Here is a 144,179-nt window from a genome sequence, read left to right as displayed (position 1 = left end):
ACATTATTTTTGAGAGTGTCCACAATGTAAGTTATTATTTTACCGATGTGGTTGGAAAGGGGCAACATGGTGGCTCAGTGGTTAGCACTGCAAACTTGGAGTCCTGGGTTTGAATCCTGCCATGGTCAACTTTTGCAATGAGTTTGTATGTTTGTATGATTTCCTCCCATACTCCAAAGACATACTGATAGGGAAAAATGTACATTGTGAGCTCTATATGGGGCCCACAATCTGCATGAAAAACAATAATAACAATTTTGGTGAAGGGTGAGTGCAAGTTTCATGGCGTGGAGTGACAACTCAATGATATCAGAAAGGAACATTGTGACATTACATTGAGTCATTGGACGTCTCAATGGACATTTGTGGCTATAATATGGCTCTATAATGATCTGTACATGACAATGTGTCTGGTGTGTTTCTCAAAATTAAATCTAACAGATTTTCTCCTCTTGTTGGATCCTGCACTAGTTGTATAAGATAATTGTCTTTTTTACCAATAAAAACCTGTCACCCTTGTTGATCCTACATCCTTTGTTTTTGCCTCTCAAATTATATCCAGGTAGCTGAAGTCCCCCATAATAATTGGTTCATTATGTTTTGTTGTCTAATCCATTTGTCTTATTCGTAGATTTTCTGCTTCTTCTATTATACTTGGACTTGTGACAAACCCCTATCTTATTATTCTTTATCCCTCTCCTTGTTTCTATCTACAGGAACTCCACATATTAATTTTCATCACATAGAATGTGCTCACTTAGGCCTGGTTCACATCTGCATTCGGTATTCTGTTTGGGGAGTCTGTTAGGGGACCCCCCCCCCCCTCATACGGAATACCGAACACATTGACAAGTAATGGGCTTATGAAAGCACACGGACTCCATAGACTATGTCCGTACAAGTCATGCGGAGAGCAAAGTACTTCATGAACTACATTCCTCTCCGCATGCCTCGTGCGGACAATGCGCGGAAAACACACGGACCCCATTGTAGTCTATGGTGGTCCGTGTGCTTTCATTCCTCACCGCTTGTCAATGCGTTCAGTATTCTATTCGGGGGGTCCCCATATGGAACAGAATACCAAACGCAGATGTGAACCAGGCCTTATCCCCACTGTGCCATATTCCTATTCCAACATTATTGGTTCTCTAATTCCTCCATCTTGAAGGATGAGTACATTGCATACAATCTTTATCTTTCATAATTGCTTTCCAATTTATCAGTAAATGATGACGACTGTGATTATTGGATAAGATGTCTAAAAATAAAAATTTTTGCCAACTCTGGATACAAACCTTGATACAAGTCTTGGTATAGATTTGCCGCCTGATGGTTAATGTCCATATAAACTACACATTAGATACATAATTTCATTTGTAAAATTCAAGAAAAATTAAACCCTCCTTACCTTCAGGTTCTGTTCCAGTTATCCAGATTCTTCTATCCCTGTTTTTCCACCTTTTCTCCTGTTCACACTAAGAATGATACAACAATTTTCCAAGCACAGTGCTCCACATCTTATAGGACCAGATAAAGACCAGAAAGCCTCCTTCCTCCTCACCTTCCTGATTAGGTGAGTCTTCAGGGCCTTCTTGAAGCCTGTGATTGTGGGGGTCAGTCTTATGTGTCGTGGTAAGGAGTTCCAGAGTATGGAGGATGCTCGGGAGAAATCTTGGAGACGGTTGTGTGAAGAGCGGATGAGAGCAGAGCGGAGTAGGAGGTCATTGGAGGATCTGAGGTTACGTGTGGGTAGGTGGCGGGGGATTAGTTCAGAGATATATGGAGGGCACAGGTTGTGGATGGCTTTGTATGTTAGCCTTAATATTTTGAACTCTATTCACTGGGCAACAAGAAGCCAGTGAAGGGACTGGGAAAGGGGAGGAGCCAATGAAGAACGGGGGGAGAGGTGTATTAGGTGAGCAACACAGTTTATGGTGGACTGGAGGGGGGCGAGAGTATTTGCTGGGAACCTTGGATCTAACCCAGATTGTATTATGGATGGTATGAGTGCATAATGAAGAATGAAAATCATTGCACTTAAGACATGTGTTGTAAGGTGGTATGTATAAAACTAATAAACAAGCACATAAATGAGAACATGCTTTGCAAACAATACATGCAGGATATCCATTCATAAGATGCTACTGTAATGTAGATCCACACTTCATTTGTTCCTATAAATAGCAATCCATACGGTTATGGTCTAACAAGCCAAGCTGGTGTAAGATGGTCTGTACCTACAGTATCCTCCTCTGCTCTGATGTAGTCCCAGCCTGGAATGGACCATCCAATTAGAATAAAATATTCCAGTAATGCCCAGGTTAGACATAAGAAGAGAGAGAATAGCAGTATAAGCGTGCGCTCACGTGGCTTCCACCATGATTGATATCAAGCATTTTCATAATTAAACACTTGTTTCAACCTTGCTGTAGATCCTGACCTTGCAGAAGGTATTAATCTCTCTAGTAATTCAGGACATTTGTTTCTGCCACATTACTACCCCATGATTTAAATTTACAATCCTGTTCTGTAGGCAGAGATATATATGCAAACAAAGCAGCAAGTGAATAGATAGCTTATGAAATATTTCAGCATGAGATTATTGTCTGTGCCATAAGCATGCAATGTTATTGCTATTAGTTATAGAAATTCAATTTCGCCAAGCAATTAACAGTGTGTATTTCTGCTTATCACTGAACATAGGCACTACAAATCCCAGTATCACACGACTATAGCACATGATTAATGTGTAGTGTTATTCTAATGTATATTTGCAGACATTGAATGTTAACCAGGTTCTTGTATAAGGAACTTGCAAAAGTTGCAGTTGCACTAGCGCCCAGATACGATAGAGGGCTCAATGACTTCTCTTCTATATAATAGGATGCCTGTATTATACCATAAGGAGGTCAGTCCTTACCAAAATTATTGACCCTAAAAGTGGTATGCCTGGGGCTCCACCTGAGGATGACATAGTATCTAAGGAGGACATACGTTAACAACAGAACTGAGTCTAAAGAGGAGCATACAAAGAGTCCAACAAGTAGCAGCAGGCTTACTGGTTGCAGGAGTCTAATAAGAGGCAAATAGTGCGGCAGTTGCAACTTGCAAGAAGTCTATCAGTCAGGGCACAGTTCTTGTCAGGGCTGACAGCTTAGCACAATAGAACACTGCATTTGGTAGAGAACTCACAGTTACAATCCTTCTTATATACCTGCCATATACTTGCTTGCTGTCCCTTCTCACTTCCTGTATTCTTCCACAAGCTGGTGGGCAGGCTTTGACTGTTTGATGTACGGACACTATGAAGGCCCTCACTAAATATAGACATTGTCTGATCTTTTTATCAGCTGAACTGATTGTCAGGCCACTGAGCTCTCCATAATAGCAAGAGTACTCAGCCCCTCCAGAGAGCAGTGAGTCATCCAGACAGGACCGCGACCAAATATACGTTGGAAGGAATAATTTCCCAAATCAGGCAAACAAAACAACATTGCTAAATGTATATAGGAAAACCTTTGAATGTATATAAACTAGCATATTAAATAGGATCCATTAGGTGGGAATACCCTTTTAATGCTCAGTGAATTTTTTCATATTTTCCATCTCCACCTTCCAAAATTCAGAATTTATTATTATGTTGACATAGCCAAGCAAGGGCTTATTCTTTGAATCATGGGTTGTAATTTCATGTGACATCATTTTGGGGTACATATAATTTTTTGATTAGCTTTTATTAATGTTTTTGTGGGGTCCATGTGAAAAACCCAAAACTCTATCATTCTTTTTTGCATGTTGTTTGTACACTGTTCACTCTGCAATAAAAATGACATTGCAGCTTTGTCCAGAAGGTCGTTACGATTATGGTAATCCTATATTTGTTTTGGGTTTATTATGTTTAACCATGTTTTCCAATAAAACGTAATTTTCCAAAATGGCTGTGGTCACTGTTTTCTGACACCTATAACTTTTTACTGTTTCGTTGTCGCAAATACGTCAGAATTTTTTATTTGTGGGCTAAGTTGTAGTTTTGATTGGTACCATGTATGAAAAAAGTGAAAAACTTTTTCAAAAACATTAAAAGGCATTCTATCATTAAAACCATTTTTTTTCTAGTTGACACGTCGGAATAGCCTTAAGAAAGGTTATTCTACCTTTAGATGTCTTCTTCGCCCTGCCATTCGGTTAAAAATCCATTCTTCGTTGGTATGCAAATTAGTTCTCTCGCAGCACTGGTGTGGGCCCCAACGCTCAAACAGCACTCTCTCCAGCGCCGCCTCCATTTTCGTCAGCAGCGGCCTCTTCATCTTCTTTTTCCGGTGCCAGGGTCACATTTGTATGCCTGCGCAGTCAGCTCTGCCATCGGGCTGCAGGCAGAGCTGAGAGCACATGCCGGCGGCCATGTTCTTGTGGCCGCTTACACGAGCATGCGCAGTACGCTCTGTACTCCATAGAACTACAGGAGCAAATTGCGCATGCTCGCATAAGTGGCCACAAAAAAAATGGCCTCCAGCATGTGCACTTGGATCTGCCTGCGGCCCGATGGCAGAGCCAACTGCGCAGGCATACAGCGCCAGAAGAAGAAGATGAAGAGTCCACTGCTAACGAAGATGGAGGCGGCGCTGGAGAGAGTTCTCTCACAGCATTGTGGACGCCCCCATTGCTGTTTGAGCGTTGGGGCCCCCAGTGCTGCAAGAGGACTAATTTGCATACCGACGAAAAACTGATTTTTAACCGAACGACGCGGCGAAGAAGACATCTAAAGGTAGGAGAAGAATAGCCTTTCTTAAGGCTATTCCGATGTGTCAACTAGAAAAAAAAGTTTTAAATGGTAGAATCCCTTTAAAAAAAATAAAAAATATAAATCATTTCCCCTTTTCCTACATCACAAAACAAACACATTAGACATCTAGAAGTCTGGAACTGCCCAAAGTATGCCATAATCTAAAAACAAATCAAAGTGGTAGAATCACTGTTTTTCCATTGCTTTGAAATAGAATGGAATAAAAAGTGTTCAAAACATTGTACATTCCCTAAAATTGGTATTAAAACAACTACATATTGTCTCACAAAAAAAGATACCTTACAAAGCTCAATGCACTTATAGTATAAAAAAAAAGTTAAAGGTGTGAGAATACTGAAAATAATTTTTTTCTTCAAAAATTGTAACTTTTGTAAAGATTTAAGAAGGTGACAGGCAGACTGCTGGAGTCACGGTATATCTCCCCCAGATTCCTGATATCTGTGTGGTCCAGGGTGGGTCTTGAATAAGCTGCAGCCCAGGTGTGGGTCATAGGCTCATTATTCGGCCATAAAAGGCTGCAGAGCCTGCATTTCAGGGCTGATCCTGGGAGGAGAGGAAGAGGCTGGGTCTGTCCTGACACTGAGAGCCTTGTGTTATTGTACAGTGTTATTTTGGTTGATTCATGTGGCTGGTAGTAAGCCACACGTATAGTTAGTATTTTCTGTTTAGTTAGCGCTCGGTCGAGCAGGTTTTGTTTTATTATTTTGCCTGAAGTTAAGGCTGTATTTTATTTTGCTTATCCAGTGCCTGACATAAAGGTTCATTTATTTTGCTGTTTTAAATAAGCCGGTTTTTGCTGCAAGATTTGTGTCCCTGTCTCTGACTGGTTGGATCCGCACCACGGCTTCTATCGAGCTACCTTCCCCACAAAGTATTAAAACATGTAAAAAAAACATGTATAAATCTGGTATCACCATGATTGTACCAACCCAAAGAATGAAGCTGACCACAAAGCAGAAGCCATATAAATAATACGTAAGTAAATGACGGCACTCCATTTTTTTTTGTTATTCCACCAGATTCAGAATTTTTTTCTGCTTCCCAGTACATTTTACAGAATATTAAAAGGTACCATTTTGAAGTTCAATTTGTCTTGCAAAAAACAAGCCCTATATGACTATTGAAAAAGAAAAATGAAAAATGTATGCCCTTTGGAATGCAAGGAGTAAAAAAACTAAAACACAAAAATAAAAAAATATCTGGGTCCCATAAGGATTAATGGGTACAACTGCATTGACTTCACGGCACTTGCATTTTTCTCTCTAGCTACTACCATTACTGAGCAATCAGTTCTGTTAGTTCCAGCATCCAATATGTTAATTAGGTTCTCTGCTGTCCGATTTCTGTCTGCTCTGGCAAAGGACCACCCACAGGACAATAGACAGCCAAATTAGCATATCGGGTGCTGAAACTAACAGAAATGGTTGCTCAGGAATGGTGGGGGCTAAAGAAAAATCGTAACTATGCTGGGATCAGTGAAACCGTGGCTATTAAAGGATTAAAGTTGGATTTGGTGAAGGTGCTAAAAAGTGGATCCATGTGAAGTTTTTGGACCAGACTTCAGAAGCTTTAAGCTTCCCTTCTGGTCATCGTGATAACATTTTACTTTTGAAACACATATATGATCAGACTGCTTTAAGGTAGACCTAATATGGGAACATTATAGTGTTCATATGTTAGTAGCAATACCCAAATGAACTAAAGATAGATCACAATAGGATCTTCATAATTATGAAGGCAGCCTAAGACCCCACGTCGTGGAAACGCAGCTTTTTTTGTTGCAGATTTTTTGTGGCTTTTTAAGCCAAAGCCAGGAATGGTACAAAAGGAATGGGAAATATAGAGGAACTTCTTATACTTCTACCTTTTTCTCAATCCACTCCTGGCTTTGGCTCAAAAAAACACAGCAAAATCTGCAACAAAAAAAGCTGCATTTCTGCAATGTGGAGCCTTAACCTAAAGCAGATTTTCTCAAAGTTATTTCACTAGTCCCACTGGTGTGATACCTTGGCCTCATTACCAGCCAAAATCCATGTCATGCGCATAACTTGAGAGGATGCACAGGGTGCAGTTGCATCTAGGCCCTGGAGCCTTAGCCTTCCTTGATATCCTTTCTGATTTTCATTGATGTCTGACAGTGTGTGCATTGTTTAATACTAGAGATGAGCGAACACTAAAATGTTCGAGGTTCGAAATTCGATTCGAACAGCCGCTCAATGTTCGTGTGTTCGAATGGGTTTCGAACCCCATTATAGTCTATGGGGAACAGATACTCGTTAAGGGGGAAACCCAAATCCGTGTCTGGAGGGTCACCAAGTCCACTATGACACCCCAGGAAATGATGCCAACACCTCTGGAATGACACTGGGACAGCAGGGGAAGCATGTCTGGGGGCATCTAACACACCAAAGACCCTCTATTACCCCAACATCACAGCCTAACAACTACACACTTTACACACTCAATACCACCTCTCTGACAGTAGGAAAACACCTTGAAACATGTGTATTTGGCACTTGCAGTGAGGAGAGCTTGTCACCAGCAGTGAATTTGGCCCTTGTAGTAAGTTGAGGTTGGCACCAACATTTGTTTTGAAAATCAGGGTGGATTGAGCCTCTAACCAGCAGAGTTTGGGCAAATTCATGGTGGAGGGAGCCTCTAAACACCCCAGTTTGGGCAAATTCATGGTGGAGGGAGCCTCTAAAAACCCCAGTTTGGACCAATTCATGGTGGAGGGAGCCTCTAACCAGCCCAGTTTGGGCAAATTCATGGTGGAGGGAGCCTCTAAAAAACCCAGTTTGGGCAAATTCATGGTGGAGGGAGCCTCTAAAAAACCCAGTTTGGACCAATTCATGGTGGAGGGAGCCTCTAACCAGCCCAGTTTGGGCAAATTCATGGTGGAGGGAGCCTCTAACCAGCCCAGTTTGGACCAATTAATGGTGGAGGGAGCCTCTAACCAGCCCAGTTTGGACCAATTAATGGTGGAGGGAGCCTCTAACCAGCCCAGTTTGGACCAATTAATGGTGGAGGGAGCCTCTAACCAGCCCAGTTTGGACCAATTAATGGTGGAGGGAGCCTCTAACCACCCCAGTTTGGACCAATTCATGGTGGAGGGAGCCTCTAAACAGCCAAGTTTGGACCAATTCATGGTGGAGGGAGCCTCTAAAAACCCCAGTTTGGACCAATTCATGGTGGAGGGAGCCTCTAACCAGCCCAGTTTGGGCAAATTCATGGTGGAGGGAGCCTCTAAACAGCCCAGTTTGGGCAAATTCATGGTGGAGGGAGCCTCTAACCAGCCCAGTTTGGACCAATTAATGGTGGAGGGAGCCGCTAAACAGCCCAGTTTGGGCAAATTCATGGTGGAGGGAGCCTCTAAACAGCCCAGTTTGGACCAATTCATGGTGGAGGGAGCCTCTAAAAAACCCAGTTTGGACCAATTCATGGTGGAGGGAGCCTCTAAACAGCCCAGTTTGGGCAAATTCATGGTGGAGGGAGCCTCTAAACAGCCCAGTTTGGGCAAATTCATGGTGGAGGGAGCCTCTAACCAGCCCAGTTTGGACCAATTAATGGTGGAGGGAGCCTCTAAACAGCCAAGTTTTGGGAAATTCATGGTGGAGGGAGCCTCTAACCAGCCCAGTTTGGACCAATTCATGGTGGAGGGAGCCTCTAAACAGCCCAGTTTGGGCAAATTCATGGTGGAGGGAGCCTCTAAAAAACCCAGTTTGGACCAATTCATGGTGGAGGGAGCCTCTAACCAGCCCAGTTTGGACCAATTAATGGTGAAGGGAGCCTCTAAACAGCCAAGTTTGGACCAATTCATGGTGGAGGGAGCCTCTAAAAACCCCAGTTTGGACCAATTCATGGTGGAGGGAGCCTCTAACCAGCCCAGTTTGGGCAAATTCATGGTGGAGGGAGCCTCTAAACAGCCCAGTTTGGGCAAATTCATGGTGGAGGGAGCCTCTAACCAGCCCAGTTTGGACCAATTAATGGTGGAGGGAGCCGCTAAACAGCCCAGTTTGGACCAATTCATGGTGGAGGGAGCCTCTAAAAACCCCAGTTTGGACCAATTCATGGTGGAGGGAGCCTCTAAAAAACCCAGTTTGGACCAATTCATGGTGGAGGGAGCCTCTAACCAGCCCAGTTTGGACCAATTAATGGTGGAGGGAGCCTCTAAACAGCCAAGTTTGGACCAATTCATGGTGGAGGGAGCCTCTAAAAACCCCAGTTTGGACCAATTCATGGTGGAGGGAGCCTCTAACCAGCCCAGTTTGGACCAATTAATGGTGGAGGGAGCCTCTAACCAGCCCAGTTTGGACCAATTAATGGTGGAGGGAGCCTCTAACCACCCCAGTTTGGACCAATTCATGGTGGAGGGAGCCTCTAAACAGCCAAGTTTGGACCAATTCATGGTGGAGGGAGCCTCTAAAAACCCCAGTTTGGACCAATTCATGGTGGAGGGAGCCTCTAACCAGCCCAGTTTGGGCAAATTCATGGTGGAGGGAGCCTCTAAACAGCCCAGTTTGGGCAAATTCATGGTGGAGGGAGCCTCTAACCAGCCCAGTTTGGACCAATTAATGGTGGAGGGAGCCGCTAAACAGCCCAGTTTGGGCAAATTCATGGTGGAGGGAGCCTCTAAACAGCCCAGTTTGGACCAATTCATGGTGGAGGGAGCCTCTAAAAAACCCAGTTTGGACCAATTCATGGTGGAGGGAGCCTCTAAACAGCCCAGTTTGGGCAAATTCATGGTGGAGGGAGCCTCTAACCAGCCCAGTTTGGACCAATTAATGGTGGAGGGAGCCTCTAAACAGCCAAGTTTTGGGAAATTCATGGTGGAGGGAGCCTCTAACCAGCCCAGTTTGGACCAATTCATGGTGGAGGGAGCCTCTAAACAGCCCAGTTTGGGCAAATTCATGGTGGAGGGAGCCTCTAAAAAACCCAGTTTGGACCAATTCATGGTGGAGGGAGCCTCTAACCAGCCCAGTTTGGACCAATTAATGGTGGAGGGAGCCTCTAAACAGCCAAGTTTGGACCAATTCATGGTGGAGGGAGCCTCTAAAAACCCCAGTTTGGACCAATTCATGGTGGAGGGAGCCTCTAACCAGCCCAGTTTGGGCAAATTCATGGTGGAGGGAGCCTCTAAACAGCCCAGTTTGGGCAAATTCATGGTGGAGGGAGCCTCTAACCAGCCCAGTTTGGACCAATTAATGGTGGAGGGAGCCTCTAAAAAACCCAGTTTGGACCAATTCATGGTGGAGGGAGCCTCTAAAAACCCCAGTTTGGACCAATTCATGGTGGAGGGAGCCTCTAAAAAACCCAGTTTGGACCAATTCATGGTGGAGGGAGCCTCTAACCAGCCCAGTTTGGACCAATTAATGGTGGAGGGAGCCTCTAAACAGCCAAGTTTGGACCAATTCATGGTGGAGGGAGCCTCTAAAAACCCCAGTTTGGACCAATTCATGGTGGAGGGAGACTCTAACCAGCCCAGTTTGGACCAATTAATGGTGGAGGGAGCCTCTAACCAGCCCAGTTTGGACCAATTAATGGTGGAGGGAGCCTCTAACCACCCCAGTTTGGACCAATTCATGGTGGAGGGAGCCTCTAAACAGCCAAGTTTGGACCAATTCATGGTGGAGGGAGCCTCTAAAAACCCCAGTTTGGACCAATTCATGGTGGAGGGAGCCTCTAACCAGCCCAGTTTGGACCAATTAATGGTGGAGGGAGCCGCTAAACAGCCCAGTTTGGGCAAATTCATGGTGGAGGGAGCCTCTAAACAGCCCAGTTTGGACCAATTCATGGTGGAGGGAGCCTCTAAAAAACCCAGTTTGGACCAATTCATGGTGGAGGGAGCCTCTAAACAGCCCAGTTTGGGCAAATTCATGGTGGAGGGAGCCTCTAACCAGCCCAGTTTGGACCAATTAATGGTGGAGGGAGCCTCTAAACAGCCAAGTTTTGGGAAATTCATGGTGGAGGGAGCCTCTAACCAGCCCAGTTTGGACCAATTAATGGTGGAGGGAGCCTCTAAACAGCCCAGTTTGGACCAATTCATGGTGGAGGGAGCCTCTAAACAGCCCAGTTTGGGCAAATTCATGGTGGAGGGAGCCTCTAAAAAACCCAGTTTGGACCAATTCATGGTGGAGGGAGCCTCTAACCAGCCCAGTTTGGGCAAATTCATGGTGGAGGGAGCCTCTAACCAGCCCAGTTTGGGCAAATTCATGGTGGAGGGAGCCTCTAACCAGCCCAGTTTGGACCAATTAATGGTGGAGGGAGCCGCTAAACAGCCCAGTTTGGACCAATTCATGGTGGAGGGAGCCTCTAAAAACCCCAGTTTGGACCAATTCATGGTGGAGGGAGCCTCTAAAAAAACCCAGTTTGGACCAATTCATGGTGGAGGGAGCCTCTAACCAGCCCAGTTTGGGCAAATTCATGGTGGAGGGAGCCTCTAACCAGCAGAGTTGTGGGAAAGCAGGGTGGAGGGAGCCTCTAACCAGCAGAGTTGGTGGAAATCAGGGTGGAGGGAGCCTCTAACCAGCAGAGTTGGGGGAAATCATGTTGGAGGGAGCCTAGTATTAGCAGAATTGTGCAACGCTTATGGTGGATGAGTATGGGGATGCGGAGGAATTGGAGAGGTTGAGTACAGACATGGAGTTTCATGTTGGGGTGCTTTACACAGGTGGGCACAAAAATGAAGGCTCTATCCAGTGGTGGTTCATTTTTATCAAAGTGAGCCGGTCGGCACTCTCAGCTGACAGACGGGTGCGCTTGTCAGTGATGATGCCACCGGCTGCACTGAACACCCTCTCAGATAGGACGCTGGCGGCAGGACAGGACAGCACCTCCAAGGCATATAGGGCAAGTTCAAGCCACAGGTCCAACTTCGACACCCAATACGTGTAGGGCGCAGAGGGGTCGGAGAGGACAGGGCTGTGGTCGGAAAGGTATTCCCGCAACATGCGCCTATACTTCTCACGCCTGGTGACACTAGGACCCTCCGTGGCGGCACTTTGGCGAGGGGGTGCCATCAAGGTGTCCCAGACCTTAGACAGTGTGCCCCTCGTTTGTGTGGACCGGTGAGAACTTGGTTGCCTACTGGAGGAACTGCCCTCCCTGCCGCCAACGTCACATGCTGGAAACATCTCCATCATATTCTGCACCAATTGCCTGTGGCAAGCATTGATGCGATTGGCCCTCCCCTCTACCGGAATAAAAGACGAGATGTTGTTTTTATACCGGGGGTCAAGGATAGCAAAGATCCAGTACTGGTTGTCCTCCATGATTTTGACAATACGCTTGTCGGTTGTAAAGCACCCCAACATGAACTCAGCCATGTCTGCCACAGTGTTAGTTGGCATGACTCCTCTGGCCCCACCGGAAAGTTCAATCTCCATTTCCTCCTCATCCTCCATGTCTACCCATCCGCGCTGCAACAATGGGACGATTCGAAGTTGCCCGGAAGCCTCCTGTATCACCATCACATCATCGGACAACTCTTCTTCCTCCTCCTCCTCCTCCTCCTCCTCCATTAAACGCAGTGAAGCGGACAGATGTGTGGACCTACTCTCCAGCTGTGACGGATCGGATGCTATCCCTAACTCCTCTGTGTGATCTGAGTTATCCCTGATGTCAATCAGGGATTCTCTCAGAACACACAAGAGCGGGATTGTAAGGCTCACCATCGCATCCTCAGAGCTCACCCTCCTTGTGGACTCCTCAAAGACCCGTAGGATGTCACAAAGGTCTCTCATCCATGGCCACTCATGGATGTGAAACTGAGGCAGCTGACTTTGTGGCACCCTAGGGTTTTGTAGCTGGTATTCCATCAAAGGTCTCTGCTGCTCAACCACTCTATTCAACATCTGAAACGTTGAGTTCCAGCGTGTGGGGACGTCGCACAAAAGCTGGTGTTGTGGCACATGCAGGCGTTGCTGGAGAGATTTTAAGCTAGCAGCGGCTACTGTCGACTTGCGAAAGTGGGCGCACATGCGCCGCACTTTCACCAGTAGCTCTGGAACATTGGGGTAGCTCTTTAGGAAACGTTGCACCACTAGGTTGAAGACGTGGGCCAGGCATGGAACATGTTGGAGTCCGGCAAGCTCCAGAGCTGCTACCAGGTTCCGGCCGTTATCACAAACGACCATGCCTGGGCCCAGGTGCAGCGGCTCAAACCATATTGCCGTCTCATCGAGGAGGGCATCCCTCACCTCGGAGGCAGTGTGCTGTCTGTCCCCCAAGCTGATCAGCTTCAGCACAGCCTGCTGACGTCTACCAACGCCAGTGCTGCAACGTTTCCAACTCGTAGCTGGGGTCAATCTAACAGCGGAGGAGGAGGCGGTGGCGGAGGAGGAGGCGGTGGCGGAGGAGGAGGCGGTAGAGGAGGAGGAGGAGGGGGGTGTTCTTCTCGTGTCCCTGCCAGGAATGTTAGGCGGGGAGACGAGGTACACCGGGCCAGTTTGGGAAGCAGTCCCAGCCTCAACTACATTCACCCAGTGTGCCGTCAGTGAAATGTAGCGTCCCTGTCCGCATGCACTTGTCCACGCGTCGGTGGTCAAGTGGACCTTTGTGCAAAGCGCGGAACTAAGGGCCCGCCTGATGTTGAGTGACACGTGCTGGTGCAAGGCGGGGACGGCACACCGGGAGAAGTAGTGACGGCTAGGGACGGCATAGCGAGGTGCCGCAGTTGCCATCAGGTCCAGGAAGGCGGGAGTTTCAACAAGCCGGAACGCCAACATCTCCTGGGCCAGCAGTTTAGCGATGTTGGCGTTCAAGGCTTGCGCGTGTGGGTGGTTAGCAGTGTATTTCTGCCGCCGCTCCAATGTCTGAGAGATGGTGGGTTGTTGTAAAGAAACGCCTGATGGTGCCTTTGATGGTGCAGGAGAAGGAGATAAGACAGGACCAGGGGAGGATGAGGTAGAAGTCAACAAAGTGGCGGAGGCAGATGAAGTGGTGTCCTGGCTCGTCCTCTGGAGTGCATCGCCAGCACAGTCAGCAGTGGCAGTGGCAGAGGCAGAGGCAGTGGCAGAGGCAGTGGCAGTGGCGTGAACGGCAGGCGGCCTTTGTCCTGCCGTTGCTGCCTGCCACTGATTCCAGTGCTTGGATTCCAAATGACGGCGCATTGAAGTGGTGGACAGGTTGCTCTTCTCAGAGCCCCTAATCAATTTCGAGAGGCAAATTGTGCAGACAACACTATATCTGTCCTCGGCGCATTCCTTGAAAAAACTCCACACCTTCGAGAAACGTGCCCTCGAGGTGGGAGTTTTTCGGGGCTGGGTACGAACTGGAACATCTTGGGAGATTCCGGGTGTGGCCTGGCTTCGCCTAAGCTGCTGACCTCTGCCTCTGCCTCTAGCTACCCTTTTTGGTGCTGCACCTGCCTCAACATCCACACTATTTTCCCCGCTTGACATCCCCCCTGTCCAGGTCGGGTCAGTGTCCTCATCATCCACCACTTCCTCTTCCAACTCCTGTATCATCTCCTCCTCCCGCACAATGCGCCGGTCAACTGGATGCCCTGACGGCAACTGCGTCACATCATCGTCGATGAGGGTGGGTTGCTGGTCATCCACCACCAAATCGAACGGAGATGGAGGAGACTCTAGTGTTTGAGCATCTGGACACAGATGCTCCTCTGTTAGGTTCGTGGAATCGTGACGTGGAGAGGCAGGTTGAGGGACAATGAAAGGAGCGGAGAACAGCTCTGGGGAGCAGGGACAGTTTGGGTTATTGTTCTGTAAAGCTTCGGAATTTTGGGAGGAAGGAAGACAAGACTGTTGGGTAATAGGAGGAGAGGAGGCAGAGTCTGACTGGCTGCTGGACAATGTGCTGTAAGCGTTCTCTGACAGCCATTGCAAGACCTGTTCCTGGTTCTCGGGCCTACTAAGGTTTGTACCCTGCAGTTTAGTTAATGTGGCAAGCAACCCTGGCACTGTGGAGTGGCGCAATGCTTGCTGCCCCACAGGAGTAGGCACGGGACGCCCTGTGGCTTCACTGCTACCTTGCTCCCCAGAACCATTCCCCCGACCTCGCCCACGGCCTCGTCCACGTCCCTTTCCGGGAGCCTTGCGCATTTTGAATTCCTAGTTAGAAATTGGCACTGTATACCAGTAGTAAAAATTGTGGGTGCACGTAACCCCAATATATTCTTTGAATTACCAGTCAGAAACTGGCACTATATGGCAGTAGCAAGAAATGAGGGTATTTATAACCCCAATATATTCTTTGAATTCCCAGTCAGACAATGGCACTGTATACCAGTAGTAAAAATTGTGGGTGCACGTAACCCCAATATATTCTTTGAATTCCCAGTCAGACACTGGCACTATATGGCAGTAGCAAGAAATGAGGGTATTTGTATTCCCAATATACTCTTTGAATTCCCAGTCAGACAATGGCACTGTATACCAGTAGTAAAAATTGTGGGTGCACGTAACCCCAATATATTCTTTGAATTACCAGTCAGAAACTGGCACTATATGGCAGTAGCAAGAAATGAGGGTATTTATAACCCCAATATATTCTTTGAATTCCCAGTCAGACAATGGCACTGTATACCAGTAGTAAAAATTGTGGGTGCACGTAACCCCAATATATTCTTTGAATTACCAGTCAGAAACTGGCACTATATGGCAGTAGCAAGAAATGAGGGTATTTGTATTCCCAATATATTCTTTGAATTCCCAGTCAGACAATGGCACTGTATACCAGTAGTAAAAATTGTGGGTGCACGTAACCCCAATATATTCTTTGAATTCCCAGTCAGACACTGGCACTATATGGCAGTAGCAAGAAATGAGGGTATTTGTATTCCCAATATATTCTTTGAATTCCCAGTCAGACAATGGCACTGTATACCAGTAGTAAAAATTGTGGGTGCACGTAACCCCAATATATTCTTTGAATTACCAGTCAGAAACTGGCACTATATGGCAGTAGCAAGAAATGAGGGTATTTATAACCCCAATATATTCTTTGAATTCCCAGTCAGACAATGGCACTGTATACCAGTAGTAAAAATTGTGGGTGCACGTAACCCCAATATATTCTTTGAATTCCCAGTCAGACACTGGCACTATATGGCAGTAGCAAGAAATGAGGGTATTTGTATTCCCAATATACTCTTTGAATTCCCAGTCAGACAATGGCACTGTATACCAGTAGTAAAAATTGTGGGTGCACGTAACCCCAATATATTCTTTGAATTACCAGTCAGAAACTGGCACTATATGGCAGTAGCAAGAAATGAGGGTATTTATAACCCCAATATATTCTTTGAATTCCCAGTCAGACAATGGCACTGTATACCAGTAGTAAAAATTGTGGGTGCACGTAACCCCAATATATTCTTTGAATTCCCAGTCAGACACTGGCACTATATGGCAGTAGCAAGAAATGAGGGTATTTGTATTCCCAATATACTCTTTGAATTCCCAGTCAGACAATGGCACTGTATACCAGTAGTAAAAATTGTGGGTGCACGTAACCCCAATATATTCTTTGAATTACCAGTCAGAAACTGGCACTATATGGCAGTAGCAAGAAATGAGGGTATTTGTATTCCCAATATATTCTTTGAATTCCCAGTCAGACAATGGCACTGTATACCAGTAGTAAAAATTGTGGGTGCACGTAACCCCAATATATTCTTTGAATTCCCAGTCAGACACTGGCACTATATGGCAGTAGCAAGAAATGAGGGTATTTGTATTCCCAATATATTCTTTGAATTCCCAGTCAGACAATGGCACTGTATACCAGTAGTAAAAATTGTGGGTGCACGTAACCCCAATATATTCTTTGAATTCCCAGTCAGACACTGGCACTATATGGCAGTAGCAAGAAATGAGGGTATTTGTATTCCCAATATATTCTTTGAATTCCCAGTCAGACAATGGCACTGTATACCAGTAGTAAAAATTGTGGGTGCACGTAACCCCAATATATTCTTTGAATTCCCAGTCAGACACTGGCACTATATGGCAGTAGCAAGAAATGAGGGTATTTGTATTCCCAATATATTCTTTGAATTCCCAGTCAGACAATGGCACTGTATACCAGTAGTAAAAATTGTGGGTGCACGTAACCCCAATATATTCTTTGAATTCCCAGTCAGACACTGGCACTATATGGCAGTAGCAAGAAATGAGGGTATTTGTATTCCCAATATATTCTTTGAATTCCCAGTCAGACAATGGCACTGTATACCAGTAGTAAAAATTGTGGGTGCACGTAACCCCAATATATTCTTTGAATTCCCAGTCAGAAACTGGCACTATATGGCAGTAGCAAGAAATGAGGGTATTTGTATTCCCAATATATTCTTTGAATTCCCAGTCAGACAATGGCACTGTATACCAGTAGTAAAAATTGTGGGTGCACGTAACCCCAATATATTCTTTGAATTACCAGTCAGACACTGGCACTATATGGCAGTAGCAAGAAATGAGGGTATTTGTATTCCCAATATATTCTTTGAATTCCCAGTCAGACAATGGCACTGTATACCAGTAGTAAAAATTGTGGGTGTATATAGCCCCAATTCTATTGCTAGGGGACTTGCAGGGTATTTCTGGGGTGAAGGTGGGGGGGCACACCGTTGGAACGGGTATCGGGGTATATATCGGGTATACGGGAATACACTGACAGTGTATTCCATTCAGGATCCTGGGAAAGCTGGGTTGCGGCGATTGAGCCCGTCAGTGCCACGTTACACTGACAAGCTTCTCCCTGGAATTTAGCTCTTACAAGAGCTGTTGTGGTTGTCTTCTCCTTCCTATCCTAGCCTGTCCCTGCCTACCCAGAATCTAAGCCCTAGCTAGCTGGACGGAAACCTCCGTCCTCGGTGAATTGCAAGCTCAGAATGACGCGAACCTGGGCGGCGCTGTTCTTTTAAATTAGAGGTCACATGTTTTCGGCAGCCAATGGGTTTTGCCTACTTTTCTCAACGTCACCGGTGTCGTAGTTCCTGTCCCACCTACCCTGCGCTGTTATTGGAGCAAAAAAGGCGCCAGGGAAGGTGGGAGGGGAATCGAGTAATGGCGCACTTTACCACGCGGTGTTCGATTCGATTCGAACATGCCGAACAGCCTAATATCCGATCGAACATGAGTTCGATAGAACACTGTTCGCTCATCTCTATTTAATACGCCTGCTCTCTGGTGCACTGGAGTGAGAAAAGTCAAGAAGATTTAACATACACAGCCTTTCACTGTCAGAAAGGGAAAAAAAAATACTTTTTAATCCAGACTCTACAGTGACTCTGGATAGATTATGTATCACAAAAGTGGATACGATATGCTATGATGTAGGGGTTAATGGCAGGGGACGGGAATAATGGAAAGCTTGAATTCACAGACTTATTGTGAACAAGTCTGGGCCGAAATAGAAAAAGAAATGTAAATGCTGCTAAAACAAATGCAAGAACGCTGACAATTGTGAGGTCCACAGGAGGGCTCAAGTTAAACTTTTTCACCATGACCTATAATCCTTTACCTAACCCCCAGATCCATTATTTTAGCCAGAATTGTATAGGCATTGTATAGAACCATTGTCATATTCACTTTTTTATCTAGCAAACACGAAGCTTACCAACATTTGGCTTCAAAACTAGAAATATGATGTGATTGTTTCTCAGTGGAATCTTCTTCCCTGCGTCTCGCGCATACAGCTGTGCTCGCTGAAGTGTGACTTTAATTTGCAGCACCATGCCAGGGTATTAATAGACAATTATTTATTGCAAATCTCAACCATTTATAATGTTTACTATCTGACAAGATGTAAAATTTTGATCCAAATGTTAATGTGTTCATGACATTGCATAATTCTGCTCCACAACCAAGGAGTTTTCGTAACCTCGCTTGTAAATGAATCAGACTTCTTAGAGAAGGAAATGGTGTTTTTAATGGATGATTGATTTACAGCTCGCAACAATGTGACCACTGAACTGTATTCACTGGCAGCAATCGTCTCACCAAATATCATTGCACAGTAGCTAGAAATATCCATGAGTTAAAGAACAAGAGATTCTGATATGCAATGCAAGCGGCAGAAATAGTGACATTCACTTCATATTATTTTGCTTATTAAATATCGTCTGGACAGATATCAGGGCATCATGTCCCCTGGCTAATACAAGGTAAACCCAGTTTGTCGAAAAATCTTTAGCGGTTAATTTTTAACATTTCTCATATAAACTGTATCTCCTAATAACCTCTCAGAATTTTTCCCTTCATTGTCCAATTTGCATTCAACAGATAAAAGCTAATTGTATGGTAAATTGCAGATATGTTCCTTCCAGAAGCGTTAATAAATAACCTTACCAGCTCATATACTTAAGAGGATCTTTGTGTTCTAGTGAATAGGGTACAGTTATGTGCAAAAGTTCTAGGCAGGTGTAAAAGAAATGCTGCAAAGTAAGAATACGTTAAGAAATAGAAGGGTTAATAGTTTATTTCCATTGATTACCAAACGGAAGTCAATCAATAAAAGAGAAATCTAAATCCCATCAATATTTGGTGTAACCTTTGACCTTTAGAAGTGATGATGTGGCCCCCACAAATATGATCTCAAAAATCTGGCCCAATGGGGGGATTTTATGAGTCCCTCTATGTTAGGTTTATGCCACAATTCCAGCTCTGTGTCACGCTCACATATGTATCTATTGTCTTCAATGACTTTTATATTGGGATATTGATTATATAGCATCTTGATCTGTGTGCATTAACTGTCTATTACATGTGAGAATCATTGTTAGTATGGAGTGGACAGTAGTGACTATGATTGTTCCTCCCCATACACATTGTATTTGTTGGCAGAACATTGGCTGATGAACAATGATTTTATGCCCCCTTTAACAATACAACCAGCTGAGCAGTAATTCAAAGCTGTTATTTGTAGGCTAGTCCTGAGTAGAGTTGAGCGAACAGTAAAATGTTCGCGGTTTGATATTCGTTTCGAGTAGCCCCTCAGTATTCGACTACCCTATTATAGTCTATGGGGGGAAAATGCTCGTTTCAGGGGTAGGCAACATTCGATCAAATTATACTTACCAGGTCCACGAGTGAGGGTCAGGATGGATCCTCCAAGAAGTCTTCTCCGTGCAGCGTCCCCGCAGTATCTTCTGGCTCTGAATTCACTCTGCCAGGCATCGGGCCTGGGCAGAGCCGACTGCGCATGCCCGCACTACAAGCGGACATGCGCAGTCGGCTCTGCCCAGGCCCGGGCACAGTGAATGAAGAGCCGGAAGACGCTGCGGGGAAGCTGCACGGAGAAGACTTCTAAAGGTAGGAGAAGAACCAGCGTTGATTGGCTGACTGTATAACATTCGGCCAATCAATGCTGGTTCTGCATCGAACTTTTCCATTCGAATAGCGAGTGGTACTCGATCGAGTACGAGTATTTTGAATACTGTAGTATTCGATCGAAAACCTACTCGATCGAGTACTACTCGCTCATCTCTAGTCCTGAGTCATTGTAAGAATATATGTAACCACCCCGGGAGAAGCGTACAAGCAGCTGGTCTGACAGAGTGACCTTATAGGCACCAGAACTCATAGGAGAAGTGTACAGGGTAATAAGGAGAGTCAGTTGGATATGACACCAGTTGGAGTAAGTAAACACCCGCAGGTCCCTGGGCTGAGATGTTGAGTGGGTGTCAGTACTCCTCTCCAACTAGGAGCTGGAGCCCAGGGATTAGCTGTGAGGAAGGCAATGTCCAGGCCAGGATCAGTAGAAGTATTTACTGCTTTATTGTAACAGGCATGTGCTGGTTCACTTGTCCTGTAGCAGTTAGTTGTGATAAAGTGGCTTGTAGCTGGCTGACACCTGCCCATGCATTAGCAGAGAGTCTAAGATGTCTGCAGGTCCAGCTTCTGATCCACTGCAGGAATTCAGTTAACTTGTAGAGGTAAGTGCAGGCTGCCAGGGTTGTAGTTCTGCAGCGTTGTAGTTCTCCCCTATGCTATTTTCTCTAAATTTCACATAGCCCATACTCCAAGCCCGTACTCCAATAAATGTTATTGGTGACAGGCAAGAACAGATTCCAATGCAGAAGCAAGGGGTAGAATACAGAGAGGCAGGGTTTCACAAGAAGGAACCAAAATCTGTTCTGCCAGAAAATCACAAGTTGTCCGAAAGTTTAGTTACACTTTAAAATGTTGCCAGGTGATGTAGTCCCCAGGTTACTCCATGTATGTTCTGCTCTCCAGTTGAGTATATTGTTATCCATTATTATATTTGCTCATACGACCCTATGCATTAATTTTGGTCCTGATATAATATTTGGCCAGAAAATTAAGATGTTTTAGGATTTTACAATGGTCCATTTTACAAATGAGGAAAAATGTATCAAGATGTAATTAGCCCAAGTGATAAAAGAATAATGTTCACATATATATGAAGTATTACCTTGTTAAATTCATCTGCATTCACAGGCCGTTACGTTTTACTAGAGGCATATACAAATCATACCTGACTAAAATGCATTTCAGCAGAACTTCATTACCTCAATTCTCCAAGTTCTCCATGTTTGTAACATTTTCCACATCATTATTCTCTTAAATTTATCAGTAGATATCTTAGATCGATAAATGTTATGAACCCTCTCCAGATTCCTTTCTACTGAATGTACTTTATTAAGAATTCTGTGGGTGTTATTAACATGCGAATGTCAATGTTTCCTGCACACAAAGAGAAAGAATATAGATTACAAGATACATTACAAGATAGACTAATAACTGTATGGAAACGGATGGTCATCATCATAAAGAACTTTCCTCTTGACACTGTTACTGTGAAATTTATCAGAGCAGATGTGGTCTTTGGTACAGAGTTCCTAAATGCACAAGGTATACTTCACTGGGACCTAAAACCAGAATCTATCCTTCAGACCAGAGATGGCCACATCCAAATAATGAATATTGGCCATACTGTGACAGGCGTATACAAGAGAGCTCAAGAGGACTGTCGAGATACACCAGGATATGCAGCCCCAGGAGTGGGGAAGGGTCAGGCACATGGGACAGAAGTTAACGTCTTTGCTTTTGGTGTGATCCTCTATAGACTTTTCATCTTGGCATCTCCCTTGATGGAAAACATTTAAAGGAAATTCTTTCCTCTACCATTCTCCAGTCTATCCAGAGTCTAATTCCTGATCCAGTCATATAGATCATCATAGAAGGACTGCTTTGTAAAGACAAGTTCAAGTAGATAAATTGGGAACATGTGGAAACCAGAAGAATGGCACCACCAGCCTTCCTAATGGCAGGATCTGTTGACCCAAATGCTGAAGAAACCCTGGATTACACTGAACCACTAACTAAATTCCAGGAGATGTTCAATGTATTCAGCTTTGTGCCCTGGTAGTTAAAAACAGTACCATCCTGTCATCATCCAGATCAATATGCAGAAGGACCGAGTTCCAACCAGCTAGGTTGGAGGTAAGGAATCATGCTTCACCCAGATGAACAGTAAATAGTGGTCTTTATTGCTTCCAAAACACTATGTATTTCCGGGATAACAGCCCTTCATCCACTGATCATGGATCATGAAGAAGGTAGACTCTTGCACCTTCTCTCACTAGCCATGGACCTCCAAGAAGGAAAACAGAGGAAGATAGATAAAACAATGGATTTGGTGAAATACTTCAGATGTCTTGAAATACAAGTCTGAGTGTGACCATGAATGGGGCTAAGATGAAGTTCTATGCTCAGATGAAGTATAGTGGATGATGATATCCTTGAGGAGCAATGAAGAAGCTACAGTACCGCTCAAAATGCTGTGGTATCTTGAAACAGCTGATTCATGGGGTGCCAGGTATTTTAAACCAACTTATCGGATAATTTTGATCAATTCTAAGGGTAGGTCATCAATATCTGAATATCTGAAAATGGCTTTAACAATTAAGATAATATCTAAGCTGATTTGTCCACAAAAGCCCAAAGTACATCACTTTTTTCTGGGCTAATATAGTAACATCCAGACAGAAAGCTGAAAACTTGAAGATTGCTTTTAAAGGGAAAACAACCCTAACAGTCTAAGTTCCTGAGTCCTATTTATAGGACCGATGGAATAATATAATATAGCTGGAAAACCTTTGTTTCAGATTCAAGATATTGATCTTTTGCTTAAAAGTTTTAGCTCTGGAACCTTGACTTAAGGCTGTTCTCTAAGTAGTCCCCTTAGTGTTCACCTCTTTAACCCCTGTACAGAGATCTGGAAGACCACCAGGTCTCTTGACCACCACTACCTCTTAAAGTAGTCCCACTTGGTGACAGTTAACCAGACATATCAGGCCATATGGTTCAGTAGCAGATATGGCAGAGGGCCCAGAAGACCATGGCAAGTAGCAGAGGTACATACATGGCACAAGGCATGGAAGCCCAAAACAGGTAGAGGAGGAATATACATGGCAGAAGCCCAAATGCCAAACATACAGCAGAAGACCTAAAAGCCAGTGGCATAACTACCGCCGAAGCAGCAGAGGCAGCTGCCACAGGGCCCGGGACATTAGGGGCCCGGTGACAGCCGCTACCGCTGCTATCATTATACTCGGGGGTCTTTTCGGACCCCCGAGTATAATGATCTGCGACCCGGGAGAGGTAAGAAACATAAAAGACACTGTTACTTACCTCTCCATGATCCGGGCAGGCTTTGGCCTAGTCGTCTGACGTCTCATGACCCCAGCCTGCGTCCCGGGTCATATGACGTCTGACGTAATCGAAGATGGACTACTTTGGGGTACAATACTGTGTGCAGGGGCCACTATGGGGGATAATACTGTGGTGGGGCACTATGGGGGATAATACTGTGTGCAGGGGCCACTATGGGGCATAATACTGTGTGGAGGGGCCACTGAGGGACATAATGGTGTGTTCAGGGGCTATGAAGGAACATAATACTGTGTGAAAGGGCCACTATGGGGGATAATAGAGCGCACAGGAATGCGTAGGAGGGGGTCGGTCGAAGTCTTCAGCGTCGTTGTCGGTTGGGGGGGGCATGTCAAAAGTTCGCCACGGGGCCCTGCCATTCCAAGTTACACCACTGCTAAAAGCCCATCTATTGGCTAGGTCATAAGTAAGTAATCTGTCAGTGTCCAACCAGACACAGCACATAGACAAGTGCGGTGGTTTTTCTGAGAGAAAAAAAACAAATCAGAAATTCTAATCTTCAACACATAAATACTTATTATATAAATATATATACTATAGATTGACATTTTTCTAATATATATATATATATATATATATATATATATATATATATATATGATTTTAAAGGAACCCAATTATAAGTCTCCACCTAAAAGCTATCCATTATCTTGCAGACTGATAGGTTGTGCTTAGATACTGAGACATAAAGAGAGGCTTTCTAGACAAACATACTTTATTTAGATAAGTATAAAACAAACAGCTGGCAAGAACAGCTCTCCCTCTTGCCAAACTGTGTTCTCCAGGACAGAACGTAGCCGTTCGCTGCAGTACCGCCATAAAATGGAAAGTGTTTAAAACCAGCAGATGGTACTCTGTGCAGTGCATGGAATAAAAGAGAGAATTAAGGTGCCCTAAGGTGTGCATAGGAAAGGCAATTACATGAAACAAATGGGCCCGAGGCCTAGCTGACGTTCTAGTATGCTACACAGGAGACAGATACTACATCTGGTGAACAGATTTTATCACACACTAGAAAGCCATAAAGCGCCCCGTCCAAGTTCAGACCTTGGTCTCACAATGACATTTTACCTAGGTTGGCATTCGCTCGGCGTTACTTTAAAAGGTGTCATAACGGCAAATTGTGATTTAAACCACTTCCTAACAAAGTGCCGTAATGACTCCCACTTTTTAGACAGGATGATAAAATGCAAAGGCTTCCCGGGAGAAAATCCAAAAGAGACCAACGAAGAGTGTGTTTTTTGGGGTTAATATATTACATGGGATGTGTCTTGTCGATGGATTTGTCAATGCAGCAGTTATAATGGTAAATATCACGGTGGATAAAGAAACAGTGAAATGACAAATGTACATGGTCCCCACCTATTCTACACGATGGTGCCATTTCTCATCTACTTCACTATCACATAGGCAACCTCTTATGTCGCCGTCCTAAACAGATTATTCCCATTTACATATAGTGTTATGTATAAGCAGAGATAGTTGGGGAATCTACAGTAAGTGAGTGTAAGCATGCCTGGGATATACCCATCTATATGAATATAGTATGGAAATAATAACTTATACTAGATCAGGGGCGTAACTACCGTGGTAGCAGCAGTAGCAGCTGCCACAGGGCCCGGGCCATTAGGGGGCCCGGTGACAGCCGCTACCGCTGCGGTTTTTTTTGTTTTGTTTTTTTTTAAAAGTCCGTTACGGGCCCTATTCACTTGCCGATCCTGGCTGGGCCGGGATCGGCAAGTGACACCGCGGGGCCCACAGAGGCTATCATTATACTCGGGGGTCTTTGCAGACCCCCGAGTATAATGATCGGCGCACCGGGAGGGGTAAGGTAACATAAAAAACAGTGTTACTTACCTCTCCACGATCCTGCCAGGCCTCCGTCATTCGTGTCTGACGTCTCTGACGTCACATGACCCAGGCCAGCTTCCCGGGTCATGTGACGTCTGACGTCATTAAAGCTGGACAAGAGCGGACAGGACAGCCGACAGGAACAGGTAAGCAACTGTCTCTGTTCTTTTAATGGTTTTAATCCCCCGGGTCTCCGATTATTATACTCTGGGGTCTTTTCAGACCCCAGAGTATAATAAATGTTTATAGGTGTCCACAGTGGGACATATGGGGACACTATGGGGGATAATACTGTGTGTGCAGGGGACACTATAGGGGTTAATACTGTGTGCAGGGGCACTATAGGGGTTAATACTGTGTGTGCATTGGACACTATAGGGGTTAATAATACTGTGTGTGCAGGGGACACTATAGGGGTTAATACTGTGTGTGCATTGGACACTATAGGGGTTAATACTGTGTGTGCATTGGATACTATAGGGGTTAATACTTTGTGTGCATTGGATACTATAGGGGTTAATACTGTGTGTGCAGGGGACACTATAGGGGTTAATACTGTGTGTGCAGGGGACACTATAGGGGTTAATACTGTGTGTGCAGGGGACACTATAGGGGTTAATACTGTGTGCAGGGGCACTATAGGGGTTAATACTGTGTGTGCATTGGACACTATAGGGGTTAATAATACTGTGTGTGCAGGGGACACTATAGGGGTTAATACTGTGTGTGCATTGGACACTATAGGGGTTAATACTGTGTGTGCATTGGATACTATAGGGGTTAATACTTTGTGTGCATTGGATACTATAGGGGTTAATACTGTGTGTGCAGGGGACACTATAGGGGTTAATACTGTGTGTGCAGGGGACACTATAGGGGTTAATACTGTGTGTGCAGGGGACACTATAGGGGTTAATACTGTGTGTGCAGGGGACACTATAGGGGTTAATACTGTGTGTGCAGGGGACACTATAGGGGTTAATACTGTGTGTGCAGGGGACACTATAGGGGTTAATACTGTGTGTGCAGGGGACACTATAGGGGTTAATACTGTGTGTGCAGGGGACACTATTGGGGATAATAGAGTGCGGAGGAGGGGGTCAGTCGAGGTCTTCGGCATCGGTTTGGGGAGGGGGGGCCCCATGTCAAAAGTTCGCCACGGGGCCCCGCCATTCCTAGTTACGCCACTGTACTAGATGGACCATGTGGTCTATCTCTGCCATCAATCTTCCATGTTTCTACAAGTATACAGTATCATAATACCAATATATCATGTCAGGAGGGCACCTTGAGGATCTTGTGCCCCATTGCATAACCTACCATGTGCCATTTTATGGTAGTCTAATTTCCAATGCATAATCAATCAAGTAGAAGCCAAGTTAGGAACTGGGAAGGAGGATAAATGTCCAAGGTTTATCCACGGATGTCCGTCAAACTGTGACTTTGCACATCCTCTGGGGATGCCCTAAATTACTGAAATATTGGGAATTTGTTTTTCATTTTATCTATCAAATACTTGAGGTAGAGTTAATCTGAAGCATCCAGGTTAGAGGTGAGAAAATCAATTCGTATCAAACCTAATTTGATCTGAATTTCCCAGAATTTTGTGGTTGGAGCTGAACTAGAAACTTTAGGGATTCGTCACCCTCAAAGTGGAAATTATATTATTGTAATGGGGGGGGGGGTGTCTCTTCAGATCCCTGAGTATAATAGGTGGAGGTCCAGGAGAGGTGTGGAAACAATATCAAACAGTTATCCTCACCTTCCTTCACCTCTCCTAGCCATCTTCATACCATTCTAGTCTCCTAAGTAATGTCACGCACACAAGGGTCACCACTGAGGTATGTGATTGGGCTTTAGCAGGTCAGATGGGGTGTGCTGATGTCATCATACTTTAAACCAAGCGTCATGATGTCTATGGGTCTTTGTAACTGCTGAAGCCCAATCACAGGTCTCAGCGGTGACCCTGGTGTGCATAACTACATAAGTAAAATTGTACATGACATACAGTAATTGGCCAAATATTGACAATCACTTGTCATTTTATTGGTATAGACTGTTGGTTTACATGCTGTGTTCTTGATCTGCCAGTTTAGTTGGGCATGTTGTTAGTTCTTACGGATGATCCAATGTATGATTGACTGGTTGCATTATGGCCACTACCATTCCTATGTGTATGTCCAGCTTTAGATTATTTTATCTATGGCTACTACAGCATGCATTGCTTTGTCCATGTATTACCTGATTCTTTTGTTGACCACCACTTTTGTGATCTTCTGATATTGACCTTGGCTTGTCCTCTGGAGTCCCTTGTATTTGGTTCTTCTGCACAGTTCTACCGATACTATGTGGGACTTCAGCTATCCATCCAGATATAGAGTCTGGCACTATTCCATTCTTCTATGTGGTATTATAAAGATAAGATAAGATAATCCTTTAATTGTCCCACCATGGGGAAATGCAGTTCAAAAAAGGGATATTTGGGTTGTTATTGTTGAGTTGTCTATTGTTGGCAATTGGAAGCCTACTGCTGGGGCTACACTGGCAGTAATTTAATTGGGTTAGCTGCTGCATGCTTGCTAGTGGCAAATCTCAAATCTACAGTAAGTGCATGATGGATAACATGCAAATATAATCTTAGCCAAATGTAACTAAAACCTGAAGCACAAATTGATCTGTGTTGCGGGTTTTAAGCATGCAGCTTGTCAATTATCATTGCAGGTTTCATTTGAGCTTTCAACCTTTGCAATTTTTTTTATGTTAAAGAGTGATAGATTTTTTGTGACTATAAGTCACAGTCAAAGCACCCTCAGGGTTGCAAAATAACTCCACTGATATGGGTGAAGGACTTGAAGGGCAACACATCGACATGGAGTATAGCCCTAGACTTGAAGGGGTTGTCCCACGAAGTTAAGACTGAAGAACCTTTCTCCTACTCCACATTCACACTGAGAGCAGGCAGGCTGAACATGGGTGGGACTGGTGGGAATATGGAAACCTCATTGGTAGCACTACACTGCACTACTGTGCTCCCATTAAAGTGAATGGGAGAGCCAACCATCACCAGTCCCATCCCTATTAAGCCTTAAGTGGAATGCGGAATGGGAGAAAGATCCTGTGGTCTTCACTTCATGGGACAACCCCTTTAAGCTAACATGATAGTCTGGTACACAGATATACAGTACTTAGCAATTTTACTATCATCATTTACCTATTACTAAACCTCATTTAACTTCTCAGATGATTCTGACCAATAACCCCGTGTTGTAAAATCAAGCGGCCAATCCAGTATGTTCAGAGTTGCTGGAATGAAGTGACAGCCCGATTGAGTTAAAGTGCATCATAAAATGTCTCATTCGCTAAGCTGTCTCTTGCCATATGGCCTTTCCAGTGCTGGTATATATCTGTCACAGTCCTTTCAAGTTTATGGGCAGTAACGTGTCTTCTACCGCTTTTAAGACAGAAGACAGCTGAATATTATGTCTACTAATCTAATAACACACAATCACACAGACAATTCATTCAATTAAAATTCATTATGTTTACTTAACGTTTGCAGATTCCCGTAAATTGGATGAAAATTTAGATATTTCGGAGATCAAACATTGTACACAGTATATACAGTGTTTACAGTATATTGCTATTATTAATTTATATATATAGCACCATTAATGGGAACCTGTCAGGTCTACGTGGAACAGTAAACCACCAACAGGTCCTATGAATCAAGAGATTATGCTAGGATTTGGATTTCCTTTCTTTGGGTCCGCTTGGGGACCCGAAAAACAGAAACCCACTCCGCAGAGACCCACGGACCCCATGGATGATAGCACCTTGCAGGATCATAGCTATAGGGGACACAGAGTTGGCAGTCACTACCGGGTCCAAACCTTGAGTGCACCCCATAGGTTCCTCTGTTCCACTCCTCTGTTCTAAATGACACAAGGTAGGTGGGGGCTCAGTAAATATTTTTCATTGCCGCCCAAGGAGTTTTAAGTTATGACTGGCACTTGAGTAGGTAGCGCTAGACATGTCTGGCAGAGACATCACTGAAATAAGCAAGAGAACACCTACACTATTATAGGATCAGACTTTTCCAGGACAGTTCCGTTTTTAAGGGTTGAAGGGTTGAAGAATGTCTGATGGAATAAGCGTTGTGTTACATGGATGTATTTGGACTGGTAAAAATGTTCTGTGTATTGGCCATATTTATTGGCTCAAATGTGGCTCGGTTGAATTGAATTCAGAATTTCAGTTTAGCAAAGCTGCATTTGGGACAAAAAATTAGGTCAATACAAGGACCGTTTTTGTTTTTTTATGGCGAAAAGTAACAAGACTCTTGTGTGTGACTCTGAGTAAGGAAGTGAAATAAAATAGTAGAAAGTGACGATGGGCAAACCGACTCCTACCAAGCCAGGTTTGACCCAAATAGCCCAATTTGTTTTTGTTTTGTTTTTTTTTACAATGGCTGCCGCTTTAAACTTGAGACTGATGCTCTCCTGTGATATCATGACGCTCTGCGTGCCCATGTCACCGCTGAGGCCGAGTTACAACAGTGATTCCAGGCATATGACGAGGAGGCAGAGACAGAGTGCCAAACACAACAACGAGGCCGATAAGAGATAACAGAAAGTGAGTATAGATGTTTTTTTTTATTTTTTTACACCTCCCCTAGGCCTCCACCTATTATTCCCTGGGATCTGAAGAGACCCCACGGTATAATAATGTCACTTTCACTTTGACATGTCTTAGAGAGCTAGAACTTGAACATATGAGTTCCTAGTAGTCCCAAGATTGTCCTACATTAAGCTATTTTATGGTGTGATTCATATCGTACTTATTCGACCCAAAACAAATCATGGACCTTAAGCCACCTGAACCCGAAATGAATCCTGAGAGGTTTTGCCCATTTCTAGTAGAGCGGACCTTGTGAGCTTGCTTGTGATGGATCCAACCTGAAAAGGGATTTGTAGGCTAAAGTGAGCAACTTGAATTTTATTTGTTTGTGTGATAGGTAGTCAACAGTGGTGATTGTCAAGATGGAGGGAATGGGAGGAGATACCTATGAGGCATTCAGCAGAGTTGACCATAGACTAGAACAGAGTTAGATCTTATTCACAAGACTGTATTTAATGAACTGTTAAAAAAAATAGATGAATTTCATTGGTTTTTACCCAAACCACATAACAGAAAACCTAAAAAGGGTCAAAATTTGAAGAAAATTGGTGTAAGTGGCTTGATAAATGCACCCGCCATGTCTTTAGAGGGTATTTCTAAGGGTATTATGTAATAATAATGATATAGCATTAATCAGCACAGTATAGCGGAGCTATTTATTACTCCAGGACAATCTTGTTATGTGATGTCACTCTGCACAATGACATCACTAATGACACCATGAAGGCTCGTAGAGTTTCTTCTGCCCCAAGACTGAACCATACCCAAAATCTACAGTATACACCTTAATTATTCCAATTCACACACAAGATACAGATATTTTTCCAGCCCTTCATACTCACTGCACTGAGGAATACAATTTTATGTTCTCTATATTTTCTTTTCTCTTTTAAAAATAAGACTGTCTTCATTTTTTATTTCTCAGCAAATTCATATCAAAAGATTTTATCTCTATAATCCCAAGTATGACCCTGCAGAAAAAAAAATCTTCCAAATACTGCTAAAAAATGTCATTAATTTATACTGTTCTACGAATTACAGTATGAAGACAAAGAAAGCCTATAATCTGAATTTCTCTTTAGATATCTCAGTCTCATAAAACTGAATGAGAGGTGAAATTGAGAACTTCATTTCTGCGGAATGTTATTAGCGATACATGTGTTGGGGGATGGGGGGGGGGCGAGGAAATGGATCTGGTGTCTCTTCGAAGATTTACTTTAAAAATAGATTTACAGCAAGTCAGATGCACATGTACAGTACTTGCTATTCTGATTGGAAATAAAAGACCTGATATATCGAGCTTTATAATTTGTAGTTTTTGATGAGGCAAGAAATCTGCATTTTGAGTTTAATTGACCAAGATATTATTTCTCATTTCTCTCTCATATAAAGCCTCTAATAGAAGAGTCATAGAACAGCCAAATAAGCATATAACACTTTTACAGTATAAAATTAAGTTCAATGTAAAATCCGCCTGCTCTAAGGACAGTCACACATTATGCTCTTATACATTATGTATTCACTGTCAAGGCCAGAGAGAGGTTGGTGCTCGATTCTCTTCTCTGCTCATTGACGTATACAAGTGGGCTGGGTGGCCAAGGAGAATATTTAATATATAAGTGGAGAATCTTTGGTACACAGACCTGATTAACAACAAAGATGTGTTCGTTTTCCACTCAGCTCAACGCGTTTCAGGTGGGCTTAGCAGGATGGAGATCAAGTGGAAGACTAGGAGGTCAAGCAGCAAGGCCAGGGATTCTTCAACTCATCAGATTTACTATAACCCACACCAGAAAACTGGGTTGAGTAAGACATGCGTTGAGTGCAGTGTCATTTATAGATATAATCTACGTCAAACCCTGGTTATGTAGTAGAATTCTAGCACAGAGGACCCACCCAAGGTCACTTCACCTCTACCAACACTTTTCCATCCCCTACTGTTCCTGAGGATTTGGTGCAGGTTCAGCATCCATTATGCTGATTAGGCTTTATCTACAGTCAGGTGGGTGGTTTTTCTGGGATCACCCACCTGACAATAGCCTCATTAGCATAGTCGACACTTAAACTAACAGAGAAAAAATTGTGGCTAGAAAAAGAATTCCAACCACACGAGAACCAGTGAAACAGCAAATATTGAAGGTTGTAAGAGTTGGAGATGGTAGAGCTGGTGAAAGGTCCTCGCTAAGGTGGCCATAAATTCTAGATCTATGTAAGTCAATGGCTAAATAACCATTTAATAAATTATCAGCTGGTGAACAGATCTTTTACAAATACAACCAAACACATTTTAGTACGTTTCCTGCAACAGTTATTCAAGATGACACCCCCACGAAGAACAAAAACTCCTGGGAAATTTTGCAAATATTCTTTCAAAGAAAAGTGCTAAATTAATTATCTTTCCTCAAAAATTTCAGCCAACTTCTGTCTACTTCATCTATCTGTGATCATCTATTGTTAAAGGGATATTCAGGCACTTAGATATTGATGACCTATCCTATCCGGTGCTGGAACAACATAGTGTATGGAGCTGAAAACAGCTGACTCGGTACACTGTTTATCGGCCACTTAAGTTCCCATTGTTGTCAAGGGACACTTTAAACTAGCCACGGATTTAAGTCCTGGAAACTTAAAATTTTCCACCAAAACTATTGTAAAGTCTTCAGCAAGCCATAAACAACAGTTGACCTAGCAATCATTCAGCTAGTCACAACATGGCCGTTCAGGTATACTACTGTAAGATATTGACACGTATCTTAGGTTCCCAAAGTTCCCAAAGATTGGTCCATCTCCATAACCATCAAAATCAGTGGTATCTGCTTGTCTCCAGAATAATATTATATAATAGAGACCTAGGATGCCTGAATTCAGGAAAAGGGCAATTTTCAGTGTGTACCTGCACCCTGTTTTCATTGTAATTAGAGATGAGCGAACAGTGTTCTATCGAACACATGTTCGATCGGATATCAGGGTGTTCGCCATGTTCGAATCGAATCGAACACCACGTGGTAAAGTGCGCCAAAATTCGATTCCCCTCCCACCTTCCCTGGCGCCTTTTTTGCACCAATAACAGCGCAGGGGAGGTGGGTCAGGAACTACGACACTGGGGGCATTGAAAAAAATTGGAAAAAGTCATTGGCTGCCGAAATCAGGTGACCTCCATTTTAGACGAATAGTGGATTTCAAATCCGGGTCATATGAGAATGTGAACTTTGTGACTATGAGACAGGGATAGCTGTACAGGCAGGGATAGCTAGGGATAACCTTTATTTAGGGGGGAATGTTATTAAAAATAACTTTTTGGGGCTCTATCGGGTGTGTAATTGTGATTTTTGTGAGATAAACTTTTTCCCATAGGGATGCATTGGCCAGCGCTGATTGGCCGAATTCCGTACTCTGGCCAATCAGTGCTGGCCAATGCATTCTATTAGCTTGATGAAGCAGAGTGTGCACAAGGGTTCAAGCGCACCCTCGGCTCTGATGTAGCAGAGCCGAGGCTGCACAAGGGTTCAAGCGCACCCTCGGCTCTGATGTAGGAGAGCCGAGGGTGCACTTGAACCCTTGTGCACCCTCAGCTCTGCTACATCAGAGCCGAGGGTGCGCTTGAACCCTTGTGCACACTCTGCTTCATCAAGCTAATAGAATGCATTGGCCAGCGCTGATTGGCCAATGTATTCTATTAGCCTGATGAAGTAGAGCTGAATGTGTGTGCTAAGCACACACATTCAGCTCTACTTCATCGGGCTAATAGAATGCATTGGCCAGCGCTGATTGGCCAGAGTACGGAACTCGACCAATCAGCGCTGGCTCTGCTGGAGGAGGCGGAGTCTAAGATCGCTCCACACCAGTCTCCATTCAGGTCCGACCTTAGACTCCACCTCCTCCGGCAGAGCCAGCGCTGATTGGCCGAAGGCTGGCCAATGCATTCCTATGCGAATGCAGAGACTTAGCAGTGCTGAGTCAGTTTTGCTCAACTACACATCTGATGCACACTCGGCACTGCTACATCAGATGTAGCAATCTGATGTAGCAGAGCCGAGGGTGCACTAGAACCCCTGTGCAAACTCAGTTCACGCTAATAGAATGCATTGGCCAGCGCTGATTGGCCAATGCATTCTATTAGCCCGATGAAGTAGAGCTGAATGTGTGTGCTAAGCACACACATTCAGCACTGCTTCATCACGCCAATACAATGCATTAGCCAGTGCTGATTGGCCAGAGTACGGAATTCGGCCAATCAGCGCTGGCTCTGCTGGAGGAGGCGGAGTCTAAGGTCGGACCTGAATGGAGACTGGTGTGGAGCGATCTTAGACTCCGCCTCCTCCAGCAGAGCCAGCGCTGATTGGTCGAGTTCCGTACTCTGGCCAATCAGCGCTGGCCAATGCATTCTATTAGCCCGATGAAGTAGAGCTGAATGTGTGTGCTTAGCACACACATTCAGCTCTACTTCATCAGGCTAATAGAATACATTGGCCAATCAGCGCTGGCCAATGCATTCTATTAGCTTGATGAAGCAGAGTGTGCACAAGGGTTCAAGCGCACCCTCGGCTCTGATGTAGCAGAGCCGAGGCTGCACAAGGGTTCAAGTGCACCCTCGGCTCTCCTACATCAGAGCCGAGGGTGCGCTTGAACCCTTGTGCAGCCTCGGCTCTGCTACATCAGAGCCGAGGGTGCGCTTGAACCCTTGTGCACACTCTGCTTCATCAAGCTAATAGAATGCATTGGCCAGCACTGATTGGCCAGAGTACGGAATTCGGCCAATCAGCGCTGGCCAATGCATTCTATTAGCCCGATGAAGTAGAGCTGAATGTGTGTGCTTAGCACACACATTCAGCTCTACTTCATCAGGCTAATAGAATACATTGGCCAATCAGCGCTGGCCAATGCATTCTATTAGCTTGATGAAGCAGAGTGTGCACAAGGGTTCAAGCGCACCCTCGGCTCTGATGTAGCAGAGCCGAGGCTGCACAAGGGTTCAAGTGCACCCTCGGCTCTCCTACATCAGAGCCGAGGGTGCGCTTGAACCCTTGTGCAGCCTCGGCTCTGCTACATCAGAGCCGAGGGTGCGCTTGAACCCTTGTGCACACTCTGCTTCATCAAGCTAATAGAATGCATTGGCCAGCACTGATTGGCCAGAGTACGGAATTCGGCCAATCAGCGCTGGCCAATGCATTCTATTAGCCCGATGAAGTAGAGCTGAATGTGTGTGCTAAGCACACACATTCAGCACTGCTTCATCACGCCAATACAATGCATTAGCCAGTGCTGATTGGCCAGAGTACGGAATTCGGCCAATCAGCGCTGGCTCTGCTGGAGGAGGCGGAGTCTAAGATCGCTCCACACCAGTCTCCATTCAGGTCCGACCTTAGACTCCGCCTCCTCCAGCAGAGCCAGCGCTGATTGGCCGAATTCCGTACTCTGGCCAATCAGCACTGGCTAATGCATTGTATTGGCTTGATGAAGCAGTGCTGAATGTGTGTGCTTAGCACACACATTCAGCTCTACTTCATCGGGCTAATAGAATGCATTGGCCAGCGCTGATTGGCCGAATTCCGTACTCTGGCCAATCAGCACTGGCTAATGCATTGTATTGGCTTGATGAAGCAGTGCTGAATGTGTGTGCTTAGCACACACATTCAGCTCTACTTCATCGGGCTAATAGAATGCATTGGCCAATCAGCGCTGGCCAATGCATTCTATTAGCGTGAACTGAGTTTGCACAGGGGTTCTAGTGCACCCTCGGCTCTGCTACATCAGATTGCTACATCTGATGTAGCAGTGCCGAGTGTGCATCAGATGTGTAGTTGAGCAAAACTGACTCAGCACTGCTAAGTCTGCATTCGCATAGGAATGCATTGGCCAGCCTTCGGCCAATCAGCGCTGGCTCTGCCGGAGGAGGCGGAGTCTAAGGTCGGACCTGAATGGAGACTGGTGTGGAGCGATCTTAGACTCCGCCTCCTCCAGCAGAGCCAGCGCTGATTGGCCGAATTCCGTACTCTGGCCAATCAGCACTGGCTAATGCATTGTATTGGCTTGATGAAGCAGTGCTGAATGTGTGTGCTTAGCACACACATTCAGCTCTACTTCATCGGGCTAATAGAATGCATTGGCCAGCGCTGATTGGCCGAATTCCGTACTCTGGCCAATCAGCACTGGCTAATGCATTGTATTGGCTTGATGAAGCAGTGCTGAATGTGTGTGCTTAGCACACACATTCAGCTCTACTTCATCGGGCTAATAGAATGCATTGGCCAATCAGCGCTGGCCAATGCATTCTATTAGCGTGAACTGAGTTTGCACAGGGGTTCTAGTGCACCCTCGGCTCTGCTACATCAGATTGCTACATCTGATGTAGCAGTGCCGAGTGTGCATCAGATGTGTAGTTGAGCAAAACTGACTCAGCACTGCTAAGTCTGCATTCGCATAGGAATGCATTGGCCAGCCTTCGGCCAATCAGCGCTGGCTCTGCCGGAGGAGGCGGAGTCTAAGGTCGGACCTGAATGGAGACTGGTGTGGAGCGATCTTAGACTCCGCCTCCTCCAGCAGAGCCAGCGCTGATTGGCCGAATTCCGTACTCTGGCCAATCAGCACTGGCTAATGCATTGTATTGGCTTGATGAAGCAGTGCTGAATGTGTGTGCTTAGCACACACATTCAGCTCTACTTCATCGGGCTAATAGAATGCATTGGCCAGCGCTGATTGGCCGAATTCCGTACTCTGGCCAATCAGCACTGGCTAATGCATTGTATTGGCTTGATGAAGCAGTGCTGAATGTGTGTGCTTAGCACACACATTCAGCTCTACTTCATCGGGCTAATAGAATGCATTGGCCAATCAGCGCTGGCCAATGCATTCTATTAGCGTGAACTGAGTTTGCACAGGGGTTCTAGTGCACCCTCGGCTCTGCTACATCAGATTGCTACATCTGATGTAGCAGTGCCGAGTGTGCATCAGATGTGTAGTTGAGCAAAACTGACTCAGCACTGCTAAGTCTGCATTCGCATAGGAATGCATTGGCCAGCCTTCGGCCAATCAGCGCTGGCTCTGCCGGAGGAGGCGGAGTCTAAGGTCGGACCTGAATGGAGACTGGTGTGGAGCTATCTTAGACTCCGCCTCCTCCAGCAGAGCCAGCGCTGATTGGTCGAGTTCCGTACTCTGGCCAATCAGCACTGGCCAATGCATTTCTATGGGGAAAAGTTAGCTTGCGAAAATCGCAAACTGACAGGGATTTCCATGAAATAAAGTGACTTTTATGCCCCCAGACATGCTTCCCCTGCTGTCCCAGTGTCATTCCAGGGTGTTGGTATCATTTCCTGGGGTGTCATAGTGGACTTGGTGACCCTCCAGACACGAATTTGGGTTTCCCCCTTAACGAGTTTATGTTCCCCATAGACTATAATGGGGTTCGAAACCCATTCGAACACTCGAACAGTGAGCGGCTGTTCGAATCGAATTTCGAACCTCGAACATTTTAGTGTTCGCTCATCTCTAATTGTAATACTATTGACCTATGAAGACTTAGAAATATAAGGCTAAGGCTACACAACGACTTTGGACATGACTCCCTATCGCACAACTAAAGATCACCATGTTACTCTAGACTCCTTCACCAATAGAAAAGAATGGAGTTACATTGTCATCTTGATGGTGCTGCAGCTGAGGCTCAGGGGGCCACACAGTGGCTCAGTGGTTAGCACTGCAGCCTTGCAGCACTGGAGTCCTGGTGTTCAAATTCCACCAAGGGCGAAAAACCATCTGCAAGGAGTTTGTATGTTTTCCCCGTGTTTGCGTGGATTTCCATCCCATATTCCAAAAACCCCAAAAACGTACTGATAGGGAAAAAATGTACATTGTCAGCTCTATGTGGGTCTCACAATCTACATTAAAAAAAACAAAACAGTAGGCTCAGCCACAGTAAAATTGCCGAATAGACATGCTGAGTCGGCTCTGCTCGAAGCCTGATGGCAGAGCCGACTGCGCATGTGCTGGATTTACATCCCGAAGACAGGATCTCCGGATGAAGTCAACACATAGGTTGCAGCGTAGAGGTGAGGCTGTAGAAGATGGAGGTGGCTTGACATTAGGGCTGACCAGGCGCTGCAGTTACTATGCCCGTGACTGCGCTGATTTGAATGTATACCTCTTAGTACAGCAATTGGAGAAATATTAGCTTTGCCTCTTATGAGCTACTAAATTTAAACTAGCAGAAACATGTTAGACAATTTACAATTGATGCTTACTAGAGATGAGCGAACACTATTCAAAACCGGAGTTTCAAATAGCACGCTCCCATAGAAATGAATAGTAGCGGCCATCCATTCATTTCTATGGGAGCGTGCTATTCGAAACGACTGTTTGGAATAGTGCTCGCTCATCTCTAATGCTTACAGGTGGCACATAGTGTCACTACTTCACAATAGTGTGTGTGTGAATTGTTACGTGTGCTCAGTTAGAATATAATGGAGAGCTAGCTGAAATTGTTTGTGAATGGTCACAGTTCTAGGTGGTAGTACCCCAAATAGTTTACCCCCCACTCCCTACTTAAGACCCCATTACCTAGAACTGTATATTGAATGCTTGACTAGTAGTGCTTGGTTATAGTCCTAGATGTAACAGCACTGTTATCTTAGCGATCCAATCCCCCACCCAGGTTTCAATGACCTAGCACTGGATGAGTTGTGACTGCATTGCATAGGGGAGGATACGTGTTGAAGGCTACATCTGTGACTTTATTCTTAGCGGGGCAGTTAATAGATCTGGGGTGGATGTAATGTGATATCAGTATAGTAGATACATTCATTCCCGAGCGGCCCGAAATATAATGCTTTGGCTATACACCTTTCATGTGGGCCTTATTTACATGTCTCCATTTAATGTGGTACACCTGAAAACATACACTCACCACCCTTGTCATTTTGAATAAGAATTCAAAAGGTAGGGGAAGAATAGAATAGCCTTTCTTAAGACTATTCCTACGTGGTATTAGTTAAAAAAGGATTCTAATGATAGAATCGCTTCAAAGGAATATTCCAACTAAAATGATTGACTGTATATCACTAGGTTGTCACTTGCTGGGACCATTGGGAGCCTTGTCGTGTCTTAGGATAAAGGGTTACAGTCTCGCTTGCTCCTTTGCTCCATTGCCCCCTTTATTTTTTAGGCTTGCACAGGTTCTTTGGCTAGAGATAATGTAAATTTCAGAAAAAACATCAATAGTCTGAACAGTAGTTCACATCCACTTTGGGTTTATTACAGGATCAGGAGAGACATAGTTTTAGGTGCCCCAGCAGAATACAATATAAGAAGCTGATTTATGGTCTTTATTTATGACGGGAAAATCTCACTATATTATATTACTTAAATACTAAAGATAATAAATTTGTCTCCAGTTGGGAATCTGAGAGACACTGAAACACAGTCCTTTTTTGTCTGTACATTTCTTCAGTATTGCTGACGAAGACATCCACAAACCTTAAGAGGGTTGTAAACCTGAAATTTCCTCATTGCCTACAATATGCTGTATTCGCCTCTCATGGCGTCTTTGTACATCAGAATTTGTCGTCTGCAGAAAGGCACCAATATATAATCAAAATGAAACATTAAAAATTTAGGAAAAGGCAGAAAACACAGTATATATTTGTAAATTCACTTTTTATATCACGTTTACAATCTGTTACTAGAACGTACAATAAACATTACAGTCTATACTTTAATCCCTCGCTTTCCAATAATATCACAATGGCTCTTTCTTAGCCATTTTACAGTAATACAATGTTCACTTTACTGCAAAATTTGTTCGCTAAGGTTCTGTCTGAACTTCTGTTCTTTTCTGGAAGATTTTTGATGTTCTTTGATGATCAGAGCAAATTCTATTCTATAAAATAATGGAACTTGTTGGACCTGTAGGAATCTATTAGGTTGTATTCCAGAATGGATCGTAATAGATCTGTCACATCCATGATCGATTATATAGTAACAGAATCCATGATGCCCATGTGGAGCGTCATTAGGAAAAGAAACGTTCATTTGCCTTGTCTGGTTTAGTAAATCTTAACAATTTCGGAGAAGCTTTCCATTGAATTCTGGGTGGTACCATCAGTACATAGATATGTACTGGGTGTTTCCATTCCTCAATGGATACATGTACACAAATATGTGAATCAGGGGCATAACTATTGGGGTGGCGGTAGCAGCCGCCACAGGGCCCGGGACCGACTCACGTCTGGTCCATCATTGAAGATGGCTAACATCAGAGGGGAGTGTGCTGGAGCCAGGGAGAGGTAAGTAACAGTGTTTTTTTCTTGTTTTTTCTTTTTTTAAATGTAGATTGTGAGCCCCATATAGGCATCACAATGTTCTTTTTTTTTTTTTTTCTTTTTTTTTTCCATTTAAGTCCTCCATTTTTTCCATTTCCTCCATTTGTACAATTGGAGGAAATCCATACAAACACTGGGAGAACATACAAACTCCTTGCAGATGTGGTTCCTGGTGGGATTCGAACCCAGGACTCCAGCGCTGCAAGGCTATAGTGCTAACCACTGAGTCACTGTGTTGCCCCTAGTGTTTTTTTTTGTATCCTCCTCTGGATCTCCCATCATTATACTCGGGGATCTGAAAAGACCCCAGAGTATAATAATTGTTCATGGGTGGTCCACAATGGAGCATAATACTGTGTGCAGGGGTCACTTTGGAACAAAATACTGTGCTTAAGGGCCACTATGGGGTATAATACTGTGAACAGGGGCCACTATGGGACATAATACTGTGTGAAGGGGCCACTATGGGGCATAATAGTGTGTTCAGGGGCCACTATGGTGCATAATAGAGTGTGCAGGGGCCACTATGGGGCATAATAGGGTGTGCAGGGGCCACTATGGGGCATAATACTGTGTGCAGGGACCACTGTGGGGCATAATAGTGTGTGCAGGAACGAGTGTTTGTGTGCACGCTGGGAGAGGGTGGAGGGGTTGGATCGGTCAGGGGGGGGGAGAAGGCATGTCAAATGTTCGCCTTGGGGTCCCGCAATTCCTAGTTACACCACTGATGTGAATATATAGGTTTGTGAGAAAACCACATGGTTGGTTGACATCCGTGTTCTGTCCATGTCTTCCACTGACCCATATATTTCAATTAATGAGTCCAGGCTGCAAAATCGACAGGAATAGGACCTGTCATGAGTTTTGCCTAGGGGCTTTCAGTCCCCCAAATGGATTTGTGATAATACATGTTTACAAGGATGGGACCCTAAGAAAAGAATGGGTCAGTGTGCTATCTATGAAAAACAGAAATAGCACAATGAGAAAACACATGGTCATGTCCATGTAGCCATAGGGTGTGAAAGGACATGCTCCATTGGCAAGGGGAATGGTAATACATTGTCATGTTACATAAATCCCAACAAGGAAACACTCCAAAGGAACAATCCAACTAAGATTTATTCCTCCAATGTTCACAGCAACAACATTATAGTGAGAAGGTGAAACATTGCTGCTGTGAACATTGGGGGAATAAATCTTTATTGGATTGTTCATTTGGAGTGCTGCTTCCATGTTGGGATTTATGTGACATGTGGTGAAGTGATCCTTTGCCTTAAAGCCAAGCGTCACATTATTGGCTTCTCTGCAGTGCTGCCCTACTATGGATGCACAAGCTATCCTATTATATATTTCCAGGAGATATAACAGAGGAACTCTACTCTAAGTTTCATGTAAAAAGACGCTCAAAGTTCATATTTTATAAGGGATTTTAAGTATCTTCTAAAACATTTGGAGATCTTTAAAGGGATCCTATCATTGGATACCCTTTTTTTCTGACTAACATGTAGGAATAGCCTTAAGAAAGGCTATTCTTCTCCTACCTTTAGATGTCTTCTCCGCGCTGCCATTCGGTAGAAATTCGGGTTTTCTTCAGTATGCAAATGAGTCCTCTCATAGCACTGGGGGCGGTCCTCAGCGCTCAAACAGCACTGGGGGGCATGCCCAATGCTGCAAGAGAAATCTTCTTCTGGAATGCCCTCTCCCTGTGTCTTCTTCTGTCCTGGGTTTCAATCTTCTAGGCATGCGCAGTTGGCTCTGCCATCGAGCCTCGGGCAGCCTACTAAAAGTAGGAGACATTTTCTTATATTCACCTGTATTATTTACACAAAAAGTTGCTTTGTAATTGGAGTTATGGGTAAAATTAAATGATACCTAAAAGAATATAAAGACCATTACAAAGACCTTTTTTTATTACAAATCTGATTTTTCCCTACTTCAATGTTAAAATGTAAGCACTTAAATTTACAGGCCCAAAACCTGGTGCTGCACAATTGGGAGCTTGGGATGTCTCTCACATTGCAAAATTTGTCTTGGTCTGGATGAAAAAATACAATGTCCTGCATCCTATCTTCCATGAAGATTGTTTTTTAGGAACATTGTTTTATTATATTTGATCATTTGAACCTTAACCTACCAGGAACCAGAGGAAACATTCACCTCTCAGTAGTGCAGCCTAGTATCTTACAATAGGTAGCCAAGAAAGCATTTTCAGATATCTCCTTTTCTTGAGTAGGTCTTATAGAGTTCTCATATAAAAATTCAGTCTAAAAAAGAGGTTACCTCAAGATCAACAACTATGCCTTTCCATTAACACAAGGGACATGGGGAGCCTCCAGAAATTGGGCACTTATCAAGGCACATATCAACTTACCTCTTTAAAGAGGACCTTTCACCACCCCCAACATGTCCAACGTGTTTCATAATTTAATAGCTGCTGCTCTACTGATTCCAGCACTGCTGGATTTTTTTCTCTCGCCCCCAGTTATCCCAAGATATCAAATGCTGTTAGTTTTGGTGCTTGATATGCCATCTAGACTCTGTACTGTCAGGTGGGTGGTGTCAGGCAGGAGCAGACAAGGGGGTACGATTCTGAGCTCTGACACTGACTGCCTCTGATTGGAGCTCTGAATCACACCCCTTGCCTGATCCCACCTACATAGCACATCGGGCAGCAAAACTAACTGTGCGTATTACTTAGGAATGGCGGGGGCTAGAAAGAAAATTCCAACTGTGCTGGAATCAGTGGAGCGTTGCCTATTAACAGATGCTAAAAACGTGAACTGTTGGAGGTTGTGAATAGAGATGAGCGAGTACTGTTCGGATCAGCCGATCCGAACAGCACGCTCCATAGAAATGAATGGATGCACCTGGTACTTCCGCGTTGACGCCGGCCGGCTGCTTAACCCCCCGCGTGCCGGCTATGTCCATTCATTTCTATGCGAGCGTGCTGTTCGGATCGGCTGATCCGAACAGTACTTGCTCATCTCTAGTTGTGAAAGGTTCTCTTTAAGTGTGATACCTAAGAGCCAACAATCCTAATGGCTGATTACTTTAAAAAATTATCTCTGCTTGATTTGTAAGTCAATTAAAACGCAACATCCACTAATGATGTAACGTATCATGGAAACAATTGTCACATGGGTTACATTTTAACTTGTATGAATTTTGGAAGCAACACCACAGTAGAACAGAAGTGGCCCCCGCTTATTTTACACTCACTTTAGAAGCAACATAGAGTTGGAGTTGGATGAATTTTGGGTGGAGTCATTGTTCCTGGCTTAATAATAAAAATGACTAGTCATTTTAAGTTCTATGATACAATTTTAGTATTATAATTAATTAGATGCAGAATACATTTTATTTTCATAAAAATTCAGTCGCTAGGTTTTTTTTAATGAATTAGAGGTTTTTTACCGCTTATGAAGGAGTCGGGGTCGATAGATTGACCTACTGATTCCGCAATCCTGGTTGAAAGTCATCATGAGGGTAAGTGTCAGCTGATATGTAGCTCTTGAATGACGAGGTCTAGATTATATTCCAATTTTCTAAGCATTACAGACACATTTTGTCATAATATTAGTTTTTTTATATTGGCCACCGGAGCCAAATCCCAGCCTAAACATTAAGCAGGCTGATGTAGGTTTTAACTGAAGAGAGAAGATGCAATTTCCTACAAGACTTTTCCCTCATCCTCTTCCCTAATCTGCTAGTATCTCTCATTTGGCAAAACAGCTCATCATATCCTAAGAGGGTTCCTTTGGCAGAATATGACACCATATGGGTGTTATTAACAATCCACAAATTAAGCTCATTATGTGGTGCTTGATTTTATAAACATTTCTCAATAGCGTGCACAAATAAAATTAGTTTTTATGGAAATGTTTGCCAATAACGATGTCTGCAACTAAGTGATTTATGTCGAAACGAAATGTAATCAAAACACGTTCATTACTTTTAAATCACTATTTCCAAACATAATTTCTGTTCTCGTACTGTGCCATCTCTGTATGGCAAGGGAAGCGCACCTTGTCTTGGTAGAAGGCAGTCAACCAATTATCCTAAGACACGCCAGGTGTTTTGTTGTGTAAGATGTAACATATCAGTATTACAGTGGATCCTGCCACATATAAAGGGTTAGGTCACCTTTACAACCAAGTCTTTTATATTATTGTTCTAATGCATGTTCAATGAAAAATGAAGCAGCTTTGCCAATAGTCTTCATTAAGAATAATTTACTGTTTTGTGTCCACAGCTTCTATGCAGATGTATATGTCTCCATGGCATAGCTTTGCACAGAGGTGATCAAAATGGTGATGTCACAACAAGAGCCATGACCAAAGTGAATAAGCAGCGCATGAAGATCCTGGTGATCCTAGTCATAGTATATTATAATGCAGGTACAATGCACATGCAAGTGATATCGCAAAATAGGAATATTAAATAAAGTGATGTCATAACTAAAGTATACATACCAAAGTGATGTCACAGAGCAGTGACAAAGAGAGATATCAAGGTGCATAGATGATAAGTGCCGAGAAAGAAGGGTGATGTCACAGAATAGGAATATTAAATAAAGTGATGTCATAGCTAATGCATACATACCTAAGTGATGTCACAGAACAGGGATAACGAATAAAGAGTATTATAGCTAATGTCTAAGAACTAACGTGATGTCATAGAATAGGAATATTAAACAAAGTGATGTCATAGCTAATGTCTACATAGCAAAGTGATGTCACAGAATAGGAATACAATACAATTTGATGTCATAGCTAATGTATATATAGCAAAGTGATGTCACAGAACAGGGATAACGAATAAAGAGTATTATAGCTAATGTCTAAGAACTAAAGTGATGTCATAGAATAGGAATACTAAGCAAAGTGATGTCATAGCTAATGCATACATAGCAAAGTGATGTCACAGAATAGGAATACAATACAATTTGATGTCATAGCTAATGTATATATACCAAAGTGATGTCACAGAACAGGGATGTGATCATATAGCTAATATCTAAGCACTAAAGTGATGTCACAGAATAGGAATGCTAAACAAAGTGATGTCATAGCTAATGCATACATAGCAAAGTGATGTCACAGAAAAGGGATAATGAATATAGAGTATTATAGCTAATATCTAAGAACTAAAGTGATGTCATAGAATAGGAATACTAAGCAAAGTGATGTCATAGCTAATGCATACATAGCAAAGTGATGTCACAGAATAGGAATACAATACAATTTGATGTCATAGCTAATGTATATATACCAAAGTGATGTCACAGAACAGGGATAATAAATAAAGTGATCAAATAGCTAATATTTAAGCACTAAAGTGATGTCACAGAATAGGAATACTAAACAAAGTGATGTCACAGACTAAGAGTAATAAATAAAGGGGATTATAGCTAATATCAAAGCCATAAAGTGATGTCATAGAATGGCATAATAAACAAAGTGATATCATACCTAATGTCTAAGCATCAAAGTGATGTCACAGAAAAGTGATGTCACAGAAAAGGGATAATAAAGTGATATTGAGATTGTCCACTCACTAAATTGAGGGATAGTAAGCATAGTGATGTCATAGCTAATATTTAGGCATCACAATTATGTCATAGCATTGGAATATCTAGCACAAAAGTTATGTCATACAATACCAGTATGTATTAAAGAGGACTAGAGATGAGCGAACAGTGTTCTATCGAACTCATGTTCGATCGGATATTAGGCTGTTCGGCATGTTCGAATCGAATCGAACACCGCGTGGTAAAGTGCGCCATTACTCGATTCCCCTCCCACCTTCCCTGGCGCCTTTTTTGCTCCAATAACAGCGCAGGGTAGGTGGGACAGGAACTACGACACCGGTGACGTTGAGAAAAGTAGGCAAAACCCATTGGCTGCCGAAAACATGTGACCTCTAATTTAAAAGAACAGCGCCGCCCAGGTTCGCGTCATTCTGAGCTTGCAATTCACCGAGGACGGAGGTTTCCGTCCAGCTAGCTAGGGCTTAGATTCTGGGTAGGCAGGGACAGGCTAGGATAGGAAGGAGAAGACAACCACAACAGCTCTTGTAAGAGCTAAATTCCAGGGAGAAGCTTGTCAGTGTAACGTGGCACTGACGGGCTCAATCGCCGCAACCCAGCTTTCCCAGGATCCTGAATGGAATACACTGTCAGTGTATTCCCGTATACCCGATATATACCCCGATACCCGTTCCAACGGTGTGCCCCCCCACCTTCACCCCAGAAATACCCTGCAAGTCCCCTAGCAATAGAATTGGGGCTATATACACCCACAATTTTTACTACTGGTATACAGTGCCATTGTCTGACTGGGAATTCAAAGAGTATATTGGGAATACAAATACCCTCATTTCTTGCTACTGCCATATAGTGCCAGTGTCTGACTGGGAATTCAAAGAATATATTGGGGTTACGTGCACCCACAATTTTTACTACTGGTATACAGTGCCATTGTCTGACTGGGAATTCAAAGAGTATATTGGGAATACAAATACCCTCATTTCTTGCTACTGCCATATAGTGCCAGTGTCTGACTGGGAATTCAAAGAATATATTGGGGTTACGTGCACCCACAATTTTTACTACTGGTATACAGTGCCATTGTCTGACTGGGAATTCAAAGAATATATTGGGGTTATAAATACCCTCATTTCTTGCTACTGCCATATAGTGCCAGTTTCTGACTGGTAATTCAAAGAATATATTGGGGTTACGTGCACCCACAATTTTTACTACTGGTATACAGTGCCATTGTCTGACTGGGAATTCAAAGAATATATTGGGAATACAAATACCCTCATTTCTTGCTACTGCCATATAGTGCCAGTGTCTGACTGGGAATTCAAAGAATATATTGGGGTTACGTGCACCCACAATTTTTACTACTGGTATACAGTGCCATTGTCTGACTGGGAATTCAAAGAATATATTGGGGTTATAAATACCCTCATTTCTTGCTACTGCCATATAGTGCCAGTTTCTGACTGGTAATTCAAAGAATATATTGGGGTTACGTGCACCCACAATTTTTACTACTGGTATACAGTGCCATTGTCTGACTGGGAATTCAAAGAATATATTGGGAATACAAATACCCTCATTTCTTGCTACTGCCATATAGTGCCAGTGTCTGACTGGGAATTCAAAGAATATATTGGGGTTACGTGCACCCACAATTTTTACTACTGGTATACAGTGCCATTGTCTGACTGGGAATTCAAAGAATATATTGGGGTTATAAATACCCTCATTTCTTGCTACTGCCATATAGTGCCAGTTTCTGACTGGTAATTCAAAGAATATATTGGGGTTACGTGCACCCACAATTTTTACTACTGGTATACAGTGCCATTGTCTGACTGGGAATTCAAAGAATATATTGGGAATACAAATACCCTCATTTCTTGCTACTGCCATATAGTGCCAGTGTCTGACTGGGAATTCAAAGAATATATTGGGGTTACGTGCACCCACAATTTTTACTACTGGTATACAGTGCCATTGTCTGACTGGGAATTCAAAGAATATATTGGGAATACAAATACCCTCATTTCTTGCTACTGCCATATAGTGCCAGTGTCTGACTGGGAATTCAAAGAATATATTGGGGTTACGTGCACCCACAATTTTTACTACTGGTATACAGTGCCATTGTCTGACTGGGAATTCAAAGAATATATTGGGAATACAAATACCCTCATTTCTTGCTACTGCCATATAGTGCCAGTTTCTGACTGGTAATTCAAAGAATATATTGGGGTTACGTGCACCCACAATTTTTACTACTGGTATACAGTGCCATTGTCTGACTGGGAATTCAAAGAATATATTGGGAATACAAATACCCTCATTTCTTGCTACTGCCATATAGTGCCAGTGTCTGACTGGGAATTCAAAGAATATATTGGGGTTACGTGCACCCACAATTTTTACTACTGGTATACAGTGCCATTGTCTGACTGGGAATTCAAAGAATATATTGGGAATACAAATACCCTCATTTCTTGCTACTGCCATATAGTGCCAGTGTCTGACTGGGAATTCAAAGAATATATTGGGGTTACGTGCACCCACAATTTTTACTACTGGTATACAGTGCCATTGTCTGACTGGGAATTCAAAGAATATATTGGGGTTATAAATACCCTCATTTCTTGCTACTGCCATATAGTGCCAGTTTCTGACTGGTAATTCAAAGAATATATTGGGGTTACGTGCACCCACAATTTTTACTACTGGTATACAGTGCCAATTTCTAACTAGGAATTCAAAATGCGCAAGGCTCCCGGAAAGGGACGTGGACGAGGCCGTGGGCGAGGTCGGGGGAATGGTTCTGGGGAGCAAGGTAGCAGTGAAGCCACAGGGCGTCCCGTGCCTACTCCTGTGGGGCAGCAAGCATTGCGCCACTCCACAGTGCCAGGGTTGCTTGCCACATTAACTAAACTGCAGGGTACAAACCTTAGTAGGCCCGAGAACCAGGAACAGGTCTTGCAATGGCTGTCAGAGAACGCTTACAGCACATTGTCCAGCAGCCAGTCAGACTCTGCCTCCTCTCCTCCTATTACCCAACAGTCTTGTCTTCCTTCCTCCCAAAATTCCGAAGCTTTACAGAACAATAACCCAAACTGTCCCTGCTCCCCAGAGCTGTTCTCCGCTCCTTTCATTGTCCCTCAACCTGCCTCTCCACGTCACGATTCCACGAACCTAACAGAGGAGCATCTGTGTCCAGATGCTCAAACACTAGAGTCTCCTCCATCTCCGTTCGATTTGGTGGTGGATGACCAGCAACCCACCCTCATCGACGATGATGTGACGCAGTTGCCGTCAGGGCATCCAGTTGACCGGCGCATTGTGCGGGAGGAGGAGATGAGACAGGAGTTGGAAGAGGAAGTGGTGGATGATGAGGACACTGACCCGACCTGGACAGGGGGGATGTCAAGCGGGGAAAGTAGTGTGGATGTTGAGGCAGGTGCAGCACCAAAAAGGGTAGCTAGAGGCAGAGGCAGAGGTCAGCAGCTTAGGCGAAGCCAGGCCACACCCGGAATCTCCCAAGATGTTCCAGTTCGTACCCAGCCCCGAAAAACTCCCACCTCGAGGGCACGTTTCTCGAAGGTGTGGAGTTTTTTCAAGGAATGCGCCGAGGACAGATATAGTGTTGTCTGCACAATTTGCCTCTCGAAATTGATTAGGGGCTCTGAGAAGAGCAACCTGTCCACCACTTCAATGCGCCGTCATTTGGAATCCAAGCACTGGAATCAGTGGCAGGCAGCAACGGCAGGACAAAGGCCGCCTGCCGTTCACGCCACTGCCACTGCCTCTGCCACTGCCTCTGCCTCTGCCACTGCCACTGCTGACTGTGCTGGCGATGCACTCCAGAGGACGAGCCAGGACACCACTTCATCTGCCTCCGCCACTTTGTTGACTTCTACCTCATCCTCCCCTGGTCCTGTCTTATCTCCTTCTCCTGCACCATCAAAGGCACCATCAGGCGTTTCTTTACAACAACCCACCATCTCTCAGACATTGGAGCGGCGGCAGAAATACACTGCTAACCACCCACACGCGCAAGCCTTGAACGCCAACATCGCTAAACTGCTGGCCCAGGAGATGTTGGCGTTCCAGCTTGTTGAAACTCCCGCCTTCCTGGACCTGATGGCAACTGCGGCACCTCGCTATGCCGTCCCTAGCCGTCACTACTTCTCCCGGTGTGCCGTCCCCGCCTTGCACCAGCACGTGTCACTCAACATCAGGCGGGCCCTTAGTTCCGCGCTTTGCACAAAGGTCCACTTGACCACCGACGCGTGGACAAGTGCATGCGGACAGGGACGCTACATTTCACTGACGGCACACTGGGTGAATGTAGTTGAGGCTGGGACTGCTTCCCAAACTGGCCCGGTGTACCTCGTCTCCCCGCCTAACATTCCTGGCAGGGACACGAGAAGAACACCCCCCTCCTCCTCCTCCTCTACCGCCTCCTCCTCCGCCACCGCCTCCTCCTCTGCCACCGCCTCCTCCTCCGCTGTTAGATTGACCCCAGCTACGAGTTGGAAACGTTGCAGCACTGGCGTTGGTAGACGTCAGCAGGCTGTGCTGAAGCTGATCAGCTTGGGGGACAGACAGCACACTGCCTCCGAGGTGAGGGATGCCCTCCTCGATGAGACGGCAATATGGTTTGAGCCGCTGCACCTGGGCCCAGGCATGGTCGTTTGTGATAACGGCCGGAACCTGGTAGCAGCTCTGGAGCTTGCCGGACTCCAACATGTTCCATGCCTGGCCCACGTCTTCAACCTAGTGGTGCAACGTTTCCTAAAGAGCTACCCCAATGTTCCAGAGCTACTGGTGAAAGTGCGGCGCATGTGCGCCCACTTTCGCAAGTCGACAGTAGCCGCTGCTAGCTTAAAATCTCTCCAGCAACGCCTGCATGTGCCACAACACCGGCTTTTGTGCGACGTCCCCACACGCTGGAACTCAACGTTTCAGATGTTGAATAGAGTGGTTGAGCAGCAGAGACCTTTGATGGAATACCAGCTACAAAACCCTAGGGTGCCACAAAGTCAGCTGCCTCAGTTTCACATCCATGAGTGGCCATGGATGAGAGACCTTTGTGACATCCTACGGGTCTTTGAGGAGTCCACAAGGAGGGTGAGCTCTGAGGATGCGATGGTGAGCCTTACAATCCCGCTCTTGTGTGTTCTGAGAGAATCCCTGATTGACATCAGGGATAACTCAGATCACACAGAGGAGTTAGGGATAGCATCCGATCCGTCACAGCTGGAGAGTAGGTCCACACATCTGTCCGCTTCACTGCGTTTAATGGAGGAGGAGGAGGAGGAAGAAGAGTTGTCCGATGATGTGATGGTGATACAGGAGGCTTCCGGGCAACTTCGAATCGTCCCATTGTTGCAGCGCGGATGGGTAGACATGGAGGATGAGGAGGAAATGGAGATTGAACTTTCCGGTGGGGCCAGAGGAGTCATGCCAACTAACACTGTGGCAGACATGGCTGAGTTCATGTTGGGGTGCTTTACAACCGACAAGCGTATTGTCAAAATCATGGAGGACAACCAGTACTGGATCTTTGCTATCCTTGACCCCCGGTATAAAAACAACATCTCGTCTTTTATTCCGGTAGAGGGGAGGGCCAATCGCATCAATGCTTGCCACAGGCAATTGGTGCAGAATATGATGGAGATGTTTCCAGCATGTGACGTTGGCGGCAGGGAGGGCAGTTCCTCCAGTAGGCAACCAAGTTCTCACCGGTCCACACAAACGAGGGGCACACTGTCTAAGGTCTGGGACACCTTGATGGCACCCCCTCGCCAAAGTGCCGCCACGGAGGGTCCTAGTGTCACCAGGCGTGAGAAGTATAGGCGCATGTTGCGGGAATACCTTTCCGACCACAGCCCTGTCCTCTCCGACCCCTCTGCGCCCTACACGTATTGGGTGTCGAAGTTGGACCTGTGGCTTGAACTTGCCCTATATGCCTTGGAGGTGCTGTCCTGTCCTGCCGCCAGCGTCCTATCTGAGAGGGTGTTCAGTGCAGCCGGTGGCATCATCACTGACAAGCGCACCCGTCTGTCAGCTGAGAGTGCCGACCGGCTCACTTTGATAAAAATGAACCACCACTGGATAGAGCCTTCATTTTTGTGCCCACCTGTGTAAAGCACCCCAACATGAAACTCCATGTCTGTACTCAACCTCTCCAATTCCTCCGCATCCTCATACTCATCCACCATAAGCGTTGCACAATTCTGCTAATACTAGGCTCCCTCCAACATGATTTCCCCCAACTCTGCTGGTTAGAGGCTCCCTCCACCCTGATTTCCACCAACTCTGCTGGTTAGAGGCTCCCTCCACCCTGCTTTCCCACAACTCTGCTGGTTAGAGGCTCCCTCCACCATGAATTTGCCCAAACTGGGCTGGTTAGAGGCTCCCTTCACCATGAATTGGTCCAAACTGGGTTTTTTAGAGGCTCCCTCCACCATGAATTGGTCCAAACTGGGGTTTTTAGAGGCTCCCTCCACCATGAATTGGTCCAAACTGGGCTGTTTAGCGGCTCCCTCCACCATTAATTGGTCCAAACTGGGCTGGTTAGAGGCTCCCTCCACCATGAATTTGCCCAAACTGGGCTGTTTAGAGGCTCCCTCCACCATGAATTTGCCCAAACTGGGCTGGTTAGAGGCTCCCTCCACCATGAATTGGTCCAAACTGGGCTGTTTAGAGGCTCCCTCCACCATTAATTGGTCCAAACTGGGCTGGTTAGAGGCTCCCTCCACCATGAATTTCCCAAAACTTGGCTGTTTAGAGGCTCCCTCCACCATTAATTGGTCCAAACTGGGCTGGTTAGAGGCTCCCTCCACCATGAATTTGCCCAAACTGGGCTGTTTAGAGGCTCCCTCCACCATGAATTGGTCCAAACTGGGTTTTTTAGAGGCTCCCTCCACCATGAATTGGTCCAAACTGGGCTGTTTAGAGGCTCCCTCCACCATGAATTTGCCCAAACTGGGCTGTTTAGCGGCTCCCTCCACCATTAATTGGTCCAAACTGGGCTGGTTAGAGGCTCCCTCCACCATGAATTTGCCCAAACTGGGCTGGTTAGAGGCTCCCTCCACCATGAATTGGTCCAAACTGGGGTTTTTAGAGGCTCCCTCCACCATGAATTGGTCCAAACTTGGCTGTTTAGAGGCTCCCTCCACCATGAATTGGTCCAAACTGGGGTGGTTAGAGGCTCCCTCCACCATTAATTTGCCCAAACTGGGCTGTTTAGAGGCTCCCTCCACCATGAATTTGCCCAAACTGGGCTGGTTAGAGGCTCCCTCCACCATGAATTGGTCCAAACTGGGGTTTTTAGAGGCTCCCTCCACCATGAATTGGTCCAAACTTGGCTGTTTAGAGGCTCCCTCCACCATGAATTGGTCCAAACTGGGGTGGTTAGAGGCTCCCTCCACCATTAATTGGTCCAAACTGGGCTGGTTAGAGGCTCCCTCCACCATTAATTGGTCCAAACTGGGCTGGTTAGAGGCTCCCTCCACCATTAATTGGTCCAAACTGGGCTGGTTAGAGGCTCCCTCCACCATGAATTTGCCCAAACTGGGCTGTTTAGAGGCTCCCTCCACCATGAATTGGTCCAAACTGGGTTTTTTAGAGGCTCCCTCCACCATGAATTGGTCCAAACTGGGCTGTTTAGAGGCTCCCTCCACCATGAATTTGCCCAAACTGGGCTGTTTAGCGGCTCCCTCCACCATTAATTGGTCCAAACTGGGCTGGTTAGAGGCTCCCTCCACCATGAATTTGCCCAAACTGGGCTGTTTAGAGGCTCCCTCCACCATGAATTTGCCCAAACTGGGCTGGTTAGAGGCTCCCTCCACCATGAATTGGTCCAAACTGGGGTTTTTAGAGGCTCCCTCCACCATGAATTGGTCCAAACTTGGCTGTTTAGAGGCTCCCTCCACCATGAATTGGTCCAAACTGGGGTGGTTAGAGGCTCCCTCCACCATTAATTGGTCCAAACTGGGCTGGTTAGAGGCTCCCTCCACCATTAATTGGTCCAAACTGGGCTGGTTAGAGGCTCCCTCCACCATTAATTGGTCCAAACTGGGCTGGTTAGAGGCTCCCTCCACCATGAATTTGCCCAAACTGGGCTGTTTAGAGGCTCCCTCCACCATGAATTGGTCCAAACTGGGTTTTTTAGAGGCTCCCTCCACCATGAATTGGTCCAAACTGGGCTGTTTAGAGGCTCCCTCCACCATGAATTTGCCCAAACTGGGCTGTTTAGCGGCTCCCTCCACCATTAATTGGTCCAAACTGGGCTGGTTAGAGGCTCCCTCCACCATGAATTTGCCCAAACTGGGCTGTTTAGAGGCTCCCTCCACCATGAATTTGCCCAAACTGGGCTGGTTAGAGGCTCCCTCCACCATGAATTGGTCCAAACTGGGGTTTTTAGAGGCTCCCTCCACCATGAATTGGTCCAAACTTGGCTGTTTAGAGGCTCCCTTCACCATGAATTGGTCCAAACTGGGGTGGTTAGAGGCTCCCTCCACCATTAATTGGTCCAAACTGGGCTGGTTAGAGGCTCCCTCCACCATTAATTGGTCCAAACTGGGCTGGTTAGAGGCTCCCTCCACCATTAATTGGTCCAAACTGGGCTGGTTAGAGGCTCCCTCCACCATTAATTGGTCCAAACTGGGCTGGTTAGAGGCTCCCTCCACCATGAATTTGCCCAAACTGGGCTGGTTAGAGGCTCCCTCCACCATGAATTGGTCCAAACTGGGTTTTTTAGAGGCTCCCTCCACCATGAATTTGCCCAAACTGGGCTGGTTAGAGGCTCCCTCCACCATGAATTTGCCCAAACTGGGCTGGTTAGAGGCTCCCTCCACCATGAATTGGTCCAAACTGGGTTTTTTAGAGGCTCCCTCCACCATGAATTTGCCCACACTGGGCTGGTTAGATGCTCCCTCCACCATGAATTTGCCCAAACTCTGCTGGTTAGAGGCTCAATCCACCCTGATTTTCAAAACAAATGTTGGTGCCAACCTCAACTTACTACAAGGGCCAAATTCACTGCTGGTGACAAGCTCTCCTCACTGCAAGTGCCAAATACACATGTTTCAAGGTGTTTTCCTACTGTCAGAGATGTGGTATTGAGTGTGTAAAGTGTGTAGTTGTTAGGCTGTGATGTTGGGGTAATAGAGGGTCTTTGGTGTGTTAGATGCCCCCAGACTTGCTTCCCCTGCTGTCCCAGTGTCATTCCAGAGGTGTTGGCATCATTTCCTGGGGTGTCATAGTGGACTTGGTGACCCTCCAGACACGGATTTGGGTTTCCCCCTTAACGAGTATCTGTTCCCCATAGACTATAATGGGGTTCGAAACCCATTCGAACACACGAACATTGAGCGGCTGTTCGAATCGAATTTCGAACCTCGAACATTTTAGTGTTCGCTCATCTCTAAAGAGGACCTTTCATGGTTTGGGGCACAGGCAGTTCTATATACTGCTGGAAAGCCGACAGTGCGCTGAATTCAGCGCACTGTCGACTTTCCCGATCTATGCCCGGGTGAAGAGCTCTCAGTCCCGGTACCCTAGCTCTTAATCATCTGAAGGGCTTTTCTGACAGTCTGTCAGGAACGTCCTTCTACACAGCTGCGCCTATAGTGCTGTACCGTGAGACCGGGGAGGAACGCCCCCTCCATCTGCTCACAGTACTCATCCATAGACGAGTATTATCAGGAGAGAAGGGGGCGTTCCTCCCCGGTCTCACGGTACAGCGCTATAGGCGCTGCTTGTACAGGACGATCCTGATAGAGTGTCAGAAACGCCCTTCTGACTGTTAAGAGCTACGGTACCGGCACCAATAGCTCTTCACCCGGGGCACAGATCGAGAAAGCCGGCAGCGCGCTGAATTCAGCGCACTTTCGGCTTTCCAGCAGTATATGGAACTGCCTATGCCCCAAACCATGAAAGGTCCTCTTTAAAGATAGCACTACTAGCTCTGGTATCAACCGTCTGCACAACACAAGAGTACTGGCAGGATATATTTGCAGATTTTCAGATTGACTTTAATACAGCATAGCAATTTTTTAGCTTTTAAATTTAATAGTAAAAATATTACATAACATTGTAGAAATCTAATCTAGGAAATTGACATTGTAACTAAGATTTCTAGGATTTTGTCTATTCTGGGGGGCAAACAAGCAAAGTTATAGGTGTTGAACAGCACTAGCTAAACACTGATGGCTTGTTCCATCCAAAAAGAGTGCCATGACTATTTGTAGGTTCTGTGTATAACTGTAGCTCAGATCCACCTCAATAAATAGGTCTGAACTGCAGTACTATAGACAACCTGTGGACAGATGTGGCACTGTTTCTTGAATATTTTTTTTTCTCTATGTAAAGAAGTGGCCTCTCTTCCTCTTTACATGTAAATATCTAGTACACAGAATATGATACAACAATAGCTATACAATGTAACATGAACTCATTGAGCAGTCATATATTTCACAAGAATTCCAGATAAATGTGACTGTTTCAGTGTGGTCATTTCCCTGTCCATATCCAGAGTGTTCTGCTCTCACGCTAGGCTATGCTTGGGTTACTTTGTAGTTGGTATTAGGGTTGGATAACATTCCAGGTCATAAATTATACTGGGCAGCCAGCGTTAAACAAATAATGGAGACAGTCAGACACAGAGACTGATTCCATAAGCAGTCCTATGATTACAAGTCCAATAAAATTATTATATAGCTTTGTGTCCCAAGACGTTAAGAAATGTATATATTTTGAAAACAGACTTCAGAAATACAATATAACCTATGGTAGGCTTATACTGTATGCGGCTTTCAAGGATTCATCAAACTTCAAGGATCAGGATGCCATGTCTGACAGATGGATTTACACATTCAACAGAGTTTATCTGTCATAATTCAGCTGGACATCACACATATCAATCATAAGCTTTCCAGAAATATAATTCATTGTAATAAGACTAAATACATGTGGAGATATCAGTGCAAGCAGTAATTTTCTATGCGCATGTTTCGTGTGGAAACCCAGTGGAAACCACACGGACTCCATTATAGTCTATGGTATCCATGTGGTTTCTTACCTAACCGCTTTTTAATGTGTATAGGTTTCCATTCAACTGCCCAAACAGAATACCGAACGCTTAAAGGGGTATTCCCATGACGCTTGGTCACTAACCTGCAGGCTGTTGTGCTCTCTTCACTTCCTGCTTTTCTCGGCACATTGGTGGGCGGGGTTTCACTTGCACGGGATTGGTTGTATATGAAGTACCACAGTGTGAAGCTGATGTAGCAGAGCTGGATTTGAGTCAGTTTGCATTACATACAGAGGTAACGGACTCCCTATCTCAGCCCTTATCAGTCAAATTCAATTAAACCGACTGATAAGAGCTCAGAAATCTTGGAGCTCTCACCTCCCCTATCTGAGAAGCTCCGCTACTTAAAAGACACAAACAGCTCAGAGCTGCTCCCAGCCCCCCCCCCCCCCCCCCGAGAGCAGGCAGCTACATCACTTGACAAATGAGCAGATAATCCCAAGGGCCATAGAAACGGAGTGTAAACAATTAAGTGAATAAATTAAGATATCGGCCAAACAAAGCAGTTTTGATAAAGCAATGCATTTAAGAAAAGTCTTAAATCCACATAAACTAGCAGTATAGATAGGATCCTTGTGATGGGACAACCCCTTTAAGGCGTATCATCCCGCAATCCTGTAACTCTACTCTGTACCGATGATGGGGAAACACCAACAGAAACTGCTGCCTACAGCTCTGGTTTTAAAGAGTTAGTTTAAGGTCCCACGTACCTGGCAGCAACCAAAAACGCTGCAAAAAAGGATGCAGCAAAAATGCATCTTTTTTTCCGCAGCGTTTTTTACAGAAAGTCTGCAGCATTTTCCTCTGCAGACTTTCTGCTTCTATTGTACCTATATGGAAAACGCCAGTGTTTCCATAAGCATAAGTGACAGGCTGCGATTTACAAAAACAGAAGCGCTGCAAATTTTTTTCTGCAATGTGTAGATGGGATTAGCCAGAATCCTTTCCACTTTGCAGGTAGTGGGCCTTAAAGAGAAGAAGCAAAATATGGACACACTTGAAAGATAACTTGTCATCTCACTACAGGCTCAGGTTCTGAAAAGTAAAGGTACAGAAGAACGTAACCCCATTTGTAATTTGTTTGCAGGCTATCATTTATTCCTAGGTACATTTCTAACAGACACTATATGGAGAGAAAAAAGATAAATCCAGCTGTCGTCTTCGTCTGTTTGCTCTAGCCCAGGACTGCCCATCTGACAATGGAGAGCCTAATTAGCATATTATGTGCTGAAACTAACATTAACAGCATTAATTGCTTAGGAATGTTGGAGGGTAGAGAAAAACTGAGACAGGGATTGTCCCATCTCAAGGATCCAATCAATAATGCTAGATTATGTAAATTGAAGACTTTTCCTAAATATATTGCTTTAGAAATCCTGCTTTGTTTGCCTGCTATGTAAACTTATTCCTCCCATTGCTAACACAGCGTTACTATAACCACAGACCAGTTACATAGGACAAGTGACATCACTTACACAGTGCTGGCTGAACAATTGTTCAGCTAATTGTAGTTTGCTGATAAAGCCAAGTCTGTTATCTCTCTATGTAAATACACAGATAACACTGAGTCTGTGATACTTCATAGTTTCCCGTTCAGCAAGGGGTGGGGTGGTGGGGTGGTGGAGAAATACAGGAAGTGAGAAGAAGAGACAACACGATAACTGCTGAAACAATGTTACTTGATAACCCTTTTAAGGACACAAAGAGTAGGATTTGGTGGAGGCTTTGAAAGGTCTGTTTTTCTTGTTCATACCTTCGGTTTTCATAATTTTTTCAGCATAGTTTAGTAATGTCATGGCTTTGATCCACCTGTAGGCATCAAAGGGCCTGACTGGTCCACAAAAATGGACCAGAATAGGACAGATATGTAAGCAGGCCCATTGACTTGTATGAGTCCATAGACTTCAAAGGGGGAGTCTGGTCTATAAAAACAGACCAGAATAGGATGGAGGTACAAGCAATCCCATTGACTTGTATTGGTCCATGGGTCTGTTACAAAAAACCCCCAGCAATTATTCAGATTAATATAAATATGTTTAAAAAAAATTAAAAGTAGGACATCAACATCTAGAAACTTTTTTAACCATCCTGGTAGTCAGTGGCGTAACTACCAGGGAAGCAGTGGAGGGGGCTGCCACAGGGTCTTGGACATTATTGGGCCCGGCGACATCCGCTACTGCTGCATTTTAGTTTTTTTTTTAATAGGCCATTACCGACTGGAGTTGCTTCAGCCGGTAACGGGCCCTACTTACTTACCGATTCTGGCAGGGGCCGGGATCGGTAAGTGACATCGCGGGCCCCGCAAACAGGCCCCCGTTCATATGACGTCCCTGACGTCATTGAAAATAGCCGACAGCGGGGAGCGCAGGGATAGGTAAGTAACAGTGTTTATGTTGGTATCCCCCTCTCAGTCTCCAATTATTATACTCTGGGGTCTGAAAAGACCCCAGAGTATAATAATTGTTAATGGGTGTCCACAATGGAGCATAATACTGGGTGATGGGGACACTATGGGGCATAATACTGAGCGAAGGGACCACTATGGGGTATAATGCTATGTGCAGGGGCAACTATGGGGCATAATACTGGATGAAGGAGCCACTACGGGGTATAATGCTGTATGCAGGGGCCACTATGGGGCATAATACTGGGTGAAGGGGCAACTACGGGGTATAATGCTGTATGCAGGGGCAACTATGGGGTATAATAGTGCACGCAGGAATGTGGGGGGAGGTTGGTTGGGGTCTTCGGCGTCGGTTGGGGGGGGCCTTGTCAAAGGTTCGCCACAGGGCCCCACCATTCCTAGTAACGCCACTGCTGGTAGTTGAAAGAAACTATTCCCAGCTAATGTACATATCTCTTTGAAGCCTTAAAATTAAGCCAACTGAAACTATGAAGACAAGTATCGGTAGTCAAACAGCATAGACTTGATTCTTTCTTAATTACTTAAGATCTGATGATGTCATCGATCAAGAAGTTGTCTCATGAAACTGCATGGGTCATAAAACTGAATGACACGGATCCCGCGTCAAAGGTGGTCGACTTTATATAAACGTTATAATTGCTTCTTTTTTGTTCTTCAGAATCAGGCGTGTGGGTGGTAGGAAATGTGAGACTGATGGAAAGCTTGGTAAGACAGGTGAGGAAGAGTTATAGAGAGTGAGCTGTATATAAGGTTACAGGTATGCTGCATATTAGTCAAGAGAGAGTCACTGTAGTTTCTGGAACAAAACTGATGTTTTTAAAAAGATATTACCTTTGTATTGTGATACCCTTCAAGAGTATGTCCATATTAAACATCCATTTAGAAATGACAAAATATGTTGAGTAACATGACATTACTTACCAGTTACAGTCTGTGTTATAGTCCAGAGCTGCAGTCACAGTGCTGAGGACTTCAGAGCTGAAATCTCTTTCTTATTACCTGCACAGTATTTGGTCTGTCAACAGAGTAATATTTGCACCAGACTGTACACTGAAATTTGATGTAGGAAAAAGCTACATCATCTCCGGCCCATCATTATAGATGCTTAGATAGAAATCTTAGTTGATAGAAATCTAACAAGAATCTTACATGTTTCCAGTAACATTCAGCAGACCTGTGAAGGCAGCTCTGGACTATAATACAAACTGGGATTATCCATACATGATAAGAGAAGGTCCTTTAAAAAGATCAGGTGAAGAGATTCAGAATCAGACAAAATGACAAAATACAAGAATATACGCAGAATGCAGCAGGCACGCTGAAAAAATCCATAGTAGGAACATGTAATCCAGCAGTAATAGTCTATCAAGTGTAATAACAGACACTGCACATGGTGACATAGCAGCAGCCAGTATATAACCAACTCGTGTATGGGTTGTGGAAGTAGTAGTTAAATTTACAAAACTAAAGGACAGTCAGAGCTGTACTCAGTATGACTCTCTCCTCCTTGTTAAGCCTAGGATAGCAGTTGCCTCTGAGAGACCTTAAAAAGAGGTTGCCGAATCTGGAAATACCTTTAAAGGGGATTTATCACATTAAAATGCAGTACAATGTGTAGGCTTTTAGGAACTTGAATATCTCTGTTTCTGCCTATCCCCCTTACATCTATAATCTGCTTACCGGTGTCACTTTAAGATTGTTATGCGTACCAGTGAACCTCTGGCTGGGTCTGCTCAGAGCCAATCTGATGGCTCCCTCATGATCCAGGGGTTGAGGCAGGGTATTTAAACCTAATTCTGCCACTTCTTCACTGTGATTACATTAGTATTGTGGCTGCATTCTCAGATATTATCCTGTTTTCTGCTCTTTCCTGGTTATCTGATCTCTTGCTGATTTGACTTTATCTGTGACCTCCTGGACTCAATTCTGGCTTGCTATACAGTCGGCCAATCAACGCTGGTTCTTCTCCTACCTTTAGAAGTCTTCTCTGTGCAGCTTCCCCGCAGCGTCTTCCAGCTCTGAATTCACTCTGCCAGGCATCGGGCCTGGGCAGAGCCAACTGCGCATACCCGCACTACATTTTCTTGTAGTGCGGGCATGCGCAGTCGGCTCTGCCCAGGCCTGATGCCTGGCAGAGTGAATTCAGAGCCGGAAGACGCCGCGGGGACGCTGCACGGAGAAGACTTCTCGGAGGATCCAGCCCGACCCTCTCTGGTGGACTTGGTAAGTGTAATTTGATCGAATGTTGCCTACCCCTGAAACGAGCATTTTCCCCCCATAGACTATAATAGGGTTCGATATTCGATTCGAGTAGTCGAATATTGCGGGGCTACTCGAAACGAATATCGAATATCGAACATTTTACTGTTCGCTTATCTCTATTATGTATCAATCTTCTCATCTGTATACTATGCTGTCTGCAGATTGGACTGCATTTTTCCTTTAGGACCTCTTTTGAAGCTTTATAGCAAATGTTCTTATTACCCCTGAAATAACTAAAAGTCTCATTTATGTCCAATTACATTCCTCAGGAATCCCTAATAGAACACTGATCTCGCATTTTCCTTTATAACTGATACATCAAGAACAGATGGAGATTTTTTTGTAGAATCTCATAATTTCAACATATGCTCACTATTACACGCATGCAGGTGATCTGTCACCTGGCTTTGCTCACAGAACACAATTCTTGGAATTCTATGGCACGGAGTTAATATATTCATACTATTACCTAAAGAGCTTGGCAGATCCTTCTAAGAGTTGTCAGAATATGTTTATTCAGCTCTGTACTAAGAATAAACTACAAAGTCATCACTTTCACACTGCTTATGGTATTAGCTTAGAAATACTATGGTGGAGTAAAATCTCACATGGTAGAAAGTTGTATGATGCTCACATTATTCCTGTAAAATGGTGAATATTGAGGCTAAAGTCTCACATTGTGAAAACGAAGATTTTTGCTGCTGCAGAAACACCACGGCAAAAAACATTGCATTTTACAGTACCTGCAAGGTGAATGATATTCTGGCTAATCCCTTACACATTGCATAAAAAATCTGCTACAGAAAAGCTGACTTTTCAAAAATGCCCATATTTTTTAAATTCGCAGCATTTTTATAATTCCAGTGAATACGCTAGCGTTTTCCCTATAGCTTTAATAAGGTAAGAAAATCCATTGTCATCGACCATCAAAATATAGGTCATGTCCTAGATCTCTGCTTGGTGTCATTTATTCTGCTTACTCTCAGTGGATAAAACTCAGTCCATAGTCATGTGATATCCAGTCCATGGTCATGTGATGTACAGTCCATGGTCATGTGATATACAGTCTATGGTCATGTGATGTACTGTCCATGATCATGTGATATATAGTCTATGGTCATGTGATGTACTGTCCATGGTCATGTGATGTACAGTCTATGGTCATGTGATGTACAGTCCATGGTCATATGATACACAGTCCATGGTCATGTAATATACAGTCTATGGTCACGTGATGTACAGTCCATGGTCATGTGATGGGCACACAGGTGCACAGTTCATTATAGTCACAGCACAGTAATCAGACATCTTCCTGGTAACAAGCTGTGCACCTGTGTGCTAATCACAATACACCAAAGTACAAATTGAAGTCAAAAGTACACAGCAGACTTGGGAAATTTTTTTAAAAAATGTGGAATAAACAGAATAAACACTGTTACTAATAAGATGCCAACCAGGTTTGGGTAGGGAGTCTGTGTGTGACCACTATGAGTCCCAACCAGGGTTACAGTCTAAGGAGATTAACACTTCTCTGCCCCTAGTAGCCATCATGTAGGATACTATTACAGCCACAGAAGACACATCGCCCTAAATCTTCAGGGAAGCTCAAATTACCCTAAACAAAAAATCTTAAATCTTTCTCCTTAAGGCTAAAGACCCATGGAATACAGCGCTGCGGGAAATAACATGGCAGCAACGCATCAAAGTTCTTCCCGCAGCACATTAAACAGAAAGTTTGCGGAGTTTCCCTCTGCAGACTTTCTGTTACAATTATATCTATGGGAAAACTGCCGGTGTTTCCATAGATATAATTGACATGCTGTGATTTCCAAAGCGGCAGAGATCAGACCCCTGCTCATGTATTTATCTTCTATCCTATGGATCGAGGACAAATACTTTTTGTGACATAATTTTCAGCTTTTTCATATATTTGGTGTGTCTGAAAAATATGGTATTTAAATTACACTTATTATTTTACTTACTATCATTCCATTGGAGACAACATTAGTTGTTTTAGAAATTGTATCTTGTGGTGGTTTGTAACATTTCCCCGTCCTACACCCCACACGTTTAATATGCTGTCTTATACCAGAAACATTTCTCTCCGATCACGTACCATTATTCTCCAGTGCATATGCTTTAATGCTATTATTCTTCCTCTCTTTAGTTATCTGCAGCAGACTCAGGAAATGTGTAATATGAGTGAATTGTTGCCACCTCTTGTATTCACCTTCCAGCCTGCTAGTTCCTTCCCTTGGCACAGATACAATTCAGCAGTTGTCAAAGATCTTCTGTCATTGTAAAGCCTCTATCATGTGCAAAAATTGGCAGCAGCGCTCACCACTGGGATTTGCCTATATCCTTTCAGTGTTATTGTATTTCTTTGGCATTCACTAAACAGAACGTGTGCAGTCTTTTCTTTGATTCTGCTGCCAGCGGTGGATGAAAAAACAATGACTTACACTTTAAAGCTCGGCATCCCATTGATGGCAAGCAACCTACTTCTGTAAGATTGTCTGAAAACAGCAATTCCATTGCTGAAATCTAGGCCAACAATCCTTTGTGACCTATTCTGCTTTTCCCTTCATCTTTAGCATGCAATGGGATTAAGTATTGCCACTGAGGACAATATTTTGTTTCCTTGTAAATCAGATAACATCTAGATCAATTGCTTTAGCTAAAAATAAATTGTTAGCTGTTATTTTGGATTTTTCGTTCCATACTAGATTGGCTCAGATTCCGTTTTACAAGAGTAATTCACATGAAATAACATAGTATTTACTATTTGTCCTCCCTTGATACTATTAGTTTACTTGAGTTTGCGAGTCCATCCAAAAAAAAAGAAGATAGAGCATGTCTGTTTTGTAACTACCGCACTGTAACGTCTCGGCCTGTTCGGGTCTCTGCGCCACTCTCTGCACGCACATTACGGTGAAGAAGGCGTGTTCAGTTATAATTCCTTGCTTAGAGATTTTTGTTGCTCTGCCTGAGCACATCTCTATCACCTCTACCTGTACCTTGTTTCCCTCTGTTCATGGAATAGTTAATCTTAGCCTTGCCTGTGTGTTTGACAGTCTATCTACCAATCAAGTCTGGTGAGGGTTCTGGACTTCCTATATACAGGTCATCAGCCCACACAGGTTTGATGGCTATTTTGGCTCTGTCCTGTAACTTTGTCCTCGCTAGCTTTCTACTTGCTCTTACTATTGCATTACTGACTGCTGACTTTTGTCTTCCCTTGTTTTGGATTACAATTTTGTACTGCTTTGTCTATCTGGCTTTGACCCTTGCTTGCTGACTTCACTTCTTTGTTGTTTTGTCTTGTTCTGAGTGACACTTATTTCAGAGAAGGGATCGCCGCCCAGTTGCTCCTGTCATTAGGACAGTTGTGGCAATTAGGTAGAGACATGGACTGGGTCGGGTTTAGGGCTCACTGTCTGTCTTCCCCTTCTTCCATTGTTCCAGCAGCAGTGCTAGGGAATTGCACAACTAGCAATTCCCTTATACTCATTCACTCTTGTTGGTTTTCCCTGTCATGTGAATAAGGTCTTATTATTAGCGAACATCACATTAGTAAGCATGAATCTTAACTTGTTTGACTGAATAATATGGTAAATTCCAAGTTCTACTAGGGCATTCTGAGTAAATAATCTGCCATTAAGAGTCTTCATCTATTAGTAAATATAGAGAACATCTCCCGGTTTAGAGGACCCAGCATGTCCACACAGTACACAGATAGTCCATTGTTATTTATGGACACTGTGTAATGCTTCATGTCACCTGCACTGAAGGGCAATTTACACTTTCTGTTGTGTTCTTCCACCGAATACAACAGATTGCTACATGATCCAGCAGTGGAATACTCTGAGATATGGGATTGTCCAACTTGGATAACCTCTTTAAGAATTATAACACTCTTTCTCAATCTCAGAATTGTCCCTTAAGGTTTGCGGCAAGAAATAGACTGTGCGGCGTTTGAGATAGGAAATTATTCTTAGGAGTATTTGTATTTAGTTTTGTTGGCGTGCATGTATACATCTAGGGCTTTATTCACATCATAGTGAACATCTTATTATACCATTGTCCTATCAATTTAAATAGCCAAAAAAATGGACACACTCTGTCTTATGGATACAAAAATGGACGTGCAGTACACCCATAGAATTTCATGGGTTTTAAAATGGTCATATAATGCCATTGAAAAAAAAAAAAGTTTCATGGTCTTGTGAGTAAGGCAAAAATGGATCAACGCATCCATTTTTTCACAGATGTTAGGTCTATGAAACATAGAAATGTCCTGTATATAAGCCCCAACCCCTCAGAGATGTCCCTCCACTTACCATGCCACTCACTCATTGGAGTGACATTACAACAAAAATCCAAAAAGAACACAGGAGAAGAATCCCTGGTGAAGAATAAAGAGATCATGGGTGCTGCTCCATGGAAGTAGTCTTTATTTAAAGAACAAACACAACGCGTTTTGGGCAAGGGATGTCCTTTTTCAAAGGGGTAAGCTGAAATGATCTCATTTGCATATTGACAAAAACGGTAATATCTCGACTATGGAGACACTAATTCACAAGGGCAAAGCACCATTGGATTCAGGTGACACTAACCTATCTATCTGCAGGGCTGGGATGATATAATGGGCTTTGGTGGTAGATTCCCTTTAAATATACACTATATACACTCACCGGCCACTTTATTAGGTACACCTGTCCAACTGCTCGTTAACACTTAATTTCTAATCAGCCAATCACATGGCGGCAACTCAGTGCATTTAGGCATGTAGACATGGTCAAGACAATCTCCTGCAGTTCAAACCGAGCATCAGTATGGGGAAGAAAGGTGATTTGAGTGCCTTTGAACGTGGCATGGTTGTTGGTGCCAGAAGGGCTGGTCTGAGTATTTCAGAAACTGCTGATCTACTGGGATTTTCACGCACAACCATCTCTAGGGTTTACAGAGAATGGTCCGAAAAAGAAAAAACATCCAGTGAGCGGCAGTTCTGTGGGCGGAAATGCGTTGTTGATGCCAGAGGTCAGAGGAGAATGGCCAGACTGGTTCGAGCTGATAGAAAGGCAACAGTGACTCAAATAGCCACCCGTTACAACCAAGGTAGCCAGAAGAGCATCTCTGAACGCCGCACAGTACGTCGAACTTTGAGGCAGATGGGCTACAGCAGCAGAAGACCACACCGGGTGCCACTCCTTTCAGCTAAGAACAGAAAACTGAGGCTACAATTTGCAAAAGCTCATCGAAATTGGACAATTGAAGATTGGAAAAACGTTGCCTGGTCTGATGAGTCTCGATTTCTGCTGCGACATTCGGATGGTAGGGTCAGAATTTGGCGTCAACAACATGAAAGCATGGATCCATCCTGCCTTGTATCAACGGTTCAGGCTGGTGGTGGTGGTGTCATGGTGTGGGGAATATTTTCTTGGCACTCTTTGGGCCCCTTGGTACCAATTGAGCATCGTTGCAACGCCAAAGCCTACCTGAGTATTGTTGCTGACCATGTCCATCCCTTTATGACCACAATGTACCCAACATCTGATGGCTACTTTCAGCAGGATAATGCGCCATGTCATAAAGCTGGAATCCTCTCAGACTGGTTTGTTGAACATGACAATGAGTTCACTGTACTCCAATGGCCTCCACAGTCACCAGATCTCAATCCAATAGAGCATCTTTGGGATGTGGTGGAACGGGAGATTCGCATCATGGATGTGCAGCCGACAAATCTGCGGCAACTGTGTGATGCCATCATGTCAATATGGACCAAAATCTCTGAGGAATGCTTCCAGCACCTTGTTGAATCTATGCCACGAAGAATTGAGGCAGTTCTGAAGGCAAAAGGGGGTCCAACCCGTCACTAGCATGGTGTACCTAATAAAGTGGCCGGTGAGTGTATATATATATATGAATTTAATGTTACTTTAATGTTACTTTACTTGTTTGGTTGAGCCAAAAATATTTCTCCTAAGCGTTTTAGAAATAAAGGTGTCACATTCCTTGTGTAGTCTTGTATTAAAGCTTGTAACTGGCTACATTATAAAATTCTGACTCAGAAACTGAGAAAATGCCAAAATTGGTGTGAAAGCCGATAACATTGCCAAAACCTTACTCGTACACTTTTGTTGTTTTACTTCTCCCAATCTCAATTCCAAATAACTTCTAAAGAGGAGGACGGATCGCTCAGGTACAATTAGACAGGTTACATGGTGGGATTTAACTCTTTATTGCACATGAGATGAGATACGTCACTTTACAAAAAATCATTGTTGGGTCATTAACACGTCCCGAAATGTTCCTTTCATATTACTGAAGCTGATGAAAGGCGTATGATGTCACCAGCAGGGGGAATTTCCTATTTCCTGGACTATGTTGTTCTTTCCCTCTTCCTACCTTACTGCAGTGACTACTACTCCAAAATAATATTTTCCTACCTCCTACTCCAAAACTTGCGCATGTATTTTGTTTTACTATCTCTCATATACAACACTGACATCATGTGGGCACACACAAAAAACACATGCATGACATATTATGTCTTTATAAAGAAACCACTTTTGGTAAAAAAAATATTTTCTTCTGAAATACAACTGGTGGATAGTCAGGTCATTCACAGTGTGTGAAATATGCCCGGTGCAATACAGTGTAGTATATAGTATACACCTCTACATACACCTCAAGGTGTATAATCTTGCAGGTCCCTTTCATCAGGGTTTTGTGGCTTCTGCTATAAAAAGAAGACAATGATGTTTTCAGTCCTAGTCCCTGCTCAGTATCCAGTCGAGGACATATGGCCCAGATATGGCCCACATTTCCAGGACTGAGTATGCCTGTGTGAAGTTGGCCTAAGGCTGGATTCACACCAGCACTCACACTCCATTCGGGGATTCCGTCCCCGATCTGCTAATGCAAAATGCATAAACCCAAATGCTAGCTTAAGACTATTGTGGGTAGGTAACAGGCAACGTGCTAGAGTCCTGCAATATCTGCACCAGGTTCCTGACTTATGTGCGATCCAGGGCAGGTCTGGAATAGGCCTCAGTTCCAGGTGTGGGTTCTGAGCTCATTACTGGGCCATAAAAGCCTGCATTCAGGGAATGAGGGAAGTGTCTGGGTCTGTCCTGTCCTCCCGTCTGGTGAGACTGTATCGCACTTATTGGTTTGGTCATGTGGCTGTTAGTAAGCCACACGCATAGTTAGTGTATTTTTACTGTGTGAGGGTTAAAATAGTCTGATGATTCTTGTTCTTGAAAAATAGTAAAAAAAATAAACGCTTGCCGTGATCATAGTGTTGACCTTACAGGTCTGGGTGGCCAGACAGTCTAGGGCAGGGGTCCTCAAACTGCGGTCCGCCAAGCACTTCTGTCTGGCCCCGCCGACGACGCCGGCAGGCGTGCATTTATAATGAAGCTCCTGGGGAGCTCGGGCCAGGCTATGGAGCACACTTCACTTTACCTATTGGAGGGCACCGCTCCTGATGTTTGTGCGACCTGCTCTGCCTCCGGCCCACTGTTTAAAAAGTTTGAGGACCCCTGGTCTAGGGCATAGTGATATCAAAGCTGGGAAAAGAAGCAGCTGTACATTGTTATCAGTTGCTGTTGTGTCTGCATGTTGTAATACTAGGCCCAGAAGCGGATCTCCCTGTAAGGGCATGTACCCTGTGACTGTAGTATAATCATGGTTCCTATAAGTATCTGCTTGACGCTGCATTAAACTGAAACATTTGCTTGAGATACACTGGTGTCTTAGGGTATGTTTCCCGAGCGCTTGAACTTATTGATTATCTATTTGGCCTACGGCAACATATCAATGGGAGTTCCCCCCGACAACTGTTTAGTTAGTTGCTCAGACGAGCAGGATTTTGTTCCTTATTGTTTTACCTGAAGTTAAGGCTGCATTTTATTTTGCTAATTTTGTGCCTGAAGTCAAGGTTTATTTGTTTTCCTGTTTTTTTTTTTGTTTGTTTTTTATAGATGAACATGTTTCCTGCATATTTTGTGTCCCTGTCTCTGCTACTAAGCTACCTTCCCCACACTATATTCACATGACTGTGGGAAAGAACGGCCGTGAAAAATAATCACTTGCCATTTTGCACCCAAGATCCATCATAAATTTGAATGTATCGAGGGATCTGTGAAAATGGGTAAAAATAGGACATGACCTATTTTTAATGCACCGTCAAATATTGGTCATGTGAATAACCCTTATCCACATACAATGAATATAATGGAGTGGTTTGAGTGCCTCTTTGTAATGGCCATCACACAGTTGTGTGACTATAATGTAAGGCCATGGCTGTTTTGATGACTCATTTAATTCAATGAATTTATTTGCATGTCCGTTATTTTGACTGACCCCTCCCTGATGTCATTGAGTGGGCGCAACCAATCGGGAAGCGCCATGTCGGTCTAGGGACGGCTCGGGGACGGAGGTTATGATTTATAGTCTGCAGAGATGTCGCGCTCGTCGGCATATATCGAAGTACCCTGTCCCACCATCACGGGTAGGAGAACTGCGGTTTTTACTGTATCTATTCGCTATTATGGAGTGGTCAAATACTCCTCCAGATGAACTGATCCATGATAGGGTTGGGGAAATGTGTAGAGGGGATCATTGGTATCGGGACAAATTCACTCTATTGCTGCATCTAAAACGGAGAGAGCTGCCGGGTGCTTCTATCATGCCCGAGCTCCTGGCTATACATTGCCTCCATGTCAGTAGCCCTATTTAGACCATGGGACTCTGATAGCGTTATGTGTTATGCACATTAGGTTAAACCCCTTCAGTAGTATATAGGGGTTTCATGTGTGTTTTTTGATAGAGGAGCTTATATATCAAACGTGGTCATTATTTTACACCATGAGCATATTGTCTAAGAATCTGTCCACTCACACAATTGTTGTAGGACTAGCTTTATTAGGTAATCATTTTAATTGAATTTATTAAAAGTTATATTTTAGTTACTCCTTCAGTGAACACATGATCTATGTCCATGTTATGTCTGTTGAAAGCTGATCGGTGAGTTGGGTCAAAAAAGGAGACTAAACCCGCGTTTTTTAACTGACAGTTAAAAAATGATGCAAAATGGATGACACTCGGCCATAAAAAATGGAACGGATACAAAATGGCTGTTAAAAGTGGACATGTACACTGTTGTGTGAATAAGGCCTAACTCTGGTATAAAGAGATTCTATCGTTAACATCCCTTTTTGAAGTAATACCACATTGGAATAGCCTTAAAGGGGTATTCCCACCTCACATACTCATCAGTCTTTACTGCTGTAAAATCTTCTTTCTTCCTGGTTTCTTGCATCATTTGGTGGGCGGGATTTCACATGCAACCTGCCGTTTAGCTCCGCCCCAAATTTGTGTGTAGCTCCGCCCACCCATATTGGACTATGAAGTACAGGCAGCAGCAGCTCCATTCTGTGTTACATACAGAGACTGCCTGTCTCTGCCATAATGAACACAACTGAATTAGCTAGCCTGATAACTGGGAGAACAGAAGAAATGAAAGCAGCTCCTCTCCCCTATCTGAGAGCAGGAAGCTAGGTCACGTGGTGTAGACACAGGATTAGCTAGATACACAGGCTCGCTCCCCTGCACTTAGCCCCTCCTCCCTCCCCCCTGAGAGCAGCAGATACATCACTTGACTCATGAGCAGATAAGTCAGGGCTGTGTCAACAATGAATTGAATAAAGTAAGATAGTGGACAAACAAAGCAGTTTTGCTGAAGCAGTGTATTTAGGAAAAGTCTTAAATCCACATTAACCAGCAGTATAGATAGGATCCTTGTGATGGGACAACCCCTTTAAGAAAGGCTATTATTTCCCTACCTTTATAATTCTGCTTCGCGCCGCTGTTCCGTAGATATCCTGTTTTTTTTGTCGTATGCAAATGAGTTTCCAGACAGCACAGGGGGCGTCCCCTGTTCTGCCTGAAGACTCCTCAGCGACGCCTCCATCTTCTTCAGCCTTGCCTTCATGTCGTCATCTCCATGCCGAACTTGCATTCGGGATGGTAATCCACACATGCTCAGTCGGCTCTGCCATTGGGCTTTGGGCAGAGACAACTGCACATGTCTGTTCGGCCATGTTACTGTTGCCGCTTATGTGAACGTACTGTCTGGAGACTCATTTCCATAAATGGAACTAGAATAAATATGAAATAGAATAAAATTGGGAAATCACAGCGACACTTTTTCCCATACGCCACATCATTGTCATTGACTACAATGAAACTATTTTGTCCTGTGATATTTTTTATTTCTAAAACATTTTCACTAAAACCATATATCGTGCATTAAAATATATTACTTTTTTCAAGTAAATGATTTCCAAACTTCCATATTGTAAGATGTAACACATTTCTTCCCACCCTACCTGGATCATTACATTAATATTTCCTTTAACAAAACCCTATTCCTCCCTTTCGACATGTCCCCTACACCTTTCCTCCTAAGAACTCCAGATCTGTAGAGAATCCGTTCAAGGAATAGAACTTGCAATGTTGCTAAAGTCATGACTGCCGGAATTGCGCTGTCATCTCAGTTCTGCGATGGAATCTATGACGGAATGAAAATCCATGACATGTGGGGTGCTCGGGGAAGACTATGAAAGACCCCGAGGTTGGTTTTTCGGCTGTGGCACTCATTGGATAAAGGTCTCTCGGCATTTTCTCAAGCTCAGTGGTGGCAAGAGCGGAAATGAAGATTGTAAAAATGTCGTATGAAGGAGGAATACATTGCAGATTCATTTCTCCGTAGCCATAATTCAGTAATGTCTCTAAGTAGCTGAAAGAAATATAATAAATGTTTTTCCACCACATTGATCATACTGTATCAGAGGAAATATTAGTGTGCAGGGAACCGTGATTATAGGGGCAGTAAGTCTTCAGGCAAAAAAAAAAAAAATACTTAAGACCGGGACCCTTTATGGGTTCAAACATTACAAGCTGCCATTATTTACCTGAAGAATAAGCCTAATGCAGTGACCAATTCTTAAATATCGTAGGGCCGATACCCGGTGAATCAGAAATGCGGCCTTCAGCACACACCGAATATTTTAAATACAGATGCTTCAATATGTATAGCCCTAATAAACCCAGACAATTCCGAACATAAAAATTATAGCGCGCTCATAAAGCAAAATCTTCTGCTGTATTTTTATCTGGCAAGAATATATTTTATTAGGCTTCTATATATATGGATTCAATAAAATTGCAAAAACATAGGAACTCTTCATAAATCTACAATATTAAACAGACTGATTTATTTTGTGTGAGAAAAAGAGATTTTCCTGAGTGGAAGACAATTATAGGACCAAAAAAAAAAAAAAAAACATAATAGTTTAGAACAAAAAGCATTGCAGGATGTGCCGAGGATACCAATATGGATAGAATACTGTAGGTACTAGTCTACTGGGCCAGGAACAATAAAAATATATATTGTATAGAACACCCAAAGGGGTTGTTGGACCAGTAAAATTAAAGGAGTCATATTGCCATAAGGCCATTCCCATACCGAGCTTTTCCCAGGTCCCACCTGGGCTCTCTACTTTTTGGTTCCTCTCAACCTAGGAAATATGGCCAATCATTGCATAGACCAACCTCCACCACTGGTTGGGTCAGCAGTCTTAGGCTGAGTTCACACGGGTTTTGGGCCGGAATTTGCCGCCTCTGACTCCGGTCCAAAAAACGGCTAGCCGCGACTGGATGCCAGAGCAGTGCACCGGTATACAGTCACGGCATTCCACTCCAGATTAGGCCCAAATGAATGGGCCTAGTCGGGAGGAAGGTGTCGCGAGGCTGACATCTGCGGAACCCGCCTTAAGAAAGGGCATGTCGCTTCTTTTTTCCACGAATGGGAACAAACTGCTCGCGGAAAAAGGAAATGACCGGCTCTCATTGATTTCAATGGGAGGTGTTTTTTTTAGCTGGATTCAGATCCCGCGTCACAATCAGGCCCAAAAAACCCTGTGTGAACTCAGCCTTATTTCTCTGTCTAGAGGGACCATGAAGTAAAGAGACTGTCTGGGACCTTGGAACCACGGGAACAGGAGGGGTTTGGAATCGGTGAGGAGGAATACTTCTGACCCTTTTATGAAAGTGCTTAGCCACCCCCTAAGAATAAAACTTGGTTGAGTCCCTTTAATGCAGTGGGGCAGTTTTCACCATATCTTTAGACTTTATTCACACAATGAATAATCGCCATGTGATGGCAGTTTTTTTTAGCAGCTGTCTCGTGACCCTATTCAAACCAATGACAGTGAATATACTCACCTGTCTATTTTTTTGACGGAGAGAGAAAACGGTCAGTTTAAAAAATGGACATATTCTATGTTTGACTGTTTTGATGGGCACACAGACCCAATAGAAATCAATGGATCCATTTTTAACATTTTGATTGACATCCGGGTTATATCTGGTAAACATGGATCAGTTGGCCAATGAAATTCATCTGCTATTATAATGGTCCATTATATAAAGATGCAAAACGAATGACACCAAAAACGGCCAAATGGACACAAATTAGATATAAAATGGTTGTTAAAAAATAGACATATATGTTTATTCTTTTAATTTTCATCCTCTCAAAAACAGAACGGCCATGTAAATAATGCCTAGATTTTATCACATCTAGATTTTGGTATTTTTCTTAGTTCCTTCATCAATTTCCTTTAACCACTTTATTTGCCAACAAGGCAATGAATCACCTACAATGTGATTGATCTCAAATTTTCATCTTTTTCTAATAGAACTTGTAAAGAACAGCCACATGTGTCGGCATAACTGACATGCTTGCTCATAGCCCAAAACCTACCTGAATGTGATGTATCACCATTGTCAGCAGTTCTTGCTAGTATGAGAACCCACTTACGTCTCCATTTATTGGAACTTTGAAGTGGTAAGATCCCAATGGCTAGATGTGAGGTCGGTGGTCACACGATACAACCTGGAAGTCATAGATGCATTTTTATTTACCAAGTCAACCCATTTATATGGTGGATACCACCAAGTGGGGGATGAATGTGTTCTGAGTGTTGTGTTCATAAAAAGAAGTGAGTTACAGATGTTGGGAGAAACATATAGAGAAGAGAAGAGAAGAGAAGAGAAGAGAAGAGAAGAGAAGAGAAGAGAAGAGAAGAGAAGAGAAGAGAAGAGAAGAGAAGAGAGAATTACGGTGACACATGACTTGGAGCTCTTGTTCCTCCACTAATACCAGTTAAATAACCCTTTGGCCAGTGGCAGATCTTTGCAGTATGCAAATTTTTCTAAATGTTCTTAGTAATCTAAGATGAAATAATGAAATTGTACCAATGTTAAAGTCTACAGAGAATTAAATGATGGTCAATGAATCGGGAACTTGAGCAGAAACTTCCTTTGATTTTCCCATTTAATTTACCCATTACCATGTCTTGCCTAAATCCAAATTTGTTCAGTCCTCTAAAGACATGGTGATGGTGGGGGTGACAACTCTGGATTGCTATACTTTTGTAGAGAAGCAGCACAGTTGCTCACACATGTATTCGTAAAGATTGTTAGTAGAGATGGGCAAACCAATTCATTCCGAGCCAGGTTTGACCCAATATTCCAAATTATTCCGTTTTTAATGAAACCGAACAATTGGCGATTTATCATGGATGAACCAAAAGGCCATCGTGACATGTATTGTGGTAAATTTTTATACTTTTCCAAACCCCAGACTATAATAGGTGTCAGTTGTGTAACTACCAGGGTAGCAGCTGCCACAGGGCCCAGGACCCTAGGGGCCTGGCGACAGCCGCTACCGCTGCATTTTTTAAAAATTAATAGGCCATTACCGGCTGGAGTTACTCCAGCCGGTAATGGGCCTTATTTACTTACTGATCCTGGCAGGGTGACGCCACAGGCCCCACAAACACTACTTTTCAGACCCCCAAGTATAATGATCGGAGGCCCGATATAGGTAAGAGAACATAAAAAAAACATTGTTACTTACCTCTCCGCACTCCAGACAGGCTTTATACCTAGTTGTGTGACGTTCCAGACGTCACATGACCGGGACCTGCGTCCTGGGTCATGTGATGTCCGGACGTCATTGAAGATGGCCAACACCACTGAGGGCAGGGGAGTCGGGGATATCTAACAGTGTTTTTATGTTTGTATCCCCCCTTGGATCTTCAATTATTATACTCTGGGGGAGGGGGTAGGTCGGTCAAGATCTTTGGCGTCAGTCGGGGGGGGGGGGAGCATGTAAAAAGTTCACCACAGGGCCCCACCATTCCTAGTTACATCACTGATAGGTGTAATAGGTGGATGCCCAGGGCAGATGAAAAAATAAACAGCATTAATACTCCCCTTCCCTCACCTCTTTTGGGCCTCCTCACAGAATATAATTTCACTAGGGGCCACACAGTGGCTCAGTGGTTAGCACTGCAGCCTTGCAGCACTGGAGTCCTGGTGTTCAAATCCAGCCAAGGGCATAAAAAACCATCTGCAAGGAGTTTGTATGTTCTCCCTGTGTTTGCATGGATTTCCATTCCAAAGACATACTGATAGGGAAAAATGTACATTGTGGGGCTCACAATCTACATTTAATATATATATATATATATATATATATATATATAGTTTCACTTGCAGTTTGTACCAAACTTGGTTGACCTAAAAACAAATCAGGAACCCAAGCCTCAAATTTCAAAGGTAATATAGTCTATTTCCCAAGAGTCATTAGAGAGTGGCACCCGAATCATTTTATCTGATGGAGTCAAGGAACCTAAATAAAACACTGCTGATGGCTCCCTTTTTGATGTTTTTGTGGGTGGTTATTTTGCTGTTCTTGTGGGTATCTTCTGGCTTCCTTTTTGACCTTCTTGTGGGTGATCATTTCGAAGCCCCTGTGGGTTTCTGCTACCTCCCTTTTTGCTTTATTGTCTCTGTGTAATGTGAGGTTTGTTTTGTCGTCATTGTATTTTGTGCTTGCATTTCTTCTGATACAACATCCACAATGTAAATGATACATTATATCATAAAGAATGTTTCCCAAATTATATGCTAAAGCAGACATGTCAGGAATGATGATAGGTCATCATAAAACATGAAAATATCTCAAACACACATAGAAAATTATCCATAGTACAAATGAGCTGTAAACCCTCATGTATTACATCCAATACAAAACCTGTTTTCTTTGGATGCAAAGGAAACCTCAAAGTTGCAGCTGTTTGAAAACTTTTTCTTGTATGTTTTTTTTTACCAGGAACTTTGATACAATGCCCTTAACACTACTAAAAGCCACATAATAAAAAGTAACACATGTACTTGAACAAGAGCCTAAAAGGACGTTTAAAAATACACTGCGTTCCTTAGCCGAAACTTAGTCATCATCCGGGAAACAGTCTGCTGAGAAAGGGTCATGTAATACTAAATTAGGATACTAGAAAGGTCTCCAGTCAGTTAAAAAGGACCTGACACCTCTCCCGACATGTCTGTTTTACTAAATACTTACTATTCCTATAAAATAATTCTGGAGCATATTTCCTTAGTGGGGTTGAGCCGATCTTGAGATTTCAGGATCAATTTTAAAAGCCGATTTCGGATTATTTTCCAGCCGATCCCGATTGTGATTGTGAAATTTGCTTGATCGCCGATCGGGATCTGATCTTTCCCGATCCCGATCGCTCAACCCTAATCAATGCTTCTCTATGGGAAAAGTTACTTTTAGGGTTGAGCCAATCTTGAGATTTCAAAATCCGATTTCCGATCATTATCCAGCCTTTCCCAATCGTGAAATTTGCTCGATCGCCGATTGAGTTCCGATCTCTTCCAATCCCGATCGCTTAACCCTATTCCTTAGAATTTGTTTCTCTGTTATTCCGAGCGATCCCTTTCCGTCCTCAGACGGCTTCACCCAATACAGTCTGGCATAGTCAACAATGGTTTGATAGTGTCAGGGTCTACAGGGAGACAAGACACCCCCAACTAGTAACACCTGGTTGCCAATTTATTCATAAATCTCTAAGGGGGTGTTCATACTACTGCCATTGTCCACCCAGGGGTTTCCATCATAAACCCCGGGGAATCTGGATAGGGGACGGCTTTCAGTCGATCAGCTTTAAAACCCATTAATTTGAATAGGTTTTTAAAGCTAACCGCCGGTGTCCATATGCAGCCTCTCCGCAGGGAAACTGTTTTTTTCTGCATGGACACAAAGTTCTGCATTTCCGACTTTGTATCTGAGCAAAAAATTTAATAAAAAATGGTTGCATATGGACTGGACACCGTCAGTTAACTTTAAAAACCTTTCAAATGAATGGGTTTTAAAGCTGACCACCGGCAAGTAGTCCCTTGTCCAGTTTCCCAGGGGTTTAGGACGGAAACCCCTGGGCGGATAGGGGTGGTAGTGTGAACGACCCTTAAGAAGAGTTACAGAGGGGTATTAAGTTGGCATTTTATAGAAGCTTAGAAAATGATTTTTGTATATAAGAATCTGTTCACACTAGTATTAAAGGGTAATCAATTTACATGTTGATGACCTATCTTTAGGACAGGTCATCAATCTGTAATTGATGTGGATCCAATACGCAGGACCCCCATAGATCAGCTGGTTAAAAAGGCCACAGCTTTCTAGTAAGCCTCTTCACCTATTACAAAACACGTTGTGTAGAGGATAAGTTTGGTGTTACAGCTCAGTCCCAAGTGAAATAGGAAGTGTCTGCCTATTGTTACAGCTGAGGATGCCAAATACAAACTGGAATATGTTGGCAGTGTATACATTGAGTGATATATTTGCTATGCTATAGTTATTTATTCTACACTGTCTACCAATAAGTATTTAGACCCCTGTGGTAGAATAGGAAAACCACATTTATTCCTATCCAATAGATGGTAGAAGCCAGCAGATGCTTCCTTACGGATGGTATTGATCGGCACAATACTCCCGGATGCCTGGTGAAACTCCTGGTGTATGTGAGCCATCGGTTGGGTGCGTTTTCCCTGGCCAGCACTCGTCGGTCTCTTTCTCCCAGTTTCGGGGTTCTGCTGACTCGGGGCACATTCCAACAATCACCGTTCACCTTTAACTTCGTAATCACATAGGGCACTGTTGATTTTGGGTAATTCAGTTCACTTGCTATGTCCCTTAAGGATTGACCATTTGTGTGGTACCCCACAATTACCCATTTCTCGAAATCAGACAACTGTGCACTTTGTGGCATCTTGCACGCAACTAAAGCCAATGCACTAATGTCAATGTTGTTTCCTATTTAACGGCGGAAGACGTGACGTACATCACGACCGCAGATATCTTTTTGCATGGGTGTCCAAATACTTATTGGTAGACAGTGTATAAAGTTGGATTTTTTGTGTTCCGGAGTATCTAGATGGGTACACCCACTCATGCTTTATCTTGTTAATCCATGCAGAAATATATTTATAACTGATAATTGTATTAGACAGCCAAAGTACAGAAAATATTAAAAAAATGGAATAATGGCAAAGTGATTTGCAACAGGTATTAGGAAAAATCTTGGAAGACATTAATCTCTAATCTTCCTAAGTACGACACTTGTGAAATATCATACAATATTACCATGTAATAAGACAGGCTGATTGCCAAACGGAATTTTCTGTGCAGCTAAGCTGCGATTTCACTGTAAAGAATTGAAAAGTAAATGTGAAATATGCCTACGAGAATGTCATTATTGGCTTTATTAATAACTTAATTGACATTAAGGCAAGCGCTTCAACCCTTAATGCAGTTTATAGAATTGCCAGACACTACGAGCTTAGGTTTTATTTTCCCTGAAGCTACACTACTTGATGAGACTACATTTTCTTCCAAGTGTTCTATGCGAATAAAGAACACTAAATAGTGAGTGTGAGAATAGTCACACTAAATCAATATAAATGCATTATAATAAAGATGTTATGAGCTATCATATATTAAACTCACTCTTCAAACTGAAATGATCTACAAGTATATTGTGAATTACATCCTGACATCATCAAAATAGTAGTTCATGTAAACCTCGCCTATGGTAAACCCAATGTGTAGTTAGTATACTGAGCAACAGAATAAAAATCAGATAAACTTGGGAACAATGCATGAAAACATTTTCACCTGCTGCATTAAGGAGTCGTCCACGTTTGGTTATTGTTAGAAGAATCCCCCATATGATAAAGTGATGATTACAGGAACCTCAGTGACCTTCTTTACCTGGCTGGAGAACTTGGTTGAAAGTTTTTATTTCACATTACAAGCTGCCCATGCTGAGATCACTAAGCTGTCTTTATAAGGCATAGACAGGCAGGGTCCTGTACTACGAATATAACTTAATACAGTTTAAAGGGGTTTTATAGGCTGGGGGTCCTTAGAATAGGCCATCAGTATCAGATTATTAATACCTGGACCATGCACTGATCAACTGTCCATGGCAGCCTCAGGGTTAGGAATCTCCTTTTTTTCCCCCACTGTTGCTTTAAGGTTACCATACTGACCTGGGAATCTTCTGCAGTGTTCAAAGTTCTCCTAGGATTATCCATTTAGCAGCTGACAAGGCTTATTTAAACCGTATTCCTCCTGATCCAGGTGCCTGCTAATTGTTTGTACCTAGTGTGGCTTTCATATCCTGATTGTGTACACTGAACTTTACCATGTGACTGGAAAACCCTTTATCTTCTGATTTTGGCTCTGATGTTACCTCCTGACATCTGACCTTTGGGTTGTTACTGGATATCCACTCGTCTTCTGATTTTGGATGTGTCATTACCTATAGAGATAGAAGATGCAAGTTTTGTTTTGGTCAGAACTGTAAGTGCCCCTATTATAATCTGGCGTGCAATAAGAACCAAGAACCAGAGACGGTGGAGAATCCAGTTGTATAAGAACTGCGCTCTACAGGAAAGGATGAAATCAAAACGGTTTTATTGTATAACTCAAACACAACGCGTTTCGGGCATTTAAACTCACCCTTCATCAGGTGCAATAGCCTTCCGCCAAACTGGCAAGCTCTCTGCCAGACGGTTTAAGAACTATTGCACCTGATGAAAGGCGAGTTTTAATGTGTTTGAGTTATACAATAAAACCGCTTTGATTTCATCCTTTCCTGTAGAGCGCGGTTCTTATACAACTTGATTCTCCACCGTCTCTGGTTCTTGATCCTTATTGCATTCTTCTACACCTGTGAGGTATCAGGAACCCGCAGCTCCAGTCATGACAGAGAGGGAACCCCTACCAAATGTTTCCCCCTGCTGTTATTAAAGTTGTGTAACCACAACCTTAAAAGGTGAGCCTCCTTGTTTGCTATACTTACCTGTTGTTACTAAAGTGCTACACTACAGGTTGCTCAGTATCTTTTTTGTTTTTTGAGATCTATTTTAATCTGGGGTCATTTCATATCCCAGGGAAGAATAATTGCAAAAAATAATAATAACAGGGGCAACACGGTGGCTCAGTGGTTGGCACTGCAGCCTTGCAGTGCTGGAGTCCTGGGTTCAAATCCCACCAGGAACAACATCTGCAAGGAGTTTGTATGTTCTCCCCGTGTTTGTGTGGATTTCCTCCCATTCTATAAAGACATACTGATAGGGAAAAAAAATGTACATTGTGAACCCTATATGGGGCTCACAATCTACATTAAAAAATATAGTAATAAATCATACTCACTTTTGCTCACATCTCCTGTGCTCACTCACGGAGACCAGTGTTCTTCCCTGGGCACCTTCTATCTTCTTCTGGCCTCCTTGCTGATGTCTCCAGCCCTGAGTCATCTTTAAAGTCTGTGATTGGGTGTGTTATCCATGGCAACCATGGCATTCATGGTCTGAGAAGGAGGTGAATGATACAGGGAGTCAAATAACACTACCTCTGTTTAGACAATCTTTGTGACATGCCTTGTCCCCTCAGGTCCAGCCAGGGGTGAACCTGCTCCTTTCGCCGCCCGAGCGAAGTACAGAAAGCCGCCCCCCCCCCCCCTTGCCGGGAGTAGGGGGCGGAGTGGGGCGGGGCTTAGCGGAGGGGGTGTGGCATCTCGAAAGGGGGCGGGGCTTAGCCCCGTTCGCTGGCAGAGAGCAGGCCCAGAGACTGCCTGCGCTCTGCCTGAGCGTGAGGGGAGGCTGTTGGAGCAGCGCTGCTCCAGTGGCCTCCCCAAACCACCACTCCATGCTAAGCCACTCCAGGACAGCTTGTCCTGGACTGGCTTAGGTTAGCAAAAATGCCGCCCTCCCTGAGTCCCTGGCATAGTGCCGCCTGAAGCGCTCGCTTCAGGTCGCCTCATGGGAGGTGCGGCGCTGGGTCCAGCACTAGACATAATGCGGGAGAATCTATTAAAGGAGAATAACTTTGGTTTAGAGATCAGGAGTAAATATTTGTCCATGCTACTCAGAATGACCCCTTTAAGGAAAATACACCAACGGGGAATAACTTTGATTTCCATAGAACTCTGCCTTCCCATAGTGATTTTGGTCAATAATAAGCAAACTATCCCTCTGGCCAATTATGATAGGCTATGAACTTTTTGCATATAGTATGCCAAAATTTTTGTACTCACCATCTTCTGTTCATGATGGCATCTTACAGACATTGAAGGGTCTTTCTGGTGCCAGATAGTCTTTAATATGGATTATTGTTAGAAATTCAATTCTTTTTTCCAAAACTAATAAAATTCATGCTTTAAAATGAGAAATCTTCGATACATTACAACTAACACGCCCTTAAATATGCAGCGTAAATTGATGTGCTAACCTCAAATCTGGCAAAACGAAACATTTCAGAAATAAAACTGTCAAAACTTTTTTGGCTCTTATAAGCCTCAAAGGCTATGAGGAAAGGACTCGACTATAAATCTAATGATAGGGAAGGAAGTTTGTGGCAAATGCACAAGTGAACACTCTTCCCTTTCAACACCATGAAATATATTGCCATACAAAAGTTACTGAAGTCCCAGAGTTTAATTCGCGAGGTCCGCGGTTCCACTTGGTCTCTTCATAACATTTTAATGATTAGGTAATATACATTAAGTACATGTCAATAAAGCCTTCCTGGGCACACGACCATGCCGAGGTTTGCATATTTGCTAATGGTACCCAAAAGCACGAGAGAATGAATCATTATTTAAACAATTTGCTTGTAGTTTGTGCATGAACGCCTTCCCATGATGCTTTGCCACTTTGTTTGCCCTTCTATAAAAATTATTTCTGACCCAAGTGTGATCTCTTAAATCACGATACTAATTCCCGCAATCGAAGCTCCAGTAAGCTAATGCACGGAGAAAACCGGACTAATTTTTCACCACAACGCTGAATATTCAAGAGGCGACAGTGGAGGGAAGAAGTTAACGTTAATTAATATTTGAAGCAGTGAAATAAAAGCAACAGTGGAGCTAATTTTGCAGGACAATTAATCATGAGTCCTACTAATTACACAGGGGATTTTGCAAATGATTTTTTTTTTCAGGTAGCAGAATAAAAATTATATTTCACTAACCATCAAAACCGTTGGCTTCCAACCAACGTCCCCGGCAAGTACAATTAACAAAAACAGTGGAGCCTTGGTAATTGCATGTGTTGGGACAATCACGTTAGAATTTTAATCACCCTAACTATAAACCTTTTATTTCCAAGATTGTAAAAAAAATTCAAAAATAAAATTCGAAAATTTACAAATTTAATTTTACATCAAATTTTTTTTATTGGGATTATGAACCAATTGTTAATCATCAATTTGTGTTGGGATTATGAACCAATTGTTACTCATCCTTGACAATTTCTTCTTTTCTTGACCGAGTTGGTTTCCAATCGAATAGGCTGGCGAAGGGTATAAAGAGAAATAAGATCATCCATGAAATATAGTGTTTTCTTTCAAAAAGGCAATTTGAGAGGGCGTAAACTCAAACAAATTACCATATTCATGAGCACAGCCTGTGAAATTACAATGCAGTAAAGTGTGTTCATGTAATTTGCATGTAGCTTTGTTAATTAAAAAACGCTGCTAATTAGAAACAATGGTGCAATTCAGAGACATCCATCTTGAACGCAAGTGACATATACCCTTAATAAACTTTCTGAAAGATATGCCCAGGAAAACAGTGAGATTATTTACTATTATGTACTTGAGCGAAATAAAGATGAATTTAAACAAATGTTTGTTTAATAGATTGAGAGATCGTTAACGGCGGTGGCGGCGGCGACAATCCTGCAGTGCATAGCCTGCACATTAACCCAAGTTCTACATGAATATCGTGGCCTCTTTTAATAGCCATTTCATTTTGTACCATAGAGTGATTATAATATTAGGTAATGTGATGACTGAAATGTTCTTAGGCTTACTTTACACATAGATTTTTTGCTTTTCTTTTTCATTATAAAAAAAAAGCTAAATTTTTAGAATCTTTTAAAAATTTATTTGCCATTTTTGCAAATAGAAGTAAATGGGAAATGCAGATGCAATACGCAATGCAAATTGGCAATGAAAGAAATTTTTGCCTTTGTTGAATTTCATAACATCTACTTTATGATAATCACTTTTATACAATATTAAAAAAATTTTTAACCAGTCCATTTGCAAAAAATGCTATTCATTTGGGGATTTTGTTATTTCACTACAAGTAAGGGCTCGTTCACATCTGCGCCTGATCTCTGTCTGTCAGGTTTCCGTCTTCAGAAGACAGAAACCTGACAGACCGGCTGTGAGCGCCCGTGAGCGTTTTGTGCTCAACCGGTCCTGCAAAGTGCTCAACAAAGTCCTGCAAAGTCCTTCACTAAACGCTCACGGCCGGACACCTTTCAAACTCATGCAAATGAATGGGTTTGAAAACTGCCTGCAGGCTTCTGTCTCCTGTCCAGTTTCGGAGTTTCGGGCAGGAAACGGAAACCTGCATAAGGGGGCCGGGGCGCAGATGTGAACCCGGCCTAAGCCAACAACAGTTATGGTATGCAATATAGGTTGAGATAAATACTGAACACAACTCTGCAGTAGATACCTACAGTAGTTTTATAGCCATGGTTTAGAAGGACTGCAGTTGGTCTAGATGATGGTTAGACTTCATGTCCATCACCAATGTCAATGACAGATCATTTTGATCAGAATTCCCCTTTAAGACCTAGAGATCTATTTGCATCCAAGTGTTTCTATGGGTAATGGAGCTCCACTGCTGTGGCAACTACTTCTTCAAAATTTTGCAAGCCAAACTATTAGAGTTATGGTACTGCCCCTATGACTGCCTTAATCTGATCATTGTCCATATAGGTATCACTCATAAAGTCTCTGTAATCTCATTGCAGAAACATTGAAGTTGCCATAGTCTATTTCCATACACATGACCAAATTGTAGCAGTGTCCATTACATGACGTAAGCCACGGACATGGTTAACAGATATTACATTCACATTGTCATTATTTGGTCCTTGAAGATCTGGGTCAATGAATAGTCTCATGTACTGTATGTTATTAGTAAGGAGAAGTTATTACTTGATGATTCTTTACATTCTGCTGGTCTTTACCTGTCCATTTGCAGGTTAGTATACACAGAAAAGGCCTATGTGCAAAAATATTACATCAGCTCTATGCATCTTGTGCCCTTATCAGAAGCTAAAACATACCAAAAAATTTTCAGATTTCTTCAGATTCCAGAATATAATAAGTGTTGGCCCAGAGGAGGCATGGAAATAAACAGTTAAACTCATAATCCTTCAGCTTTCCTGGGCACCTCATCGGGCACCCTGGTACATGGCAAGAGAGGTCACCCAGTACACATGAGAAGTCCAGAAGAAGACCTTGAGGAAGTTCTCAGGAGAGCTGAGGGATGTTGAGTATAACGGTTACGTTTCAACACCTCCCCTGGGCCTCCACTTATTATAGTCTGGGGTCTGAAGAGACTCTTATTTGTACCTTAGAAGGTGTCACTGGCGACATTTAAGGTATGTTACATAAATGACTTAAAAAAATAAATAAATTGGCCCTGGGAATGGTTTGTTAGATGTATTTGGGCACCTGATCAACTGGCTGAACCAGTTCTAGAGGAACTCAACTGAAGTCTATTGTTCCAATACTCCGCAAATGTATCAACATCACATGACCTAATGAGTTTTAGATAGATGATAACCTATAATGTGGAAAGATCTGAACTAAATATGATAAGGGAAATAGTTTAGTAATAACTAACAAAAAATAGTAAATAATCAACCTGCAAGAAAATGCTACAAGAGTATGGAGGACTTTCAAAGGAATTCCAGCGCCTGATCTGCCTGGGGGACAAATGGCCAATGGTCTCCATGCTGACTACTAATCCTAAGGCACGATCTAACCACAGGCAATTATGCATTGCTTTGGAGATAAAATCCAAACTCTATCACTATGAGCTCAGCATTTCTTCTGAGGAAAATTAAAAGCTTTACTTAAACTTCAAATTAAGTCGGATAAATAATAAGCTTGTAGAAATCAGATTTACTTCCTTCATCAAAATGTACATTTCAGGAGCTAATAAGGAAGAATAAATACACAGTGCGGAATGAATTGCAAGATGTCGACAAGTGATTTGTGAGTTAAATGTTTCTAATGCAATAGGGACTGTTAAATATGATATTTATTTCCATAAATGAGTGGGTTCACATTAGTCTGTATTTTATAAGCTACAGTACATTGTAGCAGAAGGGTAATATCAGCTGTGTACATTGGGACTGTGTTTAGTATCTACACATATCACACTGATATCAGGTTAATTTGTATGCTTTATAAAGCTCTGCTCTATATAAAAGCTAGTGTCACAAATGAGTACAAGAAACAGCCTCCGGTCGAGGATGCTGTACCCTTTTGGGACGCCCCCGACGGTCGTTTGGGAGGTGAAGTCTGTAATGGGCTTCCCTCCTGTCTCGTCGGTGATCCGCCCTGGGTCGACTGGGGCGGACACTGATAGTTGGTCTGAGTCCAGGAGTATCCTAGGTGGTAGCAGCCCAAGGAGAAACTGGACGAAGGTCAATCCCTAGTACCCTAGGTGGTGGCAGCCCAAGGGGAAAAGGATGTTTGAGGGCTTTCTGCTTCGGCAGTTAGCCCGTTGGTACTCGACTCCGCTTGGCGCCTTTTGGGCCTTGTGGGGAAGGGTAAAGTCGGGAACCCCCTTGGCTAGCATCCTGGGCACGTTTTTTTTTAGTGGCACTCCCACTTTTTTTGTGCACTGGGTGTTTACGTTGGCACTGTGTGAGGCCTTTGATTAAAAAAAAAAAAAAAAAGAAACAGCCTCCGGTCAAACCCTTTAAAGACCTTTCATTATACATTGGACCTTCATGGACTGACCCTGTCCTGCAAGAGTGTTGTCTATCTCTGCCAGCTGCCATCACAATGTTTCTTGTAGACGGTGAGAATGGAAACTGGTAGCACATGGCCATAGTCAATCATAGAGTAAAATGCCACAATTGTAATGGCAATAGGGTGCCCTTGGTGTCACATATTAAGGTTATCCCCTAGTTTGCCTTATTTGTTCCAGTATATGAATTTGACTCCCCTGTACTGCAACTCCTGTACCAAACAATGGCTTGCCTGTCTACTATTCGAACTTCCCATTGTTCCATATACTCAACTGGACTGTAACATGCAAAACGTTTAAGCCAGGTATGGAAAAAAAATGCAGTCAGAGTGCTTTCAAAAATAGAAGGGTTAATAGTTTACGTTTGTCAATTAATAAAATTAAGTGAATGCAAAAAAGAGAAATCTAAATGACTTTTGCCCTTTGTCCTCCACCAATTCTTCTCGATACACTTACAGACAGTTCTTGAAGGAACTCAGCAAGGAAGTTGGTCCACCATCTGGAAGAACTAAGCACATATCTTCTGTGTATTTAGGCTTGCTCCAATCCTTCTGTGTCTTCATGTAATACCAGACAGACTGGATGATGTTGAGATCAGGGCATTGTGGGGGTCATATGATCATTTCTAGGACTTCTCCTTCAAAGGGAGCAGGTCACACCAAATATTGATGGGATTTAGATTTATCGTTCATTTTTGTTCTTTGGCTTAATTTTATAAATAGGCAAAAATAAACTACCGTACATAGTCGAGTATAAGCCGACCCGAATATAAACCGAGGCCCCTAATCTTACCCATGGCACCACATCTGACTCTGTGTTACATCTGTTGACTACTTAAGGATTGCCTGACTATTCTATCCTCTTTTGTTAGTTCGATTGCCCACAGGATCTGTACTTTGCATTATTCCCTTTCCTTTTTTATACTTTCACCTACATTAGCTGTCATCCACAAAATCAATCCCCTGGTCAGCCAATGGTGCCCCAGTCCTGAAGACAGGAGAGTACCTCAATCTTAACTAAGGTTGTGGGCAAGAAGGTTCCAACTTACTATAGGTGAATCTGTGGATTCCAGTTGGTTTTTTTCTAGGTATTGCACAAATCAAATCATTACATTTGTTAGCCCCAGTGTCTTCAGTGGAGTTAGACTTTAAAGGTGTTGGCCATTGTAGCAGGAATGTTCTATGTCTTCTATATATAGCAGACTATGTTACGTACCTATATGCACTTACAAGATGCTCCGGTGCCATGGTGTGTGAAATTCCTAAGTCAATTAGCAGTATAGTCCTCTGACTGTAGAGTCATTTTTTTTTAAAAAAAGACATTTTTATAAATATGCAAATAAGGCTCAAGTGCAATGGGACATGCCAGAACACCTTGGAGGATCAGATATGCCCCCATTGCATTTAAGCATTTGCATATTTAGCTTTAGCTTTTTCAAGGAAATGGTGCACCTACTTGACTGTTATGGAGCTCAGCATGATATTACTTAAAATGCACTTTGGCTGGTTTGGTATCCAATGAAAAAATTACAGTATAAAAAAATAGATAAAAATAAACTAAAGTTGAAGAAGAAAAAAAAATCTGAATATAAACCTATAAACCTAACTATTTTGCATTTAAATGAAGCAAATCCATGAAACTCTTTCCAAGTAACCACTTCTAGGAATGGCCATCTAAACATTATTGTAATAAGAGGCCTCATCATCTCCTAAAGTTCCTTCCATCTTTTAATAGGTGCAGCTGGAATGATCCCTCTATCTCCCCACTATTCCTGAACAATCAGTGCAGTTAGTTTTGGTGCCTGATATGCTAATTAGTATAATTACTGTCAGGTGGGTGGTATTGGACCAGAGCATACACCGGGGGTGTTATTCTGAATTCTCAGACACTGTCCACTGTGGAGTACCAGAGACCATAATCTCACCCGCTTGTCTGCTCCTACCTTACTCCTGACAATAGAGAGTATATCAGGCACCAAAACTAACTGCTCAGGAATGGTGGGAGATAGAGAGAAAATTCCAACTGCACCAGGATTAGTGGAGTGACTTATTATAAGAATGCAAATGTCCTCTCAAATGCCTGATATACTAATTCTAGAGATGAGCGAACACTGTTCGGAACAGCACGCTCACAGCACGCTCCCATAGAAATGAATGGAAGCTTCCAATTCTATGGGAGCGTGCTGTTCGGATCGGCTGATCCGAACAGTGTTCGCTCATCTCTAATTCCACACAAAATATATGTCATGGTGACTTATAAAAAAAATCTAATATCCAAAAACATTTGATGCATGCAAAAAGACACAAAATAAATAGAATAATCTGTTTTTGGGAGTGTAAAAATTTGCTATCAGTGTTAATGTAATGTCTTGTGGATATGATGCACTAAGACAAGGACTTCTTATATCTTAATAAATATGCCAACAGACGTTGTCACCTTCTTTTCTTAAGTGTCTCTGTGATCAGCACTATAATGGGCACACTGCCAGCAACGCAAGTGCTTAATATGTGCCCACAAAGTGATTTTTGTCATGGTTTGCAAGTTAATGCACTGCATGATACGAAGTAAGTTCATTGAGAATTACTTTGCCAACTCGGCATTTTCTGTTGGTTTTACAGTTGATTTAATAGAAGCTTGAGGTACAGTGACACTTTAAGGGAAATGTATCAAAGCAATGGGAATTACACTGCAAAGTTTCTTATTTGGGACTGATCTTTATCCATCACGAGTCTATATAGTACATTATGGGTAGACTGGGATATACAGTAGTGATGAACCATCCTGTGGGAGAACAATGATCGTTCATCCTCCATTTAGCTTCATTATTTACAGTTTATCCGCATTCACACAGTGATGTGCTGCTGCCGAAAACTTAGCATCTTTTTTTACTGCATATAAGATACAATGAGCTGACAAATAATTGTTTCTATGAACCCTGGTTCCTGAAAATTGGCATGACAGCATAAAAGCTTCACTTTAGGCTTATAGTTTGGACTTGTCTTTAAGTATATAGAAGATCTTGAGGTCAAAAGCAAGTTACCTGTTTAGAGGAGCTTTATAAGAATGTTACATTAATAGAATGGGCTAAAGACCACCACTTGGAGTTGTCCTCTTCGGCTAAGTTGTACAGTAATGGTAGCCAAATGCATTATATTATATTCAGCCTTACAAACTATATAGGACCTCCTCAGCTGCAAACTGAATCAACCCAAGGAAGTAGAAGCTTCCCAAGTTGATTCTGCAACCTTAAGGCTAAGACTAGGTTCACATCTACATTTGGGCTTCTGTTCCAGGGGTCTATTTGGGGACCCCCAGAACAGAATCCTGATCCGCATAAAAAAGAGGTTACCTTAGGAAACCCGTGGACCCCATAGACTGTAATAGGGTCCGTGTGGTTTCCGCTCAGTTTCCATGCGAAAAATGCGGAGAGAAAAGTGTTGTTTGCAGTGCAGCCAGGGGAACGGAATCCCCGAACGCAGACACGAACTGAGCCATAGGCACCACATTGCAGAATTGCAGCTTCTTTTTTGTTGCAGTTTTTGAGCCAAAGCCAGGAGTGGATTGAGCAGAAGGTAGCCCTTCTTGTCTTTGGCTCAAAAACCTCAACAAAATCTGCAACAAAAAAAAGCTGCGTTTCTGCAACAAGGGGTCTCAAAGTGAAGCAGTCAGATTGAGAATTCTGACAGGCCACTTACCTAGAAAAATAGAGGGCAACCCAAGGGGAATTTTGGCTAAAGTAGTTTTAACTTGACAGATCAGTAGCTTATGGCTTTAGGAGAAATTTAGATTTTTGGGGAAATACTCCAATATAGCTTTCAAATCCAGAAACAAGGACCTAAAAACATATGTAGCTATCCGTTACAATCTCGTCCTATCTTCCAGGTCATCTCAAGTACCATGCACATGTAGACCTCTCCTCATCTTGCAGTAAACAGATTAACTGGTCATCTGAACCAGAACATCATGTTCACTTCAAAAAGAAATGATGGAGAGAACAAGTCATGTTTATTGTCCGGCTGTAAATATATTTTATTACGTCTAAATCAAGCCGCCAGTCTATCCTTCAACTCCACCAGATTGATGGACATTTTGCAGTAGATGACTGGTAAAATCATTACATCTAGTATTTATATTTTTCCTGGAATTGTTATTTACTGCATCACACTTTATAGCTCTGCAACATTCCCGACGACGTACGTACTTGTCGCAAACGGAAGGATAACCTTCGGAAAAATGAAGGAAAGAGTTAATCGCTGCCCATTAAGACTAGGATGAGATGCCTGGCTCTAATTAAAACTCTCGCTATAAATAAACTTTAATAATTCATCATACGACTTGATCTCATTTGCATAATACGTTTACAAAAAGATCTCTCCCTTGTTTTTTTTTTTGCATCCCGCGCCTTGTTTTCTTTTCTTCTCGGGAGGCGAACAGGAATATTCGGATTTTGCTTGAAGAATAACCCTTCTGTTATTCGGATGCAATTTAAATAGAGTTGAATGACAGTGAGGACTACGTAGAGTCAATTACGAGAGCTCAGAAGGAATGATTTGTAGGATCAGCCACTGTTCAACCTCGGTGACATCAATGTTCCTATGGCAACAGATATTTCTTCCCTCTTTAGAATTAAGTATTGATCAAAGTAGCAGAAACCGTATTTCAGACTCGCTACTTTACTGTGTTGCAATTTACGATAGGAACCCATAACATCACTGTATATATTTTAGGCCCCAAGGAACCAATTTTGCAGACAGTAACAGTAGCGTATTATAAGGGGTCAATAATGTAAGTCTGATTATTATCCTTAGATAACTACACGACGCTCCTGCTGTATAACACCGGCTAAGATGCGAAGATACCTCGCCGCAATTAAATCAAAACAAAAAAATCCCATTTAAGGCGCCTTCTTTTTTTAATTCGTGAACTTTATTTGACACAGATAGTTTGATAATAAAACCGCTCGGTGTGTCCGTAAAATCCGGCGTGGGAAATAAATAAGTATTGATTAAGGAGGGACAATCTCACAATGTACTCTACACACCGCTTCAATTAATGATTCCATTGGGTGAACTGATAAGATTTGTACAAAAGCCGAACTGAAGGATTGTATCACCGTGTTACTGACAGCGAGCAATAAACTACTGTATACAATGGTTAACCACAAAGGCATGCCCATTAACCACTGCTTTGTTGTCAGTACACACTTCGATTTGATCGCCCCCGCTACATGCAAGGTCACTTCATATTCGCAAGTCATTTACATATGCAAAAAAAAAGGGCAAAAATATTTACGTTTTTTCATATTTCTAGGACAATGGAGCAAATGAAGGTTACTACCATAGATATTAAGAGCTGACACTACTGAGACCTTAAGATTCCATAGCTCAAGAGCAGATAAATACCTGGGGGTAGCGGTGTAATGTATTACAACACACCGCTTGTCACTGAAGGCTTTCATCTGATCCCAGCCATTTTAATAATATTCATGGAAAATTGTCATAATGGCTTACCCTTGGTTCATATCTGCGTTTGGTAATCCGTTTGGCGAGTCCACATGGGGACTACCAAGTGCAATTGCAAGCGGTGTGCAGTGAAAGTACATGGACCCCCATAGACTATAATGGGATCCGTGTGCTTGCCACCAGATCTCAGCATGAGTTACACGGACAGAAAAGTAGATTGTGAAGTACCTTCTTGTCCGCATGTTCCCTGCGGAGATCTTGCGACAAACACACGGACCCCATTATAGTCTATGGGGATCCGTGTGCTTTCACTGCACAGTGCTTGCCAATGCGTTCAGTAGTCGCATACTGATGAAAAATTCACACCGATTCAAAAGGGGAAAGCCAAGTTTAATTCAGGTGACTGCTTCTATCTTTGGCGTTGGATTGAGATCTTGGGTTCTGGTTAGAGATGAACGAGTAGTACTCAATCGAGTAGGTATTGGATCGAATACTACTGTATTCGAAATACTTGTACTCGATCGAGTACCACTCGCTATTCGAATGGAAAAGTTCGATGCAGAACCAGCATTGATTGGCTGATTGCTATACAGTCGGCCAATCAATGCTGGTTCTTCTCCTACCTTTAGAAGTCTTCTCCGTGCAGCTTCCCTGCGGCGTCTTCCGGCTCTGAATTCACTCTGCCAGGCATCGGGCCTGGGCAGAGACGACTGCGCATGTCCACTTGTAGTGCGGGCATGCGCAGTTGGCTCTGCCCAGGCCCGATGCCTGGCAGAGTGAATTCAGAGCCGGAAGACGCCGCGAGGACGCTGCACATAGAAGACTTCTCGGAGGATCCAGTCTGACCCTCACTCGTGGACTTGGTAAGTATAATTTGATCGAACGTTGCCTACCCCTGAAACGAGCATTTTCCCCCCATAGACTATAATAGGGTTCGATATTCGATTCGAGTAGTCGAATATTGAGGGGCTACTCGAAACGAATATCGAACCTCGAACATTTTACTGTTCGCTCATCTCTAGTTCTGGTGACACTCTTTTTAAATGGGTATTCCCATACACAGGATAAGCCAAAATATCTTATAGGTTCAGATCTCGCACTATAGGTGAATGGGGGTTCTGTGAACTCTGCTTGTCGATTCATGGCCGCTACAGTTCCTACTGTATTAGTGTATAGATGTACTAATGTATAGAGCCCTCTCTATTGAGGGCTATGAAAGATACTGAAATAGCCAAGTAAACAGTAAAGCCATTTCTCTAAAATCTCCCCTCTCTAAATAGGTTGAAATTCCTGTTAGACACTCCAAAGCATATGCCCTGAATGTTTATCAAAAGAATACTCATTTATTACTTAAAAAATATTTTTTTCTTTTTTTGAGAATTTTAGCAAAAATAGATTGAAATTTATATCTGAGGCTTCTATAAAACAGAGACATACAGTAAAAATATACAAATACAAAAGCTCAAAAAGCTGAAACTTATACCACTACCTAATTTATAATACAGAGACAATTTACATATTTACCAATTTGCCAATTTACATAAATTAAGATTATCTGCGTCTATTAACAGAGCTCTTGACATGTGCCCCATTATGTTTATCACGGCACACCATGACAGTGTTTTTGCCTTACACAATTGCAACCGCTCAGATACCCAACAGTGTTTTTTTTTTGACAATTCTGATGAAATTCCCCCCAAATTTTCTTTATCATGTATAACAAATGTAATTTGTAAGTAGCTAAACAACTCCATTGCATTACTTATCTTGCATTATTTCTATTATAACTTGTACCGTAGCCCAGAGCTGTATTCACAATTCTGTCTCCTAGAGTATATTCTAGGATGTAAATGTTCTCTAAATCTGTGTAATGTAATATACATTAACCATACATGTTTGATCTACATTATAAATTTATAGTAATCATAATAAATAATATCTCATGGTAGAGGCAATGTCTATAGGCACTTAGTACTTCATAGTGTCCCAGTCAAATTCTGCACACTAGCTTCTTGAAGAATACAAGGGCTAGATCATGTCCAGATTTACTTATAGGTACAGTAGTTTTGTAGATATAGATTGCCCTTGGGGACAGTGTGTATTCATGTATATTTCTATGTATTCATATGTTAATTAGACACTGTAGTTCCATGAGAATGCGAAGAAGACACTCATAGGGAGACAAGATTGGGTTCATAGCTGTGTCAAAGTTTTCATTGGGGACTCTGTCGCAGAGACCGCTGAAAATCGGTGAATAAAAAAGTCCTGTGTGGAGTTTCATAACTACGGACGATCAATAGACCCCGGATAGTCCCATTGGACTCCCTGTGTAAGCCCTTCTTTAGCGGTCCACCTCTCATTTGGGGGTAAACCCAGCATCAGATGTAAAAATAGGCCCTGATTTACTAATGGTTAGTAAATTTAGACAAGCAGACATATTTATACTGGATTATAAAATTGATGTATCTGTGATTTTTTTTTTTTATAAAACCGAGAACATGTTTTCTATCATCCATGTGACAAAATAGGGGGACATGCCACACTAAAAAAAAGTACACAAGGATGCGTTTTTTCGCAAACCCTCTCCAACCTTCCCGAGTCAGAAGATCAAGGACAATGGTCTCCCCACAGCAAAGCAAGGGAGGCTCAACTTGCTCCTGGTCCCATATGATCTCACTCCAGGGTACTGCCCGGAGCCTACAAGGTGTACCCACCTCCACAGAAGCAGAGGTGAGCCAGGAAGCAGGGGAGGACAGGACATAACTTCCACACAACTCCTCTCCCTAGACCTCGGAAGGGTCCCAAAATCTAAGTGGCATACAGTGACAAACAGTGAAAAAAATCTGGTGTATCTCTGATGATTTAGTCCTGATATAGCCCTCAATTCCCCTCAGTGCCCCCTATCACCCAGGTGAGATGTCCCAAATAACCACCCCCTTCAATCACCTCCCTGAAAGACAGAGGAAGTTCTGCCTGTGGTGTAATGCAGACATGACGCTCCCAGGGCTGGGGACAGGCACTGAAGTCATGACAATGGTGACACTTTTATTACAAAACCATATCTGTAATTTTTGTTAAGTTATATTTTTATAATAACCAAACTTTTTGTCCATAGAAAAACCCTTTAAACTATCAGACAATCTGGGCTAAACTACTAAATATAATTACAATCTATAGAAATGTTCGGGTATCAGCTTAAAAATGAAAGTTTGTAACTATTTGATATACATTCCGGTCTCCTAAGAAGTCTCGACATACGAAGCATTCAATATAAGACTATAAATACATTCCATAGTAACAGCTAACCTACTAGTGAAAGTGGAGTGAATTTTAATTAAATTAACACTGTCATGACCTTACGTCTCTACAATATTATGCAGACCCTATGTGACTCTACTGGCAGCGCAATTTCCATTCTACCGAATCATATTTTTACAGAGTTGGAACTTTGCTAACCTTTTTACCTCTAGCTACGATTCTAATCTACATAAAAGAAACAATCAATTTATAGTTATTTAGAGTCGAGCCTACACAGGCTCATAGTTTTGGCTTGATGCCTTTTCGAAGTAAAGAATAAGACTATGAAATGTGACAAGAGACATATGGTCTTTTATGGCTCATAAAACTATAGCCCCGGCTATAAAATAAAATATATTATATTTGTCATATTATAAGAGTTTTTCTCAGTTGATATGAATTGCTACAAATCTATTGGTGCTTTATTGCAAAAGATGAAAGTGGGCAGAAACGCGTCTTGTGGAGTAATAATCTTTATTGATGGATTTTATCTTAATGCACAGGCTTGATCTGGGGTTGGGTCCTGATGTGCATCAGATCAAATTATGAATATGGAGAGAGCCAACCTAAAGACACTGAGTGATCGCGATTCCAAGCACACGCAGCTACTTCTTAAGGTGGGAAATATTGTTGAAAAGTCAATTTAAAGACTGATTTTCCAATTTTTCACCTGGCTGAATTATATAATTATAGGTTTTTCACCATAAACATATTAAAGTATGTCCCTATTATGATATATGTGTCCCGATTATGTGCGCACCCCAGTTTGAATGAAAGAGCAGGTCAGAAATATTTGCAGCCTCTGTATTCAGCCACCAGGGATAGACAAGTGCAGAACTCCCATCGAAATGAATAGACATTACTACGCATTTCTAACCAGCTACTCCATCTTAGGTGTAAAACACCCCAGATCTTGTAATCGATGAGGATCTCAGCAGTCACCCCCCCCCCACACACACACACACACACACACTGGTTTACAAGGTACCCCCTGTCCTCTGGGTATTGAGTAGCTTGTTGGGACTGGAATACCCCTTAAGGCTTCAGAAGAGACATCTAAAGGTATGGTTTGTGCAGCAATTGCTACAGTGATTTGTGTAATGCAAAGTGTCATCTTTACACTAAATACTATTATGTTATCTAATAAAGGAGATATATTACATTATAGGGTCACAGCAACAGTCTGGCTGTCTCAAATGCTACCTAACTGAATGGTTGTAAGAGTGCACTCAATTCCACACAGTGCAAGATACATAATTCAGTATACTCATAAAGGTGAAGAAGTTGTCCAGTACTATATATAACGGCCTATACATTTAATATCAGATCATTGGGTCAACGGGCACCCACAGTGATCAACTGTCTCCAGATCTATACAGTATACGGACAGCTCCATACCCTGAATAGTGGTCATGGTGGGTACTGCCACTCAGCTCCCATTCAAGTGAGATGCTGCATTAGCACACTATCACACAACGTATATGGATCTGTCTGCTTACAGCTTTATACACTGTTCACATTTGGTGGCCGTGGCAGCTGGTCGGTGGGGGTGCTGGGTGTTTTCATTCATACTGGGTGCACACCAGCACTTGAATTCCATCCCCAAACCCATTTAAGGCTAAGGCCACATGGGCTGGAAATGCCGCGCTAAAGCGCTGTGGGAACAACTGCGGCGTGAATACATTGCGGTTATTCCTGCAGCGCTTTGAACAGAAAGTTCACAGAGTTTTCCTCCGTGGACTTTCTGTTACAATTTTATCTACCAGAAAGCCGCCGGCAAATCCATACATATAATTGACATGCTGAAATTTTCAAAACTGCGACGATTTTGGAAATCGGCCATTTTTCTGCAAAGTGAGCATGTGTCACAGTGATTTTTCCTGCGGTGTTTGCGGCCCATGGGGGCCTTAGCATGAAAATGCTTTTCACCCTTCTCGGGTGGAAACCAGGCGGAAACCTGGCGGACTCCATTATAGTCTGCGAGGTCCACAGGTTTCTGCAGGTAACAATCTCTGTGAAATCCAGAATGTTGGCCATTATGGCTGTCATACATCTTTTTTCGTAAAAGTAAATATGACTATATTTGTTTTTACAAGATTGGAAAGTCAAAAAATTTTCATTCACTGGGACCCTTAAACACTACAAGTCCACCAAAGAACTAAGAATTACTTTATTCCCATTCATTCTCTGTATGTATCCAGTGAAAATGAAAAATAGCGATACGGAGAGAAGACAAAGCGCCTCTCCTTCGCTGTTCATGTGCAGACAATGGGAAATGTTCGCGCCTTAGGACACTTCTGTTTGACAACATGTATTCCAATCTAAGTGCCAATGACTTGCCTGTCTGTTTCTGTAGGGTGTGTAGATGCACTTAAATAATTTATGGGGCTCTGCGTTTTGTTTCAGGTGGTCTCAAAGCTCCACGAGTAATTATATTTTAAGAAAACAAAAAGTTACTTTTTCTCACTACAGAACCAAGACTGGAATTACTTAGAGGAAAAAAAATGAATGCAAGAGAAAGAGTTGATTTCTCATATAGTTAATTGTACGGTACTGTGCAAAAGTTTAGAACAGGAGATTCAAGCACTGAAGATGAAGATCGACCAGAAAGACCAACTTGAGTGGCATTTCTAGAAGACGTATATGCCATTTATTTCATGACCCTACACCTGTGATGGCGAACTTATGGCACGGGTGCCAGAGGTGGCACTCAGAGCCCTGTCTGTGGGCACCCATCTGTGGAACAGATTATACTGTGTGTGGGAAACCGTGAAGCAAATTGTACTGTGTGTGGACCACTGTGCAGCAGATAATACTGTGTGGGGGGTCACTGTGGAGCAGATTGTACTGTGTGGGGGTCACTGTGCAGCTGATTGTACTCTGTGGGGGTCACTATGAAGCAGATTGGACTGTGTGGGGGTTACAGAAGAGCAGAAAGCTCTATAAAGCCCCATTCACATGACCGTATTTTGCAGGTCTGTAATTGTCTGCAATTGTGGATCCACGTATTATTAAGGTTAAATTGCAGTGTTGGCACTTTGTGATAAACTATTAGGTTTTGGGTTGCAGTTTGGGCACAATGTCCTAAGAACAAGTAGGCCAAAGATGTAGGTCCGAGAAAGCTCTCCCCCGAATAGATTCCCAAATGTCTCAATGCTGACCAGAAGCATGATTCAGTGGTGACCAAAAGGCAGACATTACATTACGCACCAGATATTGGCGAATCTTCGTTTTGAAATTCTGAAACCAGCCTGCTTACTTGACTTTGACTCAAGTTTCTGATTGTTCAAACTGAACTGGAAGTGATATTATAATATCCCCCCAGAGTATAATAAGTGGAAGCCCAGGAGAGGTTAGGAGAAAATTGGGTCATATGTGGTGTACCAAAGTAATGATGCTGGATTGTAGCATCATCAACGTTGGAGCACCCCACTGGTCCACCGGTGAAGACTGGATGCCGGGAAAGAAAACAGGACACTCAGGACAGAGGAGGGAAGGTGAATATCTATTTTTTTTTTTATTGGGGTCAGACTTCTAATGTCATATCCCCTTATAATGAACCCGAAATATGAAAATGGCCCAGAAAATATTGTGTGGAGTTCCATTCTATATTTGTATAACTGGCGCTCATAGTTATTTTCTGCTATCTATGGAGTTGTCCTTGTATACACCCCACATGTACTGAACTCTGTAGCTCCACCTACAGAGCAAAGGCAGACATAAAAGTGTAGGCACTGCCTATGAGTATCTGTGCCCAAGGATTGCAGAGTGCTGTGTGACCTTATAGCGATAGGGAACTCAATGCTGAGAATAATTCCCTTTATATTCCCCTTATCCACTGCCTGGTAATTGCCTTTTATGTCATCATTTTAATCTCAATATATAAATATTGTAAATATCACAACGCGTTTCATATACCGCTCTAATGTGCTCGATTCACAGGTATAAATGATAACTGGTTAAGACTTTATTTAATGATAAATAACTTTAACATTCCTTAGGCATGAAATATGGCACCAAGGGAGAGGTAGGAGACCCCGGGCCCCCTTATCAAATGATACATATTTGGATATATTTCCTATGAGAACCTAATGCACCCTAGCAGAGCATAGGAAGTCCCATCTGACTATATAATGAGAGTCTAAGTGTCCATTTACATAGAAATTACCATTCCTGGTTTAAATTATGACTCCAATTAATATGCAAATGAGCAATCCAAGCTCATTTGCATATATGTTTGCATGACTGTCAATATCCTTGCCTCCTCTGCAAGAGTTAATAAAGTTAGATTTTTTAATGGAAGACTTACTTTTCAAATATATGTAGATGCATGCAAGTTTGGGATCCCTGGTGAACAATAGATGATAGTTGCTCGGAGAGGCCTGAAATATTTTATAGTAATTATTACCTTTCATGTGTGACTGTATACGGAATATAAACACTGTTCCTATAAATAATCATTCATTTTAGCTTTAGAATGTGAATAATAATAGATACATGGATGTATGGATAGATAGATAGATAGATAGATAGATAGATAGATAGATAGATAGATAGATAGATAGATAGATAGGAGATAGATAGATAGATAGATAGATAGATAGATAGGAGATAGATAGATAGATAGATAGATAGATAGATAGATAGATAGATAGACCCTTTTCCCTTTTTGCTAAGGTCAACATATCAAAGATATGTGAAGCAAGATGACCAGCATAAAAAAGCATGATTTTGTGATACTCTGTCAAGAGATATCTATGCTATATGTATACATATGCAGCCACCCAGTGGCTGTGTTGTGAATTGCAGCCTGATAATGGTCCTGCTAGCAGGTCATAAAATTCTATTGAATTTGTTTTATAAAAAAAAATGGGGTCCCTATGTAAATTTGAGCTAAGGCCTGGTTCACATCTGTGTTCGGTAATCCATTCGGGGAGTCTGCATGGGGACCCCCTGAACGGACTACCGTCACATCGGTAATAGGTGAGCTTATGAAAGCACACGGATGCCATAGAATATAATGGGGTCCGTGTGCTTTCCGCACGATGTCCGCACGGTACACATGGACAGAAAAGTACTTCATGATCTACTTTCCTGTCCACATGACTCATGCGGACTCCGCGTGGAAAGCACACAGACCCCATTATAGTCTATGGGGTCCATATAAATTCACTGCTCACTGCTTATCAATGCGTTCGGTAGTCCGTTTGGGGGGTCCCCATGCGGACTCCCCGAATGGATAACCGATGCAGATGTGAACCAGGCCTAAGGAATGGATGGATAAATATGTAGCTCTGGGTAGATAACTTTATTTTCTCTGGACAATTTATCAAATTGGTTAGGTGGAACATTGGGTCTACTATGTATCAGTCCCCTTTCACCCCTGAGCTAAAGATAATTTGAAGTTACCACTTGATTTTACATATAACCCAAATACCCCCCTTTCAACATTTTGTTCACATTCCTAAAACTAATTTTACATAGAAGTCAATTCAAAAATTAACCCTATGTTGGCAAAAAACAGATTTCAAAAACAAAAATTCCAAACGTTACTTAGTAAAATGACATTGATACACATCTACCATATTACTTATGTAGAAAAAAACAACCTAAATATAAGCTGTTGAATCTTGGTTGTACAGCTCCATCTCCCACCCCTTCCCCCTTAACTGGGAATACACACATAATATATTTTGATCAAGGGAAGAGGAAGCCATTGGATTTTTCGCTTCCACAAAACAAACCCTCTGTTTAATTTTATTACCATTTAATGTTTTACATATTTCCCCAACGGATCGGTTAATCAGAGTGTAAAGTTTTCACTATTTTTAAGAGCACGTTGTTATGTCACACATTGAAAGCTTATTCTACAACACACTTTTTATTAAGAAATGACAGCGGGGTGTAACGGCAACCATATGTTCAGCTCCTTTAAGTAGAGCTGGGGTGAAAAGGGATATGGTGTAATGTTTGTTTGTTTGCCATCATTTCTATTTTACTCTTACTTTACAGACCATAAACGAAAATAATTTAAGCCCTGGTTGTTAACGCCTCGGGGATTAAGATTTGTAATTAAGAATCTGTATTGGCGCGGTCTATGTAATGATGAAGGATATACGCGTGGAAATTGCTGAAGATGAACTCTAGCATAAGGCGATTCTTTACTTGGGAATTTTGATTTTGTTTTTATTAATTGTAGTCTAATGAATATAATGTTACTGTATTTTTATACTCCTGAACATTCTATTTGTATCATTTCTGTAGATCCTTCTAGAGGCTTCTTAAAGGGTTTCTATCATTAGAATCCCTTTTTTTTAGCTAAGAACACATCGGAATAGCCTTAAGAAAATGTATTCTTTCCTTACCTTTATTATTCTGATCCGCACTGCCATTCCTGAGAAATTTCTTATTTCTTGCATATGTAAATGAGTTCTCGGACAGCACAGGGGGCGTTCCCCTTTGCTCAAACAGCACAGTGGGTGTCTTCTGTGCTGTCCGAAAATTCTCCAGCAACGCCTCTGTCTTCTTCTGCTTACCACCTCTTTTTCATCTTCATCCAAAAACATCAACTGCTCATTTCTGTCAGCCATATTCCTGTGGCCTCTTACACGAGCTCCTTTCAATCCCCCATTCACATGCACAGATTAGATCTCAATTGAGAGAGGGGAGTCAGCCTCTGCCAGCTCATCTCCTATGACAATAAAAGGATCAGGTATATTGAAATTCAGCATGACCCTTTTATCGACTGACATTGGTGTAAGTAAGGACAACCCCATACCCCATAACCAATAGATGTCTTCCATTCACATGAAAATTCTAACCAGAAGACAAATTTGTGGAAGAGCAAAGGCAGGTGAGCATATACTGGTACATAGCATTGGTATTCACTTGGTATAACTGGCACAATTGGAACAACTGAGGCTGGTACTGGTTAGATTACTATGGCTGGTTCAAATGGGGCACTGTGTCACTCATGGGAGCATTATGGTTGTTATTCATGGTGCCATTGTGGATGTAGAATAATGTAGTAGATCATCACTGACCATTAAATTATAAGACCATTATATCTTTAGATATATGGTTCTTCTAACCACTTTGACTTTGTAAATCATATTTCTTCATGGTATCTCATAATGATATTGACTCATGTCTTCAACCAAAACATTGCAACTAAATGATGCACCTAAATTCTAATCTTCAATAACTGCATAGGTAGGACCCATTCACACAGGATGATGGTGGTAAGAACATTGGTTCCCCATCATTGCCTCATGTAAATATGTCCTCAGATCATTTGTTTCTGATCGGATCTTTTATGCAGACGTAAAAATCATTGTTTGCTGGCAGAAGATCACTTACCTCCTGTAAACTAGATATGTGCCCACACATAATAATGCACAGTGTATGAGGACAATTATAGATCTGAACGTCATTAGGATGATTGATCCATGCACATGGAAGTAACCTCTGATCACTTGCTATAACATTGGCCAGTGCTTATTACAGGGAGATATTCTACCACTGTAAATGGGCCCTTATCCAGAGACGATATTCACTTCTCTAAAAGTCAGGTAGGTGACTCTTCCATCCCTCTTACTCTGCAGGTTTGAATGTATCTAAGGCAGCAGAGTGCAAAATAGAACCTGGTTTCTTGTTCAATTGCGTAGCCCAATTAGGATTTGCTATAATACCTGGGGCCCCTGATGATCAAATGAATGGGTTTTGGGAGAAGGTCAAAGTGCTGGAGTTTCACTATATCAGCCCCAGGTTTCTGACCTATGTGTGGTCCAGGGCAGGTCTGGAGTAGGCTTCAAGCAAGGTGTGGGTCATAGGATCATAACCCGCCCAAAAAGGCTGAAGAGCTTGCACTTCAGGGCAGATCCAGGGAGTGAGAGGGGGGCGTCTAGGTCTTTCCTGATACTCTGAATCTGGAGACGCGGCATCGTGATAATTTGTTTTGTTATGTGCCTGGTAGTAAGCCACACATATAGTTAGTTTATTGTTACTGTTTAGTTAAGAGCTCAGACAAGCAGGATTTTGTTTTTTATTGTTTTGTCTGAAGTTAAGGCTGTTTTTTATTTTGATATTTTTTTGTACCAGACATAAAGGATATTTTTTTTATTTAAATAAACCTGTTTGCTGATAGATTTATGTCCCTATCTCTGACTGGTTGGGTCCGCACCACTGCTTCTACCGAGCTACCTTCGCCACAGTTTGTATTGCAGTTTCCTGCACAGTCTGTATATACTCTTCACAGGGGTATAGTACAACCACTATTTCAGTATTGTCACAGCCTGGCTGACTGGTCTAAAGACTAATGTATTTCACTAAAATATATAACTTTTATTATTTGCCACTTAGGCTAAAACGTCTAAACACATTACAACATAAACACCCTTGTAGGTTAAAGTTGCACAGCTAAATATGCTGACGTGCCCTCCCTTAGGACAATTCACAATATTTGCACTATGTGGATGATAAGGTGCCGTTCACACATAGATGTCTACCCACATCGATTGTTCAAGGGATTAAGGTATCCTCAGATAATTACTGTGGGGACAAACTTTGCTTAAAGGTATTTTACCAAGATGCAACATTTTTTTTAAAACAAACCTGAGCGATCATGCTTGACCTTGATGATGAGAAGAAGACGTATCCTGTGGCAACAATGCTTAACCAGTGGTCGGGGATGGAAGTTTCATTGGGCTTTAAAGAGAACCTGTCAATGGGTGTGGGAAGCTCAACGATATACATATTCAGATAGGTGCTGTCGCCGTTAGCATTTTGTTGTTTTGTTTATCCAAATCTGTTCAGCCATTCCAAAGATATAAGTCCTTTTAGTGTAGATGCAAATTAGGGTATACTAGCCAAATGAGCAGTAACACTGCATGACATACAGTACAAAAAGACCCATCCCCTAGCGAAACCACAGTGTTACATATCCTTTTGCTGTATACCCTAATAAGAATCAACATTAACAAGGCTTATATCTTTTGAATGGCTGAACAGATTTGAATAAACAAATAACCAAAATGCTCAGGATGACAGATGATGTATATTAAGCTATTGGGATTTTCTGACCTGGTGAGTGGTCCTTTTTATTTGACTAATTACTTACTGAGATAGATAGATAGATAGATAGATAGATACGTAGATAGGAGATAGATAGATAGATAGATAGATAGATAGATAGATAGATAGATAGATAGGAGATAGACAGATAGATAGATAGATAGATAGATAGATAGATAGATAATAGATAGATAGATGAATAAATGAATAGATAGATAAGATAGATAGATAGATAGATAGATAGATAGATAGATAGATAGATAGGGGATAGATAGATAGATAGGAGATAGATAGATAGATAGATAGATAGATAGATAGATAGATAGATAGAGATAGATAGATAGATAGATAGATAGATAGATAGATAGATAGATGAATAGATAGATAAGATAGATAGATAGGAGATAGATAGATAGATAGATAGATAGATAGATAGATAGATAGATAGGAGATAGATAGATAGATAGATAGATAGGAGATAGATAGATAGATAGATAGATAGATAGATAGATAGATATGATAGATAGATGGATTTATGGATGGATGGATAGATAGCGACCTTATCTAATTAAAAAACAGGAAACTCCTTGCATCTGTTCACATTGGGATGTGTTGCCTTACGTTTCTGTTTGGTGTTACATTAGGGGTGTGGCCCCCTCTATTGGACTTCCACTTCCATTTGCACAGTACTATAGGGCAATAGAGTATGCGCTTAGATTCTATATTAGTCTCCGGTCTGCCCAAGGCCATTGTTTTTGGATCTTGTTTGCCCTGTGTTCACACTGTAGGCTTATTCTGGTCCCAAGAGCAGTATATCTGTTTAGTGTAGGGTACCGTCTACATGAGGTCACCTTGTTGCGGCAGATGGGCTTTTACTATTTGATCAAACGTGTAGAACCAAGCACCTCTATTGTATAGGTATAGATAATAGTAATCCACTTAATAATAAATAATAGCAGTAATGCTTTTTTCTTTAGCTATATGTACAGGTGCTGTAGGCAGAGTGCTGCGGTAATTTTTATATATAGATAGATAGCATTAACAATATTATCTAATTAAAAAACATATAGGTAAGAAATGCTGAGACGGACATTCAGCCGGTGTCCACAGCCTTGTACGCAGATGGAGGAATACCGTAGAACCTCTGTAATGCCTATTGTCTATAAATCACTATTGACCCGTTAATGCACAGTAAATACTTGCGCTCATTTTTAAGTCTCCCTGTAAGTACATCAATTAGCGAGGGCTACAAGTTCAGCATCTTTACGTGTACAATCACTTGTTTTCCGTAGCTAAAAAGTGCCTGTCCACTATCTGAAATCTGCTCGACTTTTCCAATTCTAGAACTACTTTCATTAAAGCAAACTCTGGTGAAATATGGAACCAGGGTTTGCTAATTCCCATTACTAATGGTCCTGAATTGATTCTTAATTAGTTGCAGTTTTGGATACAATCCAGCAGTAAGGGAAAAAACAGCAGAATTTCGAGCAAGGAGAAGAAATTGCAACATTATGTGCAAAGCATTAGACACTCAGCCCTCTTTCAATTGTGATAAAGTACACGGTAGAGGATTTAGGAATGGGTGAATACAATTAGGTAACATGCACTGAATTTTTTAGGAGACTTTTTCTTTTTAAAGCTGCAGAGGAAGATTTATCAATGTGTTTACGCCAGTCCATGCGTCTCATAGCAGTTTCTCTGGTGGCAGCAAATACTTCTTCCAGAAAAGATGTGTTGGGGCAATAGCTTACTGGATCTCAAGACCTATTATACACAATACACGTTGTCTTTTGATAGAAGAAATATAGATGACTGTTATGACCCTTGAGTTTGTCTACATGTGTATATAGTTATGTCCTTTCTTACTTTAGCGGACCACTGCAAGACGTGCAGGAAGAGAGGGGATGTTGTGATGATGGTCACTGGGATGTTGAGCCATGCCCACTCCAGTGTCGTGGCCAGCTGCACTAGGTTACACGATTGAGCATCCATGGCACGAACAACCCGATCGAGGTGGTCCCACAGATTCTCGATTGGGTTCAAGTCCAGGGAATTTGCTGGCTAAGGGAGTATGGTAAACTCCCTGGGTGCTCTGGGTGCATCTGGGTGCTCCTCGAACCACGCACGTACACTGCGAGCTTTATGACATGTCGCATTGTCCTGCTGGTAGATGCCATCATCCCGAGGAAAAACATTTTACATGTAGGGGTGAACATGGTCCGCAAGGATAGATGCATACTGGTGTTGATCCATCGTGCCGCCCACAATGATGAGTGCACCCAGATGGCTGATGACACGTGCCTTCTGCGATTGCTTATTTAACGTTGGCGTCAAAAGTAGACGGTGATCACATTATATGACTGACTGTGTATATGTATCTACATGTGGACACCCAGTGGATGTGATTTGAGTGCCAGTCTGGTGGGGGGTTTGTACATTAAATGTAAGGTGTACAGTTGATAAGAAATAGAGATGAGCGAGTACTGTTCGGATCAGCCGATCCGAACAGCACGCTCGCATAGAAATGAGTGGACGTAGCCGGCACGCGGGGGGTTAAGCGGCCGGCCGCCATCAAAGCGGAAAGTACCAGGTGCATCCATTCATTTCTATGGAGCGTGCTGTTTGGATTGGCTGATCCGAACAGTACTCGCTCATCTCTAATAAGAAACCAAGGAGGGTTTAATAAGACTGGCATTCCATGTGCCAGTCTTAACCTTTAACTGCCTGGTGATAACTGTGCCTGAATTAAGAGATTCCAGATGGGTAATAATTCAAGCTCACTCCCAACTGCCGGAATGGAAATGGGCGCCAGTAAGGAACTCGTGTAGAATTGCTATATAACTCATGCAAGTTTTTTTTTAGTGTGCACTGTATAAATAAATAAGTAAGGTGCAGAGAGAATGAAATGGTGCATCATTGGCACGTAAAAAGGTTTGTGCACTAAAATTGCACAAAAACTGTTCCCATCTATACCTGAAGGAATAGTAAATTCCCCCATTGATCTATTCCCTGTGTGAGGAAGATAGCTCGGTAGGAGCAGTGGTGCAGACTCAACCAGTCAGAGACAGGGACACAAATCTTGCAGCAAAGCAGTTTATTTAAGAAAAACAGCAAAATAAATAAACCTTTACGTCAAGCACCAAAAGTGAGCAAAATAAAATACAGACTTAACTTCATTAAGGGGATATCGTCACTCCATAGGGAGAGACCACCATTTAGGTGTGTGGAGTCTTATTAAGCCATGAGCGTGCCACTGTGCAAAGGAACATGGGAAGAATATGCAAATCTGACTTCCATGATGTAATTAGGATGTCAATGCCTCAAGTATACACAAAAATAGAGGGCGCTGACTGAGAATGTGCAAGTCTATCTTCCATGATGTAATTAGGAAGACAGAGTCTCAGTCAAGCAATCCAATAGAGGGCGCTCCCTTTAACATCATGCCGACCTTCTCAGAGGCCTTTGTTTGCAATGATGTTGGGATTTTACCAGATACAGTCTCTCAGCCAAGGATAGCTGTTTCGATGTATTTGCAACTCATCAGCTTGGCGCAGAGAGGACTGACCTGGCAGAAGTGAGAAGCTTAGACAGGGTTGAGGGGATATTGTCTATTGGATTGCTTGACTGAGACTCTGTCTTCCTAATTACATCATGGAAGATAGACTTGCACATTCTCAGTCAGCACCCTCTATTGGTGTGCATACTTGAGGCACTGACGTCCTAATTACATCATGGAAATCAGACTTAACTTCAGGCAAAATAACATCAAACAATATCCTGCTTGTCTGAGCACTAACTAAACAGAAAATACTAACTGTACATGTGGTTTACTACCCACCACATGAATCAACCAAAAAAAACCACTGTACCATATCATGAGGTTCTCAGTAACAGTCACTTCCTCTCCTCCAAGAATTTGCCCTGAAGTGGGTCTGGGTCTGTAACAAGTCTGACCCACACCTGAAGCTGAGGCCTATTCCAGACCCACACTGGACCACACATATGTCATAAACCTGGGGCTGATATAGCGGGACTCCAGAACCCTGCCTGCCACCTTCTTGTACCTGATTGACCCCATTGATTTACCTTTACTTGTATTTATGCCTGTTCACAAAAAATAATCATTTTATATTAGAATTGTTTAATATATATATATATCTAATATTATATATTAGAATGTATTAAAATAAGAATATTTTCCATTCTCTTAAAAATATTAATGTGAACGTACCCTTAAACTACTTGCACATTGAATATTTGTGAATAGAGATGAGCGAACAGTAAAATGTTCGAGGTTCGATATTCGTTTCGAGTAGCGCCTCAATATTCGACTACTCGAATCGAATATTGAACCCTATTATACTCTATGGGGGGGAAAATGCTCGTTTCAGGGGTAGGCAACATTCGATCAAATTATACTTACCAAGTCCACGAGTGAGGGTCGGGCTGGATCCTCCGAGAAGTCTTCTCCGTGCAGCATCCCTGCGGCATCTTCCAGCTCTGAATTCACTCTGCTAGACATCGGGCCTGGGCAGAGCCGTCTGCGCATGCCCGCACTACAAGTGGACATGCGCAGTCGGCTCTGCTCAGGCTTGATGCCTGGCAGAGTGAATTCAGAGCCGGAAGACGCCGCGGGGAAGTTGAACGGAGAAGACTTCTAAAGGTAGGAGAAGAACCAGCGTTGATTGGCCGACTGTATAGCATTCGGCCAATCAATGCTGGTTCTGCATCAAACTTTTACATTCGAATAGCGAGTGGTACTCGATCGAGTACGAGTATTTCGAATACCGTAGTATTCGATCGAATACCTACTTGATCGAGTACTACTCGCTCATCTCTATTTGTGAATATTTGCATATAGTGCCAAGTTATGTGGTTATTCTTCTAGGTGAAACTAACTCTATAGGATGTGATCAAAAGGAACATGCCACCATTTTTTCTTTACATTGGATACCCAATGGATTCCATTGACTATAAGGGGGTCTATGAGATGTATGATCCTTTATGAAATGGTAATACTCTTGTAATAAACAATTTTATGTTAACCGTAACATTCTAGCTTCTATCTATACAATGTATCGTTTTTATACCGGTTTGTATTATTCTATACTATGTAATGTATATTCTTCCCCAGCACGGCGGCACATGATATGATAAATAAATGTTATTTTTAATTGATCTTTCCAGTCTCCATACTGCAATACTTAAAAAATGGTGCACTTATAAATCACGATTTGTCATAAAGGAAGGACGTACTATGTTTATAAAACAATCAGAGGTCACATTGCAGCTAATTTTTCATATATCAAGTTTAATTATGCTTTACAATAGGTGTGAAGGATTTCAGAAAAACAGCACCGCTGCCGGTGACAGCCAAGTCACGTGATCAGCTTTTGTATTCAGAGGCAATAACTCACTGCCTGCAGCCAAGATATCCCCTAGAGGAAGCTTCTTCCAGAGTGGACGCACACATTCTGTGATCTACAGATTAACATGGCCAGAGTCACACGGCTTTGTCTTCTGCCCCTATGTTTGTTACAAGCAAAAGGTTGATTCATGAATTTTTTAAAGCGGGGGGAGACGCAGATAACGAATTGCAGCAATCAATGAATACATTGATTCTTGCTTCCGAGATGAGATGTTTTCACTCGAAGACCCTCTCTTCCTGCGAATGGTACAATCTTATCATAAGGAGAACATGCACAGGCAGCTGCGAAAAAAAATTCCAGGGCTATTTTACAAACCTATCTTTTGACTATGGCAGTCAATGAAAGAGTTAATACTGATTGCGATCGATGAATAGGTTGCCGACCTATACGAATTATTGAGAAATACAATAAATATAATGGAGGTGGGTATAGGGCTGTTTAATATTATAGGAAGACGCAGAGAACGGAGCGGCACCTGATTAACCTTTCGCTGACTCCTGTGGGTCACGTGACGGCGAGCATGCTTTTCCTCAGACTGATGGCTTTAAAAGAAGATGTTAAATTTAACCTCCACCGCAGTGATAAATTGACAATAAAAAATTCAATGGGCTGGTAATTACCAATCACTTTGGACATCGGCAACATTTTTCAGTTCTGTCACCGCACGTTGGCACAAAAGCTTCAACTGAAATCCTCTCGATTTTCCTTTTTTAACTTTGTTTTCGTGATGCAGATTAAATCTGCCACCCTATTGCTGATTCATTTTCCTAATTTTTCATGTCTGATCCCTGCCCCAGCTGCACCAGGCTGATAATTGCACAGCCCAGCCCTGATGATTAACATCAGAAGAATTAATTATGCCTGCCGTTAAAAATCCAGGTTCCACATGGTGATCAAGAAAAATTAAGTTTCTCCGAGCTTCTAAATCATTTCACCTTTGAGGGGAGTGATTTTGCTTATAGTGCTTAGACAGCGATGCTGCAGTCTGCACTCCTGCGGAGGCTTAAATGATGTACCCTTTGTGTAATCCGTTCACCACCTTGCTGGTTGTTTTTACTCCTACGCAGTGTTTACAAAATGGGTTTGATGTTTCTTAAATGACACGCCAGATGCACTGCATTGCACCCTTCCAAGGACCACCGATGGCAGCAATGTTATTAAAGCGATCCGCAGAGCCGTGCCAAAAATGGCACTTTTATACCTTGCGCACCTCCAGATAACATTGCTTTCAGTCTATTTGCCTGAAGGTTTTGCTCAGCACATCAAGGTCATTCCAATATTCCAATGTTGCACTGGCTTCAACGTTCCCCTTATATCTCCCCCTTTATAGACTGCACAAAACGTTAACGCATTTTTAACCAAAACTATTTGCATCATATTTTATATGCAGAATCCACCAATGGTTGTACCTATATACCTTCCATTTCCACGCATTGCGGAAAAGCTGTGGTTTTTGTTGCAGATTTTGATGGGGTTTTTTTATTTTTGGAGTCAAAGCCATGACATATAAAGGAGACACTTATACTTGTAAATAAACTAAAATCCATACGCGTTATCCATACCAATAAAAGTTTTAGCACATCATGTCCTACTTCTCCGAGAGAGAGAACATCCTGGCAATTTTGGGAATTCTTTCCCTGATATTCTCTCTGAACTCTTATACTTATACCTTATGCTAAATCCACTCTTACCTTTGGTTATAAAAACCCCAGTAACATCTGCAAAAACTGTGATTTTCCTACAAATTGTGGCCTCAGACTAAAAGGAATTCTTAGAATAGGAATGAATGATAAGATTAGATAGGAGATAAAATTGTCTGCACTGTTAGTTAGTGTGCGGCATTTTCTGCTCACTCCTGAAGTGAAAGATTGTAAAGAAAACCTGCAAAGATCTCTGGACTTACTTCCCTGTTACTCTCTGCCATTTTTGGCTGCTTAACATTGGAAGGGGAGGGTCTCAATTAAGGGGTGTGGCTTAACAACCAATATGTACTACTGCAGACAAAACAGTAGGGGGAGAATCCTTCTTGCAGCCAGTCACAGAATCGGGATGAGGGGGCAGCACGGTGGCTCAGTTTTTAGCACTGGAGCCTTGCAGTGCTGGAGTCCTGGGTTCAAACCCCACCAGGAACAGCATCTGTGCAAGGAGTTTGTATGCTCTCCCCGTGTTTACGTAGATTTCCTCCCAATCTGCAAAAAAAGACATACTTATAGGAAACAAGAAAAAACAATGTACATTGTGATCTGTATATGGAGCACACAATCTACATAAAATTGATGATCTCCTAGGAAACAAGTTATCTTGAAATATTCTTAATTCTAATAAGATGTAAAATAGGGTCAAAGGAGAGGATGAGAGTAAGAGAGGGATATCTGTGTAGTTTTATGTTATGTCCTTTAAAGAGCGTACGTCAATGTTATATCATGTCTTCAGTATTGTACAATATTATTCAGGATCATTTGTGTATAAAAAATATTCTCTTAATTTTTACTGTCCAATAAAAACTCTTTAGGAGAGGAAATTTCTAGTTTGTGAAAGAGTCTAAAGCTTCAATAGTATTCACTGTTCACTTCGAGCTGTAGCGTTACAGGTTCCAAACCCTGTTGACTGGACCTCTTGGTATTGGGTTTTGGCTTCGGTTGGGTTTTGGTGTTGGGTTTGCTAACCATTTTAGAACATTGCTGTAAAGGGATTATCTAGGGAATAGTAAATGTATCAGTGCATTCCCTGCATTGGTTAAGCTTTACTAATGTATAAACTGAACACCCAAAAACCCAAAGCTTATATTTGCAGAGGGCAGCAGTGTAGACTCTTCTTCTTCGATTGCCTCCCATGTTGGTGATCCAACTCCTAGTAACATCACCAACTCCATTCTTCTCTATGGACCCATAGCTGGACTACAAGGGACTCAGTGATGACAGAGCTGAATTGGCTGCAGACAGGTCAGTACTTGTATAATTTCAGCACTCCTCTGTGCTCTGTTAGGGTTCATTCACACTGAGTTTTTTGGTGCCGATTACACTCATGGGGTACTGACCAATCACATTCAATGTCACTAAGCAGTGCTAGTGAGGTTAGGGTATGTTTATATGGTGGAAAATGGTTTCCACTGTGTAAACTTCTGCACAGCTAGCCGCGACAGGATGCGAATGCAGTGCATCAACATCCCGCTCCTGATTAGGTCAAATGAATGGGCCTAAACAGAAGCGTGTCTCGAGCTGCGGACGTCATGGCTGACTCAAACGCGGAATCCGTGGCAAGACAGGTCGTATCGATTCTTTTTTCCTCTACTAGTTAGTGGAAGAACAACGAACGGCTCCCAGTAAAGTCAATGGAAGCCATTTTTGCAGGCGAATTCTGCATCAAAATCTGCCTGCAAAAAACTCCATGTGAACTAGCCCTTACCTATCAGGTGTCAGCAGGATGGACAGAATCTGTACCACTTTTATAATGAGCTGTTGTGTTTTGCAGAACACATTATTTGTACCACATTATTCACTTTTTCTGTGCGAAACTGCCATCCCATTCCCAGTGTTACCGCGCTATTCATCCTGGGCTACCTGTTTCATGACTATAATACAGGAACTGCCTGAACTACAATGACATTTGTGTAGATAGAGCAGTGTTGTCTTCTCCTGGGAGCTCATCCATTGATCACAAGCGTGAGTGTGATTACATAAGTGTTATATGACTTCTTAGTAATGACTTGCTCTCTGAGACTAAACCTTGCAATATCCCACAGGTATCACAATCATTGATGACAACGTTTGCACCAATCTGCATTTCTGATGAGCGTCCTTGATGATCCAACTTTTAGCGCAAACCGATGGTCTCTAATGATGTTCACCTACAGAAGTGACCTCTATTGTAGGTCAATCAATTTCTACAACATCTGAGGCTTGGCTGAAATTAAGGTTGTTCCTCCCTAGAGAGGAGTTCAGAATCTCATCTTAGGTGGCCTCATTCTAAGGACAAGAGGAATGAGGTTCTCACTTTCTGTTTCGGCATCTGTTCCTCTTATGGACATTGCTCATTGATGGATGGAGCAGAATACTTTCAGTTTGTATTTTTTTTAACTTTTTTAACAGTCAGTTAAAATATATTTTAATGCAAACAATATGTACAGTGCCATGCAAAAGTTTTAGGCATACATGAAAAATATTAGGTAAAGTAATAATGTTTTCAAAAATAGCAGTGTTAAGATTTTGTTTGTCAATTAACAGAAATAAGTGGATCTTAAGGCCAGGTTCACACAATGTATTATGGCACGTAATGTGGTACGTAGACGGCGTGGGAGCTTTTGTGGGCCGTATACGCTCCCATTGTTTTCAATGGGAGCTGGTACCATATACGCGGCGCTATTTTGCAGCAGCCGATATCAAGCTGCTCTGATTTCAGTGTTAGATGCAATGGATGGACCAACCTGTTTGGGATACAGGCCGAAGGACAGCGCTCATCCGGACATACCAGAAACTTCTTAATTATTGGAATGAGGACATGTCACAACGCGTTTCTGACCACTGATGGTCCTTTCTCAAGTGCACAATTCCTTAAAATGACACAAATAAATACATCATAAGGGTGAATTCACACTTCAGATACGCTGACTGATTCTGAACGTTAAAACACGTTCAGAATCAGTGCGTATAAAGCAGATCCCATTCATTTCTAAGGGAGCCGGCATACGAGCGCTCCCCATTGAAATGAATGGGCTGCTTTTTTCTCTACAAGCACTCCCATTGAAGTGAATGGGAAGTGTTTAGAAGCACTCGCGTGTGCAGCTCGGAAGAGCCGAGTGCTTACGCCGTTTGAAGGGGCCCATAGAGAAAAAAGCAGCCCATTCATTTCAATGGGGAGTGCTCATATGCCGGCTCCCTTTGAAATGAATGGGATCTGCTTTATACGCGCTGATTCTGAATGTGTTTTAACACATCAGAATCAGAAGTGTGAATGCACCCTAATTAAGCAATTGTGTCATTTTAAGCAATTGTGCACTTGAGAAAGGACCATCGGTGGTCAGAAATGTGTTGTGCCATGTCCTCATTCCAATAATAAAGAAGTTTCTGGTATGTCCGAGTGAGCGTCTGGTTTCTGGTATATCCTGATGTAGGACATTTATTGGGACACCAGGCATTTTTCATTTTCATACTATTACAATGAGTGAGTCTGCCAACCCCTTAATGTATGTGCTACTAAGGAACAGGGAGAGGATAGAAGAGGAAGATGGAGTTGAGTGCCGAACAGGTGTCCAAGAGTCAGAACCAACCATGAAATCCAAGGATCTTAATATGTACAATCCCAAGGCTGGTATATCAGTTCCCGTATAACCCCTAGTCATTTTTTATGGCATGTATACAGAGGATACACCATGTCAGATGCAATACCCATCACATAGTCAAGATGATCTCAATGCCCAACTATACATCCTATTCGAGGTGATGACTTGTCAAACCATTTTGCTACATCTCTGGACTTGCCCCTCTTTCTTGTATGCCTGAATGAATGAATGAATGAATGAATGAATGAATGAATGAATGTAAGAATTAGAGAAGATCAAGATCAGGATTATTTCAGCACATTACAAATCAGTCGAAGCTTTTGTTGTGAAATATTATCACCCAACTATAACTCATTACTCTCCATGTTGTATTTGAGGCCATGTATGATACAGATTAAATTATATTAAATTGCCAAACATAGTGTACTTTTTAAAAAGTAAATTATTGCATGTGCGGAGATCCTGCCATCCTCTAGGCAAGGATGTAATGAAAGAAGCAATGCCTTTGACTGATACATTTCTAAAATGATTGTTGAATAAGAAGTCTTAGCCAGCTCACCCTCAGGTACTGAATTTACAAGCACTGCAAGCCAGGAGAAGCTTCGCATTTATCAAATTCTTCTTTTCACCATAGATTCCATTTTTAAATTACCATAATAATGTGCATCGCAGGGAGTATTAGGAAAAACAAGGGAAGTCATTTGTTGTCAACTGATGTAAATATCTATGGGAAACAAGGAAAGTCATATTTACACATTAATCCAGCAGCAGCCAGAGGAGGCGCATTTACATATTCACCATCATTCCCCTATGTATGAACTCAGAGGGAGGTATGGCATATTATTATATTCTATCTTTTTTGTTTTAACCCATTCAATACTTTAAGCATGAGCATGGTGAAAGTACTAGGTTTATACACAACAGTTAGCACAGAAATTGTATGAAGTGGAGAAAATAATTAACAAATTTAAAAGAACAAGACAGGAAATGAATGAAAACTGCAATCAACTACAATATCAGTATAGGTACGTACATACAGCACATATTTGAAACAGAATTGGGCTAACACCCAAAGGTGTACACTGCATATTACAAGCAATCGTCGTGTTTACCAGAGAAAGTCATACTTTACATCTTCCGTATCATATGCGTATACACCCATCCGAGTAACAAATACACCATCGAGAATAGGCATGAAAAGAGTAGGGAGGAAAGAAGAAAGAAAGTGAAGGAGAAGAGAAGAAGACTATAAACAAAGAGCGAGACAAGTAGAAGGAAGGGAAAGAGAAAGAGCGGAGTGGAGGAGAAAGAGGGGGAGGGTAAGGGAGTCGGGGGGGAGGGAGAAAGAGGGGGGGGTGACAAATCAAGGCATCCAACACAAAGGTAGTCCTAGTGTTTATAAAGAATCCAGGGATAACTGACTGCCCACATCACCTCCTGAATGTCTCTCCAATAACCTTGTATGTTCGGGCGGGACCACCAGTTATGGAGGTAAGTACCAGCATCGGACAAGCACCGCCAGCATCGGTCAGAGGCATGTAGACCCCTACAGAATAGGCAATAGGGGGTCCTGTACCAGTGGGAAACAAGCTTATAGTTATTTTCCTGCAGCCGTATACATGGAGAGAAGCCGTGGGATTGTAACAGGGCCATATACAGCTGTTGCCAGGAGATTCTGGGTGTCTTATGTCTCCATATGAACCCAGTGAATAGGCGTCTGATGGACTGAAAGAATGCTGCAAGCAGAGCAATGGGCAATATCGCCATCCGGTAAATAAGTTTGGGGATTAGATAGGTTTTCACCAGGTTTTCATCTGGTTAAGGAGCGTTTCAGGTCCTCAATGAGAGGTGGGAAGTTTGCGTTGTAAAGATCCTCCAGTCTCGGTGTCAGATACACTCCCAGATATTTGAGCGGCTTCGTGGACCACTGAAATGCGTAGCTCCCTTCAACGTTGAGAACTCTTCGGGGGGGCAGTGTGATGTTCAGCACTTCAGACTTTGAAAAATTTGCTTTGTAACCCGACAAAACTCCATACGACATCAGGATATTCATCATCCCTTTGTAGGGTTCGAGACGATGAATAGCACATTATCGGCATAGGCTGTAGATTGAAGCAGCTGGCCATTCGTGTACACGCCCTCAACTTTACAGTCCTGCTTGAAGAAGAGATTCTAGCACCAGGACAAAGAGTGAGGGGGACAATGGGCACCCCTGGCAGTTGCCGTTGGAGATAGCGAAGCTGTCAGACAGAGAGCCGTTCACCTTCAGCTTTGCAATAGGTTGGGCATATTGGGACAAGATCGCTTGTATAAACCGGTCCGGTACAGCAAACCTTCGAAGTGCCTCCTTCATGAAGTCCCATGCCACTCTATCGAAGGCCTTCTCGGCATCCACGAGAAGGACTAAGGGGATTCCATGCCTGCATGCGAAGTGAATCAACGGGAGAAGCTTTGCTGTATTGTGCTTTCCCTCCCTCCCTAGCACAAAGCCAGATTGCTCCTCGTGTACTAACCGGGAGACCAGTGGTTGTATCCGTCTGGCCAGGATTTTGGCCCAAATTTTGACATCCACGTTGAGGAGTGAAATGGGTCGGTAATTACTGCAGTGGTTGGGGTCTTTCCCCTCTTTCAGGATAAGCACGATGTGCACCTCTTGGGACTTTCTTGGTAGGGGTGTGCCATTCATGAGAGAGTTACAGAGGAGAAACAGTTGGGGCAACAGAATCTTAGCAAACTTCTTATAGTAGTGCAGTGGAAGCCCGTACGGATTGGGAAATTGAAGGAACTGTCAAGCTTGGTGGAGGAAGTGTGATGATATGTGGTTGTTTCACATATAAAGGCATTGTATATTTGACCAGGATCGATGGTGGGCTCAATGCTGGGCTATATGGGAGTATTCTAGGGGACAAGTTACTGCATAAACCTGAGTACTATTGGTACGAATAGCATGACATAGTGTTCCGGCAGGACAATGACCCGAAGCATTTGTTGAGATTAGCAAAGAAATGGCTCAATGACAATGAAGTAGAGGTGTTGAATTGGCTCCTACAGTCCCCAGACCTCAACTCAATCGAACTGGCTAAAGTTGAAGAAAAAGTTGTATTCATATCTAAGTGCGTCAACCAGTATGCACCAACATTAGGAACATGTAGAGACCTGGGATCAGATTTCAGCTCAGTCATGTTGGAATCTGATCGAGAGCATGCTCAGAAGGATTCAGGCATAGTTGAAAGCCAAAATAATGAAAATTTAAATTTATATTTTTAGGAGCAAAACAGTAACAATGCAGTTACATAATAAGACTCTGCATAACTAATTATATGCTAAATTGTTGCAAATCAGATTTATGCATGAGATAGCCAAGATGATTGCCTATAAAACGATGGTAGACTCACATTCAAAGCTTTAGTGAATGGTGAGATATGGAGCCTGAAAGCCACAAGTTCCAAACATTGTTACCCTTTTGCTCACCAGTTCCTATAGCTGGTAGCGGGGGGGGGGGGAGGAATAATGGCTCTTCATATGCAAAATAGGTTGTAGGAAGATATATTATATGTGTAATGGGTAAAGAGACATTACTGTTTTATAAATGAGTTCAAAGTGTGAGCTCCCCCTAGTGGTGGTTGCAAATAGCAAGAATTTTATGAAAGTTAGTGATTGATTGAGAAGGCATCCACAGGCACTTCCTGTGTGTCAAGTGACCCCAGGAAGTAAAGACCAGAAGAGACCAGGTAGTGCCTTAACTGAAGTTGGGGGAGGTAATGCCTACATTGATGTAAAGTACTCTATAAAGTAGTGAATGCTGTGGCTTAGGGTGGTAATCTTGCATCTGATAGGCCACGTGAGGGGCCACAACAATTATTTCACCTACTTACTATAAATCCCAACAAGAGCAAGAGTTAAGGGGAAAACCTAACATGTAACTGTAAGAATTCACATTAGGATTTTATTTTCACTAGCACAGTGCCAAGAAAGAAAATGGACTGCTCAGTGCTGTCAATAAAAAGAGTCATTTAACAGACACCAGTTTTAATCCCATAAACCTTTTATCTTAGCTCTGCAGCATCACAGTATGTATAGTATTGCAAGCGCACAAATTCCTCATATTTTATAGTGGATATTGTGTGATATATTTACAGTGTGTATAAATAAGGCGGTATAAAAGTATATAAAAAGAAAGGTTTAGAAATATAACTGAACAGGACCTTAGTTGTAAGCAGGATTTGGCTTTATATGAGGTGCAATATTACCTTATAATGTATTTGTAGATATCTGTGTTTTACGGCAGCTGGAATGACTGTTAGTGAATCGACAGAGAAATTACATAGACTGTTGCAGTCTATAGGAAGTGGTGACTACAGCCCCCACCCCAGAGATCAAGGAGCGACAGGTGATATATGTACAGACAACACCTGTGTATATAGTGTCACCATATTGCCATAGCTATATCCCCAGCAGAACAATAACATTGTCATTAAAAGGAACTTGTCACATGAAAAAATGTTAGAGCAGGAGGAGCTGCACAGATTGATATATGGTTTTCTGGGAAAATGATATCTTGTCATTTATCCACTGAAATATCTGCTCTTTCTATACTGAGAAGCCAAAGAGGAGGTCCTAGCAGAGACTGACAGCTTCCACTTCCATGACTGTCACTGATAGGGCAGTTATTTGTTAGCTATTGTACAGTTACTCCTGGCAGAATTACATGTAAACAAACCAAATTAGTAATAATGGATAGGGGTGGGAGAAACGACTCCTTATTGTACACACCACTGTCTCATAGACAAATGTAAAATGTGCTTCAGCCATAATGTGACTATTAGCAGATGTATGAAAACTTATACAGTCATAGAAAAAAACTACACATATTTCATCTTTTCATGAAAATGCAGCTACCCTTTCAATGTAAGAAACTATAAAATGAAGACCAATACTTCTAATGAAAGAGGAGATTCTCATTATTCACGGTATTACCTTTATTATTTCCAAATAATATTTAATTAATATTTAATTTAAATAATTAATATCCTGACATATTTGGCATTAGGAGCCCTGTGGGAGCACTGCATTTTTGAACTGAGTATAATAAAGGTAAATTATGATCTTGGTAACATATGATAGGTGAGAATTATATCTTTCATATGACCCCAGAATCACTATTATAGGTACCAGACATAAAAGTGAACCCCCAGCCTCACCTTCCCTGCATTATATACATACCGTAATACAAGAGCCCCAACTCCAGTGAAAAGTAGTAAGACAAATAGGAGAAAGAATACAAATAGGCAAAAAATTGCATTTCAGTACAAGGTTTCATGGAAAGAAGCTAAAATCTATTAATAAAGTATATTATAAAATGTATTCATAACACAAATACTTTGAAAAGTTGTGCTTATTTTGTTCATGCGGGTGGTAGTAAGTAGAGATGAGCGAACAGTGTTCTATCGAACACATGTTCGATCGGATATCAGGGTGTTCGCCATGTTCGAATCGAATCGAACACCACGTGGTAAAGTGCGCCAAAATTCGATTCCCCTCCCACCTTCCCTGGCGCCTTTTTTGCACCAATAACAGCGCAGGGGAGGTGGGACAGGAACTACGACACTGGGGGCATTGAAAAAAATTGGAAAAAGTCATTGGCTGCCGAAATCAGGTGACCTCCATTTTAGACGAATAGTGGATTTCAAATCCGGGTCATATGAGAATGTGAACTTTGTGACTATGAGACAGGGATAGCTGTACAGGCAGGGATAGCTAGGGATAACCTTTATTTAGGGGGGAATGTTATTAAAAATAACTTTTTGGGGCTCTATCGGGTGTGTAATTGTGATTTTTGTGAGATAAACTTTTTCCCATAGGGATGCATTGGCCAGCGCTGATTGGCCGAATTCCGTACTCTGGCCAATCAGCGCTGGCCAATGCATTCTATTAGCTTGATGAAGCAGAGTGTGCACAAGGGTTCAAGCGCACCCTCGGCTCTGATGTAGCAGAGCCGAGGCTGCACAAGGGTTCAAGCGCACCCTCGGCTCTGATGTAGGAGAGCCGAGGGTGCACTTGAACCCTTGTGCACCCTCAGCTCTGCTACATCAGAGCCGAGGGTGCGCTTGAACCCTTGTGCACACTCTGCTTCATCAAGCTAATAGAATGCATTGGCCAGCGCTGATTGGCCAATGTATTCTATTAGCCTGATGAAGTAGAGCTGAATGTGTGTGCTAAGCACACACATTCAGCTCTACTTCATCGGGCTAATAGAATGCATTGGCCAGCGCTGATTGGCCAGAGTACGGAACTCGACCAATCAGCGCTGGCTCTGCTGGAGGAGGCGGAGTCTAAGATCGCTCCACACCAGTCTCCATTCAGGTCCGACCTTAGACTCCGCCTCCTCCGGCAGAGCCAGCGCTGATTGGCCGAAGGCTGGCCAATGCATTCCTATGCGAATGCAGAGACTTAGCAGTGCTGAGTCAGTTTTGCTCAACTACACATCTGATGCACACTCGGCACTGCTACATCAGATGTAGCAATCTGATGTAGCAGAGCCGAGGGTGCACTAGAACCCCTGTGCAAACTCAGTTCACGCTAATAGAATGCATTGGCCAGCGCTGATTGGCCAATGCATTCTATTAGCCCGATGAAGTAGAGCTGAATGTGTGTGCTAAGCACACACATTCAGCACTGCTTCATCAAGCCAATACAATGCATTAGCCAGTGCTGATTGGCCAGAGTACGGAATTCGGCCAATCAGCGCTGGCTCTGCTGGAGGAGGCGGAGTCTAAGATCGCTCCACACCAGTCTCCATTCAGGTCCGACCTTAGACTCCGCCTCCTCCAGCAGAGCCAGCGCTGATTGGCCGAATTCCGTACTCTGGCAAATCAGCACTGGCTAATGCATTGTATTGGCTTGATGAAGCAGTGCTGAATGTGTGTGCTTAGCACACACATTCAGCTCTACTTCATCGGGCTAATAGAATGCATTGGCCAATCAGCGCTGGCCAATGCATTCTATTAGTGTGAACTGAGTTTGCACAGGGGTTCTAGTGCACCCTCGGCTCTGCTACATCAGATTGCTACATCTGATGTAGCAGTGCCGAGTGTGCATCAGATGTGTAGTTGAGCAAAACTGACTCAGCACTGCTAAGTCTGCATTCGCATAGGAATGCATTGGCCAGCCTTCGGCCAATCAGCGCTGGCTCTGCCGGAGGAGGCGGAGTCTAAGGTCGGACCTGAATGGAGACTGGTGTGGAGCGATCTTAGACTCCGCCTCCTCCAGCAGAGCCAGCGCTGATTGGCCGAATTCCGTACTCTGGCCAATCAGCACTGGCTAATGCATTGTATTGGCTTGATGAAGCAGTGCTGAATGTGTGTGCTTAGCACACACATTCAGCTCTACTTCATCGGGCTAATAGAATGCATTGGCCAATCAGCGCTGGCCAATGCATTCTATTAGCGTGAACTGAGTTTGCACAGGGGTTCTAGTGCACCCTCGGCTCTGCTACATCAGATTGCTACATCTGATGTAGCAGTGCCGAGTGTGCATCAGATGTGTAGTTGAGCAAAACTGACTCAGCACTGCTAAGTCTGCATTCGCATAGGAATGCATTGGCCAGCCTTCGGCCAATCAGCGCTGGCTCTGCCGGAGGAGGCGGAGTCTAAGGTCGGACCTGAATGGAGACTGGTGTGGAGCTATCTTAGACTCCGCCTCCTCCAGCAGAGCCAGCGCTGATTGGTCGAGTTCCGTACTCTGGCCAATCAGCACTGGCCAATGCATTTCTATGGGGAAAAGTTAGCTTGCGAAAATCGCAAACTGACAGGGATTTCCATGAAATAAAGTGACTTTTATGCCCCCAGACATGCTTCCCCTGCTGTCCCAGTGTCATTCCAGGGTGTTGGTATCATTTCCTGGGGTGTCATAGTGGACTTGGTGACCCTCCAGACACGAATTTGGGTTTCCCCCTTAACGAGTTTATGTTCCCCATAGACTATAATGGGGTTCGAAACCCATTCGAACACTCGAACAGTGAGCGGCTGTTCGAATCGAATTTCGAACCTCGAACATTTTAGTGTTCGCTCATCTCTAGTAGTAAGCCACTTGTATAGTTAGGTTAACATTACTGTTTAGTTAGTTGCTCAGACGAGCAGGATTTTGTTTTGTTTTTGCCTAAAGTTAGTTACAGATGTATTTTGTTTTGCTCATTTTTGTGCCTGAAGTCAAGGTTTATTTATTTTATTTTTATTATTATTTATTTATTATTTTATTTTTCCAGTTTTTTTCTAAATAAATCGGTTCGCTGTATATTTTGTGTCCCTGTCTTGACAGTTTGGGTCCGCACCACTGCCTCATATACAATATATATATATATATATATATATATATATATATATATATATAATCACGCTGGGAATAAAACTCATGTACATGGTACGTTTTTTATTAACTATGGTAAAATTTTTACAAGCACAAAGTCCCATCTGGAACATACAATCTCACCATGAAATAAATCCAACTCCCCCACTCCTGTAAATATTATCCATTGTCATGTTTTACTGCCCAGAAGATAATCTATGATTGCTATTTACTTAATTGCTCGGAAAAAAAGGCCCTCACATAGGTGTCCGCAGGTTTGGAATCTTGTGACTTTCCTGCCTTGAGATTTACAGTTTAGCGCCATTTTTTACCTTCAGAATTTAAGTGCTTGAAGTGTAAAGGGCACATTTTACTAGTTAAGTGCAACAGCCGTGTCTACATGCTCAACTCCCCAGAAACACAAGAAATACAGTATGATTAGAAATTAGTGGTCAGCCCTGCAGTCACTGATTAATATTAGGCTTATTCACTCAGTAAAACTCTTTGTCAGATTTATGGCTTCCCTCTTGACTAATTTTGTAGACAGACAAAGGTAATATGTAACGTACGTTTAACTCCAGAAAGCAGCTATGTCATCGCTGACTTTCGAGTACAAGAGAGTGGTATGTGTCCTGTATGTGAGCCTACAGAGCACAGTTGCAGTCTGTAACACCCCATAACAAGTTCTAAATCTGTCATCAGAACATGAATTTTATATTAAGCTCCTTTTCACTGCATGAGCCAGGAACTTAAGAGGGAAACATTCAGTATCATTTATGCTGGTGCTGGGTCAAGCATGACATCACTCTCCTATTTGAAGGGCTATAATGAGGTGAAAAGACAGTTTTAAAATAACATAACACTTTATATGGTGGAAATTATGGATATGCTCTTTTTAATATCGTTGCTTAGTGCTCTGGGGAGTTTTAGAGGATTGGATTTGGCGCATGGAAATGGTGTCTTAAAGTGAACTGACATGAGGTTAAATGTTCTTGTTGCTTTGGGTGGCAGAGTATTTATTAAATGAAGGTGGAAATATTGGAAGATGGAGCATGAAGTACCGGGAATGTGCTAGGCGAAGGAGGCAACAGCCAAAGGTTGTCGCCATTATTTGTAGACCTTTATGTAAGATATTGTATTGGTTACATTGTTGCACATTACTTGTTTTCATTCCTAAATCAGAGCTTAAGGGTTGGTTCACACTAGCGCTTGTATTCCGTCCGCAAGGAGTCTGCATGGAGACACCCCCCCCCCCCGGACAGAATACCAACGCTAATGCAAGCGCTGCGCAGTTAAGCACACAGAACCCATAGACTATAATGGGCTCCGTGTGCTTGCCGCGCGCTGCCTGCACAATTCATTTGTGCGGCCAGTGCGCGGCAAGCACACGGAGCCCATTATAGTCTATCGGCTCCATGTGCTTTGCAAGCACATCGCTTGCAATTGCATTCCGTCCGGGGGGGTCTCCATGCGGACTCCTTGCGGACGGAATACAAGCGCTAGTGTGAACCAACCCTAAAGGGGACTTGTCAGATGTCTTGTTTCACCATTTACTGGCCCTAGTAACTAGTCATGGGGTGGGGAGATGCTTCATCTAGTCATGTCTGGTAAAAAAAACCAAAACAAAAAACAGATGTCACACAGCCATTTATCACTTGAGCCACCACGTTGCAGAAATGCATTATTTTTTTATTGCAGATTTTTCTGCCATTTTTGAGCCAAAGCTAGGAGTGACTTGAAAATGAATGGGAAATATAAAAGTAACTCTTAAATCCATTCCTGATTTTGGCTAAGGCCCCATGGGACGATGCGCAGCGCCAAAGCGCTGCAGGACAAAACTGTGGCAGGAACACATTGCGGTTCTTCCTGCAGCGCTTTGAACAGAAAGTTCACTGAGTTTTCCTCTGTGGACTTTCTGTTACCTTTATATCTATGGGAAGGCCGCCAGCGATTCCATAGATATAATTGACATACTGTGATTTCCAAAACTGCGCCAGTTTTGGAAATCGCAGCGAGTCCGCACTGGGGTTTGAGATGTTAAGTGGGCATGGGATTTAGCATGAATTACATCCATTTTGCAGATACTGTAAATGCCACGATTTTTCTCGTGGAGTTTCCGGCCTGTGGGGTCCCGGCCTTTGGCTAAAAAATGGAGCAAAATCTGCAACAAAAAATGCTGCATTTCTGCAATGTGGGCCTTAGCCTCAGGTGTGGGACAAGAGATGGAATCTGTATCTATAAGACATTAATGGCATATCCTGCTGATATGCTATAAAGTCTGTGATGACAAAACCCCTTTAAATGCATGAAATGCACAGTAAGTCTTAAAGGGGTTGTCCAGAATTAGAAATCCCTGGCTGCTTTCTTCCAACATAACACCCTGTCCATGTGCTGTACCTATTGCAGCTCCACTCCACTGAAGTAAACACAGCTGAGGTGCAATACCAAACACAACCTGTAGACAAGTGTGGTGCTCTTTCTGGATAAAAGAAGCCATGCCTTTCTAATTTCCAGATAACACCTTTTAACTATGTTCTGTGTTTCAGATGAAGTTTTACAATGATTTTTTTTTTCATACAGGATAAAGGTAAGTAATAGAGATGAGCGAACAGTGTTCTATCGAACTCATGTTCGATCGGATATTAGGCTGTTCGGCATGTTCGAATCGAATCGAACACCGCGTGGTAAAGTGCGCCATTACTCGATTCCCCTCCCACCTTCCCTGGCGCCTTTTTTGCTCCAATAACAGCGCAGGGTAGGTGGGACAGGAACTACGACACCGGTGACGTTGAGAAAAGTAGGCAAAACCCATTGGCTGCCGAAAACATGTGACCTCTAATTTAAAAGAACAGCGCCGCCCAGGTTCGCGTCATTCTGAGCTTGCAATTCACCGAGGACGGAGGTTTCCGTCCAGCTAGCTAGGGCTTAGATTCTGGGTAGGCAGGGACAGGCTAGGATAGGAAGGAGAAGACAACCAACAGCTCTTATAAGAGCTAAATTCCAGGGAGAAGCTTGTCAGTGTAACGTGGCACTGACGGGCTCAATCGCCGCAACCCAGCTTTCCCAGGATCCTGAATGGAATACACTGTCAGTGTATTCCCGTATACCCGATATATACCCCGATACCCGTTCCAACGGTGTGCCCCCCCACCTTCACCCCAGAAATACCCTGCAAGTCCCCTAGCAATAGAATTGGGGCTATATACACCCACAATTTTTACTACTGGTATACAGTGCCATTGTCTGACTGGGAATTCAAAGAATATATTGGGAATACAAATACCCTCATTTCTTGCTACTGCCATATAGTGCCAGTTTCTGACTGGTAATTCAAAGAATATATTGGGGTTACGTGCACCCACAATTTTTACTACTGGTATACAGTGCCATTGTCTGACTGGGAATTCAAAGAATATATTGGGGTTATAAATACCCTCATTTCTTGCTACTGCCATATAGTGCCAGTGTCTGACTGGGAATTCAAAGAATATATTGGGGTTACGTGCACCCACAATTTTTACTACTGGTATACAGTGCCATTGTCTGACTGGGAATTCAAAGAATATATTGGGAATACAAATACCCTCATTTCTTGCTACTGCCATATAGTGCCAGTGTCTGACTGGGAATTCAAAGAATATATTGGGGTTACGTGCACCCACAATTTTTACTACTGGTATACAGTGCCATTGTCTGACTGGGAATTCAAAGAATATATTGGGAATACAAATACCCTCATTTCTTGCTACTGCCATATAGTGCCAGTGTCTGACTGGGAATTCAAAGAATATATTGGGAATACAAATACCCTCATTTCTTGCTACTGCCATATAGTGCCAGTTTCTGACTGGTAATTCAAAGAATATATTGGGGTTACGTGCACCCACAATTTTTACTACTGGTATACAGTGCCATTGTCTGACTGGGAATTCAAAGAATATATTGGGGTTATAAATACCCTCATTTCTTGCTACTGCCATATAGTGCCAGTTTCTGACTGGTAATTCAAAGAATATATTGGGGTTACGTGCACCCACAATTTTTACTACTGGTATACAGTGCCATTGTCTGACTGGGAATTCAAAGAATATATTGGGGTTATAAATACCCTCATTTCTTGCTACTGCCATATAGTGCCAGTTTCTGACTGGTAATTCAAAGAATATATTGTGGTTACGTGCACCCACAATTTTTACTACTGGTATACAGTGCCATTGTCTGACTGGGAATTCAAAGAATATATTGGGAATACAAATACCCTCATTTCTTGCTACTACCATATAGTGCCAGTGTCTGACTGGGAATTCAAAGAATATATTGGGGTTACGTGCACCCACAATTTTTACTACTGGTATACAGTGCCATTGTCTGACTGGGAATTCAAAGAATATATTGGGAATACAAATACCCTCATTTCTTGCTACTGCCATATAGTGCCAGTGTCTGACTGGGAATTCAAAGAATATATTGGGGTTACGTGCACCCACAATTTTTACTACTGGTATACAGTGCCATTGTCTGACTGGGAATTCAAAGAATATATTGGGAATACAAATACCCTCATTTCTTGCTACTGCCATATAGTGCCAGTGTCTGACTGGGAATTCAAAGAATATATTGGGGTTACGTGCACCCACAATTTTTACTACTGGTATACAGTGCCATTGTCTGACTGGGAATTCAAAGAATATATTGGGAATACAAATACCCTCATTTCTTGCTACTGCCATATAGTGCCAGTGTCTGACTGGGAATTCAAAGAATATATTGGGGTTACGTGCACCCACAATTTTTACTACTGGTATACAGTGCCATTGTCTGACTGGGAATTCAAAGAATATATTGGGAATACAAATACCCTCATTTCTTGCTACTGCCATATAGTGCCAGTGTCTGACTGGGAATTCAAAGAATATATTGGGGTTACGTGCACCCACAATTTTTACTACTGGTATACAGTGCCATTGTCTGACTGGGAATTCAAAGAATATATTGGGAATACAAATACCCTCATTTCTTGCTACTGCCATATAGTGCCAGTGTCTGACTGGGAATTCAAAGAATATATTGGGGTTACGTGTACCCACAATTTTTACTACTGGTATACAGTGCCATTGTCTGACTGGGAATTCAAAGAATATATTGGGAATACAAATACCCTCATTTCTTGCTACTGCCATATAGTGCCAGTGTCTGACTGGGAATTCAAAGAATATATTGGGAATACAAATACCCTCATTTCTTGCTACTGCCATATAGTGCCAGTTTCTGACTGGTAATTCAAAGAATATATTGGGGTTACGTGCACCCACAATTTTTACTACTGGTATACAGTGCCATTGTCTGACTGGGAATTCAAAGAATATATTGGGGTTATAAATACCCTCATTTCTTGCTACTGCCATATAGTGCCAGTTTCTGACTGGTAATTCAAAGAATATATTGTGGTTACGTGCACCCACAATTTTTACTACTGGTATACAGTGCCATTGTCTGACTGGGAATTCAAAGAATATATTGGGAATACAAATACCCTCATTTCTTGCTACTGCCATATAGTGCCAGTGTCTGACTGGGAATTCAAAGAATATATTGGGAATACAAATACCCTCATTTCTTGCTACTGCCATATAGTGCCAGTTTCTGACTGGTAATTCAAAGAATATATTGGGGTTACGTGCACCCACAATTTTTACTACTGGTATACAGTGCCATTGTCTGACTGGGAATTCAAAGAATATATTGGGAATACAAATACCCTCATTTCTTGCTACTGCCATATAGTGCCAGTGTCTGACTGGGAATTCAAAGAATATATTGGGGTTACGTGCACCCACAATTTTTACTACTGGTATACAGTGCCAATTTCTAACTAGGAATTCAAAATGCGCAAGGCTCCCGGAAAGGGACGTGGACGAGGCCGTGGGCGAGGTCGGGGGAATGGTTCTGGGGAGCAAGGTAGCAGTGAAGCCACAGGGCGTCCCGTGCCTACTCCTGTGGGGCAGCAAGCATTGCGCCACTCCACAGTGCCAGGGTTGCTTGCCACATTAACTAAACTGCAGGGTACAAACCTTAGTAGGCCCGAGAACCAGGAACAGGTCTTGCAATGGCTGTCAGAGAACACTTACAGCACATTGTCCAGCAGCCAGTCAGACTCTGCCTCCTCTCCTCCTATTACCCAACAGTCTTGTCTTCCTTCCTCCCAAAATTCCGAAGCTTTACAGAACAATAACCCAAACTGTCCCTGCTCCCCAGAGCTGTTCTCCGCTCCTTTCATTGTCCCTCAACCTGCCTCTCCACGTCACGATTCCACGAACCTAACAGAGGAGCATCTGTGTCCAGATGCTCAAACACTAGAGTCTCCTCCATCTCCGTTCGATTTGGTGGTGGATGACCAGCAACCCACCCTCATCGACGATGATGTGACGCAGTTGCCGTCAGGGCATCCAGTTGACCGGCGCATTGTGCGGGAGGAGGAGATGAGACAGGAGTTGGAAGAGGAAGTGGTGGATGATGAGGACACTGACCCGACCTGGACAGGGGGGATGTCAAGCGGGGAAAGTAGTGTGGATGTTGAGGCAGGTGCAGCACCAAAAAGGGTAGCTAGAGGCAGAGGCAGAGGTCAGCAGCTTAGGCGAAGCCAGGCCACACCCGGAATCTCCCAAGATGTTCCAGTTCGTACCCAGCCCCGAAAAACTCCCACCTCGAGGGCACGTTTCTCGAAGGTGTGGAGTTTTTTCAAGGAATGCGCCGAGGACAGATATAGTGTTGTCTGCACAATTTGCCTCTCGAAATTGATTAGGGGCTCTGAGAAGAGCAACCTGTCCACCACTTCAATGCGCCGTCATTTGGAATCCAAGCACTGGAATCAGTGGCAGGCAGCAACGGCAGGACAAAGGCCGCCTGCCGTTCACGCCACTGCCACTGCCACTGCCTCTGCCTCTGCCACTGCCACTGCTGACTGTGCTGGCGATGCACTCCAGAGGACGAGCCAGGACACCACTTCATCTGCCTCCGCCACTTTGTTGACTTCTACCTCATCCTCCCCTGGTCCTGTCTTATCTCCTTCTCCTGCACCATCAAAGGCACCATCAGGCGTTTCTTTACAACAACCCACCATCTCTCAGACATTGGAGCGGCGGCAGAAATACACTGCTAACCACCCACACGCGCAAGCCTTGAACGCCAACATCGCTAAACTGCTGGCCCAGGAGATGTTGGCGTTCCGGCTTGTTGAAACTCCCGCCTTCCTGGACCTGATGGCAACTGCGGCACCTCGCTATGCCGTCCCTAGCCGTCACTACTTCTCCCGGTGTGCCGTCCCCGCCTTGCACCAGCACGTGTCACTCAACATCAGGCGGGCCCTTAGTTCCGCGCTTTGCACAAAGGTCCACTTGACCACCGACGCGTGGACAAGTGCATGCGGACAGGGACGCTACATTTCACTGACGGCACACTGGGTGAATGTAGTTGAGGCTGGGACTGCTTCCCAAACTGGCCCGGTGTACCTCGTCTCCCCGCCTAACATTCCTGGCAGGGACACGAGAAGAACACCCCCCTCCTCCTCCTCCTCTACCGCCTCCTCCTCCGCCACCGCCTCCTCCTCCGCCACCGCCTCCTCCTCCGCTGTTAGATTGACCCCAGCTACGAGTTGGAAACGTTGCAGCACTGGCGTTGGTAGACGTCAGCAGGCTGTGCTGAAGCTGATCAGCTTGGGGGACAGACAGCACACTGCCTCCGAGGTGAGGGATGCCCTCCTCGATGAGACGGCAATATGGTTTGAGCCGCTGCACCTGGGCCCAGGCATGGTCGTTTGTGATAACGGCCGGAACCTGGTAGCAGCTCTGGAGCTTGCCGGACTCCAACATGTTCCATGCCTGGCCCACGTCTTCAACCTAGTGGTGCAACGTTTCCTAAAGAGCTACCCCAATGTTCCAGAGCTACTGGTGAAAGTGCGGCGCATGTGCGCCCACTTTCGCAAGTCGACAGTAGCCGCTGCTAGCTTAAAATCTCTCCAGCAACGCCTGCATGTGCCACAACACCGGCTTTTGTGCGACGTCCCCACACGCTGGAACTCAACGTTTCAGATGTTGAATAGAGTGGTTGAGCAGCAGAGACCTTTGATGGAATACCAGCTACAAAACCCTAGGGTGCCACAAAGTCAGCTGCCTCAGTTTCACATCCATGAGTGGCCATGGATGAGAGACCTTTGTGACATCCTACGGGTCTTTGAGGAGTCCACAAGGAGGGTGAGCTCTGAGGATGCGATGGTGAGCCTTACAATCCCGCTCTTGTGTGTTCTGAGAGAATCCCTGATTGACATCAGGGATAACTCAGATCACACAGAGGAGTTAGGGATAGCATCCGATCCGTCACAGCTGGAGAGTAGGTCCACACATCTGTCCGCTTCACTGCGTTTAATGGAGGAGGAGGAGGAGGAGGAGGAGGAAGAAGAGTTGTCCGATGATGTGATGGTGATACAGGAGGCTTCCGGGCAACTTCGAATCGTCCCATTGTTGCAGCGCGGATGGGTAGACATGGAGGATGAGGAGGAAATGGAGATTGAACTTTCCGGTGGGGCCAGAGGAGTCATGCCAACTAACACTGTGGCAGACATGGCTGAGTTCATGTTGGGGTGCTTTACAACCGACAAGCGTATTGTCAAAATCATGGAGGACAACCAGTACTGGATCTTTGCTATCCTTGACCCCCGGTATAAAAACAACATCTCATCTTTTATTCCGGTAGAGGGGAGGGCCAATCGCATCAATGCTTGCCACAGGCAATTGGTGCAGAATATGATGGAGATGTTTCCAGCATGTGACGTTGGCGGCAGGGAGGGCAGTTCCTCCAGTAGGCAACCAAGTTCTCACCGGTCCACACAAACGAGGGGCACACTGTCTAAGGTCTGGGACACCTTGATGGCACCCCCTCGCCAAAGTGCCGCCACGGAGGGTCCTAGTGTCACCAGGCGTGAGAAGTATAGGCGCATGTTGCGGGAATACCTTTCCAACCACAGCCCTGTCCTCTCCGACCCCTCTGCGCCCTACACGTATTGGGTGTCGAAGTTGGACCTGTGGCTTGAACTTGCCCTATATGCCTTGGAGGTGCTGTCCTGTCCTGCCGCCAGCGTCCTATCTGAGAGGGTGTTCAGTGCAGCCGGTGGCATCATCACTGACAAGCGCACCCGTCTGTCAGCTGAGAGTGCCGACCGGCTCACTTTGATAAAAATGAACCACCACTGGATAGAGCCTTCATTTTTGTGCCCACCTGTGTAAAGCACCCCAACATGAAACTCCATGTCTGTACTCAACCTCTCCAATTCCTCCGCATCCTCATACTCATCCACCATAAGCGTTGCACAATTCTGCTAATACTAGGCTCCCTCCAACATGATTTCCCCCAACTCTGCTGGTTAGAGGCTCCCTCCACCCTGATTTCCACCAACTCTGCTGGTTAGAGGCTCCCTCCACCCTGCTTTCCCACAACTCTGCTGGTTAGAGGCTCCCTCCACCATGAATTTGCCCAAACTGGGCTGTTTAGAGGCTCCCTCCACCATGAATTGGTCCAAACTGGGGTTTTTAGAGGCTCCCTCCACCATGAATTGGTCCAAACTTGGCTGTTTAGAGGCTCCCTCCACCATGAATTGGTCCAAACTGGGGTGGTTAGAGGCTCCCTCCACCATTAATTGGTCCAAACTGGGCTGGTTAGAGGCTCCCTCCACCATTAATTGGTCCAAACTGGGCTGGTTAGAGGCTCCCTCCACCATGAATTGGTCCAAACTGGGGTTTTTAGAGGCTCCCTCCACCATGAATTGGTCCAAACTTGGCTGTTTAGAGGCTCCCTCCACCATTAATTGGTCCAAACTGGGCTGGTTAGAGGCTCCCTCCACCATGAATTGGTCCAAACTGGGTTTTTAGAGGCTCCCTCCACCATGAATTGGTCCAAACTGGGGTTTTTAGAGGCTCCCTCCACCATGAATTGGTCCAAACTGGGCTGTTTAGCGGCTCCCTCCACCATTAATTGGTCCAAACTGGGCTGGTTAGAGGCTCCCTCCACCATGAATTTGCCCAAACTGGGCTGTTTAGAGGCTCCCTCCACCATGAATTTGCCCAAACTGGGCTGGTTAGAGGCTCCCTCCACCATGAATTGGTCCAAACTGGGGTTTTTAGAGGCTCCCTCCACCATGAATTGGTCCAAACTTGGCTGTTTAGAGGCTCCCTCCACCATTAATTGGTCCAAACTGGGCTGGTTAGAGGCTCCCTCCACCATGAATTGGTCCAAACTGGGTTTTTTAGAGGCTCCCTCCACCATGAATTTGCCCAAACTGGGCTGTTTAGAGGCTCCCTCCACCATGAATTGGTCCAAACTGGGCTGGTTAGAGGCTCCCTCCACCATGAATTTCCCAAAACTTGGCTGTTTAGAGGCTCCCTCCACCATTAATTGGTCCAAACTGGGCTGGTTAGAGGCTCCCTCCACCATGAATTTGCCCAAACTGGGCTGTTTAGAGGCTCCCTCCACCATGAATTTGCCCAAACTGGGCTGTTTAGCGGCTCCCTCCACCATTAATTGGTCCAAACTGGGCTGGTTAGAGGCTCCCTCCACCATGAATTTGCCCAAACTGGGCTGTTTAGAGGCTCCCTCCACCATGAATTTGCCCAAACTGGGCTGGTTAGAGGCTCCCTCCACCATGAATTGGTCCAAACTGGGGTTTTTAGAGGCTCCCTCCACCATGAATTGGTCCAAACTTGGCTGTTTAGAGGCTCCTTCCACCATGAATTGGTCCAAACTGGGGTGGTTAGAGGCTCCCTCCACCATTAATTGGTCCAAACTGGGCTGGTTAGAGGCTCCCTCCACCATTAATTGGTCCAAACTGGGCTGGTTAGAGGCTCCCTCCACCATGAATTTGCCCAAACTGGGCTGTTTAGAGGCTCCCTCCACCATGAATTTGCCCAAACTGGGCTGGTTAGAGGCTCCCTCCACCATGAATTGGTCCAAACTGGGGTTTTTAGAGGCTCCCTCCACCATGAATTGGTCCAAACTTGGCTGTTTAGAGGCTCCCTCCACCATTAATTGGTCCAAACTGGGCTGGTTAGAGGCTCCCTCCACCATGAATTGGTCCAAACTGGGGTTTTTAGAGGCTCCCTCCACCATGAATTGGTCCAAACTTGGCTGTTTAGAGGCTCCCTCCACCATTAATTGGTCCAAACTGGGCTGGTTAGAGGCTCCCTCCACCATGAATTGGTCCAAACTGGGTTTTTTAGAGGCTCCCTACACCATGAATTTGCCCAAACTGGGCTGTTTAGAGGCTCCCTCCACCATGAATTGGTCCAAACTGGGCTGGTTAGAGGCTCCCTCCACCATGAATTTCCCAAAACTTGGCTGTTTAGAGGCTCCCTCCACCATTAATTGGTCCAAACTGGGCTGGTTAGAGGCTCCCTCCACCATGAATTTGCCCAAACTGGGCTGTTTATAGGCTCCCTCCACCATGAATTTGCCCAAACTGGGCTGTTTAGCGGCTCCCTCCACCATTAATTGGTCCAAACTGGGCTGGTTAGAGGCTCCCTCCACCATGAATTTGCCCAAACTGGGCTGTTTAGAGGCTCCCTCCACCATGAATTTGCCCAAACTGGGCTGGTTAGAGGCTCCCTCCACCATGAATTGGTCCAAACTGGGGTTTTTAGAGGCTCCCTCCACCATGAATTGGTCCAAACTTGGCTGTTTAGAGGCTCCCTCCACCATGAATTGGTCCAAACTGGGGTGGTTAGAGGCTCCCTCCACCATTAATTGGTCCAAACTGGGCTGGTTAGAGGCTCCCTCCACCATTAATTGGTCCAAACTGGGCTGGTTAGAGGCTCCCTCCACCATGAATTTGCCCAAACTGGGCTGTTTAGAGGCTCCCTCCACCATGAATTTGCCCAAACTGGGCTGTTTAGAGGCTCCCTCCACCATGAATTTGCCCAAACTGGGCTGGTTAGAGGCTCCCTCCACCATGAATTGGTCCAAACTGGGGTTTTTAGAGGCTCCCTCCACCATGAATTGGTCCAAACTTGGCTGTTTAGAGGCTCCCTCCACCATTAATTGGTCCAAACTGGGCTGGTTAGAGGCTCCCTCCACCATGAATTGGTCCAAACTGGGTTTTTTAGAGGCTCCCTCCACCATGAATTTGCCCAAACTGGGCTGTTTAGAGGCTCCCTCCACCATGAATTGGTCCAAACTGGGCTGGTTAGAGGCTCCCTCCACCATGAATTTCCCAAAACTTGGCTGTTTAGAGGCTCCCTCCACCATTAATTGGTCCAAACTGGGCTGGTTAGAGGCTCCCTCCACCATGAATTTGCCCAAACTGGGCTGTTTAGAGGCTCCCTCCACCATGAATTTGCCCAAACTGGGCTGTTTAGCGGCTCCCTCCACCATTAATTGGTCCAAACTGGGCTGGTTAGAGGCTCCCTCCACCATGAATTTGCCCAAACTGGGCTGTTTAGAGGCTCCCTCCACCATGAATTTGCCCAAACTGGGCTGGTTAGAGGCTCCCTCCACCATGAATTGGTCCAAACTGGGGTTTTTAGAGGCTCCATCCACCATGAATTGGTCCAAACTTGGCTGTTTAGAGGCTCCCTCCACCATGAATTGGTCCAAACTGGGGTGGTTAGAGGCTCCCTCCACCATTAATTGGTCCAAACTGGGCTGGTTAGAGGCTCCCTCCACCATTAATTGGTCCAAACTGGGCTGGTTAGAGGCTCCCTCCACCATGAATTTGCCCAAACTGGGCTGTTTAGAGGCTCCCTCCACCATGAATTTGCCCAAACTGGGCTGTTTAGAGGCTCCCTCCACCATGAATTGGTCCAAACTGGGTTTTTTAGAGGCTCCCTCCACCATGAATTGGTCCAAACTGGGCTGTTTAGAGGCTCCCTCCACCATGAATTTGCCCAAACTGGGCTGTTTAGCGGCTCCCTCCACCATTAATTGGTCCAAACTGGGCTGGTTAGAGGCTCCCTCCACCATGAATTTGCCCAAACTGGGCTGGTTAGAGGCTCCCTCCACCATGAATTGGTCCAAACTGGGGTTTTTAGAGGCTCCCTCCACCATGAATTGGTCCAAACTTGGCTGTTTAGAGGCTCCCTCCACCATGAATTGGTCCAAACTGGGGTGGTTAGAGGCTCCCTCCACCATGAATTGGTCCAAACTGGGTTTTTTAGAGGCTCCCTACACCATGAATTTGCCCAAACTGGGCTGTTTAGAGGCTCCCTCCACCATGAATTTGCCCAAACTGGGCTGTTTAGAGGCTCCCTCCACCATGAATTTGCCCAAACTGGGCTGGTTAGAGGCTCCCTCCACCATGAATTGGTCCAAACTGGGGTTTTTAGAGGCTCCCTCCACCATGAATTGGTCCAAACTTGGCTGTTTAGAGGCTCCCTCCACCATTAATTGGTCCAAACTGGGCTGGTTAGAGGCTCCCTCCACCATGAATTGGTCCAAACTGGGTTTTTTAGAGGCTCCCTCCACCATGAATTTGCCCAAACTGGGCTGTTTAGAGGCTCCCTCCACCATGAATTGGTCCAAACTGGGCTGGTTAGAGGCTCCCTCCACCATGAATTTCCCAAAACTTGGCTGTTTAGAGGCTCCCTCCACCATTAATTGGTCCAAACTGGGCTGGTTAGAGGCTCCCTCCACCATGAATTTGCCCAAACTGGGCTGTTTAGAGGCTCCCTCCACCATGAATTTGCCCAAACTGGGCTGTTTAGCGGCTCCCTCCACCATTAATTGGTCCAAACTGGGCTGGTTAGAGGCTCCCTCCACCATGAATTTGCCCAAACTGGGCTGTTTAGAGGCTCCCTCCACCATGAATTTGCCCAAACTGGGCTGGTTAGAGGCTCCCTCCACCATGAATTGGTCCAAACTGGGGTTTTTAGAGGCTCCATCCACCATGAATTGGTCCAAACTTGGCTGTTTAGAGGCTCCCTCCACCATGAATTGGTCCAAACTGGGGTGGTTAGAGGCTCCCTCCACCATTAATTGGTCCAAACTGGGCTGGTTAGAGGCTCCCTCCACCATTAATTGGTCCAAACTGGGCTGGTTAGAGGCTCCCTCCACCATGAATTTGCCCAAACTGGGCTGTTTAGAGGCTCCCTCCACCATGAATTTGCCCAAACTGGGCTGTTTAGAGGCTCCCTCCACCATGAATTGGTCCAAACTGGGTTTTTTAGAGGCTCCCTCCACCATGAATTGGTCCAAACTGGGCTGTTTAGAGGCTCCCTCCACCATGAATTTGCCCAAACTGGGCTGTTTAGCGGCTCCCTCCACCATTAATTGGTCCAAACTGGGCTGGTTAGAGGCTCCCTCCACCATGAATTTGCCCAAACTGGGCTGGTTAGAGGCTCCCTCCACCATGAATTGGTCCAAACTGGGGTTTTTAGAGGCTCCCTCCACCATGAATTGGTCCAAACTTGGCTGTTTAGAGGCTCCCTCCACCATGAATTGGTCCAAACTGGGGTGGTTAGAGGCTCCCTCCACCATTAATTGGTCCAAACTGGGCTGGTTAGAGGCTCCCTCCACCATTAATTGGTCCAAACTGGGCTGGTTAGAGGCTCCCTCCACCATTAATTGGTCCAAACTGGGCTGGTTAGAGGCTCCCTCCACCATTAATTGGTCCAAACTGGGCTGGTTAGAGGCTCCCTCCACCATGAATTGGTCCAAACTGGGCTGTTTAGAGGCTCCCTCCACCATGAATTTGCCCAAACTGGGCTGGTTAGAGGCTCCCTCCACCATGAATTGGTCCAAACTGGGGTTTTTAGAGGCTCCCTCCACCATGAATTGGTCCAAACTTGGCTGTTTAGAGGCTCCCTCCACCATGAATTGGTCCAAACTGGGGTGGTTAGAGGCTCCCTCCACCATTAATTGGTCCAAACTGGGCTGGTTAGAGGCTCCCTCCACCATTAATTGGTCCAAACTGGGCTGGTTAGAGGCTCCCTCCACCATTAATTGGTCCAAACTGGGCTGGTTAGAGGCTCCCTCCACCATGAATTTGCCCAAACTGGGCTGGTTAGAGGCTCCCTCCACCATGAATTTGCCCAAACTGGGCTGGTTAGAGGCTCCCTCCACCATGAATTGGTCCAAACTGGGGTTTTTAGAGGCTCCCTCCACCATGAATTTGCCCAAACTGGGCTGTTTAGAGGCTCCCTCCACCATGAATTTGCCCAAACTCTGCTGGTTAGAGGCTCAATCCACCCTGATTTTCAAAACAAATGTTGGTGCCAACCTCAACTTACTACAAGGGCCAAATTCACTGCTGGTGACAATCTCTCCTCACTGCAAGTGCCAAATACACTTTTTCCTACTGTCAGAGAGGTGGTATTGAGTGTGTAAAGTGTGTAGTTGTTAGGCTGTGATGTTGGGGTAATAGAGGGTCTTTGGTGTGTTAGATGCCCCCAGACATGCTTCCCCTGCTGTCCCAGTGTCATTCCAGAGGTGTTGGCATCATTTCCTGGGGTGTCATAGTGGACTTGGTGACCCTCCAGACACGGATTTGGGTTTCCCCCTTAACGAGTATCTGTTCCCCATAGACTATAATGGGGTTCGAAACCCGTTCGAACACACGAACATTGAGCGGCTGTTCGAATCGAATTTCGAACCTCGAACATTTTAGTGTTCGCTCATCTCTAGTAAGTAATGACACCAAGTATAAGGACATTAAGGGTATTACAATTGAAAGGAAGCAGACCTCACGTAGGGGGGTTAAAGGATTTTTTCGTCTGGCATCTTATATTAAGCAGTGCCCAACACTTCCTTTAAATGGATGAATATGCATTGTGTTTCACAGCCATACTAATGAACGTATTGTAAAATGTATGTGGTCAATCTCCGGGGAGTCCGGGAGAAAATACAATAGGCACTAATCAGGCAGGAGAGAGACAAAATCTATCGCATTTATTGAAATCAATATGGCAATGACATCCCTACCACATAAGGTGAAAGATAAAAATAACAATGCCAGGTAACCAATGGCTCACAATTTCTGTATTGATGGTGGTTATTGACTAGGCTGAAAGCATCCAAGGTTAAGTGGCATTTAAATATCATTATTTTTGTTATTAGGTGACCGTGGATTTTCTGGAATTTATGTCCATTTTAGGAGAAAACACTTCGGACTAAAACCCAACTGCAAATGAAAACAGTGAGAAAAAAAAGCTTCTTCTTCATATATATTAATATATTACATACATGCATAGTGATACATTAAATAAACATGAACCTTACAAATACAATAATTGTTTTTAATACTGTATACATTGCATTACCACTGGGTAGGTAAAATCAACATAGATGCTGGACAAGGTTTCAAGGTGGTTATGTATATACACATATATGTATATATACAAGAGAAGACATAAAAAAAATTAGTCATGTTCTACTTTTGTCAGTTTTCACAGATCCCTCTATATACAGTATATGTATGGGGGTCGGATTGTGAAAACGGGGGCCACTTGGGTGCAAGAGGTTTTTAATGGTTGTTTTGCACCTTGGTCGTGTGATTGTAGCCTAAGTCACAAGTCTGAGTGATGGTTGGTGGCCTCATTCAACTCAAAAATGGAGGATAAACACTAGAGTTGAGCCGATCTTGACTTTTCAGGATCGATTTTGAAATCCGATTTCCGATCATTTTTCATTCAAACCCGATCTCGATCCCAATTCTGATCCCAATGCAAGTCAATGAGATTTTTTTACTAATCGGAGATCGGATTTTAAAAACAATCCTATTCACTATACAGCATGGAATCTAATTGAACGCTTTAATTGTTAGAATCCACGCTGTGGTTTTTTTAATCCTCTGGCTACTTAGTTCCCCCTGGTGTCTACTTACCTGCAGAGATGGCTGGTCCGGTGCCCGGTGTTCTCGTTCTTCTTCGCCTCGCTGCCCCCTGCCTCCCAGGTTAGGAGAGTGTGGGTGGGTTAGGAGAGTGTGGGCGGATACTGGGAGGGGAGATGTCACGTCTCCCCGCCCTGTACCCACCCACACTCTCCTAAGCCACAAGCCCTGCCTTCTTCCTAGCTCTTTAAACACTAACCTGGGAGGTGGGGGCAGCAAGGCGAAGAAGAACGAGAACACCAGGCACCGGACCAGCCATCTCTGCAGGTAAGTAGCTACTAGAGATATTAGCTAGTCTCCCATTAGAATTAATGGACGCAGCCAGTGCGCAGGGGGTTAAGTAGCAAAGTATTGTGGGAAATAATCACCGATCTCGATCCCACCTAAAAAGATCATGTTTGGAATTCCGATCGTGAAATTTTCTCGATCACCGATTGGAATCCAATATTTTCCGAACACGATCGCTCAACCCTAATAAACACAGTTACGGTGGAGAAATTGCAAAATATGTGACATAAATCACTGCCATTATATTATATAATTGATATTGGGCTTAGGATATTTCTGCAGTTTCATCCAGGTAGATTTTATATCGCGGCCATAATGGTGCAGTAAGTGGATCAGTAAGGTGACCCTCTATTGCACAATAAGAAAAAAATCACCATAAATGAATAATACTTAAAACAGTTAAAATATTTGGTCTTTTCCTTTTTAACATTTCCTCCAAATACCAGCCCCCTTTTCAATTCTGTAGCCAGCCCATTGTAGTAGGTTTCATCACAACCATGTTTTGTACACCAGTCTTGATGTCTCCTGCTGTGGCAGAGGATTCGCATAGGGCCCATTTCTTTCCCATTGATTTTAAACGGAACCCATTGAAGTTAATGGGAGTCTTTTTTTTCCATGCTGATTCTGACGTGGATTCTGAACCATAATCAGCGCCAAAATACTCTGTGTGAATTAGGCACATCCTCTAACCCTGCACCTCAGCTAAAATCAACTCCAGGTCTTTGCCAGTAGAGATTTCTTCAGTCATTTACAACACAAAAATGATGTAAATAATAATGAATGGGGACTTGGCCTGCCACCACCTATTTGGAGGAAAACACCACTGGCGACTGGTTACGATCATTCATAAATCTGTCCCAGCGTTGGTAGTCTGTGACAATCCCTCTGCTTTCCATTGATCCAACCAAAAACAGGGGAAGTGTCTCACACCAGAAAAGGACAATGAACATAAAGTAGTCTAAGAAGCCAATGGCCGAAATGTGCATTGGGGAAATTGCACCAGCAAGATTATAAAGGGGGGCGCTGTTTATGTTTAACTATGAAATGTACATTTATTGCAAAATTATAATTGTGAACCAGCAGGGTCACTTCAGGGAACGTCATGCTGAGCCAGATATTTGGGTGTGACAAGGCACACGCGGCTCCTGAGACCCTGGATGAGGAAAATTACATAAGAGGAATGTTTTAATTAAAGTGAATATCCACATTACAAGATACAGCAACATAATCTGCAAATAAATAACACGTTACTACTGGAACATAAAATAGCAATAATAATAATAATAGTAATATAATTATGCAATAATAGAACGGGATGTAAAGTAGCAGGACATTATCCATATAGAAAACAAACCAGCAGGGGCTCAATTTAGCTCAGAGCATGCAATCACATTGTCAATGAAGACTAGCAAAGCAATATACTGTATTTGCATTGTCACCCAATGTAATAATGTATATCATGGATTCTTAGTTGTTACATATACAGTATATATATTTGCAACTTGACATTCTAGGCACTTACCCTCATGCACAGAGTCATAATAAGTCTCCACAAAAGATCTGAAACTTGCAATACGCCTTGCTAGTAAATATCTGTATGGACTCCATGTGTTGCTGTACAGGCTCCGACCACAGGTTGTCTGCCATATGCACAAGACCAAAATGTCATGAGGAACATTAATAGTATACGGGCAGTTTTCCAATGTAATACTATGGACAATGCAAATGAAGATCCGTATAGACTAAAGACTGCGTGAACATTGTTTTAGGATATATTGTTCTTTCATTGAAGTCACCTATTCTCCGATCTATCTTTAATAACAAATACTTCGGTAAAATCAATGGTTTTCCAATTAGAATGTAAAACAGAGCGCTTGACGGGATAAATGACATTTTACCTTGTAAAGAGGGTTAACATTTCTGAAGAACAGATTAATTCCACCAGAAACACTAAAAGGATTTATCATGTTGATATATTTGGAGTGAGTGAAGCTTAAATAATAGGCCTACATTTACCTACTGAATTCTACCATGACGGGGGTTATACAACCCATATCATCATATAATATAGCGCAATACCTTAGCAACCCCCTTCCGCACCCTGGTTGCCCATCAGTTTTTGTTCTTCGAGGATACGTTCTTCCAGTGACACGTGCCTTGTGCAGCTAAATGGGAAATGTAGTGCTGCATGTATTACTTGTCCTATAGATTCTGGGACCCGGATCAGCAAATCTGTGCAGGGTTTGGTTGACAGACCCGCGTAGATCAAATACCAAAGGCCTATTCTGTGGCTAGGTCATCAGAATCAAAAATGCATTTGTGGCTGAAAAGCCCCTTGGGCATGTTAAAGGGGTCATCCAGAGAGTAATAAAGCTTACCATGTGCTGGTTAAACTTTACTACTATTAATATACACCCCCCAAAGCTGTGTTTATTACCTTTGTAGAGGGCTGTAGGGAAGGCCAGAACACTTTTTTCTCAGTCTCCCCTGTAGTCACTCCTAATCTATCACATGACCAACTCCCTACAGACTCAGGCCACAACTCCATTCATTAGAATTGAATCGGTCATATGCCCCAGAGTCAAAGCGGCTGCAGGGTAGACAGGAGCCTCCCCTGCAGCCCTCCGTAAAAGTAATGAACGGGGCTGTGAGGGAGTCGGGTGCTTTATTACACCCTGGATGACCCCTGTAGGCTGACAGATCTGCATTAAAAACTGTAGTGTGTCATACATGCCAGGAGAAGAAATATGGGTGGGATCCCATTGGTTGATACATGTGGTAAACGTAGACCTGCAGGTTTGTTCATATCAAGGACCATACCCATTTAACAATTTTTTTCAGCTTGCACAAGTTGGATTATTGATGTTCTCACATCCAGCAATATTGAGGGCTTCTCATATGGTTAATAAGATCAGTGGTCACTTTCTTCACTTACATATACAGCGACAAAGCCCCATTATCACGAGCCTAAAGGTTGTGTTAGCGTTGTACGCCCTAAAATACTTGGCTGCCTTCCCAATATCATTACAGTTACTCCAGTGAGCATGACCAGCCTTACTGGGATATGTTAATGTATTTACTTTACATTAAAGCCATGGCACCATATCCAATGAAAACAAAGGCTTCTTGTAAATAAACTCGATCCCTGTTTACTCACGATGTAAAATGAATGACCAGTAGAAGAGACGTGTTACTGTTTTATTTTCGATGCACATTATAGTTACAT

Source organism: Leptodactylus fuscus, chromosome 8, assembly GCF_031893055.1.
Source record: "Leptodactylus fuscus isolate aLepFus1 chromosome 8, aLepFus1.hap2, whole genome shotgun sequence".
In the NCBI taxonomy this organism is placed as follows: Eukaryota; Metazoa; Chordata; class Amphibia; order Anura; family Leptodactylidae; genus Leptodactylus; species Leptodactylus fuscus.
This window is presented reverse-complemented; position numbering follows the sequence as displayed.